This window comes from Coregonus clupeaformis, chromosome 25 (genome assembly GCF_020615455.1).
Source record: "Coregonus clupeaformis isolate EN_2021a chromosome 25, ASM2061545v1, whole genome shotgun sequence".
NCBI classification, from domain to species: Eukaryota; Metazoa; Chordata; class Actinopteri; order Salmoniformes; family Salmonidae; genus Coregonus; species Coregonus clupeaformis.
This window is the reverse complement of record NC_059216.1, coordinates 22986758-23107857: the sequence shown is the minus strand read 5'-3', so window position 1 is coordinate 23107857 and position 121100 is coordinate 22986758. Positions and strand designations below refer to the sequence as shown.

At 44.3% G+C, this 121100-nt stretch overlaps 3 protein-coding genes and 1 long non-coding RNA gene across 7 annotated transcripts; 2 read left to right on the top strand and 2 right to left on the bottom strand.

Annotated features, from left to right (window-relative positions):
• Window positions 1–1106: 1106 nt before the first annotated feature.
• LOC121539423 (methionine aminopeptidase 1) lies at window positions 1107–25744 on the bottom strand. 3 transcript variants are annotated; one of them, XM_041847914.2, is made up of 12 exons: window positions 25511–25744; window positions 24136–24187; window positions 23565–23674; window positions 23253–23313; window positions 5165–5188; window positions 3915–4006; window positions 3728–3811; window positions 3453–3591; window positions 2785–2916; window positions 2189–2332; window positions 1703–1768; window positions 1107–1561 (listed from the first exon to the last, which is right to left on the bottom strand). In XM_041847914.2, the coding sequence occupies exons 1-12, from the start codon at window positions 25730–25732 to the stop codon at window positions 1395–1397; spliced, it is 1293 nt and encodes a 430-aa protein (XP_041703848.1). In that variant the 5' UTR covers window positions 25733–25744; the 3' UTR covers window positions 1107–1394. The 3 variants fall into 3 exon arrangements, with proteins under 3 accessions (XP_041703848.1, XP_041703849.1, XP_041703850.1); XM_041847915.2 differs by having other exon boundaries at window positions 5165–5185; XM_041847916.2 differs by lacking the exon at window positions 5165–5188.
• A 7146-nt stretch (window positions 25745–32890) lies between these two features.
• LOC121539422 lies at window positions 32891–39184 on the bottom strand. Its single transcript, XR_005995366.1, has 4 exons — window positions 39170–39184; window positions 37555–37652; window positions 33378–33642; window positions 32891–33281 (listed from the first exon to the last, which is right to left on the bottom strand). It is a non-coding gene; the product is annotated as an uncharacterized LOC121539422 (long non-coding RNA).
• Window positions 38226–51256, top strand: LOC121539420 (eukaryotic translation initiation factor 4E-1A). Its single transcript, XM_041847913.2, has 7 exons — window positions 38226–38455; window positions 39238–39344; window positions 48970–49065; window positions 49249–49312; window positions 49499–49612; window positions 49777–49916; window positions 50144–51256. The coding sequence occupies exons 1-7, from the start codon at window positions 38438–38440 to the stop codon at window positions 50256–50258; spliced, it is 654 nt and encodes a 217-aa protein (XP_041703847.1). The 5' UTR covers window positions 38226–38437; the 3' UTR covers window positions 50259–51256.
• Window positions 51257–57954: 6698 nt separating this feature from the next.
• Window positions 57955–115829, top strand: LOC121539419 (leucine-rich repeat and immunoglobulin-like domain-containing nogo receptor-interacting protein 2). Of its 2 annotated transcripts, none has more exons than XM_045207531.1 (2): window positions 57955–58557; window positions 112506–115829. In XM_045207531.1, the coding sequence occupies exon 2, from the start codon at window positions 112577–112579 to the stop codon at window positions 114410–114412; it is 1836 nt and encodes a 611-aa protein (XP_045063466.1). In that variant the 5' UTR covers window positions 57955–58557; window positions 112506–112576; the 3' UTR covers window positions 114413–115829. The 2 variants fall into 2 exon arrangements, with proteins under 2 accessions (XP_045063466.1, XP_045063467.1); XM_045207532.1 differs by lacking the exon at window positions 57955–58557 and adding an exon at window positions 111290–111601.
• Window positions 115830–121100: the final 5271 nt, after the last annotated feature.

Sequence of the window (121100 nt, the reverse complement as noted above, 5' to 3'; positions counted from 1 at the left end):
CTAGAAAAGGAATTTCAAGAAGAGGCTCTGAAAACCATAACATCACTCCTTATTTATCCATTTGAATTTAATACATTGTCTTACTGGTCAATTTCATTTGAAGCTCGTCGCCAGGCTAATTGCGCATAGCATTGGGAGTAAGTGTCTAGTCTAATAAATGAGATTAATTTAATTTGCAGAGTCAGATTGCCATAATGTGCACATCATGGGAAGTACAATACAAAAAAAAGAAATGCAGAACTACCAGCTAATATAAAACAATCAATATTTCAAATTATCACTATTTTAATACAGTATTCTGGAAACGGGTATTAAACTCACAGGTCTGTGGTAAACCCAAACTTCTGCTGGAATAGAGCCTTTGGCATTTATACAGTCTTCACACTCAAACATACACACAACTACAGAACAGCTGCTTATCACTCCATCATAGAAGAAATAAAAAGGTGGCAGAGAAACTGTGGAAAGATTGGAAATGGAGACTTAAGACTGTTGCTCGCACCAGCAAATCGGCAGCATACCAAGGTAAATAGCGATTGACTGGACTGAGGAATAATGGACACATGCTGCCTGGACATTATCCAGCATGCTTATTCTTAATTCACAAAGATTAAGGCTCAACGCGCTACACCAGGCCAATTTCAATCCAGACCTCAGGGTTCGTAGCACTGTCAACTTTCATCCCGATTCAAAGCAGACCTGGGGATGTCAGGTGAGGAACTCTGGTCAAATCAATAAACATTAACCAACTAGTTCACTACCAGAGAAAAAAGAAAACCAGCAGTGCTGCAGACCTCAGGGCCCGGGTTTGAATAGACCTGCACTACACACCTTAACAGAACACTACAGTTGAGCTGAACCGCTCCCCTTCCCTGGCCACATCTGGCCGGTCAATAGGAGCCCGGCTGCCTTGCTATCAATTAAGCAACACAGTACGGTGGCACATGTCTAGAAGTCATGGGGTCAAACTAAAGCCTGATCCCTTCCATACCTCTGCAGTTATACACATCAACAGAATCCAAGCTCACAATCAAAGTAAGAATTCAACCTGCAACTGCGCAAAGCCACATTTCATGAATACACTTCCCTTCTCTTATTCCTATTCATTTCCTGATGAGACAGTTATTTTTATTTTTATTTTTTAAACAGCCTAGATAAAACAATCCACACAGTTGATAGATGTATTCAAGTACTTTCCGTTAATTTTGGAGAAAGACACTAAATTCGTTGAACAGTGAGAGCTGGGCCACGGCGGGCGGGCAGGCGGGCCTCCAGGGGGTGTGGTGCCTCAGGTTAGAGGTGTGTGTGTGTTTGTGTGTGTGATACGACGGGGGTGCAAAAGAGAAAGCGTCCCGTGAGACAGTCCATTTGTGGCTGTACCCCCCCCCCCCAGTTTAGATTTGGTTCAGGAAGTGGGGACGTCCGTTGTCATCCAGCCGGCGCGTCAGAATGTCACAGCCCGTCTCAGTCACCAGGAGGGTGTGCTCAAACTGGGCAGAACGCTTTCCGTCCCGGGTCACTGCTGTCCAGCCATCAGGCCACGTCTCGTCCTGCCAACCACCTACGCAGAACACACACACACACACACACAGGTATACAGTTTTAAACACACAGGTAGTTTTACACATAGGTATATAATTACCAACTAATTACACACAATATTACACCCCAAATCTGTGGTCATGTCTCAGAGGGCCCTTACCTTCACAGATCATGGGTTCGATGGTGAATACATGGCCAGGCTTCATCACTCCGACTGCTTTGTTTTCTGCAAAGGAAAGAGGAAACGCACTGCTTTATACATCATCCCCCAAATCACCTTTCGATTGATAAAGTAGGCTACTATGTTATCTGAGAATAGGATGTCAATTTCACAAGCGTATTGGTGGAAGGAGAGGGAGTAGGGCCGGAACGATACAAGTATATTAATATGGTAAAAATGAAAACAAAAAAACAGACCCAATTCTTTGGTCCTTTAAAAACCTGCTGTATGTAAAATAGCGTGCTATAGCTTGGAAAATAAATAAATGTGACTAAATAAATGATTACGACATAATTGTTTGTTTCCAACATTAGGGCTGTTTTACTAAACAAGTTAAATCCACTTCGTGTTTTGTTTCCTTGCCACGATACTAACGAGTATCGCAATATAGGTACCATCCCGGCCCTAAGAGGTAGTGTTACTCACTGGCATAGTGTGGCACGTTAGGGGCAGTGTGGAACAGTTTGTGGATGCCGTGGCCACAGTAGCTCCGCACCACAGAGAAGCCATTAGCCTGGGCATGTTTCTGGATGATGTTACCAAGCTCCCTGTAGCGGATACCTGGCTTCACTAGAAAGGGGGGAAACATTAAAGCGGCATTCAGCAGTTGAAACAAAGCGTTCTCCCCACCCGTTTCTGTAAAAAGCTGAGGGATGGGGCTGGAGAAAAGTAACCACTCAAATTCATAGACAGAACTATGGATGCAAGGACTGACCATCATTGATATCAAAATTATAGTTTTAACCATGTTTTGAGGCTATATAGTGTTTGTTTACAAACATCGGTGTAAAACAAGCTTATATTTTGGGTTCTGATGGGGTACGGCAGTTGAACTAATAAGCTAATTTGGCATTTATAAGTTCTATACTTCAAGAATCAAATGGGTACATACCATTCATTTATGAGTCCAAAAATGGATGTAGCAACAGCTGATTGCCCCTTTAACTTTGAGATAGTGACCTAATTGTTAAAGAAATCAAGTTCATCATTATGATTATCTGGCATCAGGTAAGAGATCCTACCGGAGTCGATGGCTTGCATAAGGCATTCAAAGGTGGTCTGGACAAGTTTTTTCGCCCCTTCATCTGCCTCTCCAACGAAGAAGGTCTCGTTGAGGTCTCCATGAAATCCATTGTGGTACACAGTAATATCCACTGCAAAGGAGGAGGGAAAGAGATGCCGAACATTAGCAGAAATACACACACGCTAGGGAGCAAAATGGCAAAGCTGAACGCTAAATGAGAGCATTTGTCTTGTTAAACCATGCTGTAAGTCAGGTTTTTGGCAGTGTCTCTGATTGGATCTGTCTCTTCTGAGGAGTCCTTCGCAGAAATATATAGGACACAGGCTACATTTTGGCTGAAGTCCTATAGACTGTTGCTGAATACTAATAAAACAATTTATCTTGTCAAACCATGCTGTGAGCAAGAAGTCTTTGGCAGTCTGTCGAATGGAAACTAGCCCATTCTCCATGTGCATCTCAATAGTCTAAGGTGGCTGTATCTCCTAGTGAAACCCCATCATACTCAATGATCTGATAATAGCATATACATTAGGTGAAAGCATATGGAGGATGCCAACTAGGGATTTGCTTTTCACCTGCCCAGTCCATTCACATCAGTAAAGATTGAGAGTGATATGAGGAAAAGAAGTCACTTGACACTATGGAGATTCCTCCTGGGAAGCCTACCGTTGAGGATATCCCCATCCACCAGAGGTCTCCTGTCTGGGATGCCGTGGCAGATGACCTCGTTGACTGACGTGCAGCAGGACTTGGGGAAGTTGTAGTAGTTGAGAGGGGAGGGGTAACAGTTTCTGGCTGTGCAGGCCTGGAGGGAGGAAGAATAAAGTACTTACACATCAACGATCAAGACGAGGGAGAGAGGAGAATAGAGTGAGAAAGGAAGAGAGCGAGAGGAGAAAGCGAGTGGATGGGAGAGGGGTAAAGGAGGCCAGCATCTTTACCAGGTGCACAGTGTGGTCAATCTCCTCCGTGGTCATGCCAGGTTTTACCATCAGGGCGGCGATGTCGAGCACCTCTCGGGCCAGCTACAAAAATACAGAAATATTGTCTTTACATTTCAAACCACTGTTTTTTTAAACAGTTAATAACGTCAATGGAGAAAGGTTACAAAGCAATTGAACAATTTACCTTACACACAACTGTCATGCCCTCAATGTCTTCGGCAGAAAGGATCTTGATCTGTGAAGTGCCCTTCAAAGACTGTTCCGACTCAGACATGCCTTTTTTTTAAAGCAAAGGGAGAAGAATAGGCATACAGGCTTCATTTTAACATCACTATTCCATCCATACACACCAAACACACCCTGATCAGCCTTCCATCAAACTGAGTCAAAGAACGTCACTTTCACTCAAAACTGACTGCCACGGTGGACTGACTCAACCACCTCTTGCATCTGCTCAAACATAACTACTTAGTGTCATTACACTCCAAAGCGCACACCACATTGCCACTATATCAACCTCCTTGCTACTGGAAAGAGCTTAATGTAGAGTACTGACCATAGTATAGTACTACCTTCATCCATTGTCACATCCTTCTTATGATACAATGTGTCCCTAGCTTTACTTAGAAGCCCACATCCTCACAGAATAGATTCACTACATCAAATTAAAGTAGACACCAAACGTCTTCACCTAACCTGGCTATATTAAAGAAAATGAATAGAACACATCACCGCACGTCACGAAGATGTAGTCCTACACAAGTCGACCAAGAGGCATGATCATGTCGCTCTGCAGACCTCCTGAAGCTAGTTCCAAATCAACCTCTACCGCCTATATTAGACATCTGCAGAGCTGAAAGGATCCCCGTCTTCCAGCTGAGTGGAATTTTCTCTATATTATTTACTCATGTGCAAATATTTCAGATCTACATAATTCTGTACTATGGGGGCCTTTGTATTGACATAGGCATACAGTTATGGTTGAGCCACATAGTTTAATAGACTATTTTCATTGGAATGACATTCTTATTGTACAGTTATCTGGTTATGAGATCACAAAACCAAACAATGTTTACATACAATGTATAGACCACAGCATTGATATGAGCTTCATAATCAGTGTAGGCAACATCACTGACGCATGGGCCACAACCACATCAGTCAGTTGATCAACCACTTATGAGACGACATGACTACTGTACAACACCCACAGCACTACGATACAATACAGATCATAGCTCTACTGCAGCAAAATATGAAAAGAACGCCATGCAAAAATATGTGGGGCCATGCTTTCGTTTCCTGCCGGGTGTTCACCAATTGAGACATACGAAATAAACAAAAGAGTTACACAATAAGAGGAGCGACAGTAAACAGACAACTGGGCGTGGGATGGGGGATGGGGGGTGGGTGGGGTTGTGGAGTAGGACGTACCTGCCATAAGACCCACTTCTGCTGCTGAAGTGATGAGTAGAAAAGAGCTTCAGACACCAGCCTCTCACACTCAATCACGCGAGCGCAAATACACATGCACACTTCCTCTCAAACACTCACAAGCGCTTGCATACATAGCCACACGCAAACAAAGTGGGAATGACTGTGGCATCAACAAAGATGAATAAGCTTCTTTCAGAGGGTAGCAAATGTATACAGGAATCCCAATGTTAAAGCTACAGTTTGTCTACAGAAGGTAACAATGTATTCTATGGTAAGGTTTACTAGTCTAATGCACTGAGGTGGAGTCAATTTCATTTCAATTAAGGATAAATTAAAGGAATTAATTTCATAATTGACAGAGTTCAAGTGATATTGACCAAAACCTTGCTAAGAAACTAGCAAAAAGACAGACTGCTACAACTATCTACAACAGCCATTTAACTCGGGGGTTAAAGCAAAAATAAATCCCATGACTGAAACTTAAGTCGATCTCAAATCGATTGTCTGCGGCCAAGTTAACCTCCCCTTTCATTAAGAAAGTCATGACCATCATGCTTTTAGGGAAAGAGGATAATTTTGTACATGTATTAAACTGCGAGTTTGGCCAATTCCAGTCCCCTTGCTTAAGGCCTTTGCAGACTGTACGTCAGATCCAGTCTTTTACGATTATCACACGACATTACCAAATTAAAATCTTGATATTAACCTGGCCAGATTGTATGATTTGCAGTCACATTCTGCAATTGCCTTGAAAGGCTGCGTCACATTCTGCAATAGGCTTCCCCAAAATAACATGGTCATTTATTTTGATTGGCAATTTTGGGCATTTATCAAAATGATTTCAGATGTGTCATGTAAACAAGCCTAGTCGGGAAATCGTTCTTGCACAGCATGTAAACATTTAAATCAAACTATTATATTAAATCTGACTATTCACAATAATCGTATTATTGTGTGCATACTCAGTGCCAGCCGTGTTTCTATTGGTCAGTCACCAGGATCGGCTCGTAACACCAGCCAAACGATAAAGAAAATAAAAATCAGACAGAACTGTCGGAGCCTACAACCGCACATAGCGGTACTTAAAGTCGGCAGACATAGACCCCTTCACACTGAAGAGCCAAAACGTCTGACAATCGTTAACGACCTACTAATGTGTCCAATGGGGTAAATGCAGATGGACAAACCCCATGCTTCAGCCTATGTACATTTTATAGCTACTATGTAAATCAGACCCTTTCCTAAGAGACTCGAAATTGAGCTCGGGTGCATTGTGTTTCCATTGATCATCCTTGAGATGTTTCTACAATTTGATTGGAGTCCACCTGTGGCAAATTCAATTGAATGGACATGATTTGGAAAGGCACACACACACACACACCTGTCTATAAAAGGTCCCACAGTTGACAGTGCATGTAAGAGCAAAAACCAAGCCATGAGATCGAAGGAATTGTCCGTAGAGCTCCAAGACAGGATTGTGTCGAGGCACAGAACTGGAGAAGGGTACCAAAACAGCATTGAAGGTCCCCAAGAACAGTGGCCTCCATCATTCTTAAATGGAAGAAGTTTGGAACCACCAATACTCCTCCTAGAGCTAGCTGCCCGGCCAAACTGAGCAATCGGGGGAGAAGGGCCTTGGTCAGGGAGGTGACCAAGAACCCGATGGTCACTCTGACAGAGCTCTAGAGTTCCTCTGTGGAGATGGGAGAATCTTCCAGAAGGACAACCATCTCTGCAGCACTCCACCAATCAGGCCTTTATGGTAGAGTGGCAAGACGGAAGCCACCCCTCAGTAAGAAGGCACATGACAGTCTGCTTGGAGTTAGCCAAAAGGCACCTAAAGACTCAGATCATGAGAAACAAGATTCTCTGGTCTTATGAAACCAATATTGAACTCTTTGGCCTGGCACCATCCCTACAGTGAAGAATGGTGGTGGCAGCGTCATGCTGTGGGGATGTTTTTCAGTGGCAGGGACTGGGAGACTAGTCAGGATCGAGGCAAAGATGAATGGAGCAAAGTACAGAGAGATGGTAGATTATCAGACACTCAAGAAGGTGGTCTGATTTCATTATTACTGAAACAGGATACAAGTGGAAAATATAAAGATACAGTCCATAAAAAAAATTGGAGGCCCCTTACACTTCAGTGCTGTGATGCAAAAATTCTAGCAAAAATGTATAGCGCATAGAATAAAAAAAGGTATTGTCAGACATTATTCATTCTAATAAGACAGTGTTTTTACATGGAAGATACATTGGAGATAATATAAGGCAAGTACTGGAAACAATAGAACACTATGGAAAATCTGGGAAACCAGGCCTGCTATTCATAGCAGACTTCGAAAAGGCATTTGATAAAGTACGACTGGGGTTTATACACTGCTCAAAAAAATAAAGGGAACACTAAAATAACACATCCTAGATCTGAATGAAATAATCTTATTAAATACTTTTTTCTTTACATAGTTGAATGTGCTGACAACAAAATCACACAAAAATTATCAATGGAAATCAAATTTATCAACCGATGGAGGTCTGGATTTGGGGTCACCCTCAAGTGGAAAACCACACTACAGGCTGATCCAACTTTGATGTAATGTCCTTAAAACAAGTCAAAATGAGGCTCAGTAGTGTTTGTGGCCTCCACGTGCCTGTATGACCTCCCTACAACGCCTGGGCATGCTCCTGATGAGGTGGCGGATGGTTTCCTGAGGGATCTCCTCCCAGACCTGGACTAAAGCATCCGCCAACTCCTGGACAGTCTGTGGTGCAACGTGGCGTTGGTGGATGGAGCGAGACATGATGTCCCAGATGTGCTCAATTGGATTCAGGTCTGGGGAACGGGCGGTCCATAGCATCAACGCCTTCCTCTTGCAGGAACTGCTGACACACTCCAGCCACATGAGGTCTAGCATTGTCTTGCATTAGGAGGAACCCAGGGCCAACCGCACCAGCATATGGTCTCACAAGGGGTCTGAGGATCTCATCTCGGTACCTAATGGCAGTCAGGCTACCTCTGGCGAGCACATGGAGGGCTGTGCGGCCCCCAAAGAAATGCCACCCCACACCATGACTGACCCACCGCCAAACCGGTCATGCTGGAGGATGTTGCAGGCAGCAGAACGTTCTCCACGGCGTCTCCAGACTCTGTCACGTCTGTCACGTGCTCAGTGTGAACCTGCTTTCATCTGTGAAGAGCACAGGGCGCCAGTGGCGAATTTGCCAATCTTGGTGTTCTCTGGCAAATGCCAAACATCCTGCACGGTGTTGGGCTGTAAGCACAACCCCCACCTGTGGACGTCGGGCCCTCATACCACCCTCATGGAGTCTGTTTCTGACCGTTTGAGCAGACACATGCACATTTGTGGCCTGCTGGAGGTCATTTTGCAGGGCTCTGGTAGTGCTCCTCCTGCTCCTACTTGCACAAAGGCGGAGGTAGCAGTCCTGCTGCTGGGTTGTTGCCCTCCTACGGCCTCCTCCACGTCTCCTGATGTACTGGCCTGTCTCCTGGTAGCGCCTCCATGCTTTGGACACTACGCTGACAGACACAGCAAACCTTCTTGCCACAGCTCGCATTGATGTGCCATCCTGGATGAGCTGCACTACCTGAGCCACTTGTGTGGGTTGTAGACTCCGTCTCATGCTACCACTAGAGTGAAAGCACCGCCAGCATTCAAAAGTGACCAAAACATCAGCCAGGAAGCATAGGAACTGAGAAGTGGTCTGTGGTCACCACCTGCAAAACCAGTCCTTTATTGGAGGTGTCTTGCTAATTGCCTATAATTTCCACCTGTTGTCTATTCCATTTGCACAACAGCATGTGAAATGTATTGTCAATCAGTGTTGCTTCCTAAGTGGACAGTTTGATTTCACAGAAGTGTGATTGACCTGGAGTTACATTGTGTTGTTTAAGTGTTCCCTTTAGTTTTTTGAGCAGTGTATATAAATGCCTGCAGCATTTCAATTTTGGAGAACCTCTTATAAAATGGGTCAAAATCATGTATAGTAACCCTAGGTGTAAAATAGTAAATAATGGCTAATTCTCAGAAAGTTTTAAACTGTCAAGAGAAGTTAAACAAGGTTGTCCACTATCGGCATTTCTATTTATTATGGCCATCAAGATGTTAGCTATTAAAATCAGATCCAACAATAATATCAAGGGATTAGAAATCCAGGGGTTAAAAACAAAAAGGTGTCATTGTACGCTGATGATTCATGTAATCTTTTAAATCCACAACTTGAATCCCTCCACAGCCTCAGATGATCTAGATACACTTTCTAACCTCTGGATTACAACCAAATTTTGACAAATGTACTATATTACGTATTGGATCACTAAAAAATACAATTTTTACATTACCATGTAGTTGACCAATAAAAAGGTCTGATGGTAATGTGGATATACTCTGAATACATATCCCAAAGGAAATAAATGATCTCACTCCAATACATTTTTTTATAGAAAGTTAGCAAAAATAGATAAGATCTTGCTACCATGGAAAGGTAAATCCCTGTCAATTTGTGGAAAAATCACCCTGATTAACTCTTTAGTATTATCCCAGTTTACCTATTTGCTTATGGTCTTGCCTACGCCTAGCAAACAGTTTTTTAAATTATATGAGAAAAAAGTATTCCATTTTATTTGGAACGGCAAGCCAGACAAAATTAAACAGGCCTATTTATATAATGAATATGAATTCGGAGGACAGATCGTAAATTGAAAATAATGAGAATAGAAAGGTTCAGAACTTTTGTAAGACATCACAGTACAATTGAAAAATATATGGCAAATAGAAGTCCTATATGGATGGTGTTAAGAGATAGATGGGAGGTGTTGAATGGAGTTGAAGGATGGGACTAATAACTAATAATGTAAGCATAATGTGTCCATAATAAGTATATAGGTTGTAGATTGAGAACTTTTGTGAAAGAGCACAGTTAGAAATATATGGCATATAGAAGCAAACCGGATGGACATCATGAAAATGATCGGAGAGGTTGAGAGTAGAAAAAAAATAAAATACAGAGAGATCCTTGATGAAACCTGCTCCAGAGCGCTCAGGACCTCAGACTGGGGTGAAGGTTCACCTTCCAACAGGACAACGACCCTAAACCTACAGCCAACACAACGCAGGAGTGGCTTCGGGACAAGTCTCTGAATGTCCTGGAGTGGCCCAGCCAGAGCCCGGACTTCAACCCGATCGAACGTCTCTGGAGAGACCTGAAAATAGCTGTGCAGCGACGCACCATCCAACCTGACAGAGCTTGACAGGATCTGCAGAGAAGAATGGGAGAAACTCCCCAAATACAGGTGTGCCAAGCTTGTAGCGTCATGCCCAAGAAGCCTCGAGGCTGTAACCACTGCCAAAAGGTGCTTCAAAGTACTGAGTAAAGGGTCTGAATACTTATGTAAATGTTCTATTTCAGTTTTTATTTTATACATTTGCTAACATTTCTAAATACCCATTTTTGATTTGTCATTATGGGGTATTGTGTATAGATTGATGAGGGGGGGAAAACGATTTAATCAACTTTAGAATAAGGCTGTAGCGTAACAAAATGTGGACAAAGTCAAGGGGTCTGAATACTTTCTGAAGGCACTGTATTTTGCACAACAAACATGCTTCTGTATTAGGCTGTGTCATCTCCAAAACCACCTCTCCAGAATACATATAATGGAAATCTGTCGTAGTGACAGACCTTTAACCCCTGCATCTACTCTAACCGACACAGATGAATTCATCCTGTTAACCTGTTTGCAGAGATAGTGTGTGCAATACTGAATTCCAGTTCAACAACGGGCTGTTTGTTCTCTGAACAAACATAAAAAGCCTAGGGGTAGATCACCTCTGCTATTGAGCAAACCATCTCACTAGCCAGGTTCACACTGTGTAGACTAGACTCAGGAATAGATCGGATGCAATTAACAATTAACAGCACTGTGGCAGACTTGCCAGTCTAGTGATCAATGCTGGGCAAGGACAGCAAAGCAAATCGACAGTTAAAATATTCAAATATTTCTGGATGTGCTGCTTATGGTTATATTTAACCCAGCCAAGACATATTAGGTCCAGAATTTTCTCATTTAGAAAAGTGGAACAGTAGAAAGAGGTTACTTTTTAATTTTGCCAAGACAATAGTATAGAGAACATCAGAACAGGGGGTGTGACTCATGTGAAATGGGTTATGAGTATGGGTATTCATTCACATATAACAGGGATGGGCAACTTTGATGGGGTGGGGGCCACAAAATCTGAACGCATCATGAGGGGCCGCAGTGGCTCGCGGGTCTGCGTACCCACATCCATACCAAAACATGTTTTCAACTGATGTAAAAAAATATATATATATTTTTTTCCCTTATTAATTTCTAATTTCTCCTAATTGGAGTAAACAACAACGCTTAGGCCTCTACTTCCAGCTTATACATACTATATACATTTTATGGACAGTCTATTTCACAATAGTTCTATTTTGTTTGTTTTTACTCCTGTTTTTACTCTACCCTCAAACCTCCCATCTATTTCTGATGTCCATCCAGTTTGATTTCTATTTGCCATATCTTTCCAACTGTGCTCTTTCACAAAAGTTCTTAACCTATAACCTATATACTAGGGGTGTAACGATTCGTTTTAACAACGATTTGATTTGTATCACGATTCGTGGTTGTCGATACGATTCAAGGACGATATTGGTTCATTTAGAACGATCCGAAACGATTCAGTGACTTGAAATCGATTCAGTAACCTTTTAGCCAAAAATTCAACCAGTGTGACTGAAATAAATACCTGGATACTGGACAGTGCAGGTGAAGTTTCCTAGATTCCTGTTTCTTGTAAGGACCGCAATGGTGGCTTGATAATTTCTCGCTCGTCGGCTTCTCCTCTGTCGTCCGGCATGCTATGTTTTGTTGTCTTGGCGCCTTTGCGCTGCTGCTGGCGCGATGACGTCACGGATAGGCAGACTGAATCGAGTAATGTTTAAAGCCTTTATCATTAAAAGTGCTAAGAAAAAACATCCATATAAAGTCTGACGTGCTTAAATCCAATGGGTTATTTCCTAGTATCGATACAAATCGATTTATTACATTTTAAAACGATGTTAGATCGATATATGTTGTCCAAAAGGCCAACTCGCCGAGCACAGATCGATGTAGTTGGATCATAGGAATATAAATCGATACATCGATGTAGTAGATGGATCGTTACACCCCTACTATATACGTTTTCCATTAGTCATCTTGTTATTAGTCCCAACCTTGAGCTCCAGTCAACCCCTCCCATCTATCTCTTAACACCATCCATATTGGATTTCTATTTGCCATATATTTTTCAACTGTGCTGTGATGTTTCACAAACGTTTTGAACCTTTCTATTCTCATTGTTTCTACAGATTGTAAATTGAAAATAAACATTTTTGCTGAAAGTATTATATGACTTTTCAGATCACCCAGTAGTGCTATGTGCTGGGTTAGCTCCAGGTAAATATTTATAAAATGGGTTAAACTCATGTATAGTAACTCTAGGTGTAAAATAGTAAATAATGGCTATTTCTCAAAGTATTAACTGTCAATAAGAGTAAAATAAGGTCCACTATCAGCATATCTATTTATTATGGCCAACAATAATATCAAGGGATTAGAAATCTAGGGCTTAAAAACGTAATCGTCTGATGTGGTTTCAACAGGCTTCCCGTTGCGACGACCACGAAGATCCATCTGCTAGCCCTGGCCCGCTAGCACGCGCAATCAACAGCCGTGCCTCCTGCTCGCCTGTGCTTTAGCAGCCTACGATCTGCTCCCGGACTTACTTAGTGCTGTTCACTTGACCTTATGATCACTCAGCTAATGCCTGCTGGACTGTTCCTTTACACGGTACCCAATCTTGTTTATCTGTTTAGCCTTAGCCCAAACTTTAGTCGCCATTACCAGATGTTGTTTTAGCCCTCTCGAATAACACCTATGATTGCGTTATGCCTCTCTCCCAAGTCAATATGCCTAGCCTATTGCTGTTTGGGTTAGTTCTTATTATACAATTTCACTGTAGAGCCCCAAGTTCAGCTCAACCAGCCTCAGAGATCTCCTTTGTCCCACCCCCCATACACCGGCTCAATCGGTACCTCCAGTGATGCCCTCTCTTTCATAGTTACCCAATGCTTAGGTGTACCTCCACTGTACTCATATCCTTCCATATCGTTGTCTGTACATAATGCCCTGAATCTATTCTACAACGTCCGGAAATCTGCCCCCTTTCTCTGTACCCAACGCACTAGAAGACCAGTTCTTAAAGCCTTTAGCCGTATCCTTATTCTATTCCTCCTCTGGTGAGGTAGAGGTTAACCCAGGCCCTGTAGCCCCCAGTATCACGCCTACCCCCCAGGCGCTATCATTTGTTGACTTCTGTAACCGTAACAGCCTTGGTTTCTGGCATGTCAACATCAGAAGTCTCCTCCCCAAGTTTTAGTTATTCACTGCGTTAGCACACACTGCCAACCCTGATGTTCTAGCAGTGTCTGAATCTTGGCTTAGGAAGGCCACCAAAAATTGACATTTCCATTCCAAACTACAACATTTTCCATCTAGATAGAACTGCCAAAGGGGGTGGAGTTGCAATCTACTGTAGAGATAGCCTGCAGAGCTCTATCATACTATCCAGGTCTGTGCCCAAACAGTTTGAGCTTCTACTTCTAAAAATCCACCTTTCCAGAAATAAGTCTCTCACTGTTGCCGCTTGTTACAGACCCCCCTCAGCCCCCAGTTGTGCCCTGGACACCATATGTGAATTGCTTGCCCCCCATCTATCCTCAGAGTTCGTACTGCTTGGTGACCTAAACTGGGATATGCTTAACACCCCGGCCGTCCTACAATCTAAACTAGATGCTCTCAATCTAATACAAATTATCAAGGAACCTACCAGGTACAACCATAAATCCGTAAACATGGGTACCCTCATAGATATCGTCCTGACTAATTTACCCTCTAAACTATATTGACCTCATTCTGTCAGTAGAGGATGCCTGGATGTTCTTCAAAAGTTATTTCCTCTCCATCTTAAACGAGCATGCCCCATTAAAAAAAATGCAGAACTAAGAACAGATATAGCCCCTGGTTCTCCTCAGACTTGACTGCACTTGATCAGCACAAAAACATCCTGTGGCGTACTGCATTAGCATCGAACAGCCCCTGCGATATGCAACTTTTCAGGGAAGTCAGGAACCAATATACACAATCAGTTAGGAAAGCAAAGGCTAGCTTTTTCAAACAGAAATGTGCATCCTGTAGCACTAACTCCAAAAAGTTTTGGGACATTAAAGTCCATGGAGAATAAGAGCACCTCCTGTCACCACCGATAAATCTACGATAATCGAGAATTTCAACAAGCATTTTGCTACGTCTGGCCATGCTTTCCACCTGGCTACCCCTACCCCGGCCACCAGATCTGCACCCTCCGCTGCAACTTGCCCATGCCCCCCCCACTTCTCCTTCACCCAAATTCAGATAGCTGATGTCCTGAAAGAGCTGCTAAATCTGGACCCCTACAAATCAGCTGGGCTAGACAATCTGGACCCTTTCTTTCTCAAATTAGCCGCCGAAATTGTCGCAACCCCTATTACTAGCCTGTTCAACCTCTCTTTCGTATCGTCTGAGATCCCCAGAGATTGGAAAGCTGCCGCAGTCATCCCCCTCTTCAAAGGGGGTGACACGCTAGATCCAAACTGTTACAAACCTATATCCATCCTGCCCTGCTTTTCGAAAGTATTTGAAAGCCTAGTTAAAACAGATCACTGACCGTTTCGAATCCCACCGTACCTTCTCCGCTATGCAATCTGGTCATGAGCGTACCTCAGCCACTCTCAAGGTCCTAAACGATATAATAACCGCGATCGATAAAAGACAGTACTGTGCAGCCGTCTTCATCGACCTGGCCAAGGCTTTTGACTCTGTCAACCACCGCATTCTTATTGGCAGACTAAATAGCCTTGGTTTCTCAAATGACTGCCTCGCCTGGTTCACCAACTACTTCTCAGATAGAGTTCAATGTGTCAAATCGGAGGGCCTGTTTTCTGGACCTCTGGCAGTGTCTGGGGGTGCCACAGGGTTCAATTCTCGGGCCGACTCTATTCTCTGTGTATATCAATGATATCGCTTTTGCTGCTGGTGACTCTCAGATCCACCTCTACGCAGACGACACCATTTTGTATACATCTGGCCCTTCACTGGACACCGTTAACAAACCTCCAAACGAGCTTCAATGCCATACAACACTCCTTCCGTGGCCTCCAACTGCTCTTAAACACTAGTAAAACTAAATGCATGCTCTTCAATCGAACGCTTCTTGCACCCACCCGCCCGACTAGAATCACTGCTCTCGGCGCTTCTGACTTAGAATATGTGGACAACTACAAATACCTAGGTGTCTGGTTAGACCGTAAAATCTCCTTCCAGACTCACATTAAGCATCTCCAATCCAAAGTGAAATCTAGAATTGGCTTCCTATTTCGCAACAAAGCCTCCTTCACTCATGCTGCTAAACATGCCCTCGTGCTCATGCTCCAGGTCATCTATAAATCACTTCTAGGCAAATCCCGCCTTATCTTAGATCATTGGTCACCATAGCAATACCCACCCGTAGTATGCATTCCAGCAGGTACATCTCACTGGTCATCCCCAAAGCCAACACCTCCTTTGGCCGCCATTCCTTCCAGTTCTCTGCTGCAAATGACTGGAACGAACTGCAAATATCTCTGAAGCTGGAGACACTTCTCTCCCTCACTAACTTTAAGCATCAGTTGTCAGAGCAGCTTACCGATCACTGCACCTGCACATCTGTAATTAGCCCACCCAACTACCTCATCCCCATATTATTATTTATTTTGCTCATTTGCACCCCAGTATATCTATTTGCACATCATCTTCTGCACATCTATCACTCCAGTGTTAATACTAAATTGTAATTATTTTGCACTATGGCCTATTTATTGCCTTACCTCCAGAACTTACTACATTTACACACACTGTATATAGATTTTCTATTGTGTTTTTAACAGTACGTTTTGATTATTCCATATGTAACTCTGTGTTGTTTTTAAATCGCACTGCTTTGCTTTATCTTGGCCAGGTCGCAGTTGTAAATGACTCAACTGGCTTACCTGGTTAAATAAAAGTTAAATAAAAAATTATATTTCACCACTTTTACTTCACTACATTCCTAAAGAAAATAAATGTACTTTTTACTCCATTCATTTCCCTTGACACCAAAAAGTACTCGTTACATTTTGAATGCTTAGCAGAACAGGAAAATGGTCCAATTCACACACTTAAAGAGAACATCCCTAGTCATCCCTACAGCATCTGATCTGGCGGACTCACTAAACAAATGCTTACTTTGTAAATGATGTCTGAGTGTTGGAGTGTGCCCCTGGCTATCCGTAAATTAAAAAACAAGAAAATCGTGCCGTCTGGTTTGCTTATTATACGGAATTTAAAATGATTAATACTGTTACTTTTGATACTTAACCAAATATTTTTAGACTTTTACTCAAGTAGTATTTTACTGGGTGACTTCCACTTTTAATGGAAAATTACTCAAGTAGAAAAAGGAGTCTTTACTTTTACTCAAGTACGACAATTGGGTACATTTTCCACCACTGATTATAGCCTGCCCTACCCCAAACATTGTTTAATAATTAATATCCCATTATGGTGCAGGAGACATAGATTTGATTTTTCCCCTTTGAGGAGTGAGGGTTAGGTTACAGAAAGAAATGCAACAAGCACCAACAACCACTTGTAATCAGTTGTCTTTTAAAATGTGACACTTGTGGTCTCTCAGGTGCACGCACAAGGGAGGGATGGTTGTAAATCCCACAAGCGTGAGATGGAATAGTGTTTTATTTGGGAGTCGGTTTCTCTTTTGACTTCAGATGTTTCATTGTGGAAAAGCTGCTCTTGCAAATGTGCTCCCTCTCTCAAGTGTGGGAAACTGGACTCGGGCAACAGTTTCCAAAACTCAATCCCCCTCTCGTTCCATTTTGATTGAAGGGGTTGGCCTGCAACTCGCAAAGCTCCATTTGCAAGTCGGCGGGCTGTTCATTCCCAACGGAGGAGATTGGTTCAGTGAACAGATGGATACGAGGCTGCATATCGTGGAAGTCTTGAAAGCGATCTTTGAATTGCTCCTGTAATGTTGTGATGTCATCTGTGTACCTGCTGAAGGGGATGGTGTTCTCGCATTCAGAGATGTCAGGGTACATGTGGGAAAGTGGGCCGGATTTGGCAGATCTAATGACAGGTGGTCTTTGAACAGCTCGAGTTTGCGCTGAAACCCATTCACATTGGCGTAAAAACATCTCATTCTTGCATCTTCAGACTCAAGACATTCAGATGCTGGGTTATGTCATTGAGAAAGGTCAGAGCAGAGAGAAAGCTGATATCCCTCAATTTTTCACAATAACCACTCGTATCCACACTGATGCTCCCCTCCAAAAACAGAGAGATCTATGTGCGCAATGAAAAAAACCTCTCCAGGCATTTACCGCGGCTCATCCATCGTATCCCTGTGTGAAGTTGCAGATCACCATATGCATCGTCGACCTCATCTAGGGAGGCCACAAACTTCGATGGTTGACAGATCTGTTCGCTCATCGGATCAAGTTGGAAACTTGTCACAACATCCACGACATGACTGAAGTTCAGCTTCTTTCCAGAGAGCTTCCTACAATTATAAAATGTGTAAAATGTGACATTTCAGTTTAAGTTATTTATACACTGAAAAAATATACATCTGATTTAGAATCTGATTGATTGATTGCTTCTGTGGACAGGTGTCTTTTATACAGGTAACAAGCTGAGATTAGGAGCACTCCCTTTAAGAGTGTGCTCCTAATCTCAGCTCGTTACCTGTATAAAAAGACACCTGGGAGCCAGAAATCTTTCTGATTGAGAGGGGGTCAAATACTTATTTCCCCTCATTAAAATTCAAATCAATTTCTAACATTTTTGACATGCGTTTTTCTGGATTTTTTTGTTGTTATTCTGTCTCTCACTGTTCAAATAAACCTACCATTAAAATTATAGACTGATCATTTCTTTGTCAGTGGGCAAACGTACAAAATCAGCAGGGGATCAAATACTTTTTTCCCCCCTCACTGTATGATAGTCAAGGCCTATCCTATTTAACCATTTCTGTACGTATCCTATCCGACATTCTTCAGATATACTACATACTCTATCCACATTGTCTATTCTGGGCTCCCGAGTGGCGCAGCGGTCTAAGGCACTGCATCTCAGTGCTAGAGGCATCACTACAGACCCTGGTTCGATCACAGGCAGGATCACAATTCGGCCGTGATTTGGAGTCCCATCGTCCGGGTTCGGCCGGGGTAGGCACTCATTGTAAATAAGAATTTGTGGTCCTCTGTAGCTCAGCTGGTAGAGCACGGCGCTTGTAACGCCAAGGTAGTGGGTTCGAGCCCCGGGACCACCCATACACAAAAATAAAATGAATGCACGCATGACTAAGTCGCTTTGGATAAAAGCGTCTGCTAAATGGCTTATTATTATTATTAACCGACTTGCCTAGTTCAATAAAAGTGAAAATAATTCAAATAAAAATACAGTGGCTTGCAAAAGTATTCGCCTTGGCATTTTTCCTATTTTATTGTCTTCCAACCTGGAATTAAAATGGATTTTTGGGGGGTTTGTATCTTTTGATTTAAACAACATGCCTACCACTTTGAAGATGCAAAATATTTTTTCTTGTGAAAAACAAGAAATAAGACAAAAGAACAGCGTGCATAACTATTCACCCCCAAAAGTCAACTTTGTAGAGCCACCTTTTGCAGCAATTACAGCTGCAAGTCTCTTGGGGTGTCTCTATAAGCTTGGTACGTCTAGCCACTGGGATTTATGCCCATTCTTCAAGGCAAAACTGCTCCAGCTCCTTCAAATTGGATGGGTTCCGCTAGTGTACAGCAATCTTTAAGTCATACCACACACAGATTCTTAATTGGATTGAGGTCTGGGCTTTGACTAGGCCATTCAAAGACATTTAAATGTTTTCCCTTAAACCACTCAAGTGTTGCTTTAGCAGTATGCTTAGGGTCATTGTCCTGCTGGAAGGTGAACTGATCTCATCTGACCAGAGTACCTTCTTCCATATGTTTGGGGAGTCTCACACATGCCTTTTGGCGAACACCAAACACGTTTGCTTATTTTTTTCTTTAAGCAATGGCTTTTTTCTGGCCACTCTTCCGTAAAGCCCAGATCTGTGGAGTGTACGGCTTAAAGTGGTCCTATGGATAGATACTCCAAGCTACGCTGTGGAGCTTTGCAGCTCGTTCAGGGTTATCTTTGGTCTCTTTGTTGCCTCTCTGATTAATGCCCTCCTTGCCTGGTCCGTGAGTTTTGGTGGGCGGCCCTCTCTTGGACGGTTTGTTGTGGTGCCATATTCTTTCCATTTTTTAATAAATGGATTTAATGGTGCTCTGTGGGATGTTCAAAGTTTCTGATAAAAAAATTTATAAGCCAACCCTGATCTGTACTTCTCCACAACTTTGTCCCTGACCTGTTTGGAAAGCTCCTTGGTCTTCATGGTGCCGCTTGCTTGGTGGTGCCCCTTGCTTAGCGGTGTTGCAGACTCTGGGGCCATTCAGAACAGTTGTGTGTGTGTGTACATACAGTGTGGAGAACAAGTATTTGATACACTGCCGATTTTGCAGGTTTTCATACTTACAAAGCATGTAGAGGTCTGACATTTTTATCATAGGTACACTTCAACTGTGAGAGACGGAATCTAAAACACAAATCCAGAAAATCACATTGTATGATTTTTAAGTAATTAATTTGCATTTTATTGCATGACATAAGTATTTGATCACCTACCAACCAGTAAAAATTCCAGCTCTCACACACTCTTTTCTTTTAGAAGCCCTCCTGTTCTCCACTCATTACCTGTATTAACTGCACCTGTTTGAACTCGTTACCTGTATAAAAGACACCTGTTCACACACTCAAACAGACTCCAACCTCTCTACAATGGCCAAGACCAGAGAGCTGTGTAAGGACATCAGGGATAAAATTATAGACCTGCACAAGGCTAGGATGGGCTACAGGACAATAGGCAAGCAGCTTGGTGAGAAGGCAACAACTGTTGGCGCAATTATTAGAAAATGGAAGAAGTTCAAGATGACGGTCAATCACCCTCGGTCTGGGGCTCCATGCAAGATCTCACCTTGTGGGGCATCAATGATCATGAGGAAGGTGAGGGATCAGCCCAGAACTACACGGCAGGACCTGGTCAATGACCTGAAGAGTGTTGGGACCACAGTCTCAAAGAAAACCATTAGTAACACACTACGCCGTCATGGATTAAAATCCTGCAGCGCACGCAAGGTCCCCCTGCTCAAGCCAGCGCATGTCCAGGCCCGTCTGAAGTTTGCCAATGACCATCTGGATGATCCAGAGGAGGAATGGGAGAAGGTCATGTGGTCTGATGAGAAAAAAATATAGCTTTTTGGTCTAAACTCCACTCGCCGTGTTTGGAGGAAGAAGGATGAGTACAACCCCAAGAACACCATCCCAACCGTGAAGCATGGAGGTGGAAACATTCTTTGGGGATGCTTTTCTGCAAAGGGGACAGGACGACTGCACCGTATTGAGGGGAGGATGGATGGGGCCATGTATCACGAGATCTTGGCCAACAACCTCCTTCCCTCAGTAAGAGCATTGAAGATGGGTCGTGGCTGGGTCTTCCAGCATGACAACGACCCAAAACACACAGCCAGGGCAACTAAGAAGTGGCTCCGTAAGAAGCATCTCAAGGTCCTGGAGTGGCCTAGCCAGTCTCCAGACCTGAACCCAATAGAAAATCTTTGGAGGGAGCTGAAAGTCCGTATTGCCCAGCGACAGCCCCTAAACCTGAAGGATCTGGAGAAGGTCTGTATGGCGGAGTGGGCCAAAATCCCTGCTGCAGTGTGTGCAAACCTGGTCAAGACCTACAGGAAACGTATGATCTCTGTAATTGCAAACAAAGGTTTCTGTACCAAATATTAAGTTCTGCTTTTCTGATGTATCAAATACTTATGTCATGCAATAAAATGCAAATTAATTACTTAAGTCATACAATGTGATTTTCTGGATTTTTGTTTTAGATTCAGTCTCTCACAGTTGAAGTGTACCTATGATGAAAATTACAGACCTCTACATGCTTTGTAAGTAGGAAAACCTGCAAAATCAGCAGTGTATCAAATACTTGTTCTCCCCACTGTGTGTGTATATATAAGTTATTTTTTCCACCAATTTGGACTATTTTGTGTATGTCCATTACATTAAATCCAAATAAAAATCAATTTAAATTACAGGTTTTAATGCAACAAAATAGGAAAACCGCCAAGGGGGATTAATACTTTTGCAAGGCACTGTACATGTTTGTGTATCTTGGTTTTTAGATTTGTAATGATGGCTGCACTAGCAGCACCAGTGTACTTGCCATATTTCTCTCTGGTTGCTGTTGTAGTGGCGACGGAGGTTCTAATCTTTCATCACAGATACGTTCTGCAAGCACACCAAACATTGTGGTCTACCTTTGAATTCAGTGACAGATAATCAGTCTCACATGGTTGAAATATGTGATTTTCATGCTAAATGTTCCTATTGCTAGAGCTCATGATGACTCACTCATCGCTGGAGCCAACTTGCTTGCTGGCAGGTGTTTTACCTGCAGCTTGTCCATTCTAGTTTAGCACAGTTCACCCGATTGGTAAAGAGTACTTATTACAACAATTTATTATCCTTCAGTAGCCATAGGGGAGCTCACTCTAGTGGCCAAAGTAAACATTGCTACGTTTGAAATGACGGTAAAGTTAAATTAGCCTATTGTTAGCTGACATTGGCTAATTGAGTGACCGCCAGTGACTGACGAGAAAAACTGCTGATGCACAAGACCATTTCAAAATTACACCTTGTGTATTCTACTATAACTCAAGAGTTAGTTGAGACCCTGAATGAGTTCCAAATGTGTGTGTGTATATGGGTTTTTTTTGTGTAAAAATGAATCATTTTTTTGTAATTTCTCCGCGGGCCACCAAAAAGGGGGCCAGCGGGCCGCCAGTTGCCCATCCCTGACATATAACATGGTTAGTGAAATTTGTTATGCAGTAGCTGGCCAGTATCAACATGCCAATCAGATTCCTATTCCATTCAAGCTCATGTCTATCTATCCATCCAAGTTTACATGGTTACCTCCATTTGGCCATGGAGGAAAATGTTCAAGCCCCTTGCCATCCAGAGAAACTGAAGTGGAATTCACAGTGCGAGTGTGCACTGGCTACTACTTACTTACTCTCAGACTCTGCAGCTTCAGTAAAGAAATACACAGGTGTTGTAACAGTCTAAATTAAATTACCTGTTGGATCTTTAGAAGGGTTGTGGGATCATAGGCAAATTGATGCATGGGAATCGACTCATGCCATGTTTGAACATTGAAAATCTGTAGCAAATAGAGCCATTAAATGCATAGAAATAGAATGAATAGAACAGACAAATCATTGACTTGGATGGGGACTCCCGGTCTATTCATTCTATTTCTATGCAATTAATCCTATACGATAGCAGAAATTCTGATAGATAACTTTTGAAAAACTGGTCCCTGATGATCACGAACAACTGACGTGACATTCTCACTCGTGTCCCGGCGTGCCATTTGGATGAATGTGCCATGAGTGGAGAGACTGTAACCATGGCTACCTGGTGGCTGATCAGCAGTCAGGTGACATGGTTACCTTGTGGAGTGGCTCCTCGCGATAGAGGTTACATAATGAATAATCAGCTTTAATGGAATCTAGGGCTGGGGCAGTAACCCATTTTCTATGACTGATGTCACCTGATGTTAAACATAGAAACATCAATACCTGTCTGGGTACAGTACTGGGTATTGACAGTGTACATTTCTCAGATAAAGTGTAATGTTTCAATATCAACACAATTCATGACAAAGAATACTAGCTTTGAGAAGATTTTCAAATGGACAGCAAAGGATTTCTTAAAACTTAAAAGCAACTGGAGGCGGTCTAAGAGGAGTAGCGTTACCTAGTGGATGGTCGGCATAGTCAGGTCTTTCAATGTCACCGGGGACATGCCTCATGGGAGTCTACATGGGGAACCAATGACAGGAGAGATTGATTACATGGAGCTCACAGAAGGAACCAACAAGACGAGAGTTTAGAGACATGATTACACAGCTCCCGGGGGCTAATGAGTAAACTTTACACAAAGTTTGTGTGGCTTACATCTATTAAATAATGTTGTGTTGACGTATGTTGGACTACTAGGTAGTTAAGAAAAAAAGCTCTTATCAGCACATTAGCCCCATTTAGAAATGTACAAGAAAGGTGGCCTTACGAGTGGGTAGTGAGGGCGTAGTTTTCCCGTGTAGCGGTAGCCAGGCCATGGGTCTGTGTTGGTGTCGTTCTCCACACAGTTCTTTGCCTCATCCTGGTTCTTATCATCCTCTGCAAAAACAGAATGTAATATAGGACATCTGATTTGACACCATTTTGAAAGATCAGTTAGGTGTTCACACATACACACTAGACTACTCTAGGGCAAGCTTACCCTGTGAGGGCCCAGTGTGCTTTCATTTACATTGATTAGTTGAATCCGGTGTATTGCTGCCTGGCTGGGGGGGAGCCTGTACACTCACCGAATCTCACAGATTGTCCGCACCTGCTCTAATGGCTGGTACGGATTGCAGTGTCTCGTCCATTTTGAATGGCTACACCATTGCTCTATTTCACCATCAAAATTAGAGGATGGAAAAGCTTGGCCATTTATGTGGGCTTTCACATATTCTATGCCTTCAGATGATAGGTCATGTAAGAATGGGAACAATGACAGAAAGCCCATGAAGGGACATTGTGGTATGTTTGAAAAATGATTTGTGCGATAGGATATTGCTGAGGAGGATACATACTTGCTTTTTTGTGCATCTGCTTGTGAGTGGCCCAGCTCCCTTTGAAGCACTCCTGAATGAGGGGACAAAGAGAGGAGAGATACATCCATATGAGACTCCGTACATCAGGGGTGTGTGACCTCAATCAATGGCAGCAGTATCTTCTGGTTGTTTGTTTCTCACTGGCACCAATTGCAGAATCAATTCCTCTAATCGTTTGTGGACTGGGAGTTGTGCATCCCTGCTCAAAACTATAAAAAGGCAGAGGGAGAGAGATCAATGGGCTCTGAATTTCACACATGCTACATAAACCACTTTCCAGTTTCTTACAAGACTAGGTCAATGGCCAGTTGACCATGACTAACATCTCTGCTGCTCAGTTAATTTTTTGACCAGTGACCACTAGAATAGTAAGAGAGCAGTGGGGTAAAAATATCCCACCGACTTCAGCTGGCCTCATGACTCTGGGTAGGAAAGAGGCTCTGACAGAGCTGCCTGCATGGAACGTCAGAGCAGATCTCCCTACCTCCCCAATCGGTCTCTGCCAAAACTGAATCTAGGCCTATGCTGCCAGACTGTGATAAGTTTTAAACTAGTTACACTTCCTTTTACCTTTAATGGCACACAGCTAAACCACAGACAGATGGGTTAATTATAAATACATTTGGCTAAACTGCAACTGGGGCCTGCATCCTTCTTTCCTTGTACCCTTGGCAATTTCAATGATTGACAGTGGTTTACATACTCTTACCCATTGGTAAAAGTGATCGTGAAAAGCAGGTCAACATTTCAGACAAACAAGCCACAGGTGGGTTACTACAGCCAGACCAGGAGCAGAGAAATCAAATGAATAAGCATGGCTACATCAGCTTGTAGAAAGTATGCCTCAGCTAGTTAGCTTGCTTAGCAGTTAGCTAGCTAGTCATTTAATTCATTGCAATAACCAATGCCAATGAGAAAACTAGGCTAACTACCCAACTAACGTTAGCTTGTTAGACTTCAAAGTTGATGCTGATTAACAAACACAGCGCTAGCGAATTAGTTCGCTAACGTTAGTAGCTAGCTAACTAGCGCTAAACTAACTAGTTAGGATACCCATAAACTACAATAAACGTATCAACAAGCATTTTTCATACAGGGGGATAATGTTAGCTATTGGCTTCAAATAAAGTTCCTAGATAATGTGTTTGCAAACCATTGTTTTTTAGCTACGGGTTTAAGCAGAAAACGCTTGCAGTTAGCTAGCTTCGTATGCTAGGCTACTTAAATGGGTGTGAGGAAACTCAATCAGGGCAGCTTTGTCAGCGCTAGCTACCTCGTGATGAAGGATGCTGGGCCGCTGTGTGTATCATGTCAGACCCCTTTCAAACTGAATGAATTAGAAAACGAATGCTACCTGAGAGCAGAAGTATGAGCCTTGGATCCCGAGCTTGATACAGGTTGGACACTGAAGTTTGGCCTCGCTGCTACAACCTTCTGTTTCGCATTCCCGTGCCTCGATAGCCGCCATGCCTGCCTGCAGTCTAGAGGGGTAGAGACTGAGGGGGAGTGGACGGTCTGTCGGCTGGAGAAAACCTCGCCAGCCGGAGCTATAACGTGTTCCCTTTTGCAGGGACATCACCGGATAGAAAACCCAATATGGCTGCCAACGCAATGCCATATATGGACATGTGTATGTGACGTCCGAACTCCGTAGCTCTACTCTCATTGGTCCTAACCATTTGTTAACGTTTTTTTGTATTTAGCTTGCGCCACAGCTGTCAAGACATCATGGATGAGATCATTGGATCATCAGAAATGGGGATGGATGGATGAATAGATATATATATTTTAATAAAAAAGCTAATCTGAATGCGATGCTCACACAGTTCTGTTCACAAAACGATCAGCTAGGTAGCTAGCTTGGTGAGCTAACGTTAGTTTAGCTAGCTAGAAATAGTTAGATAGGAAATGGCGCATTTTTAGGGTGTTAAACGGAAAAAATAGTGTTAGAAGTGGTTTTATATTATATATACCTCCTCCATTGTCTATACATTCACACACACACACACACCAAACGATTGGGATAACCTGGTTTGGTTATCTTGTTCTATCTAGGTGTAATTGCTCACCTCTCTCTGTCATTTTAAAGTGTGTGTGTGTGCTCGGGCTGTGTTCAGTAGAGGAAAACATTGTCGAAAGTTCAGATAGAAATGAATTGTCTAGATATTATCTTACGTGTCTCTCTGCCAGGTAGGTCTAGCAATTAATCTCTATTCCTTACATTAGGCCTACTACTATCTTCAACGTGTGCATTGTCATCCATCTGAACTCAACCATGTTGATGCTGTCCTTTATTTATGTTCTTTATTGAAGCTGGGTTGTGTTCATTAGAGCACACACCATAACAAAACGCAAAAAAAATTAAATAAACATTAGATACAGCACAAGTTCAGATAGTATTCTACATCCTGTTTCACTGTGTTCTCTAACGTGGCAGCAGGTAGCTTAGTGGTTAAGAGCGTTGTGCCAGTAACCGAAAGGTCGCTGGTTCTAATCCCTGAGCCGACTAGGTGAAAAATCTGTCGATGTGCCCTTGAGCAAGGCACTTAACCTTAATTGCTCCTGTAAGTCGCTCTGGATAAGAGCATCTGCTAAATGACAAAAAATGTGTTGTGCCTTCTAAACATTACCCTGTCCTTTATTGACTTCTTGTCTGTAGTGACCTGTTGTTGTCTTCTGTTCTTATTTCCCCAGTGGCCTGGCTGCGTTGAGGTGGTGCTGGTCTAGGCGGAGAGGCAGAGACAGGAGGAGTTGAGGTGGTGCCCATGCCCGAGGGCCGAGTAGATAGCATCCGAGACGCTTTGCTCTGCCCTCCCAACAGACACTGGTAGGAGGCAGCCTCAGGAACAAGTGATGAAGGGGGACGACACACAAAGAAAGATACACACATGGAAATGGTACAGTACTACAACAAGCAGGCTTAACATTCCCTCCCCAAACACATGGGAAATGAAATGTGGAGGCCTATTTGATCTGACCCCCTTTTGCAATACATTTTGAAGTTGACTATCAGTCTGCAACTACCACAAGACGGTCATATCTTCTTCCTTCCCATCCTGACTGTGATTTACATTTACAGTCATTTAGCGACTTACATGAGCAATTAGGGTTTAAAAGTGCCTTGCTCAATGGCACTTCAACAGATTTTTCACCTTGTTGGCTCGGGCATTCGAACCAGCGACCTTTCGGTTACTGACCAACGTTCTAACCGGTGATGTAAGATACCTTCCTTTTAATATTCTCTCTCATCTTCTCTAACATAGTAGAGGTTAGGTTAGTCAGAAAAATCATTGATGTGACTGAGGGGCAGTAGAGATTATTTACCTTGTCTGAAATATTTCCCCTGAGGGGTAAGAAACTATGGCAACACAGATAGGAGAGATATTTTCCACTGTTCTGTTCTCGCAACAACATGCTCTTCCACACACTCTCTCTCTCACACACACACACTCTCACACACATACTTAGCCTGAGTCCAAGTCTGTTTGTGCCATCATTCCAACTCCTTGTCACTCATGGTAATGACAAATGTTTGGCTTGACAATGACAGCAATGGAGTTGGCAAGAGCACACATCTGGGACCAGGCTACAGACACCTAGGCCTATTCCTGTAGCCAACTTACACTGCACCACATACACACATACTAACCCCCCTACCTCTATGACCCCCTCCGTCTAGGAGCAGTAACTGTGTGGGACCCTCTCGGCCCTCAACATCCCGGAACCTGTCCGTCACTAACGGATCCCTGACCTCCATTTGGACAGCAGCCTGCTGTTTGAGTTCCTGCTCTTCCTCTACCTGCTGGTGGCGCTGTTCATTCAGTACATCAACATCTAAAGGACCGTGTGGTGGTACCCTTACAGTCGTCCTGCAGCTTCCACGTCTCTGGTGGGTTGTAGTACAGACACACACACACAGTACATTCATATCTACAGGACCGTGTGGTGGTAACCCTATAGTCGTCTAGCGGCCTCAACGTCTCTGGTTAGTAGTAATAGAGACGAACACATGCACACGCAGTCGCACACACACCTACACGCAGTCACACACACACAGCCACCTGCTGCCTCTACCTCTGGTGAGTAAATTCACATACACGCACACACACAGTCATTCCTTCAGTCTGTTTATGTTGCCTCATCTCTCTGCAGAACTTCCATCTGATGGACTACCACCTCACTGTCATGCTGGCCAGGAGACTGGTGTGGACTATATTGTCAGGGGTACTACACTTATCTATCTCTTTATCTCTCTCTATCGCTAGGGTTCAGGAGACTGGTTATTACGTTAGAAATGAAAAAGCTATTACATTATTGGCAGTTATTACATTATGGACTAGTCATTAATGGGGATTGCCCACTCCTGATTAGGGCTGGGAATTGACAGGGACTTCACAAGGCGATATTATCGCAATACTTAGGTGCCGATACGATATGTATTGCGATTCTATATGTATTGCGATTCGATGTTCCAAACATATTGCTCACCATGTCTGCTGCAGAGGTACAAGAGAAAGCCATGAGAAAATAAGTTTTGATCAGTCATGGAAATAAAAGTGCTGAAAACTACTTGGCTCCCTATTTAAAAAGAAGATGGACAAGGTATAATTGCGCCGGAGGAGATGGCTGCCATTTTACGGGCTCCTAACCAATTGTGCTATTGTGTGTTTTTTCGCGTTATTTGTAACTTATTTTGTACATAATGTTTCTGCCACAGTCTCTTTATGACCGAAAATAGCTTCTGGATATCAGGACAGCGATTACTCACCTCGTACTGGACGAAGATTTGTTCTTTAACGAGCCGGACGCAAAGGATTTACTTCAGACACCCGACAAGGCCCAAATCCCGGTCATTTGCAGGAGAAAGAAACGGAGATATCGGGGACGTAGGTCGGGGTGCCTTGTAAGGATCCGACGGCGAGTGGGTAATCTGCCTCTACCATCAGTGCTATTAGCCAACGTACAATCATTGGATAACAAAATAGACAAGCTACAATCACGAATATCCTACCAACAGGACATTAAAAACTGTAATATCTTATGTTTCACCGAGTCGTGGCTGAACGACGACATGGATAACATACAGCTGGTGGGGTTTACGCTGCACCAGCAAGATAGAACAGCTGCCTCCGGTAAGACAAGGGGTGGCATTATGTGTATATTTGTAAACAACAGCTGGTGCACGAATATTAAGGAAGTCACGAGGTTTTGCTCGCCTGAGGTAGAGCATCTCATGATAAGCTGTAGACCACACTATTTACCAAGAGAGTTTATCTACATTTTTCGTAGCTGTCTATTTACCACCACAAACCGATGCTGGCACTAAGACCGCACTCAATGAGCTATATAAGGCCATAAGCAAACAGGAAAACGCTCATCCAGAGGCGGCGCTCCTAGTGGCCAGGTACTTTAATGCAGGGAAACTCAAATCCGTTTGACCTCATTTCTACCAGCAGGTTAAATGTGCAACCAGAGGGAAAAAAACTCTAGACCACCTTTACTCCACACACAGAGACACGCACAAAGCTCTCCCTCGCCCTCCATTTGGCAAATCTGACCATAATTCTATCCTGCTGATTCCTGCTTACAAGCAAAAACTAAAGCAGGAAGCACCAGTGACTCGGTCTATAAAGAAGTGGTCAGATGACGCAGATGCTAAGCTACAGGACTGTTTTGCTAGCCCAGACTGGAATATGTTCCGGGATTCTTCCGATGGCATTGAGGCGTACATCACATCAGTCACTGGCTTCATCAATAAATGCATCGATGACGTCGTCCCCACAGTGACCGTACGTACATACCCCAACCAGAAGCCATGGATTACAGGCAACATCCGCACTGAGCTAAAGGTTAGAGCTGCCGCTTTCAAGGAGTAGGACTCTAACCCGGAAGCTTATAAGAAATCCCGCTATGCCCTCCGATGAACCATCAAACAGGCAAAGCGTCAATACAGGACTAAGATTGAATCGTACAACACCGGCTCCGACGCTCGTCGGATGTGGCAGGCCTTGCAAACTATTACAGACTGCAAAGGAAAGCACAGCTGCGAGCTGCCCAGTGACACGAGCCTACCAGACGAGCTAAATTACTTCTATGCTCGCTTCGAGGAAAGCAACACTGAAGCATGCATGAGAGCATCAGCTGTTCCGGACGACTGTGTAATCACGCTCTCCGTAGCTGATGTGAGTAAGACCTTTAAACAGGTCAACATTCACAGGGCCGCAAGGCCAGACGGATTACCAGGAAGTGTACTCCGAACATGCGCTGACCAACTTGCAAGTGTCTTCACTGACATTTTCAACATGTCCCTGACTGAGTCTGTAATACCAACATATTTCAAGCAGACCACCATAGTCCCTGTGCCCAAGAACACTAAGGTGCCCAAGAACACTAAGGTACCCTACCTAAATGACTACAGACCCGTAGCACTCACGTTTGTAGCCATGAAGTGCTTTGAAAGGTTGGTCATGGCTCACATCAACACCATTATACCAGAAACCCTAGACCCACTCCAATTTGCATACTGCCCCAACAGATCCACAGATGATGCAATCTCTATCGCACTCCACACTGCCCTTTCCCTCCTGGACAAAAGGAACACCTACATGAGAATGCTAATCATTGACTATAGCTCAGCTTTCAACACCATAGTACCCTGAATGCTCATCACTAAGCTAAGGACCCTGGGACTAAACACCTCCCTCTGCAACTGGATCCTGGACTTCCTGATGGGCCGCCCCCAGGTGGTAAGGGTAGGTAACAACACATCTGCCATGCTGATCCTCAACACAGAAACCCCTAAGGGGTGCGTGCTCAGTCCCCTCCTGTACTCCCTGTTCACCCATGACTGCATGGCCAGGCACGACTCCAACACCATCATTAAGTTTGCCGACGACAGAACAGTGGTAGGCCTGATCACCGACAATGATGAGACAGCCTATAGGGAGGAGGTCAGAGACCTGGCCGTGTAGTGCCAGAATAACAACCTCTCCCTCAACGTGATCAAGACAAAGGAGATGATTGTGGACTACAGGAAAAGGAGGCCCTAGCACGCCCCCATTCTCATCGATGGGGCTGTAGTGGAGCAGGTTGAGAGCTTCAAGTTCCTTGGTGTCCACATCACCAACAAACTATCATGGTCCAAACACACCAAGACAGTCGTGAAGAGGGCACAACAAAGCCTATTCCCCCTCAGGAGACTGAAAAGATTAGGCATGGATCCTCAGATTCTCAAAAAGTTCTACAGCTGCACCATGGAGAGCATCCTGACTGGTTGCATCACCGCCTGGTATGGCAACTGCTCGGCCTCCGACCGCAAGGCACTACAGAGGGTAGTGCGTACGGCCCAGTACAACACTGGGGCCAAGCTTCCTGCCATCCAGGACCTCTATACCAGGCGGTGTCAGAGGAAGGCCCTAAAAAAAAAAAAGACTACAGCCACCCTAGTCATAGGCTGTTCTCTCTGCTACCGCACGGCAAGCGATACCGGAGTGCCAAGTCTAGGTCCAAAAGGCTTCTTAACAGCTTCTAACCCCAAGCCATAAGACTCCTGAACAGCTAATCAAATGGCTACCCGGACTAATAGCTTTGTTTTTTTTTCATCACTACTCCTGGTTGAAGTATTTCCAATCTTCAGTCTTTTACTTCTTGTTTAACTGGCAGTATTCGTCTATCATTATTTAGACATTTCACATGTTCCTCTCTCTCCACCCCCTTTCTCTACGATATCTTTGACTCAGGTACGGTAGTCCTCCACTCAGATGAGAGAGACATAAATCGTTGTGTGTGTCACTGTGGTGTTTTTAAGCAAAATACTTTATAGTCCACCTGATAGAGATGGACCCAAGGGTACGCTACACATGTGATCAGGCTCTTCAGCACCCCTGGTAAAGTGCAAGTATGTACAAGAAACAGCTTGACCTGGCAATCTTTGCGGTCTAAAATGTTGAGATTAAGTGGCATCGAAAAGTCTGCCATGATTCTATACCCTAACCTGTGAACTGTGTAAGAGGCAATATAGTGACAAATTGTTAGTTGTAATCCATTCGGTTTAGATTTTCAGCCCTCTTATCAAAATATTATAAGTGATAAGAGCTTAGGGCTGTGGCCGTCATGACATTTTGTCAGCCGGTGATTGTCAAGCAAATAACTGCCGATCTCACGGTAACTGATCGTAATTAACATAAACACATTTAGCATCTCCTGGCTTCCACGCATAGCCTACAAGCCACTGATGCAGACCTTCGGAACATCTACATTTAAAAAAAGTCTAATAAATCCATGCAATATAGCCTACACCATCACAAATCCATTATTTATTTTAGGCAGGTCTAAAGAAACATGATATGAAGAAAATGTAGTCTCTTTCAGAAGAACAGAATAGCATTCTCAGAGTTGTCCTTGTTAGGCCCTGATCTGCCTATGCCATACGGCTGTGGGCTACACTAGTTAGCAGACAAGCTTAGAATTCCGTGGTATTATTTTATATTATGAAGAATACAATTGAACATAGCTGAATAAAATAGAAATATATTTTTCACCAAACGATTTGGGGGAGTGCGCACATGCGGCTATTCTTTTTTGAGAGGTTAACAAAGAAACAGGTACTCCTATATGCTTAATTTAGAGTTATTTATGTAACATTAGTTGTGATACAAACGTTGGGCTATATGTTTAGATTTTTAATACATTCTAAGGCTGCATGATTTGAAAAAAGTTGCATGAAAGGCATGAGCTCTGCTTTGTTTTTTGCGCAGGCTGTACACACTTAAGTCTCTCATTCACAATTTGACAAGCACTTGATAATGCCACAAATTTCCCGGCAGCCTCCCCTTTGTATGGCCATAATGCCCCCTAAAAAAAAACATGCCTTTTGCGGCCAGTGGCCATTGTGCCCTTGGGTACAAGCAGAGATATATGAATCATTCAGCCATAAGTAGCAGCACATAGTTCAAAACAGATGCATAAATATCTTGTCCATAGTCTCGAGATGGTGAGGTTGGGTCGATGGCTGCTCTGAGCAGTGTCATATCCTGCTGTCAGTGGCACTCCACTTGTGGGATCACAATTCCCTGGCCATGCTCCTCTGGGAGGCAGGCATCATCCCCGTCCAAGTTGTTTAAATCCTAAACATGGAAAATCATGTTAAATTTAAAAACAACCACATTTTTTGTTAGATAAGACTTCATTACATTTTCATAGTGCCTCCTTTAAATCTATACCTCCACATTGCCAGGGAAGGTGACAGGATTCTGTGCTTGTCCCATTTCCCATAGCTGGTTGGGGGTCAGATTTTGCTCAATGTGCAGAGAATGTTTATCCCATCCATTGGTAAAGCTGTCTAGGTCTGCTTGGAGTCATGGGAGGAATACATAGCGCGCACAGAATAGGTGAAGGCTGTTTGACAGGTCAAGGGAGCCCTGTGTAGGACATTGTAAAAGATGTTTGACCCGGCCATCCACACATCCCACCATAACTGTTCAAAACCTGAAAGCATACGAGAGAACATTTGAAGCAACATAATGAAACATTCAACATCATACCCTGTCCTACACAACTCATTACTATTATTGTAACCTTTCTGAGCATAAGGAGATTTAATTGGTCAAAGTATTCTAAGGCACTTTGCATTTCTACTTCACTGTCTCCTGTTGAATTTAACTGTTTCTAAACAGTTTTCTTCAATGCATGTGAGAGATTGAATTGACATTGGATTATATAGCTACAGTGAGGGAACAAAATATTTGATCCCCTGCTTATTTTGTACGTTTGCCCACTGACAAAGACATGATCAGTCTGTAATTTTAATGGTAGGTTTATTTGAACAGTGAGAGACAGAATAACAACAAAAAAATCCAGAAAAGCACATGTAAAAAATGTTATAAATTGATTTGCATTTTAATGAGGGAAATAAGTATTTGACCCCCTCTCAATCAGAAAGATTTCTGGCTCCCAGGTGTGTTTTATACAGGTAACGAGCTGAAATTAGGAGCACACTCTTAAAGGGAGTGCTCCTAATCTCAGCTTGTTACCTGTATAAAAGACACCTGTCCACAGAAGCAATCAATCAAATTCCAAACTCTCCACCATGGCCAAGACCAAAGAGCTCTCCAAGGATGTCAGGAACAAGATTGTAGACCTACACGAGGCTGGAATGGGCTACAAGACCATCGCCAAGCAGCTTGGTGAGAAGGTGACAACAGTTGGTGCGATTATTCGCAAATGGAAGAAACACAAAATAACTGTCAATCTCCCTCGGCCTGGGGCTCCATGCAAGATCTCTCCTCGTGGAGTTGCAATGATCATGAGAACGGTGAGGAATCAGCCCAGAACTACACGGAAAGATCTTGTCAATGATCTCAAGGCAGCTGGTACCATAGTCACCAAGAAAACAATTGGTAATACACTACACCGTGAAGGACTGAAATCCTGCAGCACCCGCAAGGTCCCCCTGCTCAATAAAGCACATATACAGGCCCGTCTGAAGTTTGCCAATGAACATCTGAATGATTCAGAGGAGAACTGGGTGGAAGTGTTGTGGTCAGATGAGACCAAAATGGAGCTCTTTGGCATCAACTCAACTCGCCGTGTTTGGAGGAGGAGGAATGCTGCCTATGACCGCAAGAACACCATCCCCACCGTCAAACATGGAGGTGGAAACATTATGCTTTGGGGGTGTTTTTCTGCTAAGGGGACAGGACAACTTCACCGCATCAAAGGGACGATGGACGGGGCCATGTACCGTCAAATCTTGGGTGAGAACCTCCTTCCCTCAGCCAGGGTATTGAAAATGGGTCGTGGATGGGTATTCCAGCATGACAATGACCCAAAACAAACGGCCAAGGCAACAAAAGACTGGCTCAAGAAGAAGCACATTAAGGTCCTGGAGTGGCCTAGCCAGTCTCCAGACCTTAATCCCATAGAAAATCTGTGGAGGGAGCTGAAGGTTCGAGTTGCCAAACGTCAGCCTCGAAACCTTAATGATTTGGAGAAGATCTGCAAAGAGGAGTGGGACAAAATCCCTCCTGAGATGTGTGCAAACCTGCTTGCCAACTACAAGAAATGTCTGACCTCTGTGATTGCCATCAAGGGTTTTGCCACAAAGTACTAAGTCATGTTTTGCAGAGGGGTCAAATACTTATTTCCTCATTAAAATGCAAATCAATTTATAACATTTGACATGCGTTTTTCTAGATTTTTTGTTGTTGTTATTCTGTCTCTTTATATATTTTTTTAGTAATTTAGCAGACGCTCTTATCCAGAGCGACTTACAGTTAGTGAGTGCATACATTTTTTTTCATACTGGCCCCCCGTGGGAAACGAACCCACAACCCTGGTGTTGCAAGCGTCATGCTCTACCAACTGAGCTACAGGGGACTTCTGTTCAAATAAACCTACCATTAAAATATAGACTGATCATGTCTTTGTCAGTGGGCAAACGTACAAAATCAGCAGGGGATCAAATACTTTTTTCCCCTCACTGTAGGTTTCCATCCAATTGGCGACAGAATTTCATGCAAATATTCTAAAGTCTGCGTAAAGAAAATATGCAAATCTTCCTAACAGTGGTGTTTCCACCAAACAGACTTGTTGACGATACAAAATCAGTGCGTGATGACGTAGTGTACACAAAACCCATCACATTTACAACTCTACCGATAGTTTGTCACAAAACTGTTTGCGTTAAATAGTAAACGTGCCCACTCTGGTCTTGGTACGTGCGCTATACCCAACAGCTTGCAGATACAACAGCGTCACGCACTGTAGGCTGTGCGGGTAGGCTAGTCTACAAGACTGTTGGAAAAGCATTCCTGGTGAAGCTGGTTGAGAGAATGCCAAGAGTGTGCAAAGCTGTCATCAAGGCAAAGGGTGGCTACTTTGAAGAATCTAAACACAATTAACACTTTTTTGGTTACTACATAATTCCATGTGTTATTTCATAGTTTTGATGTCTTCACTATTATTCTACAATGTAGAAAATAGTAAAAATAAAGTAGGTGTCCAAACCTTTAACTAGTACTGTATACAAAAAAGCTGGGCTGTTGTATAATTCAAACCCATTATGAATAGAAAAGTCGCTCTGGATAAGAGCGTCTGCTAAATGACGTACATGTAAATGTAAAAGCATTCGATTATCCACATTGAGTCAGACAAACATTACAAACTTTAAATACCATGGGAGATCTATCGGTTACCTTTCTTGAGAAGCTGTCTATGCCACCAAATCTTACAAAGCCATATCTGTTGAAAGACCGTTTTGTATACTTGCCAAATCAGCCATCTTGCGGTAAAATATAACAGAGGCAGCATTGTATGGGCTATGAGTTATATGACTAAATGTGTACCCCCGAACTGAAGCTTACCTGATCAACTTGTGGTTGGTGTCCACATGTATGAGGGGAAAGAGGACCCCCAAAAGAGTATATTCTTCTGACAACACATCCAAGTCGTGCCATTCTTTCCTGTATTACTGCAGCACCTACACGATGCACTGAGTCCCACACTCAGGTCCACTGGACTCGATGACCCAGTGCTTTTAGACGTTCTCTCGCTATCCTAATTGTGGCAAACTTGTCTTGATTGTGGCCACCAGATTGTCCAGCTCCTCGTCTATCATTTGGCTGTATGTTCCCCTCACCACGATACCGTATTCCTGCATTCTGCCTTAGTCAGTTTGTGTTGAGATGCCAAGCAGTTTGGTGATGCAAGGTACAGGCAGATCCATTTCAATCAGCTGTCGAAGGTGCTGTTCTGACACAATCAGTTTAGGACGTCCCATTTCACCATCCAACTCAACAACACATCTTTCTTCCATTTCAGCATTGACTAGACTATACAGGTCAGAGAGACCCTGTACTACCTCTTGAGGCAAGTCTACTTGATTTGCTAGTGAGCTGATAAATATAATCTCAATGGTGCAGACAAACTGTAAGTAATCAAGATCCAGAGGAAGGCGTTGCATGGCCTGCTGCAATCTGTACAGGAGCTTCTCCATAATGTGTCTTTCCATCGCCAGTGAGGACATATGAAAATTGTAATTTGAAATTATGTCAACCAAACAACTGGTATCAGGCAAGATTGGGTCTAGGCTTCAGGTATTGTTATGGGAATAGCCATTTAGGGTTGTCACTGTTATATCTCTCTCGCTCTCACTAGCGTGCGCGCACACACGAACAAATCTTTCACTACGGCTGACAATGGCTAGTTGTAACGTTACAGGCATGCAGTCTTGCGATTCATTCCATTTGGCTACCTAGTCCGACACCAAAGCCAGCCAACAAAACTAACGTACGTCAAATTTGTCAGTCACGGCTCAATAATGTACGGATATTAGAAGCGTGTTTATCCAATACATTTAATGACAAACCATCTAACTACTTAAGTAAACATATTAATTACCTGTTGCCCAAAGTTCGGCGCAGTTGTTGGTAACTGGTTCGCCACGTTCAGAACATGATGCAGCCACGCGTGGGGGGAGATTTGGCGCGTCAGGCCATCTGGTTAAGTAGCCAATAGAAAAAAATCCTGTCTATCATGTTCTTTGATTGGGTTAAGATGAACCGTCACTCCAAAACTAGTTGACCAATGGAGACTCATTGTCTACGCCTCCGTCTAAACCCCGCCCTTCATGAAAAAAAAAAGACTGGCAGTGAAAGCAAAGATATGAGTAGCGTAACCAAAAGTTAGTAAATGCAGGCAAGAGTTTAGGCAAAATGAATTCAGTAGGATTGTTTGTTAGGAAAGCGTTTGGGTTTTGCTTCTGACCTCATTATTTTTGTTTACATTTTTATAAATTTTGCTTTCAATTGTTTGGTTTTTGATTTCAACATCCATTATTTCACCCTTCCTCGAAAATATAATGTTTACATTTTCAACTTTATTTTTCATGTTTACTATTTATTTTATTTTCAATTCAATACATATGGTGTGAAATGGTCCCCATACAAATAAGCCATACAATTTTTGTTAACCAAATTCGACACTCTCATGAACCTCGCTTGGTGAGCAAAAAAATAAAATAACGCCACCTGCTGGAGAAGACCGATTTTGGGCCCAGTTATCCCTAGCTACCACAGCCACAAAGTCCATATTGGCTATATAGTAGACATTCATGAAAACCAAAAAATGCTTTTTAAAATCACGTTTTAAGGAGATACATTTAAGAAATAGGCGGGGTTTATGACTTTGTGGCTGTAGTAACTAGTGACGACCGTTATCCCTCTCGCTTCGCTCTTCCTCTCTGGTCCAATGAATTTCAACGTTCTACACGGAGAATCATAAGATGGCGACCGCGGAACCGGTGAGTACCTTTACCGACCAAAATATTTTAGAACGTTTATTGGAATCCGTTGTCCAAGATACGTTATTACCCCAAATGTAGTATTAATAGCTTGAATCTAATCACTTAAAAGGAATGCATGTTTACATGGTCGTATTTTCGGCTATTCTTGCCCTTGTAGAAACTTTCTGTGCAACGACCCAAGCAGTGCAAAGACAAGTGAGAGGGGAATGCTCACTAGCTATGTGAATCGTCTAATGTAGCTAACTAACAACAAGTTCGGTAAATGTTGTAACAGCTGTTAAATCTGCTTGGTCGGGCATTTGCGCTTACCTAGATGTTAGTAAATTATGTATTTTGTCAAACATAAATGTGTTTTAATGAAAGAAAAAGTGGACTATAAATGGTATAGTTAGCTAGTTGTCAACTTTTGCTTTCTTGGACTAGTTAGTCTGTGTTGTTTCCACTTTAGGCTAGCTATCTAACTAGCTGCTAGACAGTTCACCAACTTGCCCAATCATTATGGCTGGTGCAATACATTTACGCTCATCAGTATTTCCACCCTAGCTAAAAGCAAACTGTGTATTTCATTGATTTTAAATAATGTTGGACCATCTAGCCTATGTAAATAGTATCTTGAAAGTATGTTGCAAAAAACTAAAGTCCGATGTAATTTACCTAAACTCACCATCAACCCAGCTTTGTATATAAAAAAAGAAAACAAATCAAACTTACCAATGACCCAAGTCATGGCAGTCCTGCAAGATCGCACTTCTTACTACTTTCAAATTGTTTTCCGCTAGGAAATTAATTTAAATCCACCCCAACATGCTGAAGAAGGAGCAGAAGCAGAGACTGGTCAGGAGATAGTGAGCCCGGAGAGCTACATCAAACACCCCCTACAGAACAAGTAAGTTGACCCAGGCTACTGCTCTTTGAAAACCATTACCATTAGACTGCTGCTCTGTGGTAAGGAAAGTTTACCTGCGAAAGACGTCCAGGGAGTAGTTTTCTGTAAGAGTGGTGTGTATTAATCTGAATGTGTAAATTATCATGTAGATCCCACCAGCGAATAAACTGTAAACTATAAAAATAGTCTCTCTCTCTCTCTCATTCATATATATATATATATATATATATATATATATATATACAGTGAGGGGAAAAAAGTATTTGATCCCCTGCTGATTTTGTACGTTTGCCCACTGACAAAGACATTATCAGTCTATAATTTTAATGGTAGGTTTATTTGAACAGTGAGAGACAGAATAACAACAAAAAAATCCAGAAAAACGCATGTCAAAAATGTTATGAATTGATTTGCATTTTACTGAGGGAAATAAGTATTTGACCCCTCGGCAAAACATGACTTAGTACTTGGTGGCAAAACCCTTGTTGGCAATCACAGAGGTCAGACGATTCTTGTAGTTGGCCATCAGGTTTGCACACATCTCAGGAGGGATTTTGTCCCACTCCTCTTTGCAGATCTTCTCCAAGTCATTAAGGTTTCGAGCCTGACGTTTGGCAACTCAAACCTTCAGCTCCCTCCACAGATTTTCTATGGGATTAAGGTCTGGAGACTGGCTAGGCCACTCCAGGACCTTAATGTGCCTCTTCTTGAGCCACTCCTTTGTTGCCTTGGCCGTATGTTTTGGGTAATTGTCATGCTGGAATACCCATCCACGACCCATTTTCAATGCCCTGGTTCTCACCCAAGATTTGACGGTACATGGCGCCGTCCATCGTCCCTTTGATGCGTTGAAGTTCAAATCAAATCAAATCAAATTTTATTGGTCACATGAGCCGAATACAACAGGTGCAGACATTACAGTGAAATGCTTACTTACAGCCCTTAACCAACAGTGCATTTATTTTAAACAAAAAAAGTACAAATAAAACAACAACAAAAAAAAGTGTTAGTAGGGAGGCTATATATACAGGGGGGTACCGTTGCAGAGTCAATGTGCGGGGGCACCGGCTAGTTGAGGTAGTTGAGGTAATATGTACATGTGGGTAGAGTTAAAGTGACTATGCATAAATACTTAACAGAGTAGCAGCAGCGTAAAAAGGATGGGGTGGGGGGGGGCAGTGCAAATAGTCCGGGGTAGCCATGATTAGCTGTTCAGGAGTCTTATGGCTTGGGGGGTAGAAGCTGTTGAGAAGTCTTTGGACCTAGACTTGGCACTCCGGTACCGCTTGCCGTGCGGTAGCAGAGAGAACAGTCTATGACTAGGGTGGCTGGAGTCTTTGACAATTTTGAGGGCCTTCCTCTGACACCGCCTGGTATAGAGGTCCTGGATGGCAGGAAGCTTTGCCCCAGTGATGTACTGGGCCGTACGCACTACCCTCTGTAGTGCCTTGCGGTCGGAGGCCAAGCAGTTGCCATACCAGGAGGTGATGCAACCAGTCAGGATGCTCTCGATGGTGCAGCTGTAGAATTTTTTGAGGATCTGGGGACCCATGCCAAATCTTTTTAGTCTCCTGAGGGGGAATAGGCTTTGTCGTGCCCTCTTCACGACTGTCTTGGTGTGTTTGGACCATGATAGTTCGTTAGTGATGTGGACACCAAGGAACTTGAAGCTCTCAACCTGTTCCACTACAGCCCCGTCGATGAGAATGGGGGCGTGCTCAGTCCTCTTTTTTTTTCCTGTAGTCCACAATCATCTCCTTTGTCTTGGTCACGTTGAGGGAGAGGTTGTTGTCCTGGCACCACACGGCCAGATCTCTGACCTCCTCCCTATAGGCTGTCTCATCGTTGTCTGTGATCAGGCCTACCACTGTTGTGTCGTCGGCAAACTTAATGATGGTGTTGGAGTCGTGCCTGGCCATGCAGTCATGGGTGAACAGAGAGTACAGGAGGGGACTGAGCACACACCCCTGAGGGGCCCCCGTGTTGAGGATCAGTGTGGCAGATGTGTTGTTACCTACCCTTACCACCTGGGGGGCGGCCCGTCAGGAAGTCCAGGATCCAGTTGCAGAGGGAGGTGTTTAGTCCCAGGATCCTTAGCTTAGTGATGAGCTTAGAGGGCACTATGGTGTTGAATGCTGAGCTGTAGTCAATGAATAGCATTCTCACGTAGGTGTTCCTCTTGTCCAGGTGGGAAAGGGCAGTATGGAGTGCAATAGAGATTGCATCATCTGTGGATCTGTTGGGGCGGTATGCAAATTGGAGTGGGTCTAGGGTTTCTGGGATAATGCTGTTGATGTGAGCCATGACCAGCCTTTCAAAGCCAGAAATCTTTCTGATTGAGAGGGGGTCAAATCCTTATTTCCCTCATTAAAATGCAAATCAATTTATAACATTTTTGACATGCGTTTTTCTGGATTTTTTTGTTGTTATTCTGTCTCTCACTGTTCAAATAAATCTACCATTAAAATTATAGACTGATCATTTCTTTGTCAGTGGGCAAACGTACAAAATCAGCAGGGGATCAAATACTTTTTTCCCTCACTGTATGTATGTATATATATATATATATAACTCCCAGTTATTTATTGGGTAAAACACCAACGTTTTGGCATGATGCCTAAACGTTGATGTTTTACCCAATAAATTACAGGGAGTTATATACTACCGGTCAAAAGTTTTAGAACACCTACTTATTCAAGGGTTTTTCTTAATTTTTTACATTGTAGAATAATAGTGAAGACATCAAAACTGTGAAATAACATATATGGAATCATGTAGTAACCAAAAAAGTGTTAAACAAATCAAAATATATTGTAATGACCCAGACTGGATCATAAAGGAAAAAGAGACGGACACCAGATGTGCAGGCCAGAACACAGGTTTATTCCTAAACTGGGCTATTGTTCAGGCCACAGCCCACGCCGCTAAATTCAGAACGTACACAAATGCACAATGTAAAGTTAAGTGGCAGACTCATAGGAGAAGATCTAGAAAAGAGAGAGAGATGAGACAGTAGCCCCTATTTATGCATTTCAAAACCCTGCGGGATTACCCATCATACCCCCCCCCCCCTTTCCGTCTGTCCTGGCATATTTAATCCCTGCTAGCACCCATTAGAACAATAACACACCCATGAACACAGAACACAATACCGGGTTGTTACAATATTTTATATTGGAGATTCTTCAAATTGCCACCCTTTGCTTTGATGACAGCTTTGCACACTCATGGCAGTCTCTCAACCAGCTTCACCTGGAATGCTTTTCCAACAGTCTTGAAGGAGTTCCTACATATGCTGAGCACTTGTTGGCTGCTTTTCCTTCACTCTGCCGTCCGACTCATCCCAAACCATCTCAATTGGGTTGAGGTCGGGGGATTGTGGAAGCCAGGTCATCTGATGCAGCACTACATCACCCTCCTGCTTGGTAAAATAGCCCTTACACAGCCTGGAGGTGTGTTGGGTCATTGTCCTGTTGAAAAACAAATGATAGTCCCGCTAAGCCCAAATCAGATGGGATGGCGTATTGCTCCAGAATGCTGTGGTAGCCATGCTGGTTAAGTGTGCCTTGAATTCTAAATAAATCACAGACCGTGTCACCAGCAAAGCACCCGCAAACCATAACACCACCTCCTCCATGCTTTAAGGTGGGAACTACAAATGCGGAGATCATCCGTTCATCCACACCGCATCTTACAAAGACACGTCGATTTGAACCAAAAATCTCAAATTTGGACTCCAGGCCAAAGGACACATTTACACTGGTCTAATGTCCATTGGCTCAAACGCATTAAGAAGGAAAGAAATTCCACAAATTAACTTTTAACAAGGCACACCTGTTAATTGAAATGCATTCCAGGTGACTACCTCAAGAAGCTGGTTGAGAGAATGCCAAGAGTGTGCAAAGCTGTCATCAAGTTAAAGGGTGGCTATTTGAAGAATCTCAAATATATCATATATTTTGATTGGTTTAACACTTTTTTTAGTTACTACATGATTCCATATGTGTTATTTCAAAGTTTTGATGTCTTCACTATTATTCTTCAATGTAAAATTTAAAAAAAATAAAGAATAACCCTTGAATGAGTAAGTGTGTCCAAACTTTAGACTGGTACTGTGTGTGTGTGTGTGTGTGTGTATATATATATATATATATATATATATAACAGTGAGGGAAAAAAATATTTGATCCCCTGCTGATTTTGTACGTTTGCCCACTGACAAAGACATGATAAGTCTATAATTTTAACGGTAGGTTTATTTGAACAGTGAGAGACATAATATCAACAAAAAAATCCAGAACAACGCATGTCAAAAATGTTATAAATTGATTTGCAATTTAATGAGGGAAATAAGTATTTGACCCCCTCTCAATCAGATAGATTTCTGGCTCCCAGGTGTCTTTTATACAGGTAACGAGCTGAGATTAGGAGCACACTCTTAAAGGGAGTGCTCCTAATCTCAGCTTGTTACCTGTATAAAAGACACCTGTCCACAGAAGCAATCAATCAATCAGATTCCAAACTCTCCACCATGGCCAAGACCAAAGAGCTCTCCAAGGATGTCAGGGACAAGATTGTAGACCTACACAAGGCTGGAATGGGCTACAAGACCATCGCCAAGCAGCTTGGTGAGAAGGTGACAACAGTTGGTACGATTATTCGCAAATGGAAGAAACACAAAATAACTGTCAATCTCCCTCGGCCTGGGGCTCCATGCAAGATCTCACCTTGTGGAGTTGCAATGATCATGAGAAAGGTGAGGAATCAGCCCAGAACTACACGGGAGGATCTTGTCAATGATCTGAAGCATGCCCCATTCAAAAAATTCAGAACTAAGAACAGATATAGCCCCTGGTTCTCCTCAGACTTGACTGCCCTTGACCAGCACAAAAACATCCTGTGGCGTACTGCATTAGCATCGAACAGCCCCTGCGATATGCAACTTTTTAGGGAAGTCAGGAACCAATAGACACAATCAGTTAAGCAAAGGGTAGCTTTTTCAAACAGAAATGTGCATCCTGTAGCACTAACTCCAAAAAGTTTTGGGACACTGTAAAGTCCATGGAACATAAGAGCACCTCCTCCCAACTGCCCACTGCACTGAGGCTAGGAAACACTGTCACCACCGATAAATCTACGATAATCGAGAATTTCAACAAGCATTTTGCTACGGCTGGCCATGCTTTCCACCTGGCTACCACTACCCCGGCCACCAGCTCTGCACCCTCCGCTGCAACTTGCCCATGCCCCCCCGCTTCTCCTTCACACAAATTCAGACAGCTGATGTTCTGAAAGAGCTAAAAAATCTGGACCCCTACAAATCAGCTGCGCTAGACAATCTGGACCCTTTCTTTCTAAAATTAGCCGCCGAAATTGTCGCAACCCCTATTACTAGCCTGTTCAACCTATCTTTCGTAACGTCTGAGATCCCCAGAGATTGGAAAGCTGCCGCGGTCATCCCCCTCTTCAAAGGGGGTGACACTCTAGATCCAAACTGTTACAGACCTATATCCATCCTGCCCTGCCTTTCGAAAGTATTTGAAAGCCAAGTTAACAAACAGATCACCGACCTTTTCAAATCCCACCGTACCTTCTCCGCTATGCAATCCGGTTTCCAAGCTGGTCATGGGTGCACCTCAGCCACGCTCATGGTCCTAAACGATATTATAAACGCGATCGATAAAAGACAGTACTGCGCAGCCGTCTTCATCGACCTGGCCAAGGCTTTCGACTCTGTCAACCACCGCATTCTTATTGGCAGACTAAATAGCCTTGGTTTCTCTAATGACTGCCTCGCCTGGTTCACCAACTACTTCTCAGATAGAGTTCAATGTGTCAAAACGGAGGGCCGGTTGTCTGGACCTCTGGCCGTCTCTCTATGGGCGTGCCACAGGGTTCAATTCTCGGGCCGACTCTATTCTCTGTGTATATCAATGATGTCGCTCTTGCTGCTGGTGACACTCGGATCCACCTCTATGCGGACGACACCATTTTGTATACATCTGGCCCTTCATTGGACACTGTGTTAACAAACCTCCAAACGAGCTTCAATGCCATACAACACTCCTTCCGTAGCCTCCAACTGCTCTTAAACACTAGTAAAACTAAATGCATGCTCTTCAACCGAACGCTGCTTAAACCCGCCCACCCGACTAGAATCACTACTCTTGGCGGGTCTGACCTAGAGTATGTGGACAACTACAAATACCTAGGTGTCTGGTTAGACTGTAAACTATCCTTCCAGACTCACATTAAGCATCTCCAATCAAAAGTTAGATCTAGAATCGGCTTCCTATTTCGCAACAAAGCATCCTTCACTCATGCTGCCAAACATGCTCTCGTAAAACTGACTATCCTACCGATCCTTGACTTCGGCGATGTCATTTACAAAATAGCCTCCAACACCCTACTCAGCAAATTGGATGTAGTCTATCACAGTGCCATCCGTTTTGTCACCAAAGCCCCATATACTACCCACCATTGTGACCTGTACTCTCTTGTTGGCTGGCCCTCACTACATATTCGTCGCCAAACCCACTGGCTCCAGGTCATCTATAAATCACTGCTAGGCAAATCCCTGTCTTATCTTAGCTCACTGGTCACCATAGCAACACCCACCCATAGTCTGTGCTCCAGCAGGTATATCTCACTGGTCATCCCCAAAACCAACACCTCCTTTGGCCGCCATTCCTTCCAGTTCTCTGCTGCCAATGACTGGAACGAACTGCAAAAATCTCTGAAGCTGGAGACTCTTATCTCCATCACTAACTTTAAGCGTCAGTTGTCAGAGCAGCTTACCGATCACTGCACCTGTACACAGCCTTTCTGAAATTAGCCCACCCAACTACCTCATCCCCATATTGTTATTTATTTTGCTAATTTGCACCCCGGTATCTCTATTTGCACATCATCTTTTGCACATCTATCATTCCAGTATTATACGAAATTGTAACTATTTTGCACTATGGCCTATTTATTACCTTACCTCCATAACTTACTACATTTGAACACACTGTATATATATTTTCTGTTGTATTTTTGACTTTATGTTTTGTTTACCCCATATGTAACTCTGTGTTGTTGTTTTTATCGCACTGCTTTGCTTTATCTTGGCCAGGTCGCAGTTGTAAATGAGAAATTGTTCTTAACTGGCTTACCTGGTTAAGTAAAGGTGAAAAAAATATATAAAATACGTATTTCCCTCATTAAAATGCAAATCAGTTAATAACATTTTTGACATGCGTTTTTCAGGATTTTTTTGTTGTTATTCTGTCTCTCACTGTTCAAATAAACCTACCATTAAAATTATAGACTGATCATGTCTTTGTCAGTGGGCAAACGTACAAAATCAGCAGGGGATCAAATACTTTTTTCCCTCACTGTGTGTGTGTGTGTATATATATATATATACACACATACAGTTGAAGTCGGAAGTTTACATACACTTAGGTTGGAGTCATTAAAACTTGTTTTTCAACCACTCCACACATTTCTTGTTAACAAACTATAGTTTTGGCAAGTCGGTTAGGACATCTACTTTGTGCATGACACAAGTGATTTTTCCAACAATTGTTTAGCCGAAGAACACCATCCCAACCGTGAAGCATGGGGGTGGCAGCATCATGCTGTGGTGGTGCTTTGCTGCAGGAGTGACTGGTGCACTTCACAAAATAGATGGCATCATGTGGAAGGAATATTATGTGGATATATTGAAGCAACATCTCAAGACATCAGTCAGGAAGTTAAAGCTTGGTCGCAAATGGTTCTTCCAAATAGACAATGACCCCAAATATACTTCAAAAGTTGTGGCAAAATGGCTTAAGGACAACAAAGTCAAGGTATTGGAGTGGCCATCACAAAGCCCTGACCTCAATCCTATAGAAAATGTGTGGGCAGAACTGAAAAAGCGTGTGCGAGCAAGGAAGCCTTCAAACCTGACTCAGTTACACCAGCTCTGTCAGGAGGAATGGGCCAAAATTCACCCAACGTATTGTGGGAAGCTTGTGGAAGGCTACCCAAAACGTTTGACCCAAGTTAAACAATTGAAAGGCAATGCTACCAAATACTAATTGAGTGTATGTAAACTTCTGACCCACTGGGAAATAAATAAAAGCTGAAATAAATAATTCTCTCTACTATTATTCTGACATTTCACATTCTTAAAATAAAGTGGTGATCCTAACTGACCTAAGACAGGGATTTTTTACTAGGATTAAATGTCAGGAATTGTGAAACTGAGTTTAAATGTATTTGGCTAAGGTGTATGTAAACTTCCGACTTCAACTGTGTGTGTGTGTGTGTGCATATATATATATATATATATATATATACACACAGTGCTATGAAAAAGTATTTGCCCCCTTTCTAATTTCTCTACTTTTGCATATTTGTGATACTGAATGTTATCAGATCTTCAACCAAAACCTAATATTAGATAAAGGGAACATAAGTGAACAAATAACACAACAATTACATATTTATTTCATAAACAAAGTTATGCAACACCCAATTCCCCTGTGTGAAAAAGTAATTGCCCCCTTACACTCAATAACTGGTTGTGCCACCTTTAGCTGCAATGACTCCAACCAAATGCTTCCTGTAGTTGTTGATCAGTCTCTCACGTCGCTGTGGAGGAATTTTTGCCCTCTCTTCCATGCAGAACTGCTTTAACTCAGTGACGTGTGGGTTTTCAAGCATGAACTGCTCGTTTCAAGTCCTGCCACAACATCTAAATTGGGATTAAGTCTGGACTTTGACTAGGCCATTCCAAAACTTCCAATTTGTTGCTTTTTAGCAATTTTCATGGAGACTTGATTGTGTGTTTTGGATCATTGTCTTGCTGCATGACCCAGCTGCGCTTCAGCTTCAGCTCACAGACAGATGGTCTGACATTCTCCTGTAGAATTCTCTGATACAGAGCAGAATTCATGGTTCCTTCTATTAAGGCAAGTCGTCCAGGTTCTGAGGCAGCAAAGCATCCCCAAACCATCACACCACCATCACCATGCTTGACCTTTGGTATGATGTTCTAACTGTGGAATGCAGTGTTTGGTTTTCGCCAGGCATAATGGGACCCTACAGGAAGCATTTGGTTGGAGTCATTACAGCTAAAGGTGGCACAACCAGTTATTGAGTGTAAGGGGGCAATTACTTTTTCACACAGGGGAATTGGGTGTTGCATAACTTTGTTTATGAAATAAATTAAATAAATATGTAATTGTTGTGTTATTTGTTCACTTATGTTCCCTTTATCTAATATTAGGTTTTGGTTGAAGATCTGATAACATTCAGTATCACAAATATGCAAAAGTAGGAAAAATTAGAAAGGAGGCAAATACTTTTTCATAGCACTGTATATATTAGATAGGTAGATGAGTGTGCGACTCTCTTTATTTTTTATAGCTAATAAGTGTTCATACCACAAGATGGGTCTGTCTGTGTGTGATTACCAACCATGCATTTCACTTTGTTACTGCAGTCAAGCGCAGTTGAACTGCCCCCCCCATCATCCATAACTTCCTAATTTGCTTTGAGGTTTATGGGCTGTTGATTACCTTTGTTTACCATGTGTTTAATTAGCCAGTGTTTACTTTATGCAAATCCCATTTCTGTTTTGCCCCAACAGATGGTCTCTCTGGTTCTTCAAAAATGATAAGACCAAAACATGGCAGGCAAACCTCCGCCTCATCTCCAAGTTTGACACGGTTGAAGATTTCTGGGCGTAAGAATCAATAAGACTAAAGTTTTTTATTTATTTATTTATTTTGATGACATGGATTGAATGAGTATAAAAAGGATGATTGGAGATTATACCAACATGTCTTCATCATCCTGATAGCAATTAGTTCCTTCCCACTATACTGCAATTGTGTGTTGTACTAAGACCATTATCTTGTCATTTCAGTCTGTATAATCATATTCAATTGTCAAGCAATCTGATATCTGGATGCGACTACTCCCTCTTTAAGGTAGGTTTGTGGCATTTCAACAAGCAAACAAGGTAGCCCTTTTATTCCATGTAACTACATGGTATCTTTGCCACAAAGCCTAATTGTAAAGTGTACCTGGAAGAAAATTGTTCAGGACTGTTCAGCCATGGCCTCTTCTCCTGTGGTTTTAATGCAAGTAAAGCTGCCTCTCCTCTGGTGTGACAGGATGGCATTGAGCCCATGTGGGAGGATGAGCGGAACAAGCGAGGAGGGCGTTGGCTGATCACGCTCAGCAAGCAGCAGAGGAGACAAGACCTGGACCGCTTCTGGCTAGAAACAGTGAGTTAGTGTGGGTGTATGTCTCAGTGTGTGCGTGCGTGGACATTTTGGAATGAAATACAGCATCGACCTTCTCCCTGTGTAGCTGGATTAAGGAATTCTGTGATGCCACTGAAATGTTAATGTATGGTTCCATATTTTTTCCGGACACATCACCTGTCCAGCTTCTCTGCCTTGTTGGGGAGGCTTTCGACGACTATAGTGACGAAGTGTGCGGCGCAGTAGTCAATATTCGCACGAAAGGAGACAAAATCGCCATCTGGACGGCAGACTTTGACAACAGGGAAGCCATAACTCACATAGGGTAAGTTAGATCAATTTGAAGTCAATGTTTGTTAGTGTAGTTAGCGCTCCAACTTTGCTCTTGCTTTATAAAACCGACTCCTCAGGAAAATGTGTTGACTTACTAAAGAGTGTATAGTCTTAGTATAAAAAATGTATTTTGCCCTTGGTTAAATTACTACGCTCAATACCATTATATATATTTTTGCTACCACCTTCCGTCTCATATGGCCCTGTGTGTGTCAACAGGAGAGTGTATAAGGAGCGCTTGGGAATTCCAATGAAGATGACCATTGGCTACCAGTCCCACTCTGACACCGCCACCAAGAGCGGCTCCACCACCAAAAACAAGTTTGTTGTCTGAAAATGCACCATGTGCCTTGTTTTTTTGTTTTTGTCTACTTTTCATTGTGGGTGTGTTTGGTTTCCTTAACTGCAATGACTGCGTGACAAAATCTCATGACTATATACCAAAGCTTCGACAGAAACAGTCCTAGACCTGAGAACACAGGAAACCCTTTATTAACAGGACACACTACTTTCTCTGGAACCCCCCACCACCCACCCACACACATCTGCCAATGCTATTAATCCACGTGTCATAGCCACACAGGTGAACATGCAAACCTCAAAACGCGAATGAAGACTGTTCATAGTAGGAAATGTAAGATGTTCTGAGTGCTCTTATAAAGACAATTATTTTGTTGATTTATTTAATGCCAGGGAATTCATTTGAAATGCAAAAATAAAACATTTCTCTGTGCCCTTATATACAGCATTGTAATTGCTGTAATCCTTAATGATGTTACACCTTTTTAATTTATTATACCAATTTGCTTTTTAGCATTTTATTTTACTTGTTCTGTGCTATGGCCTTAAAGGATACGTTTTCTTTTTACAACCAAACATGTTATAGAAGATCCTTTTTTGTGATTTCACTTGTTTTTGAGAAACTTACCCCAAACAGCAAATCACTTCCTCATAGTCGTTGTGTAGTATAGGGCCTCTTCTATAACATATAATTTACATCAAAAATAGGTTTGGTTGTAGAAAAAAATTACTTCTCCTTTAATCCTCAAGTGCATGTAATCAAGCCTTTCAGATCATTTCATGACTCAATTAGTCTTTATGTTAACATGATTACAACTTTGGTTTTGCAATTCAGTAGAAACTGTTTTTATATTCTGGAATACTTTTTGCAACATGTAATTTGTACATTCCTTGTTATAAATGGTTTGATATTTGACTTACAGTGATGCTGTATTGCAATGTATACATTTATTAGTGATTGGTTTTGAACTTCTGCCTGCAATGGAAACACAGCACTAATGAGTCTTTAAATAAAGTTTTTCTGTGACTTCAGATCATTTCTAATGATATAAAATGGGCCTAATAATATAATATAGTATATGCCATTTCAACAACAGGAACCAACAGGAAACAATCTAACTTTCTATGCCACTTGTATTGCCATAGTTAGTTGGCCCACCCAGAAATAACCATCCTGACGCCCCTAGAGACTTAATGTAGAGCTAAATGATGTATAAAGCAATATTATAGTAGCTACACCTACAGTACCTACAGTATATCACCTGTTGTAGCATGTCATGAAAGCCTACAACAATGGCAACCCATGACATTGTGATGACACCAAATTAGAGCGTTCAAATACTTTCCATTTCATGGCTCATGAAAGTATAATGAGTTGCCATTATGCCATGCATGTTTCATTCTTTTGGCCAAGCACAAGCGCTACCAGTTACTTTCATAACCGCTGTTCAACATTCATACATTATGAAATGCATTTGGGTATTTTATTCCCAATGCATGAATAAACTGAGTTTTGCACTTTAGTTTGAAGGATTTTCCAATTGCTTAACTGTTAGGGTCAGTAATTCACTCATCGGAATAAAGTCAACAAGTTTCATCTCCTATTCTTCCCTCTAGAGGGTGCTCTGACCCCACAGCCAATCTTTGTAGTAGGTGCTTATTTGACCAACTAGTATGGGACCTTGATTGTCAGTTCTCTGCAGACCAGCATCGACTAGATCCACTGCATACAACTAGATCTAAAAAATGTATTTTATGGTTAAAAAATGTTTTTGGCTTTCTGCCAAGGTTGCTAATCACATGGGCAAGGCTACAATTTCGAACATTGCACGCACAGTGGATGTCTTTTCCAGAGGTGTTATTTTTAAATGAAGACTTCTTTGACTCAGACATAAAGAAGTCCAACAGAAACAAACCCTTCGCAGTAACACTTTATTTCAAGGGTACCTACATAAGGAGGGCTTCATAATCCATTCATAACCCATATACTGCATTCCAAAGCAGTACATAAACATTTAATACATCCTAGTGCTATGGCATTGCTCTCAGGACTGCAGATGTTAGCATACACACAGGAGACAAAGTCCCTTTTAAAGAGTTGAAGTATTCTATTCCATTCTGTGCTTGTATTGTAGGCTATAGTGGAGAGGATGACAGCTGATCAATTTCCAGAGGGTATGGCCCGGGCTTTCATTTCACTCCCGTCAGGATCAATGGGAGAATTTGTTATATGGGATTATGGGAATGGAAAGTATAATCAGGGAACCAATTAAGGACTTTTGTAGGGTTGTGTTCCAGGGTGCGAAGGATTTACTATAATGCCTTTGGTATAGAATTACAGTCAGGTCCATAATTACTGGCAGCCTTGATAAAGATGAGCAAAAGAGACTGTATAAAATCAATAATACAAATATTGAGCTATATTGTATAAAAAATATATAATAGGGAAATTATATTATTTTATACTAATACAATTGCTCAGAGAAAGAACATTTGTTTAACAAGTAATAAATAAAGAAACTCAAAAAGATAGGGGTCAAAATTATTGGCACTCCTGTTTTCAATATTCTAGCACCCTCCCCTTTTTCTAAAATATTTTATGAGATTGAAGAACACGTTGGTATGGATCTTAGACCATTCCGCCATACCGAATCGTTCCAGATCCTTAATATCTTTTGTCTGTGTTTATGGACTACCCTATTCAATTCAAACCACAGGTTTTCAAAGGGGTTCAAGTCGGGAGAGTGAGATGGCCATTGCAAAATGTTGATTTTGTGGTCAATTTTACCAGGTACTTTTCTGCATATGCTTCTGTTTTTCAACACCATATCCACTACTGGTGTGCGGGGTTAAAGAGCTCTATTTTCATGTCATCTGACCTTAGTACCGCTTGGAATTTGATCAATGGCATTGGCACTTGAATTGGAACCGGTGCTATGGTCAGATGACATGAAAATAGAGCTCTATGGCAAAGCACACAGGTGGTGAAATATACTCTATCCAATAGTGGGGAAAAAAAGTATTTAGTCAGCCACCAATTGTGCAAGTTCTCCCACTTAAAAAGATGAGAGAGGCCTGTAATTTTCATCATAGGTACACGTCAACTATGACAGACAAATTGAGAAAAAGAAATCCAGAAAATCACATTGTAGGATTTTTAATGAATTTATTTGCAAATTATGGTGGAAAATAAGTATTTGGTCAATAACAAAAGTTTCTCAATACTTTGTTATATACCCTTTGTTGGCAATGACACAGGTCAAACGTTTTCTGTAAGTCTTCACAAGGTTTTCACACACTGTTGCTGGTATTTTGGCCCATTCCTCCATGCAGATCTCCTCTAGAGCAGTGATGTTTTGGGGCTGTCGCTGGGCAACACGGACTTTCAACTCCCTCCAAAGATTTTCTATGGGGTTGAGATCTGGAGACTGGCTAGGCCACTCCAGGACCTTGAAATGCTTCTTACGAAGCCACTCCTTCGTTGCCCGGGCGGTGTGTTTGGGATCATTGTCATGCTGAAAGACCCAGCCACGTTTCATCTTCAATGCCCTTGCTGATGGAAGGAGGTTTTCACTCAAAATCTCACGATACATGGCCCCATTCATTCTTTCCTTTACACGGATCAGTCGTCCTGGTCCCTTTGCAGTAAAACAGCCCCAAAGCATGATGTTTCCACCCCCATGCTTCACAGTAGGTATGGTGTTCTTTGGATGCAACTCAGCATTCTTTGTCCTCCAAACACAACGAGTTGAGTTTTTACCAAAAAGTTATATTTTGGTTTCATCTGACCATATGACATTCTCCCAATCCTCTTCTGGATCATCCAAATGCACTCTAGCAAACTTCAGACGGGACTGGACATGTACTGGCTTAAGCAGGGGGACACGTCTGGCACTGCAGGATTTGAGTCCCTGGCGGCGTAGTGTGTTACTGATGGTAGGCTTTGTTACTTTGGTCCCAGCTCTCTGCAGGTCATTCACTAGGTCCCCCCGTGTGGTTCTGGGATTTTTGCTCACCGCTCTTGTGATCATTTTGACCCCACGGGGTGAGATCTTGCGTGGAGCCCCAGATCGAGGGAGATTATCAGTTGTCTTCCATTTCCTAATAATTGCTCCCACAGTTGATTTCTTCAAACCAAGCTGCTTACCTATTGCAGATTCAGTCTTCCCAGCCTGGTGCAGGTCTACAATTTTGTTTCTGGTGTCCTTTGACATCTCTTTGGTCTTGGCCATAGTGGAGTTTGGAGTGTGACTGTTTGAGGTTGTGGACAGGTGTCTTTTATACTGATAACAAGTTCAAACAGGTGCCATTAATACAGGTAAGGAGTGGAGGACAGAGGAGCCTCTTAAATAAGAAGTTACAGGTCTGTGAGAGCCAGAAATCTTGCTTGTTTGTAGGTGACCAAATACTTATTTTCCACCATAATTTGCAAATAAATTCATAAGAAATCCTACAATGTGATTTTCTGGATTTTTTTTCCTCAATTTGTCTGTCATAGTTGACGTGTACCTATGATGAAAATTACAGGCCTCTCTCATCTTTTTAAGTGGGAGAACTTGCACAATTGGTGGCTGACTAAATACTTTTTCCCCCACTATATGGCTCTGGTTAGAGGGTGCATGAGCCAAAAGAGAAGTGTGGGAAATATACCTAACATCTTGTGACGAGTACTGAGGATACCAAGAGGCAGGACGCAGATGCTGGAACAACAAAGAGTGAGTACATGACAAGACACTAACAATCACACAAACAACACAACACTGAACAGTCCAGGGCTATATAGGGGTGATGATGAGGTGCAGGTGCGCTGGAGGTGATTAGGGTGCGTTGGGTTTCCATTCCAGTGTTGCAGAGGTGGTGCGCTCAGACCGGTGGCTCAGTACACCGGCGAATCAGAGCACCGGAGGAGAGCAACAGGAGGAGACGTGACAGTACCCCCCCGGAATTGCGGCTCCCGCCACAGGACGTCGCCAGCCAAGAGGACGACCCCAAGTACGAGGAGCGGGCCGGTCAGGGCGGCGACGGTGGAAGTCCCGAATTCGGTTGGGGTCCAGAACGTCCCCAGCCGGAACCCAGCTCCTCTCCTCAGGACCATACCCCTCCCAGTCTACCAGGTAATGGAGCCATCCCCACGGAACCTGGAGTCCAGCAGGTCCCTCACCGCATACACCGGACTCCCGTCAATGTCCAGGGGCGGAGGAGACGTACCCCGGAGGACGGCATCCGCCAGAGGAACAGGAACCACCGGCCTGAGGAGAGACACATGAAAAGTGGGTGAGACACGGTAGTGAGGGGGAAGGAGCAGCCGGTATGATCCCTCATTTATCCGCCGGAGGACCTTAAACGGCCCCACAAACCGGGGGCTCAGTTTCTTGCAGGGCAGGCGGAGAGGGAGGTTTTTTGTGGACAGCCAGACACGATCCCCAGGCTGGAAAACAGGGGCTTCACTGCGGTGGCAGTCGGCTTGGTCCTTCTGCCGATGAATGGCCCTCTGGAGATGGACATGGGCGGCGTCACAGAGCTGTCCAGCCCTGTGGAACCACTCGTCGACAGCGGGCGCATCGGTCTGGCTGGGTGTCCAAGGGGCCAGGGCCGGCTGGTACTCAGGATACACTGGAAGGGAGTGAGCCACGTGGAGGAGTGAACGAGGGAGTTCTGGGCATATTCTGCCCAGGGAAGAAACCTTGCCCACTCACCCTGCCGGTCCTGACAGTGGCAACGAAGAAACCTCCCCAGCTCCTGGTTCATGCGCTCCACCTGCCCATTCGACTGAGGCCTATACCCGGAAGGGAGGCTGGCCGTGGCCCCGATCTAATCCAGGAAAGCCTTCCACATACGGGAGGTGAATTGGGGGCCATGGTCCAAGACGATGTCCTCCGGAAGTCCATAATGCCGGAAGACCTGTTGGAACAGGACCTCAGCGACCTGGAGAGCAGAAGGAAGACCAGTTAGTGGCAAAAAACGGCATGATTTGGAGAACCAATCTACGACCACCAGGACTGTGGTGAAGCCGTCAGAACGTGGGAGGTGTGACCAAGGTCGCTGAGGCACTGGGAGAGGAACTAGTTTGCCTGCCGGGGCATTCCGAGGTGTCTTCGTTTGGGCACATACGGAACAGGAGTTGATATAGCGGAAGACATCAGTAGCCAAGGTGGGCCACCAGTATTTTTGTGAGAGAGAATGTAGGGTGCACGTCATACCGGAGTGCCCTGCCGTAAGGGTGGTGTGCGCCCAGATCAGCAGGCGGTCACAGACCCTGGTGGGTACATACACGCGCCCTGGAGGGGCGTTGGCAGGCACTGGGTCCTCCTGAGCCGCCAGGCGGATGTCTTCGTCCACATCCCAAACGACAGGTGCCACGATGAGAGACGGAGGCAGAATAGGACCCCCCAGATCCTTCCTTTCTCCGGTATGGTGCATCCTGGAGAGTGTGTCGGCTTTCACATTCTGGGATCCTGGGCGGTAGGACAGAATAAACTTGATGGTGGGGTTGTGTAGTCTGAGCCAGGGCAATCCCAAGACGATCCAGTGAAGGGGTGACGTGACGATGTGGAAGGACAGCTCCTCGTGGTGCTCCGGTAGTGTGGGAATGGTGATGGTGATGGGGAGAGTGACGTGCGTAATGGTGCCTGATCCAAGTGGTTTATTGTCCAGCGAGGTGACGTGTAGCGGAGAAGGCAGTGGCACGGTGGGCAACGCCCATTCAGAGACCAGCTCCCTATCTATAAGGTTCCCCGCTGATCCAGAATCTATTATTTGCCGTGGAAGGTGAAGAGAAGGAAGAACCTTTCACCATTAGGGGAACTAAAAACAATGGTTTGGTGACACATCTGCAATCCTAATGGGGACCATAGGTGATAGGGCTCACCATTTAGGTGTATTAGATTCATTACTAGTGCAACACTAGTTTACTGTGGGTATTATTAGAACTGCTCAGTTGGTTGGAGCATGGGTCTGGCAACACCAGGGCAGTGTTCAGTAATCTAATGCATGATTTATGCTCTGAATTAGATTAAAACTGGATTTAATTATACTGCTTAAGATGATGTAGCATGGATGTTATTTCATGAAACGGTACATTTGTTGAACTGCTAAATGTAGACCTGCATTGATATTGTATGCCATCTTGCATAGAATTGCAAATCAGAATATGTTGTTTACTTTAAAATGCTAGATGTTATTAAACATTTAATTATTGAAAAGAATAGAGGTTGTACACTACTTAGAGAAAATATGTTTCCCACTGCACATTATGGAGTAACATTGATGTTTTATGCTTCCTACACAAAGCAGCATGGATATCATGTCATAGTTCTGCCATTTCCTTAAGTCTAGGGCAGTGGAATGCTGCATCTATTTTGGTCTCCCTCTTCAGTCCTCCTTGTCAGCTGGCTCAGAGGGAGGCAGCAAAGGCGGTCTGTCACCGCGGGGAGAAGCAGAGAGCTAGCTACAGTAGGGTAGCTAACCCTCAGAGACGCTAACCCCACAGGTACATGCTAATGAAGCAAGCAGAATCAATAACACAGCCTTTCCACCCCTATGTCACCTACTCCCTCTATTACCACAGCAATCATGACTCCTCTTTGTTCTGCGCACATACCAGTCTCCAGAGATATAGTTAGAGGAGGATGTGTCCGAAATAGGAAGGAAAGAGAGAAATAATTAAATAATTAAAGAGAGCGAGATGGCGAGGGGTGAAAGAGAAAGCCAGGGAGAGGAATAAAAAAACTGTTTGAGCAGATGTGTCAGAGAGAAGCTTAGAGGGAGAGAGAGAGGCTATGAAATAGAGAGGGGAGGAGTAAAAGCCCTCCCTGTAGGTTTTTCTTCACCCATTCAGAGCGCTGAGGTAGGGCTAGGGCTGATCACAGGTGATGAGCAAGAGTAGAGTGAAGAGGGGGGAGGATCAGTAGAGCAAGGGGGATAACTGAACCTCTGCCGCGCCTCGACAAAGGAGCTCACACCAGTGAAGAGCTTTTCTCTATTTCTCTCTTTCCCTTTCTCTCTCTCTCTCTGCCTCATCTCAGCTCATCCCCACTCAGTCACCCACCTGGTCCAGTGTTTTCACAGGGTTTTCGAGATGGCTCGTTAGAATAGTGGGAGACAACCGTGGGGATGAAATGCATAGTAATCAAAGAGGTAGTGAGATAAAAGGATATTGTTCCCATGAAGGGCAGAGTAGAAGCGGCTGACACAAAGAGGATTGAGCAGGCACTCTGAGGCTGTGTGTGTGTGTGTGTTAGAGTGAGTGTGTGTGCGTGTGTCAGTTTGGCTGTGTGCCCCCTCAGTGAGCTAATCTGGAGTATGGATTTTGGAATGAAGAGCAGCACTTAAAGGTAAGAATCAACTCAAAATATACCTGTCACTGAGAATATGCCATATTATTAAGGAATTACCAACTGTACTCGTGTTTCAAATCTGTAACTGACATTTCTAACACAGAGAAGATTTCACTGGCATGATCCTTTCTTCAAAGTCTGTCTTCTCTTGCACATAGGCACTCTTTCAGAAGGAGAGAGTGAGGGTAGGAGATGTCATCATTTTCTTGTTGAAAACCCCCATGAAAAGGCGTAGTCCTGTTCTGTTGTGGATGGGGTATGTGGATAAGTGATATAGGGGCAAGTGGGAACTGTCTGGGTGAAGTGAAATGAGTGGATGAGGTAGATACTTAAATGAGGTGGATGCTGTGAGTGAGATTATCAGTGGATTTGGGGAGTCTGGATGAAAGTGTGGATGAGGTTGACAGAGCGGATAGCTCTGTGGATGAGGTGAGTTTTGTGGATATGTAACTGTTGTAATCAGATTATAAATCAGTGTATAAGTGAGTAATAGTTGGGATAAGATTGAGGATGAAATGAATGGATGAGGAGTACTCTATGGATGGAATAAATTGATGAAGTCTGTGGATGAGGTTGACGACATGGATGAGGTCTATGGATGAGGTTTACAGCATGGATGAAGTCTGTGCGGATGGAAAGTACATTGGGGATGAGATTAACTGGATGGGATGAATGAATGAAGTATGTGGATGATATGAACTGCATTGTTGAGAAACATGGATGAAACATATGTCATTGATGAAAACTGCGGAAGAGGTGAACTGTATGGATGCGACTTATAGAGTCGTGTCGGTTACCCACAGAGCTGTCCTGATGAGGTGAGTCTAGTGTATGAATTTCTTCTATTACATTTACATTTTAGTCATTTAGCAGACGCTCTTATCCAGAGCGACTTACATGTTTTTTTTGTTTTTTTTCATACTATGTGGACGAGTGCACTTTTGAAAGCTTGTAGATAAGGTGAGATATCGTGTGGCCGTAGCCCTTCATGCAGATGAGTGTTCACGAAACCCATAACTTAATACACAAATCTCCCCTGACCTTAAACATGAGCAATGAATTGAATTATACATGAGCTATGCTACAGACCTGCTGTCTGTCTATTCTGTCTGTCTGTCTGTCTGCTGGAGCTGCTAATGGAGGGGAGAGGAGCCCAGTTTCCAGGAAAGAGGCGTTAATGCTGCCCGCGAAGGGATATGAGAGAGTGTGTGAGGTGTTACCACGGCAACCTGTGGTAAAGCCAAGGCAGCAGCCACTCTTGCTGGGGTCCGAACAGAAATAAAACAATTACATCACAACAAAACCACAGCCTACATCATAAATAAAACAATACATCATACAGGACATTATTACACTGAACAAAAATATAAACACAACATGCAACAATTTCAAAGGTTTTACTGAGTTACAGTTCATATAAGGAAATCAGTCAATTGAGATACTGTAAATTCATTAGGCCATAATCTATGGATTTCACAATACTGGGAATACAGATATGCATCTGTTGGTTACAGATACCTTTAAAAAAAAGGTAGGGGTGTGGATCAGAAAACCAGTCAGTATCTGGTGTGACCACCATTTATTTGCCTCATGCAGTGCGACACTTCTCCTTCGCATAGAGTTGATTATGCTGTTGATTGTGGCCTGTGGAATGTTGTCCCACTCCTCTTCAATGGCTGTGCGAAGTTGCTGGATATTTGCGGGAACTGGAACGCTGTCGTATACGTCGATCCAGAGCATTCCAAACGTGCTCAATGGGTGACATGTCTGGTGAGTATGCAGGCCATGGAAGAACTGGGACATTGTCAGCTTCTAGGAATTGTGTACAGATCCTTGCGACATGGGGCCGTGCATTATCATGCTGAAACATGAGGTGATGGCGGCAGATGAATGGCACAACAATGGGCCTCAGGATCTCGTCACGGTATCTCTGTGCATTCAAATTGCCATCGATAAAATACAATTGTGTTCTTAGCTTATGCCTGCCCATACCATAACCCTACCGGCACTCAGTTTTTTATTTTATTTTACTGAACCCTTATTTTACCAGGTAAGTTGACTGAGAACACATTCTCACTTACAGCAACGACCTGGGGAATAGTTACAGGGGAGAGGAGGGGGAATGATTGAGACAATTGTAAACTGGGGATGATTAGGTGGCCATGATGGTCAGAATGGGAATTTAGCCGGGACACCGGGGTTAACACCCCTACTCTTACAATAAGTGACCACAGTCAGGACACCCGTTTAACATCCCATCCAAAAGACAGCACCCTACACGGGGTAATGTCCCCAATCACTGCCCTGGGGCATTGGGATATTTTTTTAGACCAAAGGAAATAGTGCCTCCTACTGGCCATCCAACACCACTTCCAGCAGCATCTGGTCTCCCATACAGGGGCAACCCAGCTTAGCTTCAGAGGCAAGCCAGCAGTGGGATGCAGGGTGGTATGCTGCTGACCACTCTGTTCACAATGTTGACATCAGCAAACCGCTCACCCACACGACGCCGTACACGCTGCTATCTGCCCGGTACAGTTGAAACCTGGATTCATCCATGAAGAGCACACTTCTCCAGCGTGCCAGTGGCCATTGAAGGTGAGCATTTTCCCACTGAAGTCGGTTACGATGCCGAACTGCAGTCAGGTCAAGACCCTGGTGAAGACGACGAGCACGCATATGAGCTTCCCTGAGACGGTTTCTGGTTTTGGCATAAATTCTTTGCTTGTGCAAACCCACAGTTTCATCAGCTGTCCAGGTGGCTGGTCTCAGACAATTCCGCAGGTGAAGAAGCATGATGTGGAGGTCCTGGGCTGCAGTGGTTACAGATGGTCTGCGGTTGTGAGGCCGGTTGGACGCACTGCCAGATTCTCTAAAATAAAGTTGGAGGTGGCTTATGGTAGAGAAATGAACATAAAATGTTCTGGCAATCGCTCTAGTGGACATTTCTGCAGTCAGCATGCCAATTGCACGCTCCTCAAAACTTGAGACATCTGTGGCATTATGTTGTGTGACAAAACAATGCACATTTTAGAGTGGCCTTTTATTGTCCCCAGCACAAGGTGCACCTGTGTAATGATCATGCTGTTTATTCAGCTTCTTGATATGCCACACCTGTCAGGTGGGTGGATTATCTTGGCAAGGGAGAAATTCTCACTAAGAGGGATGTAAACAAATTTGTCCACAAAATTTGAGAGAAACAAGCTTTTTGTGCGTATGGAACATTTCTGGGATCTTATATTTCAGCTCATGTTTTATTTATATTTTTGTTCAGTTTACATTATTACTCTATTGTTACACATTTACAATATAAAATGTACAATACTACAATAATACAATATTACATTGTGTGTGTGAGTGTAGAGTGAGTGTGTTATAGTGTGTGTGCATATGCGTGTGTGTGTATGTGTGTGTGTGTGCGTGTCTCTTCACAGTCCGTGTTGTGCCATGAGGTGTTGTTTTTTCTGTTTTTTTAAATCTGATTTTACTGCTCGCTTGAGTTTCTTGATGTGGAAGATGTTGTCATGGTTCTATGTAATACTGTGCGTTTCCCATAGTCTGCTTTGGACTTGGGGACTGTGAAGAGACCCCTGGTGGTATGTCTTGTGGGGTATGTATGGGTGTCTGAGCTGTGTTAGCTGTTTGAACAGACAGTTCACTGCTTTCACTACGTCAATACCTCTCACAAAGACATGTGTTTCCTCCCCTGAGTCAGAGAGGAGCAGAGAGGAGAACAGAACTAAATTATCTCTTGTGAGGGGCAATGGGGGGTCATATTCTCCTCTCATTTAGCCCTCATATTGTTTTTTGTTCCACTCTTTTCAGCCATTTATTCAAGGGAAGCAGTTTATAAGGCTTTGTTTTGGTAAATGTCTACAGCCACATCAGACCAAGGATATGAGTTGAACTCAAGGGAGTGGCAGATAGATCAGAATCCTGATAACTGTCGGCACACTTAAGCATTTCCCTCTCTCGTACACTGAATATGGATGGTGTGCTACTTAGCACAGTTGTTTGGTTGTTATTGGCGACTGGGTTTGTAGTTCTGACAGGGAGACGAGGCTCCTCTGTAGTGTCCTTAGTCTGGGATAATTAGAATTGCAGATGTAGTCTTCTGTAGACGTTCGTTTCAACAAACTCAAGGTTCTCCTGTCTGCGGTGAATAGGTTTTGACTCAGAAACACTCTTGTACAGATAATTCACAAGAGCAAGGGCATATTTGTACGCACAAAGGACCTATTTTGTCTCACGCAGGCAGGTACGCTACCCATAGTACCACTGGCATCAATTGGACTGCCATGAAACCTGAATTGGTACAGAATACCCACCCCCGAAACACACACACACACATACACACACACTCACAACTGTATATGGAAGATATTTTCCAGTGCAATACAGTATCGTGTAAGAACTCATAAAGTGACATACTTTCTGGAGGGTGCTTCCAGTGGCTCATGATTTCCCAGGCACTGGAATGTTGCCATAAAAAGTAAACTTAATCTTGAGGCCGTTCCTTTATAGCTTGGTGGTTCAGATCTGTTTGTACTCCTCCCAGCCATGTTTGTTCACTGTCACGCCCAAGTAACATGCATGGCTTGGCAACGATAGACAGATTTAGCTTTACAGACAGCACATAAAAATAGGACTAGTGTTATGTATGTTGTTATTAATCTTCATATTTAAGCAAATTATGTAGGTTGTTGGTTACCTGGCATTCAACCGGCAACATTAAGTTCCCAAGGGGGGATGCTAACTGCAGTGCCAACATAATTTACCTGCCGATATGTGGTGGTAGCACACATACCAAGTGCATGGTTGGCAAAAGTTTGACAGGCATTATGCCTTTCATATGACAGAGCTATAGGCAGTAGGCAATAGGTCCTTCACATCTTACAAATTGTACTCAACAGCGTTTGTTGGGCGTACTCTCTGGCCTGGCCTGGCCTGACCTGAAGACCAAGAGCACAGTCCTTGCCGTGGGCTGTGTGGGTGGATGACAGGCAAAGCTGCAGCTTCAGTGTTTTTTTCTTCAAGAAGGATGACACTAGTTTGCACCAGAGACTTCACATGCCCTATAATGGTTGTGACCTCTTTTGGTTTACTTACTGTTTATTTGATCCGCGGGCTATATCAGGAAATAATTACTGTTGACACTTTTCTTTGAACCACCTGTGTGTAACACACTATGAATACATTATAAACCAATTTTTGAAATCCTATTGTTGATTCTTGTTGATATCTGGGTTAAAATGAGACATAAACTCTACATAGATGCAAATTCACTGAACCAGCTAAACTGTCAAAAATTATTCAGGGTTGAATTGAAATTGACCAAAAAAAACATATACTTAATAAAAGTTAATGGAAGTCGTTTAAATTATTTGTTCATTTCATTTTACCAAAAAAGTTCAGAATAAATCCAACACAATATGTTGCTTAAAATGTAAGTATATTTTATAAGGATAACCAAAGATAGAGAAAATTGATTTCATTTACTCCATTTTAATAACATTTTAAGTTCTGGAAACAACTTGCCACATGGCTCTGTTTTTAGAGGATTGTGGGTAATTCAACATTTGTAGACATTATGATTATTTTTCACAATGTTGTGTACACTGAGTGTACAAAATATTAAGAACACCTACCTAATATTGAGTACCCCCCCTCTACAAGTTGTTGAAAGTGTTCCACAGGGATACTGGGCCATGTTGACTCCAATGCTTCCCACGGTTCAAGTTGGCTGAATGTCCTTTGGGTGGTGGACCATTCTTGATACACACAGGAAACTGTTGAGCGTGAAAAAGCCAGAAGCGTTGCAGTTCTTGACACAAACCTGTGCGCTTGACACCTACTACCATACTCCGCTCAAAGGTACTTAAATATTTTGTATGGCACACATACACAATCCATGTCTCAAGGCTTAAAAATCCTTATTTAACCTGTCTCGTCCCCTTCATCTACACTGATTGAAGTGGATTTAACAAGTGACATCAATAAGGGATCGTAGCTTTCACCTGGATTCACCTGGTCAGTCTAAGTCATTGAAAGAGCAGGTGTTCTTAATGTTTTGTACACTCAGTGTACATGTTTGAAGAAAGACAAGTATATGTGTGCATTCGGAAAGTATTCAGACCACTTGACTTTTTCCACATTATGTTACATTACAGCCTTATTCTAAAATTGATTAAATTGTTTTTTTTCCCCTCACTCTCCACACAACACCCCATAATGATAAAGCAAAAATAGGTTTTTAGAAATTTTAACAAATGTATTAATAATAGAAAACTGAAATATCACAATTACATACATATTCAGACTCTTTACTCAGTGCTTTGTTTAAGCACTTTTGCTGCCTATTGAAATCACTGGCCACTTTAAGAAATGGAACACTAGTCACCTTAATCACGTTTACATAATAATAATATGCCATTTAGCAGACGCTTTTATCCAAAGCGACTTACAGTCATGCGTGCATACATTTTTACGTATGGGTGGTCCCGGGGATGGAACCCACTACCCTGGTGTTACAAGCGCCATGCTCTACCAATTGAGCTACAGAGGACCATATCTTGCACTACTCATCTCATATGTATATACTGTATTCTATTCTATAATATTCTACTGTATCTTAGTCCATGCCGCTCTGTCATTGCTTGTCCATATATGTATATATTCTTAAATTCCATTCCTTACTAGATTTGTGTGTATTGGGTATATGTTGTGAAATTGTTAGATACAGTGGGGGAAAAAAGTATTTAGTCAGCCACCAATTGTGCAAGTTCTCCCACTTAAAAAGATGAGAGAGACCTGTAATTTTCATCATAGGTACACGTCAACTATGACAGACAAAATGAGAAAACAAAATCCAGAAAATCACATTGTAGGATTTCTAATGAATTTATTTGCAAATTATGGTGGAAAATAAGTATTTGGTCAATAACAAAAGTTTCTCAATACATTGTTATATACCCTTTGTGTCACGATCGTTACAGGAAGCGGACCAAGGCGCAGCGTGATAGGCGTACATTCTTTATTGAAGTACACAACACGAATCAAAACAATAAACCAAACGATACGTGAAGTCCTGGGTTAAACACAAAACCTTTCGGAACAAGATCCCACAATAAACTAGTGCCAAAAGGCTGCCTAAGTATGGGCCCCAATCAGAGACAACGAGCTACAGCTGTCTCTGATTGGGAACAACCCTGGCCAACATAGATATAAATGATCTAGAACAAAACATAGAAAACTATTACATAGAACCTACACACCCTGGCTCAACATTAAAGAGTCCCCAGAGCCAGGGCGTGACACTTTGTTGGCAATGACACAGGTCAAACGTTTTCTGTAAGTCTTCACAAGGTTTTCACACACTGTTGCTGGTATTTTGGCCCATTCCTCCATGCAGATCTCCTCGAGAGCAGTGATGTTTTGGGGCTGTCGCTGGACAACACAGACTTTCAACTCCCTCCAAAGATGTTCTATGGGGTTGAGATCTGGAGACTGGCTAGGCCACCCCAGGACCTTGAAATGCTTCTTACGAAGCCACTCCTTCGTTGCCCGGGCGGTGTGTTTGGGATCATTGTCATGCTGAAAGACCCAGCCACGATTCATCTTCAATGCCCTTGCTGATGGAAGGAGGTTTTCACTCAAAATCTCACGATACATGGCCCGATTCATTCTTTCCTTTACACGGATCAGTCGTCCTGGTCCCTTTGCAGAAAAACAGCCCCAAAGCATGATGTTTCCACCCCCATGCTTCACAGTAGGTATGGTGTTCTTTGGATGCAACTCAGCATTCTTTGTCCTCCAAACACGACAAGTTGAGTTTTTACCAAAAAGTTATATTTTGGTTTCATCTGACCATATGACATTCTCCCAATCCTCTTCTGGATCATCCAAATGCACTCTAGCAAACTTCAGACGGGCCTGGACATGTACTGGCTTAAGCAGGGGGACACAACTGCAGGATTTGAGTCCCTGGCGGCGTAGTGTGTTACTGATGGTAGGCTTTGTTACTTTGGTCCCAGCTCTCTGCAGGTCATTCACAAGGTCCCCCCGTGTGGTTCTGGGATTTTTGCTCACCGCTCTTGTGATCATTTTGACCCCACGGGGTGAGATCTTGCGTGGAGCCCCAGATCGAGGGAGATTATCAGTGGTCTTGTATGTCTTCCATTTCCTAATAATTGCTCCCACAGTTGATTTCTTAAAACCAAGCTGCTTACCTATTGCAGATTCAGTCTTCCCAGCCTGGTGCAGGTCTACAATTTTGTTTCTGGTGTCCTTTGACAGCTCTTTGGTCTTGGCCATAGTGGAGTTTGGAGTGTGACTGTTTGAGGTTGTGGACAGGTGTCTTTTATACTGATAACAAGTTCAAACAGGTGCCATTAATACAGGTAACGAGTGGAGGACAGAGGAGCCTCTTAAAGAAGAAGTTACAGGTCTGTGAGAGCCAGAAATCTTGCTTGTTTGTAGGTGACCAAATACTTATTTTCCACCATAATTTGCAAATAAATTCATAAAAAATCCTACAATGTGATTTTCTGGATTTTTTTCTCTCAATTTGTCTGTCATAGTTGACGTGTACCTATGATGAAAATTACAGGCCTCTCTCATCTTTTTAAGTGGGAGAACTTGCACAATTGGTGGCTGACTAAATACATTTTTTCCCCACTGTATTACTTGTTAGATATTACTGCACTGTCGGAGCTAGAAGCACAAGCATTTCGCTACACGAATAACATCTGCTAAACACGTGTTTGTGACAAATAAAATGTGATTTGATTTTGGCAGCGATTAGAGCCTTGAGTCTTCTTGAGTATGATGCTTGGCACACCTTTATTTGGGGAGTTTCTCCCATTCTTCTCTGCAGATCCTTTCAAGCTCTGTCAGGTTAGATGGGGAGCGTCGCTGAACAGCTATTTCCAGGTCTCTCCAGAGATGTTCGATCGGGTTCAAGTCCAGGCTCTGGCTGGGCCACTCAAGGACATTCAGAGACTTGTCCTGAAACCACTCCTGCGTTGTCTTGGCTGTGTGCTTAGGGTGGTTGTCCTGTTGGAAGGTGAACCTTCTCCCCAGTCTGAGGTCCTGAGCGCTCTGGGGCAGGTTTTCATCAAGGATCTCTCTGTACTTTGCTCCGTTCATCTTTCCCTCGATCCTGACTAGTCTCCCAGTCCCTGCCGCTGAAAAACATTCCCACAGCATGATGCTGCCACCACCATGCTTCACCGTAGGGATGGTGCCAGGTTTCCTCCAGACATGATGCTTGGCATTCAGGCCAAAGAGTTCAATCTTGGTTTCATCAGACCAGAGAATCTTGTTTCTCATGGTCTGAGAGTCCTTTAGGTGCCTTTTGGCAAACACCAAATGGGCTGTCATGTGCCTTTTACTGAGGAGTGGCTTCTGTCTGGCCACTCTACCATAAAGGCCTGATTGGTGGAGTTCTGCAGAGATGGTTGTCCTTCTGTAAGGTTCTCCCATCTCCACAGAGGAACTCTGAAGCTCTGTCAGAATGACCATCGGGTTCTTGGTCACCTTACTGACCAAGGCCTTTCTACCCGATTGCTCAGTTTGGCCGGGCGGCCAGCTCTAGGAAGAGTCTTGGTGGTTCCAAACTTCTTCCATTTAAGAATGATGGAGGCCACTGTGTTCTTGGGGACCTTCAATGCTGCAGAAATGTTTTGGTTACCCTTCCCCAGATCTGTGCCTCGACACATTCCTGTCTCGGAGCTCTCCAGACAATTCCTTCGACCTCATGGCTTGGTTTTTGCTCTGACATGCACTGTCAACTATGGGACCTTATATAGACAGCTGTGTGCCTTTCCAAATCATGTCCAATCAATTGAATTTACCACAGGTGGACTCCAATCAAGTTGTAGAAACATCTCAAGGATCATCAATGGAAACAGGATGCACCTGAGCTCAATTTCGAGTCTCATAGCAAAGGTCTGAATACTTACGTGAATAAGGTTTTTATTTTTATATTTTGTAAATTTGCAAACATTTCTAAAAACCTGTTTTCACTATGTTATTATGGGCTATTGTGTGTAGATTTATGAGGATTCTTTTTATTTAATCAATTTTAGAATAAGGCTGTAAAGTAACAAAATGTGGAAAAAGTCAAGGGGTCTGAATACTTTCCAAATGCACTGTATATATTAGTATTAAGCAGCTTGTTGTGCCATGAGGTGTAATGGATCATGATGAACGGATATCAAAACCGTCAGGCAAATTGACGTTCAATGATAGGACCACCTAATTCCACCATCAACACTCTTAATGACAGGCACTGGATTACTTACCATTAGGCAGAAGAGGCAATTGCATCATCAATGGGCCTCATGGGCTGGGCATAATTATTACTTTTTATAAATGATAATACAAAAAATACAAAATAAAATATTAAAATAATCTGTTTTTTTGCACTGTTGAGTCTCAATCGGTGGAAGGTGTCAGAGCTACAGCAGTGTTTGTCAGACCAGAAGAAATCTCGAAAATCGGTCTTCTCACGAAAACGTCTGTAGCGTTTGAACGGTTTGGCCTAACACATAATACCAATTAATACCCCTCTATGGACAGATGAGTGTCACGCCCTGGCTCTGGGACTCTGTTATGTTGAGCCAGGGTGTGTAGTTTCTATGATTTTGTGTTCTAGGCTCATTATCAAAACAGGCTCATTATCCAGCCTGTTTTGCCACAGTGTTTGTGGGATCTTGTTCCGTGTATGTTTTGTGTCTGTTACTAAGGACTTCACGTATCGTTTTGTTGTTTTGTTTCGTGTGGTGAATCAATTAAAAGTATGTTCACTCATCACGCTGCGCATTGGTCCACTTCCTCCAACGATCGTGACAGAAGATCCCACCATAACTGGACCAAGCAGCGTGTCCAGGAGCCAACGCCAGAGGTGAATCTAGCGGATATCCACATCGACTGGGTCAAGCAGCGTGTCCAGGAGCCAACGCCAGAGAGGACTCTAGCGGATATCCACCTCGACTGGGTCAAGCCGCGTGAGGAGGAGAGAGGTCGGACTTGGGAGCAGAGGCTGGAGAGTCTGGCGAGAGCCATGGAGGCCATAGCCACGGGGGAGAGACGAACCCAATACATTTTTAGGGGGGGGCTCACACCGTGGACGACAGGACTGCTGGAGGCAGATAAGGGGCGAGTTAGTGGACGAGGAGAGAAGGCCACCGGGTTACGGGAGCCATTGGCGAGTAGAGGAAAGGATAATGTAGAGGCACGGCGAGAGGTACTGAGGTGTGTTGCCAGTCCGGTCCGGCCCGTTCCTGATCCCCGGGTAAGGCCAGTGGTGTGTGTTCCCAGTGCGGTCCGGCCTGTTCCTGTCCCTCGCACCAAGCCTGTGATGCGCGTTGCCAGCCCGGTCCGGCCTGTTCCTGCCTCTCGCACCAAGCCGATGGTGCGCGTCGCCAGCCCGGCCCGGCCTGTTCCTGCTCCCCGCACCAAGCCAATGGTGCGCGTCGCCAGCCCGGCCCGGCCTGTTCCTGCTCCCCTCACCAAGCCTGTGGTGCGCGTCGTCAGTCCGGCACAGCCCGTGCCTGGGTCACCGGTGCCTGGTCAGGTACCGGTCAGCTGCTCCACATCGGAGCCTAAGCAATCCGCTCCACCGATGTCCAGTCCAGCTCCAGCCAGCGGGGCCAGACCGGACCAGGGGTGCTACGGGGGGATTGTTGGAGGGTGGTGGTCAAGCCCGGAGCCGGAACCGCCTCCGAGGAGGAATGCCCACCCGGCCCTCCCCTGTTCGGTTTATGTTTGGCGCGATTGCAGTCCGCGCCTTTGGGGGGGGGTACTGTCACGCCCTGGCTCTGGGACTCTGTTATGTTGAGCCAGGGTGTGTAGTTTCTATGATTTTGTGTTCTAGGTTCATTATCTAGCTGATGTGTTTTCTATGTTGGCCGGTGTGGTTCTCAATCAGAGGCAACGTGAATCAGCTGTTGATTGTTGTCTCTGATTGGGAACCATACTTAGGCAGCCTGTTTTGCCACAGTGTTTGTGGGATCTTGTTCCGTGTATGGTTTGTGTCTGTTACTAAGGACTTCACGTATCGTTTTGTTGTTTTGTTTCGTGTGGTGAATCAATTAAAAGTATGTTCACTCATCACGCTGCGCATTGGTCCACTTCCTCCAACGATCGTGACAATGAGACTCTCACTCTCGTGAGAAGACACGATGGTGTTCTCCGTTGTGCTCTATGATGCCCACAAATGTCACGGAACTCATCTGAAGGTAACCCAGTATCGGGCCGAATAATTTATGGAAGTGAATAGGGCATTTCCACGTCAAAGTTATACAGGTAATTCCACAGTAAAGATTATTATTATAATTATATATATTTTTATATATACCTAAAGGGGTCCTAAAATTCAAAATCAAATAGCTAAGTTATCCTTGGTATGACAATTCCATATGTTCAGTAGCTTAGTGGTAGTCTCGCGTTGCCATACCTCCAAAATCACGTCGCTGTCACCCCTCTCTTGGAGTTCTAGAGAATTTTGTATTGCAAAAATGTTTTGAATGGTCTGCTGGTTCCCAGCACCAAGATTCTGATTGGCAGTTACATATCAAGAACCCTCTCATGCCCGTTGGTCAGTAGTGTAAAGTACTTAAGTTAAAATACTTTAAAGTACTACTTAAGTCGGTTTTTGGGGTATCTGTACTTTACTTTACTATTTATATTTTTGACTACTTTTACTTTTACTCCACCACATTCCTAAAGAAAATAATGTACTTTTTACTCCATACATTTTCGCTGACACACAAAAGTACTAGTTACATTTTGAATGCTTAGCAGGACAGGGAGATGGTCCAATTCACGCACTTATCAAGAGAACATCCCTGGCATCGCTACTGCCTCTGATCTGACGGACTCACTAAACACAAATGCTTCCTTTGTAAATGCTGTCTGAGTGTTGGAGTATGCCCCTGTCTATCAATAAATTAAAAAACAAGAAAATGGTGCCGTCTGGTTTGCATAATATAAGGAATTTGAAATGATTTATACTTTTACTTTTACTTTTGATACTTAAGTATATTTTAGCAATTACATTTACTTTTGATACTTAAGTATATTTAAAACCAAATACTTTCAGACTTTAATCTAGTGAGCACTATTGGAGCTTCGCCCAAGCAAGGCATTTGATTGGTTTGACGAGTAGCGAGGCATTACTAATTTATACCTGGTTTCCACCAATATTTAGCTATTTTTCTGCCATGAACTTCACCAGGCTTACCCGTAGTAGGGAAGCCTTGTTCTCAACAAGGCTAGCTTAGTAGAAACCCAGCCCTTAGACTCTAGGGGGATACAATATGCATTTATTTAGTCAAAACAGCCATGCAATCTCCATAGACAAACATTGGCAGTAGAATGGCCTTACTGAAGAGCTCAATGACTTTCAACGTGGCACCATCATAGGATGCCACCTTTCCAACAAGTCAGTTCGTCAAATTTCTGCCCTGCTAGAGCTGCTCTGGGCAACTGTAAGTGCTGTTATTGTGAAGTGGAAACGTATAGGAGTAACAACGGCTCAGCCGCGAAGTGGTAGGCCACACAGAACGGGACCGCAGAGTGCTGAAGGGCGTAGCGCGTAAAAATCGTCTGTCCTCGGGTGGCAACACTCACTACCGGGTTCCACACTGCCTCTGGAAGCAACGTCAGCACAAGAACTGTTCGTCGGGAGTTTCATGAAATGGGTTTCCATGGCTGAGCAGCCGCACACAAGCATAAGATCACCATGCGCAATGCCAAGTGTCGGCTGGAGTGGTGTAAAGCTCACCGCCATTGGACTCTGGAGCAGTGGAAATGCGTCCTCTGGAGTGATGAATCACGCTTTACCATCTGGCAGTCCGACAGACGGATCTGGGTTTGGCGATGCCAGGAGAACGCTACCTGTCCCAATGCATAGTGCCAAGTATAAAGTTTGGATGAGGGGGAATAATGGTCTGGGACTGGTTTTCATGGTTCGGGCTATGGCCCCTTAGTTCCAGTGAAGGGAAATCTTAACGCTACAGCATACAATGACATTCTAGACGATTCTGTACTTCCACGATTCGCTTATGCTCTTGTGGCTAAATTAAAAGGTAATATGTTTTTACTGTTAAATTACGTCTTTACTATAAAACCCATTAAAACATTTTGTGCACGCACATGGGGTGGGGTGGGGGGGGTGGGGGGGCTTAGACTGGCCTCTGTGCTGGGTCCTCCAAATATAGTGACAGAGGCAAATGCAGCACATCGCACTGCAGTTCTACCTTCTGTTACTGCAGATGGATTACGCACTGAACTCAACAAATGCCAGCCAAAGCTGGTAAATGGCAAATGAACAAACACATTGAAACCTCTTAGATGTAAAGTCCCCTGTTTAGGGGACCTGCTTGGTTCTGGTACCGGTTCCGACCTACATTTTCGCTTATAAATCAATGTGGACACCTTAGATGGAAATGGCTTGCGTTGAGCGATAGCCCTGGTTTCCACTGACACAGAGTATATTTTCTGAGCCTGTAACCACTTGAAGCTGGGAGGTAACTCCTACCATTTTATTCACTCTTCCGACTGTCCATCAACTCCTGGCTGAACCCTATGTCACAGCCACTGACAAAGCACATGCCTGCAATCCTTACATTGTAGCACAGCAGGAGAGAGTGGTTTCATCACGGTAGCACATTTAGAGATCGATTTATAGCCATTCATCTAAAATAATTCATAGATAAAAAATAAATAAAAAACACTTTCTGTTTGTCAAGATTAATATAAGATGAAAGGTGAGTTCCTAATGAGTTCAGCTCTGTGAGACTTTCACAGTGATGTGGGCAGACGTTTTGATCAAGAGAAACCTTCAGAAAATATGCACATTTTCTCTAACACTAAACATACAAATATGTATTTTACAGTTATAAGGAAGGTGACATAATAATAATATGCCATTTAGCAGACGCTTTTATCCAAAGCGACTTACAGTCATGTGTGCATACATTTTTACGTATGGGTGGTCCCGGGGATCGAACCCACTACCCTGGCGTTACAAGAGCCATGCTCTAGCAATTGAGCTACAGAGGACCACAAATTATAACATTTTATTAACATTTTATAGTTAGTCGTTTTCTAATTTGATTATACTATATTTAGAAAAAATATAAGTCATTTCAAGCATTATTCAAACAGTTTTGTTGAATAGGAAATACATTATATAAAATATTTCATATTTTTATCATATTTGTACTATGTACCTGAGTTGGTGTCCTCAAAAAAGTGACTACAGCTCAGCAATTTATAACTATTTTTTCCAGAAAGGTGAGATTTTAACCTTTCTTGGAGTATGCAGCATTACATGATAAATAATTACTTTTGGAGATTACGTAGATTACATTTTCGATTACATTTAGTTACATTTAACTTTAAACAACGTTAAACATTAAGATGCAATCACTGAAAGTAACTAATCAGAGAAATGAAGTAAAACTCATATATCTTTGTGGTCCTCTGTAGCTCAGCTGGTAGAGCACGGCGCTTGTAACGCCAAGATAGTGGGTTCGATCCCCGGGACCACCCATACACAAAAAATGTATGCACGCATGACTGTAAGTCGCTTTGGATAAAAGCGTCTGCTAAATGGCATATTATTATCTTTATATTATCAGTAAAACCAACTTATTTTTACGGCTATTCTTATTTCCCTGGACTTACTTTAATTGTTTACATTTGAATAACATATTCAAGTGTTTTTACTCAAAATCATAGGAAATTACATCTACTCAATAATATTGTGTGTAAATTGTTGCCTTAATGTTTTAAAAGTAGATTCAACACCTCATTTTCTACAGTGTACTTTGATCCAATGCGATTAGGTTGATAAAGTAAGTTGTGATAACAAGGAAACTAATTTCACTCAACCACTTTTTGCCCAGAGGCAAGGTCCCTGTTGCACATCCCCACCGTTTACTGTAATGTAGGTGCTGCCCTATAGAGGTAATTCCCCAAAATTTCTGCAAACAAAATAAATATTCAATGTTTCTCATTATTCTCCAAGCTGATTCATCTGAGGTAATATTCGGGTCCATGGCACGCTGGAGAGTGAGATATGAGGAGAGAATAATGAGAGTGGAGTTACTGTTGGGAGAGAGAACGAGCTTTGGGGACAATGTAGGGTAGAGTACATCTGTGGAAAGTGAGTATTTAACAAGAAAGTACTGGGAGAATGCTGAAAGAGTGTTTAGAGAGTGAGTTTTGGCAGAACAAATATTTATGAGCATTGCATTGCAGGAATGAGTGACTGAGCTGAGAGCGTAGCCACTGTTGGGATAGTGAGAATTTGAAGCGGGAGTGTTGCAAGCGTGTTGCTTTTCCCTAAACTTGTGAAATGTGTCAGCATTCCTCATCACTGGGATTGTCAGCTGCTTTGGGGATTCATTAGCATACCAGCATCTGAGATGTATCCACTGCAGTGTTATGTGTGACTCTCCCCTCTCCCTCAATCTACAGGCTTCTAGTACCCAGCATTTAACTTGGGGGTGGTAGTGATATATACAGTGCCTTCGAAAAGTATTCAGACCCCTTGACTTTTTCCACATTTTGTTACGTTACAGCCTTATTCTAAAATGGATTAAATAAAACATTTTCCTCATCAATCTACACACAATACCCCATTAAATATAAAAAACAGAAATACTTTATTTACAAGTATTCAGACCCTTTGCTATGAGACTCGTAATTGAGCTCAGGTGCATCCTGTTTCCATTGATCATCCTTGAGATTTTTCTACAACTTGATTAATTCAATTGATTGGACATGATTTGGAAAGGCACACACCTGTCTACATAAGGTCCCTCAGTTGACAGTGCACGTCAGAGCAAAAGCCAAGCCATGAGGTCGAAGGAATTGTCCGTAAAGCGCCGAGACAGGATTGTGTCGAGGCACAGATCTGGGGAAGGGCACCAAAAAATGTATGCAGCATTGACGGTCCCCAAGAACACAGTGGCCTCCACCATTTTTAAATGGAAGAAGTTTGGAACCACCAAGACACTTCCTAGAGCTCCTTGGTCACACACACCAATGATGGGTTTGGCCTTCGAAAGAACGATGCATTTGCAGAAAATACCTCATCCCTACTGTGAAATATGGTGGTGGATCTTTTATGTTTTGGGGCTATTTTGCTTCCACTGGTCCTTGGGCCCTTGTTAAGGTCAACAGCAAAATGAACTTTACCAAGTACCAGGACATTTTAGCCAAAAACCTGTTTGCCTCTGCCAGGAGGCTGAAACTTAGCCGCAACTGAATCTTCCAGCAAGACAATAACCCCAAGCATACATCAAAATCCACAAAGAAACGGTTAATGGACCACAAAATCAAAATCGCTCGTTGTCTCTGATTGGGGACCATACTTAGGTAGCCTATTGGCGCTAGTGGGTTGTGGGATCTTGTTCCGTGTTTAGGTATGTTGTGTTGTGCTGCCTTGGACTTCACGTTTCGTTTTGTTTGTTATTTTGTCGTTGTGTTTGATATTTAATAAACATGTACGCATATCACGCTGCGCCTTGGTCCGTCCCGTCTGTAAGCAAACGTGACAGAAGATCCCACCAAACGAGGACCAAGCAGCGTGTTCAGGAGCAAACGCCGGGAATTCAACAGGAGGTTACATTAGTAGATGTCCTCCTCGGTTGGCTTAGTGCGGGAAGCAGGAACGGGCCGGACCGGACTGGCGACACGCACCACTTGCTTGGTGCGACGGGCGGGACTGGGTTCCCTTATTAACCCCCGCTCCTTCTGCTGCCTAACCAGCTCCTCTCGCCGTGCCTCTACACTTTCCTTCTCCCTTATAGCCTCCTGTAGTGCCTCCCTCTGACCGAATAACTCCTGCTCCCTCTAAACCAATAGCCCCCGTAACATGGTGGCCTCCTCTCCTAACCTGCAGACCCGCCCTTTAATGGCCTCCTGCTGCCTCGTTGTCCACACCGTGAGCCCCCCCCAAAAAAATTATTGGGGTTGCCTCTCGGGTCTCCGTCGTCGGCACTGTTGGCGCCGTTTCTCCTCTCCTACCTGGGCATCCTCCTTCATCGCCTTCCGGTAACGGACGGCCTCCTCCTAGTGGTGCGCGTCGCCAGCCCGGCCCGGCCTGTTCCTGCCCCTCACACCAAGCTAGTGGTGCGCGTCGCCAGCCCGGCCCGGCCTGTTCCTGTCCCTCGCACCAAGTCAGTGGTGCGCGTCGCCAGACCGTTCCGGCCTGTTCCTGTCCCTCGCACCAAGCCAGTGGTGCGCGTCGCCTGCCCGGCCCGGCCTGTTCCTGTCCCTCGCACCAAGACAGTGGTGCGCGTCGCCGGCCCGGCCTGTTCCTGCCCCTCGCACCAAGCCAGTGGTGCGTGTGTCCAGTCCGGCACGGCCCGTGCCTGTTCCACCGGTGCCTGATCCAGCTCCGGTCAGCTGCTCCACTCCGGAGCCAGAGCAGTCCGCTCCACCGGGGTCCAGTCCAGATCCGGTCAGCGGCTCCACTCCGGAGCCAGAGCAGTCCGCTCCACCGGTGCCCAGTCCAGCTCCGGTCAGCGGCTCCAGTCCGGTGCCTGTGCAGTCCGCTCCACCGGTGCCTGGTCCAGCTCCGGTCAGCGGCTCCAGTCCAGACCCAGACGTCAGCCCCTCTCCAGGTTCGGGGTCTCCCACACCAGGGTCCAGACAGGGCTTGGTACTTCGTGGGAGGAAGGAGAGGGGAAGCAGCGCGCCGAGGTCCAGACCAGACCAGGGGCGCAACAGGGAGGCGGAGAGTAAGTGGTCGTCACGCCCTGAGCCGCCTCCGAGGCAGAATGCCCACCCGGCCCCTACCCTGTTATGTTTATGTTGTGCGGTCGGAGTCCGCACCTTTGGGGGGGGTACTGTCACGCCCTGACTCTGGGGACTGGTATTTGTTGAGTCAGGGTGTGTATTTTCTGTGTGGTATGTTCTATGTTGTATTTTCTAGGTTTAGATCTAGATGTTCTAGATCTATGTTGGCCGGTGTGGTTCCCAATCAGAGGCAGCTGTCGCTCGTTGTCTCTGATTGGGGACCATACTTAGGTAGCCTATTGGCACTAGTGGGTTGTGGGATCTTGTTCCGTGTTTAGGTATGTTGTGTTGTGCTGCCTTGGACTTCACGTTTCGTTTTGTTTGTTATTTTGTCGTTGTGTTTGATATTTAATAAAGATGTACGCATATCACGCTGCGCCTTGGTCCGTCCCGTCTGTAAGCGAACGTGACACAGTCTTTTTTGCTCATCTTTGTCAAGGGATACAATAATTCCGGACTCCACTGTAGGTACATGGTGTAGGGTTTAAGAATTGCAAGTATCGACTGACAGCGATTCGATGTTGTCAGAGGTTCAACCCTCCCACAGTCGTCGCATCTCAGCTCCATTGAGATGGTATACTGTATATCGTGGAGTTGAGAAACTCCGCTAAACAGGCCCTAGACAACTTTGTAAAGAATCATCTACATGACTTAATTTACTATCTTCCAAAACGTAATTGGGAAGAACTGAATAGGCACTGGATAACTTTATAAGATTACCACAAATACTGTATATAGCAAGCGAGTAGCCACCACAGTTCATTCTAAAGATACTTTTATTCATCCTATATACCACGCAAATCTACACTTTGTAAATACCAGATATCTCTGGCAAGCAGCGAGGCATATTAATTTGATCATATTAAATTAAACATAGACAGTGCACCCACTGTAAACCAAAAAGTCATTTATCAGGCACAGTGAATCAAGGCTTGTTTTTTTTAGGTGGAAATCTAAATCAATGGTAATTGTTGCTTTTTCTTTACCTTAAGGCACAATTTTAGAGTGACAGATATAGTAATAGTTTATGAAACCATACTAAAAAGGACAATATGGAAAGTGTGACACTCTGGCTCCATGGACTTTGATTATTGAGCCAGGGTTGTTCATTTTCTTTTGGGTGTATTTCTATGTTGGTTTCTAGGTGTTCATTTCTATGTTGTGGTGGTTCTTGATTATTCATGTGACTCCCAATCGGAGGTAACGAGTGACAGCTGTCGGCTCGTTATCTCTGATTGGGAGCCATATTTAAACTGTTGTGGTTGCACTGTGTTTTTGTGGGTTTTTGTTCCGTGTTTCAGTCTATGTACTGTTGGACTTCACGTTTCGTCGTTGTTTATTGTTTTTTCGTGTTGCACTTTATTAAATAAAGTCATGTTCACTCAAAACGCTGCGCTTTGGTCTACTCCATTTGAAGACGACCGTGACAGAAAAACCCACCACAAAAAGACCAAGCAGCGTGTCAAGCGGCAACAGGACCTACCTACACAGGATTTATGGACTCCCATAAAGGATTCATGGACATGGGAGGAGATTCTGGATGGTAAGGGGCCTTGGGATCAACCGGGAGAATATCGCCGTCCTCGTGAAGAGCGGGAGGCAGCTAGAGCCGAGAGGCGGCGATATGAGGAGGCAGCACGGAGGCAAGGCTGGAAGCCCGAGAGTACTACCCAAGAATTTCTTGGGGAGGAAGCGCCAGGTATGGAGAGAACGCTGGTGGATGTCCTCCTCGGCTGGGGACATATTACGCAGGAGGAGGCCGTCCGGTACCGGAGGGCGATGAAGGGGGAGAACCTGGCAGGAGAGGAGCAACGGCATCAGCAGGGCCATCGTCGGAAGGACGAGAGGCAACCCCAAAAAAATTTTTGGGGGGGGCACATGGCTTGGGCGGCTGGGCAGCAGGAGGCTGCCACAGGGAGACGTGGAGAGAAGGCTATCGGATTACGGGAGCCATTGGCGAGTAGAGGAAGGGAAGTTGTTGCGGCACGGCGTGAGAGACTGATGTGTGTTACCAGTCCGGTCCGGCCCGTTCCTGATCCCCAGTTAAAGCCAGTGGTGTGTGTTCCCAGTACGGACCGGCCTGTTCCTACTCCACGCATCAAGCCCACGGTGTGCGTCGCCAGTCCAGCCCGGCCTGTTCCTGCTCCACGCACAGAACCTACGGTGTGCGTCGCCAGCCCAGCCCGGCCTGGTCCTGCTCCACGCACAGAACCTACGGTGTGCGTCGCCAGCCCAGCCCGGCCTGTTCCTGCTCCACGCACAGAACCTACGGTGTGCGTCGCCAGCCCAGCCCGGCCTGTTCCTGCTCCCCGCACAAACCCTACGGTGCGCGTCGCCAGCCCAGCCCGGCCTGTTCCTGCTCCACGCACAGAACCTACGGTGTGCGTCGCCAGCCCAGCCCGGCCTGTTCCTGCTCCACGCACAGAACCTACGGTGTGCGTCGCCAGCCCGACCCGGCCTGTTCCTGCCACTCGCACCAAACCTACGGTGCGCGTCGCCAGCCCGGTCCGGCCTGTTCCTTCTCCCCGCACTAGCCCTGAGATGCGTGTCCTCAGCCCGGTACCTCCAGTTCCGGCACCACGCACCAGGCCTACGGTGCGCCTCAGACGGCCAGAGTCTGCCGTCTGCCCAACGGCGCCTGAACTGCCCGTCTGCCCAACGGCGCTTGAACTGCCCGTCTGCCCAACGGCGCCTGAACTGCCTGTCTGCCCAACGGGGCCTGAACTGTCCGTCTGCCCAACGCCGTCTGAACTGCCCGTCTGCCCAACGGCGCCGGAACTGCCCGTCTGCCCAACGCCGTCTGAACTGTCCGTCTGCCAAGCGCCGCAGGAACTGCCCGTCTGTACTGAGCCTGCAAAGCCGCCCGTCTGCCATGAGCCTTCAGAGCCGTCCGCCAGACCGGAGCCGCTAGAGCTCTCCGCCAGACAGAATCATACACCAGCTATGGAATCAGCAGGAGCCGACGCAGCCCATACTAGACTGGAAGCCCAGGTTCGGGGCCAGCAAGAGCAGCTCCTGCAGATGGGAGCCGCCCTGCTGGAGGTGATGACCGCAATCCGAGGCTGGGGTCCGCCTCCACCGCCAGCCGCCCAGCCAGCACCATCAGCCAGCCATGAGCAGCCAGATCCGTCAACCAGCCATGAGCAGCCAGATCCGTCAGCCAGCCATGAGCAGCCAGATCCGTCAGCCAGCCATGAGCAGCCAGATCCGTCAGCCAGCCATGAGCAGCCAGATCCGTCAGCCAGCCATGAGCAGCGAGATCCGTCAGCCAGCCATGAGCAGCCAGATCCGTCAGCCAGCCATGAGCAGCCAGACCCGTCAGCCAGCCATGAGCAGCCAGATCCGTCAGCCAGCCATGAGCAGCCAGATCCGTCAGCCAGCCATGAGCAGCCAGACCCGTCAGCCAGCCATGAGCAGCCAGATCCGTCAGCCAGCCATGAGCAGCCAGATCCGTCAGCCAGCCATGGGCAGTCAGATCCGTCAGCCAGCCATGAGCAGCCAGATCCGTCAGCCAGCCATGAGCCGTCCAGCCAGGATCCGCCAGAGCCGTCCAGCCAGGATCCGCCAGAGCCGTCCAGCCAGGATCCGCCAGAGCCGTCCTGCCAGGATCCGCCAGAGCCGTCTAGCCAGGATCCGCCAGAGCCGTCTAGCCAGGATCCGCCAGAGCCGTCCAGCCAGGATCCGCCAGAGCCGTCCAGCCAGGATCCGCCAGAGCCGTCCAGCCAGGATCCGCCAGAGCCGTCCAGCAAGGATCCGCCAGAGCCGTCCAGCCGGGATCCGCCAGAGCCGTCCAGCCCGGATCCGCCAGCCAGCCAGGATCAGCCAGAGCCAACCAGCCAGGATCCGCCATTCAGTCCGGAGCTGCCCCTTAGTCCGGTGCTGCCCCTTAGTCCGGTGCTGCCCCTTAGCCCGGTGCTGCCCCCTTAGTCCGGTGCTGCCCCTTAGCCCGGTGCTGCCCCTTAGCCCGGTGCTGCCCCTTAGTCCGGTGCTGCCCCTGAGTCCGGTGATGCCTCTTAGTCCAGTGCTGCCCCTTAATCCTGTGGGGGTTTAGTTGGGGGGTGGTCATTTGGAGGAGGCTACGTAAGCGGGTAGTGACTATGGTGGGGTGGGGACCACGACCAGTGCCAGAGCCGCCACCATGGACAGACGCCCACCCAGACCCTCCCCTAGACTGTATGCTGGTGCGCCCGGAGTTCGCACCTTTAGGGGGGGGTACTGTGACACTCTGGCTCCATGGACTTTGATTATTGAGCCAGGGTTGTTCATTTTCTTTTGGGTGTATTTCTATGTTGGTTTCTAGGTGTTCATTTCTATGTTGTGGTGGTTCTTGATTATTCATGTGACTCCCAATCGGAGGTAACGAGTGACAGCTGTCGGCTCGTTATCTCTGATTGGGAGCCATATTTAAACTGTTGTGGTTGCACTGTGTTTTTGTGGGTTTTTGTTCCGTGTTTCAGTCTATGTACTGTTGGACTTCACGTTTCGTCGTTGTTTATTGTTTTTTCGTGTTGCACTTTATTAAATAAAGTCATGTTCACTCAAAACGCTGCGCTTTGGTCTACTCCATTTGAAGACGACCGTGACAGAAAGAACAGATCTGAGCCAGATCTGTACGAGTCAGGTTGGCACAATAGTGTGAAAAGGGTATAGAGATTTTCCATTCTTTAATTAAATGTCTTGCTTCAGTTTGACATCAGTCACACCTGCAGGCCAATAAAATACAAGAGAGCTAAATCATATAGTGCCAAATGACATAATAGCCTACAGGGCATACAACAGAATAATGTGGGCATTCATCCACTTCAAGTGGAACTTAAACATTTATCCCAACGTTGAGGATTAGGCTACCCTGCCAAGCAGTGACAGAGAAACAACAGAAGTGGTTGTCTTTCCCCACTCCCCATATCAACGTGGTTTTCACACAGAGAATAATAATGGAAGCCAGTCAGGCCACATTCTGTGAGTGACAGTACAAGCTGCTAATCCCTTGGTATGATTTGGTGACAGGGGAGAGTGCTAATCCTTCGATACGATTCAGTGCCAGTGAGGACTGCTTAATCCCTTGGCACAAGTCTGATGGAACTCTTTAGGAATAAAACATGAGCAAGCCAGGAACGAGGGCCAGTTGCTCCAAAGGACTTCCTGTTGTTATCTGGCAGCCATTGTGATAAATCAAAGGAGGGTTGTCAGCATCTTCTGTACTTCTTCCAGGTTAAAATTAATGTTTAATAAATCTCATTCCAACGTTTTGATCAAAAGATGAAGATCTATGGATTTTCCATGGATGGCATGCAAGAATGTCAGTGTGCTGTGGATGGCATGCAAGCCTTCGTGACAATGAAATAGGCTAAATAGAATAATAAATTAATGGATGTATTTACAGTGCATTCGGAAAGTATTCAGACCCCTTCACCTTTTCCACATTTTGTTGCATTACAGACTTATTCTAAAATGTATTAAATAAAAAAAATCATCATCAATCTACACATAATACCCCATAATGACAAAGCGAAAACAGGTTTTCAGAAATGTTTGCAAATTTGTTAAATATAAAAAACAGAAATACCTTATTTACATAAGTATTCAGACCCTTTGCTATGAGACTCTAAATTGAGCTCAGGTGTATCCTGTTTCCATTGATCATCCTTGAGATGTTTTTACAACTTGATTGGAGTCCACCTGTGGTAAATTCAATTGATTGGACATGATTTGGAAAGGCACAGACCTGTCTATATAAGGTCCCACAGTTGACAATGCATGTCAGGGCAAAAACCAAGCCATGAGGTCGAAGGAATTGTCCGTAGAGCTCTGAGACAGGATTGTGTCGAGGCATAGATCTGGGGAAGGGTACCAAAAAATGTCTGCAGCATTGAAGGTCCCCAAGAACACAGTGGCCTCCATCTTTCTTAAATGGAAGAAGGCACATGACAGACCGCTTTGATTTTGCCAAAAGGCACCTAAAGGACTCTCAGACCACGAGAAATAAGATTCTCTGGTCTGATGAAACCAAGATCACGTCTGTACGAAACCAGGCACCGCTCATCACCTGGCCAATGCCATCCCTACGGTGAAGAATGGTGGTGGCAGCATCATGCTGTGGGGATGTTTTTCAGCGGCAGGAAGACTAGTCAGGATCGTGGGAAAGATGAACAGAGCAAAGTACAGAGAGATCCTTGATGAAAACCTGCTCCAGAGCGCTCAGGACCTCAGACTGGTGTGAAGGTTCACCTTCCAACAGGACAACGACCCTAAGCACACAGCCAATACAACACAGGAGTGGCTTCGGGATAAGTCTCTGAATGTCCTTGAGTGGCCCTGCCAGAGCCCAGACTTGAACATCTCTGGAGAGACCTGAAAATAGCTTTTCAGCGACGCTCCCTATCCAACCTGACAGAGCTTGAGAGGATTTGCAGAGAAGAATGGGAGAAACTCCCCAAATACAGGTGTACCAAGCTTGTAACGTCCTACCCAAAAAGACTTGAGGCTGTAATCGCTGCCAAAGGTGTTTCAACAAAGTACTGAATAAAGAGTCTAAATACTTATGTAAATGTGAGATTTCAGTTTTTTATTTTTTTTATAAATTTGCCACAAAATCTAAAAACCTGTTTTTGCTTTGTCATTATGGGGTATTGTGTGTAGATTGATGAGGGAAAAAAAGAATTTAATCAATTTTAGAATAAGGCTGTAACGTAACAAAATGTGGAAAAAGGGGTCTGAATACTTTCCGAATGCACTGTATTAATTAATTGATTAATTAAATCTACATTCACCATAAAAGCAACTTCTTTCATCATCATATTTTGTTTAACCAATGTTACTTGATTTGAAATAACATAGAGGCACTGCACTGAAGACATTCACAGCCAAGCATCTTGCATGAGTTCTTGGAACAATGAATATTGGATGAACAAGCCATGATATATTTCCCTTGTTCTCATTTCCTTTGAAATCCCAGGAATCCACTGTTGAATCTCATAACCCAGAACATTGGTGGTCAATAGTTTGGATCAATATGGCACCACATAATTGCAACAGCCTTCCACGCGGGCATTACAAATGTCTCCCCAGGGCTTAGTGGGAACCATAAAAATGTTGACAACAAGGAGAGAGTGCACTTGAAAGAGGTTTTTCCCTCAATCTTATTTTTATAGCCTCTGTATAGATGTATGTTAACACTTGACCTTTGAAAGGATCCCTTTCTGTCATCTTTCTCTGTCAGTTTATGTTGACAGTTACAGACACAAAGCCTTTAAGGAAGCAATATCATATTACAACATTTCACTGCTGTTTCGGGCTGCAAATGGCCATATTCATGCCCATAGGGGGCACAGGGGCACGTGCCCCCTCAGATTTGTCCTGTAAAAAATGTATTTAATTGTTGTAGTTGTTTCTCTGTAATAGCCACCTAGCAGTTGTATGAAGATGACTTTAGCTAGCACAGATAGGTTTCCAATTTCCCAACCTCATAACTAGCTACCAAGAAGCCATTTCAGGCTATCAAGTTAGAGGAGCTAGCTTGTCTAACTACAGTGAGGGAAAAAAGTATTTGATCCCCTGCTGATTTTGTACATTTGCCCACTGACAAAGAAATGATCAGTCTATAATTTTAATGGTAGGTTAATTTGAACAGTGAGAGACAGAATATCAACAAAAAAATCCAGAAAAACGCATGTCAAAAATGTTATAAATTGATTTGCATTTTAATGAGGGAAATAAGTATTTTAGCTGGCATGCCTTTTAGCTGGCACTGTATCTTAGCTGGCATGCCTGCTGGCAAAGTTGGTAGACGTTAGAAAAGCAAACAATAACTAAATGTACTGAATAAGACTCACATTCCTTTAAATCTTTACCCAGATTTTTGCAGAGATGCAGAGAAGCATCTATATATACAGTACCAGTCAACGGTTTGGACACACCTACTCATTCAAAGGTTTTTCTTTATTTTCCCTATTTTCTACATTGTAGAATAATAGTGAAGACATCAAAACTATGAAATAACACTAATGGAATCATGTAGTAACCAAAAAAGTGTTAAACAAATCAAAATATATTTTAGATTTTAGATTATTCAAAGTAGCCGCCCTTTGCCTTGATGACAGCTTTGCACACTCTTGCCATTCTCTCAACCAGCTTCAACTGGATTGCTTTTCCAACAGTCTTGAAGGAGTTCCCACATATGCTGAGCACTTGTTGGCTGCTTTTCCTTCACTTTGCGGTCCAACTAATCCCAAACCATCTCAATTGGGTTGAGGTCGGGTGATTGTGGAGGCCAGGTCATCTGATGCAGCACTCCATCACATTGCTCGTGTTTCTTGGCCCAAGCAAGTGTCTTCTTCTTATTGGTGTCCTTCAGTAGTGGTTTCTTTGCAGCAATTCGACCATGAATGCCTGATTCACACAGTCTAATTAACTTATCCTCTGCAGCAGAGGTAACTCTGGGTCTTCCTTTCCTGTGGCAGTCCTCATGAGAGCCAGTTTCATCATAGCGCTTGATTGTTTTTTGCGACTGCACTTGAAGAAACTTTCAATGTTCTTGAAATTTTCCTGATTGACTGACCTTCATGTCTTAAAGTAATGATGGACTGCCGTTTCTCTTTGCTTATTTGAGCTGTTCTTTACATAATATAACACAACTGATTGGCTCAAATGCATTAAGAAGGAAAGATATTCCACAAATTAACTTTTAACAAGGCACACATGTTAATTGAAATGCATTCCAGGTGACTACCTCATGAAGCTGGTTGAGAGAATGCCAAGAGTGTGCAAAGCTGTCATCAAGGCAAGCAGTGGCTACTTTGAAGAATCTCAAATATAAAATATATTTTGATTTGTTTAACACTTTTTTGGTTACTACATGATTCCATGTGTAATTTCATAGTTTTGATGTCTTCACTATTATTCTACAATGTAGAAAATAGTAAAAATAAAGAAAAACCGTTGAATGAGTAGGTGTGTCCAAACTTTTGACTGGTACTGTACATATATATATATATTAAGAACCACCAGTCAGGAGGATACAGACAGCTCAAGAGGTATGCTTAGATACCGTATGTAGAAAAATATATATATTTCTGACATAGAATTACAGTTTTTCTCAATTGCTAAAACACTAAACCCTATTGTCTGAACCAAATGCTCAGTTGCCTGAACCCACTGATTGAATCAATCACTCTTTTGGCAAAACCATAAGCACTTTTCACCTGTTTAGACACAACTTGCCAACACATTTTCATTGGGATGCACCCGTGCTGCATAATGGTGAGCACATGTGACAAAAGTCAAACACAATTAGAGCACAGGTATCACCACTTGAACACAACAACTCAAAATTGATCACACTTGTGGCTAATGATGTGAGGGAACATATACAGTAAGCCAGTTCAGAGAGCACTGGTTTGTGAGGCCCTACAATGGATAGAAATCTGAGAGGAAGAGTTCGTGTGAGAGGAGGTCGAGGTGGTCGAGGTGGTCAGCGAAGACAAAGAACAGTAATATCTGATGAAATCAGAGCTACTGTGATTGACCATGTTCTTGTCCATGGTATGAGCATGAGGGAGGCTGGACAAAGGGTACAACCAAACATCAGTAGATTCACTGTGTCCACCATAATCCGAAGATTTAGAGAAGAGAACAGGTAATTACCTTTTTCTGACATTATAGTACAGTATGTAAATGTTGACAGCAATTACTGTATGACATACTATATACTGTACCACAGTATACTGTAAGTGAATATATGTTTCAGTACATCACTGTACCAATGTACTGTAGTATTGTAATGGAGGGTTGGTCTAACTGTTTGTAGGCCTAGTATTCCATGTATATTTTTGTAACTCCATGTTCTCTTTTTGTAGAATTGAAAGACTGCCACATGGGGGTGGGAGGACAGGTATGTTCTCCCCACACCAAGAGACCCTAATTGTTGATATGGTCCGTAAGAAAAATGCCATTAAACTGAGCGAAATTCAGCAGAAGATCATTGAGGACCATTTACATTTTGAGGGTATCAACAGTGTCAGCCTCTCTACTGTTGATCGTGTCCTCAAGCGCAACAGACTGCGCATGAAACAGCTATACAGAGTGCCCTTTGATCGCAACTCAGACAGAGTCAAAGAGCAAAGATTCCAGTATGTACAGGTTGGCATATATCCAGACACATTCAATGTTGATTACTCTAAGTAGTGATTTACTGTAGTGGCCTAAATCACTTTTTCCGTATCACTTACAAAACTATATCTATTTCTACAGAGGGTTTTTCAACTGGATGCAATGGAAAGACCCCATCAATACATCTACATGGATGAAGCTGGGTTTAATCTCACCAAAAGGAGAAGGAGAGGCCGTAATGTGATTGGCCATCGGCCATTGTTGGTGTTCCTGGGCAGCGTGGTGGCAATGTCACATTATGTGCTGCCATCAGCAATCATGGGGTTGTCCACCATCATGCCAACCTGGGGCCCTACAACACTCACCAGCTCCTCATTTTCCTCAATCACATGCGAGATGCTTTGTTAGGGCAGCAGGATGAGCATCCCATCTATGTTGTTGTTTGGGACAATGTGAGTTTTCACAGAGCCCTCCAGGTTAGAGAGTGGTACAATATGAACCAAGGTTTTATCAATCTTTGCCTTCCACCGTACTCCCCTTTCCTAAACCCCATTGAGGAATTCTTCTCCTCATGGCAGTGGAAGGTATATGAACGCCAACCTTACACCAGGGTAAATCTCCTGCAAGCCATGGGACTTGCCTGTGGTGACATAGGTGTGGAGGCATGCCAAGCCTGGATACGGCATGCCAGGGGTTTTTTCCCCGTTGCCTGGCCAGACAAAATGTGGCCTGTGATGTGGATGAAGTCCTGTGGCCTGACCCAGTACGGAGACATGATGCTGTGGCTGAGTAATGCACTTATTTGTATATTTTTGTACTTTATTTTTACATGGGCTTACTGTACACAAGTGGCAAACGCATAAGATTTCTGTTTGTTTTTACAAGTGCTACATGTAAATGCACAATATTTCTGTTTTGTTTTTTTGTACAAGTGCTAAATGCACAGGTTTTTTTTGTTTTGCAACATGCATTTAGCCTACAGTGAACAATAAACATTTATTTCTCCAGCTTCATGTCCTGAGCATTGTGTTTTCTATTTTTCTACGTAGTGTTTAGTGACTGTTCAGTAGTGTTTTTTATTTTGATTGACTCGGGGCACGATTTGACAACATAGTTCAGTTTTGAGCACAGATTGAACTGTTTTGAGGTGAAAGTTTGGTTTTGCAAGAAGAGTCTGAGGTTTTGTGAATGTAGCTTGAAAATTGGGTTTTGTGTTCACAGTTAAGAGAAAAGGAGAGCAGCTTTCAAGAAATGTGTCTTAGCAATCGAGAAAAACTGTAAGCATAATGATTATGTCTCTAGATTGCAGGAAAACGCTGTTTCAGATGTTTGAACAATGCATAATTCTCTAACATGCGGTCCCCCTCCGGACCACCCCCAGCCAACCTCACATACTTTGTGCCCCCTCAGATTTTTGGAGTGCATGACACCCCTGACCATCATGTTACATTTTATAGGACTTTTACATCCATAATTGTAATGTTTCATGCTACATAGCTCTGTTAACAGTCTCTGTATGAATCAATACTCTGTGTGGTTTTAGAAAGGTGGTAAAACTTTGGGTGTGACAGTCTATTTTAAGATGAGCCTCAAGTGGGTTAGAACGAAAGTGGGCTCTATGAAACAGTGACGGTATATACCATGAAATATGGATGAGTTCTACCTTCTGAGACTAAAATTAGAGAGAAACCTAATACGCAGAGTGTCCTTCAAGTAACACTTGATTTAAAAGCAACAAGCTGTATGTGAAAACAATTCGGCATTCAACAGAACACCCGGACAAGATTGGTGTGAAAATGTAATGCCAGTCGACACACCAGTGAAAATCTGATTATTTCTGTTGCTGGAACCTAAGCTACCATTGAAATAAAAACACCATATTTTCAACCATGCATTACACGCAGCCTGATTTCTTTGTATCATTATTGTAACTGCTCTCTGTAGAGAATATAAATAGCAAAACTATGCAAGCACCCTGTATGGTCTACTGCATAATATAATTACTTGCATCAGGCTTGCATCAGGTGAGTAGGACATACCCCATGTCAACCTGTGCTGGTAGACTAGACTTAATCAGCCACAAGCACTTGTGAATATTTTTGCGGTGCTTATGTATGTGTAATGCATTGTTTTTGAGCATGAAGTTCCCTTTTAAGTCAATTTGCTCATAACCCTTAATCACCCATCCTCTTAGGAAAACAACAACAGACAAATATTTGGTTTGTGTCTTTGAATCCAAAAACTAGGGGCACTTTAAGGCGTCTGCAACAGACCTTGTAACCCACAGTGCTGTAGGAGAGAGAGAGAGAGAGAGAGAGAGAGAGAGAGAGAGAGAGAGAGAGAGAGAGAGAGAGAGAGAGAGAGAGAGAGAGAGAGAGAGAGAGAGAGAGAGAGAGAGAGAGAGAGAGAGAGAGAGAGAGAGAGAGAGAGAGAGAGAGAGAGAGAGAGAGAGAGAGAGAGACTGCTGAGTTGATGACACTACAACAGTGCTTGAGAGCATGCAGGTCCAGTGGTGCAGAAAGGAGCTGTTTAATTGGCCGTTCAGAATGCACAAGCACTAATTAGAACAGAAGCATACAGATCAACTGCAAAATCTCAACAGCCTCATGATAACCTGGATGACATTTGCACTCTGCAGGACATTAAATTGGTGCTTGCAATTTCCGAAGCAATCATATGCCTGGAATGTGGTCTCATATATACGCAAGCACAAGTACCTATATATACTGTACAATCTGGGGGTTTTATGCTTGCATTGTCTCTGCAGAATATATATTGTATGAATAATAGGTTCCACTATATTGCTGACCAGTCTTATAAACAGTTATTAAATTACCTAAAACAGTTGTTAAATTACACTTGAACAGTTAAATCACAGTTGTTAAATGAATCTAAATATTCAGTAATTGGTTAGTAAATGTGTTCAGTTCAGCTCTATTCTACAGTAAGTGAACACAAAATATTATTATGTCTAGCAATTTTTATGTCTAGCCTAATGATGTCTCACTCCAAGTCAAACAGGCAAATGTGTGTTATCATGCAGAACATGTGATGGGTTCTGCTCAAGTCGCTGCGCTAAATGCATACATGTGAACTCTCTCATGTGCAATAATCTCATTCAGACTTGACTATGCATAAATATTGTGTGCTCTGTAGTATGTGACCACAATAATTGTGGGAAAAATGTAGGGGTTAACCAAATATGAAAGCTGTTACTAACTACAGTCCAGACTAGAACTATATACAGTATATATACAAAAGTATGTAGACACCCCTTCAAATTAGTGGATTTGGCTATTTCAGTCACATTTTTTATTTAACCTTTATTTAACCAGGTAAGCCAGTTGAGAACAAGTTCTCATTTACAACTGCGACCTGGCCAAGATAAAGCAAAGCAGTGCGATAAAAACAACAACACAGAGTTACATATGGGGTAAACAAAACATAAAGTCAAAAATACAACAGAAAATATATATACAGTGTGTGCAAATGTAGCAAGTTATGGAGGTAAGGCAATAAATAGGCCATAGTGCAAAATAATTACAATTTAGTATTAACACTGGATTGATAAATGTACAAGAGATGATGTGCAAACAGAGATACTGGGGTGCAAATGAGCAAAATAAATAACAATATGGGGATGAGGTAGTTGGGTGGGCTAATTTCAGATGGGCTGTGTACAGGTGCAGTGATCGGTAAGGTGCTCTGACAACTGATGCTTAAAGTTAGTGAGGGAGATAAGAGTCTCCAGCTTCAGAGATTTTTGCAGTCATTGGCAGCAGAGAACTGGAAGGAATGGCGGCAAAAGGAGGTGTTGGCTTTGGGGATGACCAGTGAGTGTAACGATCCCGGCAGTCTGAGTCAGGTCCTGTCTGTGGACTAGTTTTTTCTGCTCGGGATCTCCAGTTTCCCGAGGGTTCTGGAACGCTCCGGGGAGCTCTCTTGATTTCCGCACCTGCATCCCATCAGCAATCTGCACACCTGGTCCTGATCATCACCCTTCTTAGGCTCTGGCCTAACATCCATTCCCTGCCGGATCGTTAGCCATGAACAGTAGGTTTACCAGAGTATCAGTCCTAGAGCCTCTAGCGGTAGTTTTGTTGTTTTTGCACCTTGTTGGTTTGTTGTTTACTTACCTCCGTTTTGTTCCATCTGCAGTCACTCGTCCGGAGCCTTCATCCAACCTCTGCCTGGTGGTCGGCGGCTGCCGAGCCATGACGGGATCCACCACTGCACCCCCAACAACTAATCAACGCCGCCCGCTCTGTTCCCTGGATTATTCAGCATCACTCTTGAATTTGTAAATAAACACTCACCTTCGTTTCAACTTACCTTGTCCTGGTCTGCTTCTGGGTTCTGGCTTTGTAACTCGTGACAGTGAGATATACCTGCTGGAGCGCATACTACGTGTAGGTGTTGCTATGGTGACCAATGAGCTAAGATAAGGGGGAATTTGCCTAGCAGTGATTTATAGATGACCTGGAGCCAGTGGGTTTCGCGACGAATATATAGTGAGGACCAGCCAACAAGAGCGTACAGGTCACAGTGGTGGGTAGTATATGGGGCTTTGGTGACAAAACGGATGGCACTGTGATAGACTACATCCAATTTGCTGAGTAGAGTGTTGGAGGCTATTTTGTAAATGACATTGCCGAAGTCAAGGATCGGTAGCATAGTCTGTTTTACGAGGGCATGTTTGGCAGAATGAGTGAAGGAGGCTTTGTTGCGAAATAGGAAGCTGATTCTAGATTTAACTTTGGATTGGAGATGCTTAATGTGAGTCTGGAAGGATAGTTTACAGTCTAACCAGACACCTAGGTATTTGTAGTTGTCCACATACTCTAGGTCAGACCCGCCGAGAGTAGTGATTCTAGTCGGGTGGGCGGGTGCCAGCAGCATTCGATTGAAGAGCATGCATTTAGTTTTACTAGTGTTTAAGAGCAGTTGGAGGCCACGGAAGGAGTGTTGTATGGCATTGAAACTCGTTTGAGGTTTGTTAACACAGTGTCCAATGAAGGGCCAGATGTATACAAAATGGTGTCGTCTGCGTAGAGGTGGATCTGAGAGTCACCAGCAGCAAGAGCGACATCATTGATATACACAGAGAAAAGTGTCGGCTCGAGAATTGAACCCTGTGGCACCCCCATAGAGACTGCCATAGGTCCAGACAACAGGCCCTCCGATTTGACACATTGAACTCTATCTGAGAAGTAGTTGATGAACCAGGCGAGGCAGTCATTTGAGAAACAAAGGCTATTTAGTCTGCCAATAAGAATGCGGTGGTTGACAGAGTCGAAAGCCTTGGCCAGGTCGATGAAGACGGCTGCACTGTACTGTCTATTATCGATCGCAGTTATAATATAGTTTAGGACCTTGAGCGTGGCTGAGGTGCACCCATGACCAGCTCGGAAACTGGATTGCATAGCGGAGAAGGTACGGTGGGATTCGAAATGGTCGGTGATCTGTTTGTTAACTTGGCTTTCAAAAACTTTCGAAAGGCAGGGCAGGATGGATATAGGTCTGTAACAGTTTGGATCTAGAGTGTCAACCCCTTTGAAGAGGGGGATGACCACGGCAGCTTTCCAATCTCTGGGGATCTCAGACGTTACGAAAGAGAGGTTGAACAGGCTAGTAATAGGGGTTGCGCCAATTTCCGCGGCTAATTTTAGAAAGAAAGGGTCCAGATTGTCTAGCCCAGATGATTTTTAGGGGTCCAGATTTTGCAGCTCTTTCAGAACACCAGCTGTCTGAATTTGTGTGAAGGAGAAGCGTGGGGGGGGCATGGGCAAGTTGCAGTGGAGGGTGCAGAGCTGGTGGCCGGGGTAGTGGTAGCCAGGTGGAAAGCATGGCCAGCCGTAGCAAAATGCTTGTTGAGATTCTCGATTATTGTAGATTTATCGGTGGTGATAGTGTTTCCTAGCCTCAGTGCAGTGGGCAGCTGGGAGGAGGTGCTCTTATTCTCCATGGGCTTTACAGTGTCCCAAAACTTTTTGGAGTTAGTGCTACAGGATGCACATTTCTGTTTGAAAAAGCTAGCCTTTGCTTAATTGATTGTGTCTATTGGTTCCTGACTTCCCTAAAAAGTTGCATATCGCAGGGGCTGTTCGATGCTAATGCAGTACGCCACAGGATGTTTTTGTGCTGGTCAAGGGCAGTCAAGTCTGAGGAGAACCAGGGGCTATATCTGTTCTTAGCTCTGAATTTTTTGAATGGGGCATGCTTATTTAAGATTGAGAGGAAAGCAACCAGGCATCCTCTACTGACGGAATGAGATCGATATCCATCCAGGATACCTGGGCCAGGTCAATTAGGAAGGCCTGCTGGCTAAAGTGTTTTAGGGAGCGTTTGACAGTGATGAGGGGTGGTCGTTTGACCGCGGACCCGTTACGGACGCAGGCAATAAGGCAGTGATCCTGGTTGAAGACAGCGGAGGTGTATTTAGAGGGTAAGTTAGTCAGGATGATATCTATGAGGGTGACCATGTTTACGGATTTAGGGTTGTACCTGGTAGGTTCCTTGATAATTTGTGTGAGATTGAGGGCATCTAGTTTGGATTGTAGGATGGCCGGGGTGTTAAGCATATCCCAGTTTAGGTCACCAAGCAGTACGAACTCTGAGGATAGATGGGAGGCAATCAGCTCGGGGCTGAGGGGGGTCTGTAGCAAGCGGCAACAGTGAGAGACTTATTTCTGGAAAGGTGGATTTTTAGAAGTAGGAGCTCAAACTGTTTGGGCACAGACCTGGATAGTATGATAGAGCTCTGCAGGCTATCTCTACAGTAGATTGCAACTCCACCCCCTTTGGCAGTTCTATCTAGACGGAAAATGTTGTAATTGGGGATGGACATTTCTGAATTTTTGGTGGCCTTCCTAAGCCAGGATTCAGACACTGCTGGAACATCAGGGTTGGCGGAATGCGCCAACGCAGTGAATATCTCAAACTTAGGGAGGAGGCTTCTGAAACCAAGGCTTTTACGATTACAGAAGTCAAAAAATGATAGCGCCTGGGGAGTAGGAGTGATACTGGGGGCTGCAGGGCCTGGGTTAACCTCTACATCACAAGAGGAACAGAGGAGGACTAGAATAAGGATACGGCTAAAGGCTTTAAGAACTAGTGCGTTGGGTACAGAGAATTAAAGGGGCAGATTTCCGGGCGTTGTAGAATAGATTCCGGGCATTATGTATAGACAAGGATATGGAAGGATATGAGTACAGTGGAGGTAAACCTAAGCATTGGGTAACAATGAAAGAGATAGCATAACTGGAGGCACCGATTGAGCCGGTCTCCGCATGTATGGGGGATGGAACAAAGGAGCTATTTGAGGCAGTTTGAGAGGGACTTGGGGCTCTACAGTGAAATTGTATAATAAGAACTAACTGGAACAGCAATAGGCAAGGCATATTGACATGGGAAAGCGGCATAAAGCAATCACAGGTGTTATTCAAGAGAGCTAAGACAACAACTGGTAATGGCGACAGAGAGGTAGATAGCCGGAAGATGGGCCTGACTCGAGGCTAGCTCAAGGCTGATTAGCCAACAACCACATCCATTCGGTTGCAGCTAGCTAGTTGCGATGATCCGGTGTTAAAGGTCCAGTGATTCAGTGATTCCGGCAGAAAATCCGGTATGTTCTGGGTCAATAACGCGCTGTGCAGACAGTGCAGACTGGCCGATAATAGTCCAGGCTAGAGCTGGCTGGTAGGTAGTGCAGACCACGGACAATGGTGAAAAACCGCTAACGGTGGCTAATGGCAAGTAGCTAGTTAGCTGGCTACTCCTGTCCGGTAGACAGAGAGGTAGATAGCCGGGATATGGGCCTGGCTCGAGGCTAGCTCAAGGCTAACTGGTGCTTGCTTCGGGGACAGTGGTGATTAGCCAACAGCAACATCCATTCAGTTGCGGCTAACTAGTTGCGATCCGGTGTTAAGGTCCAGTGATTCAGTTATTCCGGCAGAAAATCCGATGTTTTCTAAGTGAAAACCGCTAACGGTGGCTAATAGCGAGTAGCTAGTTAGCTGGCTAGCTTGTTTCAACTGGACATTCTAGATAATAGGTAAGTAAATAATAGAATCCGTTCCACATTGAGTGAGGCGGGTTGCAGGAAAGTATATTTAGTAGAAGGATGAAAAGTGTCTGATAGGGAAATATATACGAAAAAGACAAAAAAACTAAAAACAGGCTATTTACACGGACACACTACAGATTACACAACCGCACTGCTACGCCATCTTGGAATCCGTTGCTGACAGGTGTATAGAATCGAGCACACAGCCATGCAATCTCCATAGACAAATATTGGCAGTAGAATGGCCTTACTGAAGAGCTCAGTGACTTTCAACGTGGCACTGTCATAGGATGCCACCTTTCCAACAAGTCAGTTAGTCAAATTTCTGCCCTGCTAGAGCTTCCCCAGTCAACTATAAGTGCTGTTATTGTGAAGTGGAAACATCTAGGAGCAACAATGGCTCAGCCGCAAAGTGGTAGGCCACACAAGCTCACAGAACAACAAGACCGCAGAGTGCTGAAGCGCTTAGCGTGTAAAAATTGTCTGTCCTCGGTTGCAACACTCACTACCGAGTTCAAACTGCCTCTGGAAGCAACGGCAGCACAATAACTGTTAGTCGGGAGCTTCATGAAATGGGTTTCCATGGCCTAGCAGCCACACACAAGCCTAAGATCACCATGCGCAATGCCAAGTGTCTGCTGGAGTCGTGTAAAATTCGCCGCCATTGGACTCTGGAGCAGTGGAAACGCGTTCTCTGGAGTGATGAATCACGCTTCACCATCTGGCAGTCCGACTGACTATTCTGGGTTTGGTAGATGCCAGGAGAAAGCTACCTGCCCGAATGCATAGCACCAACTGTAAAGTTTGGTGGAGGAGGAGTAATGGTCTGGGGCTGTTTTCATGGTTCGGGCTAGACCCCTTAGTTCCAGTGAAAGGAAATCTTAACGCTACAGCATACAATGACATTCTAGACAATTCTGTGCTTCCAACTTTGTGGCAACAGTTTGGGGAATGCCCTTTCCTATTTCCCCGTGCACAAAGTGAGGTCCATACATAAATGGTTTGTCTAGATTGGTGTGGAAGAACTTGACTGGCCTGCACAAAACCCAGACCTCAACCCCATCGAACACCTTTGGCATGAATTGGAACACCGACTGCCAGCCAGGCCTAATTGCCCTACATCAGTGCCCGACCTCACTAATGCTCTTGTGGCTGAATTGAAGCAAGTCCCCGCAGCAATGTTCCAACATCTAGTGGGAAGCCTTCCCAGAAGAGTGGAGGCTGTTATAGCAGCAAAGTCGGCACCAACACCATATTAATGCCCATACTTTTGGAATGAGATGTTTGACGAGCTGGAGTCCACATACTTTTGGCAATGTAGTGTACTTTGGACTTCACTTTTTGTAAATGCAACAAAGAAGTGCTTCTGTCCGTAGAGAATGTGATCTCCCAATGCTTGTGTCAACATTTATTTACATCAATGAGAGGGTGGGTAGAATAAGATCATAGATAAAAAACATAAATGCATTACTTAAGGCACCACACTTCTGTCTGTAATACTAGTATCAAAGATAAACGTAACAATATGACATCATCATTCAACGGGATGAGCAACAACAACAAACTTCAAATCTGCCAAGACGGTTGCTATTGGCTCTTCCCGATTTGCGCCCTCTCTTGAGGCATGCCCACAATGGGAAGAGCCAACAGTGTCAGTCTTATCAGATTAAAATGGTATTATTGTTGTTATGAGCAGGAAGTCGCCCTACTGTGCATGATAATACCACATTGCTGCATACCTTTGAGGCCACAACTGCAGCTACATAATGCAAGGCAAAACATGGGTCTAATAAATACCCTCCAGCAAGTCCCAGGCACGCAAGTTACGTCAACAAAATGAATAATCAATTCCAAAATAATTAATTGTAAATCAATAATTAAACATGGCTGGTGAACATTCATTCTATTTAAATAATTGGGATCTCCCTGTGCTCTCATGCATTGTGCGCTTGTGTCAGAAAAGAGGAAACAAAACCACTAATTGACTGGTCATGTAACTGATCTGGAATTTAGTGGATATGGATTGATGACTACAGAAAATGGAGAGGAAGTTCTGAGAGTAGATCAAATCAAGTCAAAATGTATTGGTCGCATACACAGTTTAGCAGATGTTATAGCGGGTGCGAAATACTTGTGTTACTAGCTCCTAACAGTGCAGTAAAATGACAAACAAGTAAACAAATAATAAATAATCAAAAACTAAAACATGAAATCAAGAATGTGAGAACGAATCCAATTAACAAACCAAATAACACTGTGTCAGTCATCCAAATGCAATCTATGCGTGTATACACCAAAATATATAGTAAGAATGATATGTACAGCAGTATACAGTGGGGAAAAAAAGTATTTAGTCAGCCACCAATTGTGCAAGTTCTCCCACTTAAAAAGATGAGAGAGGCCTGTAATTTTCATCATACGTACAAGTCAACTATGACAGACAAAATGAGGAAAAAAAAATCCTGAAAATCACATTGTAGGATTTTAATGATTTTATTTGCAAATGATGGTGGAAAATAAGTATTTGGTCAATAACAAAAGTTTCTCAATACTTTGTTATATACCCTTTGCTGGCAATGACACAGGTCAAACGTTTTCTGTAAGTCTTCACAAGGTTTTCACACACTGTTGCTGGTATTTTGGCCCATTCCTCCATGCAGATCTCCTCTAGAGCAGTGATGTTTTGGGGCTGTCGCTGGGCAACACGGACTTTCAACTCCCTCCAAAGATTTTATATGGGGTTGAGATCTGGAGACTGGCTAGGCCAATCCAGGACCTTGAAATGCTTCTTACGAAGCCACTCCTTCGTTGCCCGGGCGGTGTGTTTGGGATCATTGTCATGCTGAAAGACCCAGCTACGTTTCATCTTCAATGCCCTTGCTGATGGAAGGAGGTTTTCACTCAAAATCTCACGATACATGGCCCCATTCATTCTTTCCTTTACACGGATCAGTCGTCCTGGTCCCTTTGCAGAAAACAGCCCCAAAGCATGATGTTTCCACCCCCATGCTTCACAGTAGGTATGGTGTTCTTTGGATGCAACTCAGCATTCTTTGTCCTCCAAACACGACGAGTTGAGTTTTTACCAAAAAGTTATATTTTGGTTTCATCTGACCATATGACATTCTCCCAATCCTCTTCTGGATCATCCAAATGCACTCTAGCAAACTTCAGACGGGCCTGGATATGTACTGGCTTAAGCAGGGGGACACGTCTGGCACTGCAGGATTTGAGTCCCTGGCGGCGTAGTGTGTTACTGATGGTAGGCTTTGTTACTTTGGTCCCAGCTCTCTGCAGGTCATTCACTAGGTCCCCCGTGTGGTTCTGGGATTTTTGCTCACCGTTCTTGTGATCATTTTGACCCCACGGGGTGAGATCTTGCGTGGAGCCCCAGATCGAGGGAGATTATCAGTGGTCTTGTATGTCTTCCATTTCCTAATAATTGCTCCCACAGTTGATTTCTTCAAACCAAGCTGCTTACCTATTGCAGATTCAGTCTTCCCAGCCTGGTGCAGGTCTACAATTTTGTTTCTGGTGTCCTTTGACAGCTCTTTGGTCTTGGCCATAGTGGAGTTTGGAGTGTGACTGTTTGAGGTTGTGGACAGGTGTATTTTATACTGATAACAAGTTCAAACAGGTGCCATTAATACAGGTAACGAGTGGAGGACAGAGGAGCCTCTTAAAGAAGAAGTTACAGGTCTGTGAGAGCCAGAAATCTTGCTTGTTTGTAGCTGACCAAATACTTATTTTCCACCATAATTTGCAAATAAATTCATTAAAACTCCTACAATGTGATCTTCTGGATTTTGTTTCCTCATTTTGTCTGTCATAGTTGACGTGTACCTATGATGAAAATTACAGGCCTCTCTCATCTTTTTAAGTGGGAGAACTTGCACAATTGGTGGCTGACTAAATACTTTTTTCCCCCACTGTATATATACAGTGGGGAGAACAAGTATTTGATACACTGCCGATTTTGCAGGTTTTCCTACTTACAAAGCATGTAGAGGTCTGTAATTTTTATCATAGGTACACTTCAACTGTGAGAGACGGAATCTAAAACAAAAATCCCGAAATCACATTGTATGATTTTTAAATAATTAATTTGCATTTTATTGCATGACATGAGTATTTGATCACCTACCAACCAGTAAGAATTCCGGCTCTCACAGACCTGTTAGTTTTTTTTAAAGAAGCCCTCCTGTTCTCCACTCATTACCTGTATTAACTGCACCTGTTTGAACTCGTTACCTGTATAAAAGACACCTGTCCACACACTCAATCAAACAGACTCCAACCTCTCTACAATGGCCAAGACCAGAGAGCTGTGTAAGGACATCAGGGATACAATTGTAGACCTGCACAAGGCTGGGATGGGCTACAGGACAATAGGCAAGCAGCTTGGTGAGAAGGCAACAACTGTTGGCGCAATTATTAGAAAATGGAAGAAGTTCAAGATGACGGTCAATCACACTCAGTCTGGGGCTCCATTCAAGATCTCACCTCGTGGGGCATCAATGATCATGAGGAAGGTGAGGGATCAGCCCAGAACTACACGGCAGGACCTGATCAATGACCTGAAGAGAGCTGGGACCACAGTCTCAAAGAAAACCATTAGTAACACACTACGCCGTCATGGATTTAAAATCCTGCAGCGCACGCAAGGTCCCCCTGGTCAAGCCAGCGCATGTCCAGGCCCGTCTGAAGTTTGCCAATGACCATCTGGATGATCCAGAGGAGGAATGGGAGAAGGTCATGTGGTCTGATGAGACAAAAATATAGCTTTTTGGTCTAAACTCCACTCGCCATGTTTGGAGGAAGAAGAAGGATGAGTACAACCCCAAGAACAGCATCCCAACCGTGAAGCATGGAGGTGGAAACATCATTCTTTGGGGATGCTTTTCTGCAAAGGGGACAGGACGACTGCACTGTATTGAGGGGAGGATGGATGGGGCCATGTATCGCGAGATCTTGGCCAACAACTTCCTTCCCTCAGTAAGAGCATTGAAGATGGGTCGTGGCTGGGTCTTCCAGCATGACAATGACCCGAAACACACAGCCAGGGCAACTAAGGAGTGGCTCCGTAAGAAGCATCTCAAGGTCCTGGAGTGGCCTAGCCAGTCTCCAGACCTAAACCCAATATAAAATATTTGGAGGGAGCTGAAAGTCCGTATTGCCCAGCGACAGCCCCAAAACCTGAAGGATCAGGAGAAGGTCCCTGCTGCAGTGTGTGCAAACCTGGTCAAGAACTACAGGAAACGTATGATCTCTGTAATTGCAAACAAAGGTTTCTGTACCAAATATTAAGTTCTGCTTTTCTGATGTATCAAATACTTATGTCATGCAATAAAATGCAAATTAATTACTTAAAAATCATACAATGTGATTTTTGTTTTAGATTCCGTCTCTCAGAGTTGAAGTGTACCTATGCTAAAAATTACAGACCTCTACATGCTTTGTAAGTAGGAAAACCTGCAAAATCGGCAGTGTATGTCACGCCCTGGCCTATAGAACTCTAGCTAGTTTGGTCAGGGTGTGAATATTCTAGGTTTGTATTTCTATGTTTGGCCAAGTGTGGTTCCCAATCAGAGGCAGCTGTCGCTCGTTGTCTCTGATTGGGGATCATACTTAGGCAGCCAGTTTTCCTGCCTGTGTTGTGGGATCTTGTTGTGTTCCTGTTTAGGCTTGTGTGTTAGCCCTTTGGACCGTTACGGTTAAGTTTGTTATTTTTGTTACTGTGTCGTGTGTTTATTAGTTAAATAAACATGTACGCCTTTCACGCTGCACCTTGATCCGACCCGTCTCTTAACGTACGTGACAGTGTATCAAATACTTGTTCTCCCCACTGTATATATACACTACCAGTCAAAAGTTTGGACACACATACTCATTCAAGTTTTATTTTTATTTTTTACAATTGTTTACATTGCAGAATAATAGTTAAGACATCAAATTGATTAAATAACACACATGGAATCATGTAGTAACCATAAAAGTGTTAAACAAATTAAATTATATTTTATATTTGAGATTCTTCAAATAGCCACCCTTTGCCTTGATGACAGCTTTGCACACTCTTGGCATTCTCTCAACCAGCTTCATGAGGTAGTCACCTGGAATGCATTTCAATTAACAGATGTGACTTGTTAATTTGTGGAATTTCTTTCCTTCTTAATGCATTTGAGCCAGTCAGTTGTGTTGTGACAAGGTAGGGGGGTATACAGAAGATAGCCCTATTTGGTAAAAGACCAAGTCCATATTATGGCATATAATAATAATTATTAACAGCTCAAATAAGCAAAGCGAAACAACAGACCATCATTACTTTAAGACATGAAGGTCAGAAAATACGGAACATTTCAATAACTTTGAAAGTTTCTTCAAGTGCAGTTGCAAAAACCATTAAGCGCTACGATGAAACTGGACCTCATGAGGACCGCCACAGGAAAGAAAGACCCAGAGTTACCTCTGCTGCAGAGGATAAGTTCATTACAGTTACCAGCCTCAGAAATTGCAGCTCAAATAAATGCTTCACAGAGTTCAAGTCACAGACACATCTCAACATCAAATGTTCAGAGGGGACTGAGTGAATCAGGCCTTCATGGTCGAATTGCTGCAAAGAAACCACTACTAAAGGACACCAATAATAAGAAGAGACCTGCTTGGGCCAAGAAACACGAGCAATGGACATTAGACAAGTGGAAATGTGACCTTTGGTCTGGAGTCCAAATTTGAGATTTTTGGTTCCAATTGCCATGTCTTTGTGAGACACGGTGTGGGTGAACGGATGATCTCCGCATGTGTAGTTCCCACCGTAAAGCATGGAGGAGGAGGTGTTATGGTGTGGGGGTGCTTTGCTGGTGACACTGTCTGTGATTTATTTAGAATTCAAGTATGGCTACCACAGCATTCTGCATCGATACGCCATCCCATCTGGTTTGCGCTTAGTGGGACTACCATTTGTTTTTCAACAGGACAATGACCCAACACACCTCCAGGCTGTGTAAGGGCTATTTTACCAAGAAGGAGAGTGATGGAGTGCTGCATCAGATGACCTGGCTTCCACAATCCCCCGACCTCAACCCAATTGAGATGGTTTGGGATGAATCGGACGGCAAAGTGAAGGAAAAGCAGCCAACAAGTGCTCAGCATATGTGGGAACTCCTTCAAGACGGTTGGAAAAGCATTCCAGGTGAAGCTGGTTGAGAGAATGCCAAGAGTGTGCAAAGCTGTCATCAAGGCAAAGGGAGACTATTTGAAGAATCTCAAATATAAAATATATTTTGATTTGTTTAACACTTTTTTGGTTACTACATCATTCCATATGTGTTATTTCATAATTTTGATGTCTTCACTATTATTCTACAATGTAGAAAATAATAAAAAATAAAGAAAAACCCTTGAATGAGTAGGTGTGTCCAAACATTTGACTGGTACTGGTAGTGGCTTGCGAAAGTATTCACCCCCCTTGCCATTTTTCCTATTTTGTTGCCTTACAACCTGGAATTCAAATGGATTTTTTTGGGGTTTGTATCATTTTATTTACACAACATACCTACCACTTTGAAGATGCAACATATTTTTTATTGTGAAACAAACAAGAAATAAGACAAAAAAAACAGAAAACTTGAGCGTGCATAACTTTTCACCCTCCCAAAGTCAATACTTTGTAGAGCCACCTTTTGCAGCAATTACAGCTGCAAGTCTCTTGGGGTATGTCTCTATAAGGTTGGCACATCTAGCCACTGGGATTTCTGCCCATTCTTCAAGGCAAAACTGCTCCAGCTCCTTCTCGTTGGATGGGTTCCGCTGGTGTACAGCAATCTTTAAGTCATACCACAGATTCTCAATTGGATTGAGGTCTGGGCTATTCCAAGACAATTAAATGTTTCCCCTTAAACAACTCAAGTGTTGCTTTAGCAGTATGATTAGGGTCATTGTCCTGCTGGAAGGTGAACCTCCGTCCTAGTCTCAAATCTCTGGAAGACTGAAACAGGTTTCCCTCAAGAATTTCCCTGTATTTAGCGCCATCTACCATTCCTTCAATTCTGACCAGTTTCCCAGTCCCTTCCGATGAGAGGTGTTGGGTTTGCGCCAGACATAGCGTTTTCCTTGATGGCCAAAAATCTCAATTTTAGTCTCATCTGACCAGAGTACCTTCTTCCATATGTTTGGGGAGTCTCCCACATGCCTTTTGGCGAACACCAAACGTGTTTGCTTATTTTTTTCTTTAAGCAATGGCTTTTTTCAGGCCACTCTTCTGTGAAGCCCAGCTCTGTGGAGTGTATGGCTTATAGTGGTCCTATGGACAGATACTCCAATCTCCGCTGTGGAGCTTTGCAGCTCCTTCAGGGTTATCTTTGGTCTCTTTGTTGCCTCTCTGATTAATGCCCTCCTTGCCTGGTCCGTGAGTTTTGGTGTGCGGCCCTCTCTTGGCAGGTTTGTTGTGGTGCCATACTCTTTCAATTTTTTAATAATGGATTTAATGGTGCTCTGTGGGATGTTTAAAGTTTTTTTATTTTTTATTTAACCCAACCCTGATCTGTACTTCTCCACAACTTTGTCCCTGACCTGTTTGGAGAGTTCCTTGGTCTTCATGGTGCCGCTTGCTTGGTGGTTCCCCTTGGTTAGTGGTGTTGCAGACTCTGGGGCCTTTCAGAACAGGTGTATATATACTGAGATCATGTGACAGATCATGTGACACATGTGATTGCACACAGGTGGACTTTATTTAACTAATTATGAGACTTCTGAAGGTAATTGGTTACACCATATCTTATTTAGGCGCTTCATAGCAAAGGGGGTGAATACATATGCACGCACCTCTTTTCAGTTATTTATTTTTTTAAATGTTTTGAAACAAGTTATTTTTTTCATTTCACTTCACCAATTTGGACTATTTTGTGTATGTCCATTATATTAAATCCAAATAAAAATTCATTTAAATTACAGGTTGTAATACAACAAAATAGGAAAAACGCCAAGTGGGATTAATATTTTTGCAAGGCACTGTATATATATATATATATATATATATACAGTGGGGAAAAAAAGTATTTAGTCAGCCACCAATTGTGCACGTTCTCCCACTTAAAAAGATGAGAGAGGCCTGTAATTTTCATCATAGGTACACGTCAACTATGACAGACAAAATGAGAAAAAAAATCCAGAAAATCACTTTGTAGGATTTTTAATGAATTTATTTGCAAATTATGGTGGGAAATAAGTATTTGGTCAAGAACAAAAGTTTCTCAATACTTTGTTATATACCCTTTGTTGGCAATGACACAGGTCAAACGTTTTCTGTAAGTCTTCACAAGGCTTTCACACACTGTTGCTGTTATTTTGGCCCATTCCTCCATGCAGATCTCCTCTAGAGCAGTGATGTTTTGGGGCGGTCGCTGGGCAACACAGACTTTCAACTCACTCCAAAGATTTTCTATGGGGTTGAGATCTGGAGACTGGCTAGGCCACTCCAGGACCTTGAAATGCTTCTTACGAAGCCACTCCTTCGTTGCCCGGGCAGTGTGTTTGGGATCATTGTCATGCTGAAAGACCCAGCCACGTTTCATCTTCAATGCCCTTGCTGATGGAAGGAGGTTTTCACTCAAAATCTCACGATACATGGCCCCATTCATTCTTTCCTTTACACGGATCAGTCGTCCTGGTCCCTTTGCAGTAAAACAGCCCCAAAGCTTTGTTACTTTGGTCCCAGCTCTCTGCAGGTCATTCACTAGGTCCCCCCGTCTGGTTCTGGGATTTTTGCTCACCGTTCTTGTAACCATTTTGACCCCACGGGGTGAGCTCTTGCGTGGAGCCCCAGATCGAGGGAGATTATCAGTGGTCTTGTATGTCTTCCATTTCCTAATAATTGCTCCCACAGTTGATTTCTTCAAAGCAAGCTGCTTACCTATTGCAGATTCAGTCTTCCCAGCCTGGTGCAGGTCTACAATTTTGTTTCTGGTGTCCTTTGACAGCTCTTTGGTCTTGGCCATAGTGGAGTTTGGAGTGTGACTGTTTGAGGTTGTGGACAGGTGTCTTTTATACTGATAACAAGTTCAAACAGGTGCCATTAATACAGGTAACGAGTGGAGGACAGAGGAGCCTCTTAAAGAAGAAGTTACAGGTCTGTGAGAGCCAGAAATCTTGCTTGTTTGTAGCTGACCAAATACTTATTTTCCACCATAATTTGCAAATAAATTCATTAAAAATCCTACAATGTGATTTTCTGGATTTTTTTTTCTCAATTTGTCTGCCATAGTTGACGTGTACCTATGATGAAAATTACAGGCCTCTCTCATCTTTTTAAGTGGGAGAACTTGCACAATTGGTGGCTGACTAAATACTTATTTTCCCCACTGTATTTATATATATATATATATATATATATATATATATATATATATATATATTACAGTGAGCTATGTCAAGAATCCAGTATATAAATACGCGGTGTGTATAAACAGTGTAACAAAAAGGCAGTAGTATATGTATTAGAATGAGCTACAGCATGTGAAGAATACAGTATTCTAATACACAGTATTCATATACTGTATGTCTTTATACATTTTTAGTATGTCTTATATTGAGCTTGTATGAACATTGATACATTCAACAACTGAAGTGAAGCAAGTGAAAATGTAAGATTAAACTAAGTGGACATGATTTGTCTCTCTGAACAATAACACAGACAGTGAGTGTCAAGTCTCCTACCGTTGCTCCCTTCCGGCGCTCTGATTCGCCGGTCTCCTGAGCCACCGGTCTGAGCTCACCACCTCGGCAACACCGGAATGGAAACCCAACGCACCCTAATCACCTCCAGCGCACCTGCACCTCATCATCTCATCACCACCCCTATTTAGCCCTGGACTGTTCTGGATGATGTGTGTGATTGTTAAGCTTTGTGTCGTTTACTCTATCTTTGTTATTTCTCTTGCTCATTGTTAAGTAAACCTTGACCTAGTTAATTCCTGCGTCTGCGTCCTGCCTCTTCGTATACTCAGTACGCGTCACAGAATAACAAACCAAATGAAAATGGATGCAGCAGGAGTTTCCCAGTGCCTCAACCAGCACCAGCAGCAGCTTGCCCAGTTGAACGCCGCCATGCAGGAAGTGGTCCAAACTCTGCATAATCTGCCTAGCGCTCCGGTTCCACCTCAGGGAGCGGCGAGTGCCCCCAATCCACCTAATACCGTGCTATCACCCACTCCTGCAGGAACCCTCGCCCTACCGGAGCGCTATGACGGTAAAACTACTAAATGTAGCGGCTTCCTGCTACAGGTTTCCCTTTATCTGGCTCGTCAGCCTGGGGAATATCCATCTGACCAAGCCAGGATAGCGTTGGTGATTTCACTTCTTGAAGGAAAGGCGCTGGATTGGGCCACGGCAGTCTGGGACGGAGAGGAGGCAGTGGCACTTCCCTACCCCATCTTCCTCGCTAGGTTCAGGGCGGTGTTTGATCATCCCACGGAGGGAAAGGACGGGGGTGAGCGTTTCCTTCATCTACAACAGAGAGATGGGCCCACGTCCGAGTACGCTCTGAGCTTCCGCACGGTGGCGGCGTCTTCCGGCTGGAATGAGCGTGCTCTTCGCACGGCCTTCAGGAGAGGCTTATGGGAGGATATCAAGACGGAACTCTCATGTCGGGATGACGAGATGGACCTTGATACCCTCATCACCACGTCCATCCGTCTTGATGACATGTTGAGAGAGCGACGGCATTCCCAACACCTCCCGGAGCCTCGACACTAACCCCATCTGAGCTATGGAAGCCGTCCTACTTCCGAGTCCTCACCCATGGAGGTGGGCAGCATCCCCCTACACCACCACAGACCACAGATCTCCTGGCGACTCCCTATCTAGGCGGTATGACTCCCATCGCCGTTCCATGAGTGTTACGTCAGCACCTTAGTTTTTTGTTCCCATAACGGTGACTGGTTATTCCTTCTCTTCCATTTTTACCACAATGATAGATTCCGGATCAGCAGGGAACCTTATAGATAGGGAGCTGGTCTCTGAATGGGAGTTGCCCACCGTGCCACTGCCATCTCCGCTACACGTCACCTCACTGGACAATAAACCCCTTGGATCAGGCACCAATACGCACGTCACTCTCCCCATCACCATTCCCACACTACCAGAACACCATGAGGAGCTGTCATTCCACATCGTCACGTCAACCCTTCACCGGATCGTCTTGGGATTGCCCTGGCTCAGACTACACAACCCCACCATCAATTGGAGCACCAAGAGGATCACAGCCTGGTCCACCTCATGCCGAAAGACCTGCCTGCCGGTGGTTTGTTGTTCCACGTCAGTGGAGAGTCCGCCCTCCAGCCCAACATTCCACGTGAGTATGCATCTCTCTGATGTCTTCTCTTCATTAAAGGCTACGTGTCTCCCTCTTCACAGGCCCTGGGACTGCGCCATTGACCTGCTGGAGGGACAACACCCCCCGACAAGTCGCATTTACCCCCTTTCCATGGCGGAGACTGAGGCCATGGAGAAGTATGTAGCGGAGACCCTGAAACAGGGGTTCATCAGACGCTCTACCTCTCCTGCCTCTGCCAGCTTCTTCTTCGTGGCCAAAAAAGAGACTGAGACCATGCATTGACTACAGGGGGCTGAACGCAGTCACCACCAAGTACCGGTAGCCCCTCTCTCTGGTTCCGTCGGCCATCGAGCAGCTACGAGGGGCCCGGTACTTTACCAAGTTGGACCTGAGGAGTACCTACAACCTGATCCGAATCCGGGAAGGAGACATTCAGCACAACCTCAGGCCACTATGAATACTGCGTCATATCCTATGGCCTTGCCGACGCACCTTCTGTGTTCCTGTCCTTCGTCAATGACATGTTACGGGACATGCTGAGTAGACAGGTGGTGGTGTACATTGACGATATCCTGATCTACTCGGCTACGTTCGAGGAGCACGTCAGGGACGTCCGAGTTGTCCTACTCCGCCTCCGGGAACACAGCCTGTTGGTGAAGGGGGAGAAATGCGAATTCCACCAACAGGCCATCTCCTTCCTGGGATACCGGATCAGTCCTCAGGGGGTGTTCATGGAAGGAGTGAAGACGGACGCCATCAGGTCATGGCCAGTTCCCACCACCATCAAGGGCCTACAGAGCTTCCTGGGCTTCACTAATTTCTACTGACGTTTCATCAGGTCCTTCAGCTCCTTAGCCGCCCCGCTCACCTCTCTCCTTAAGAGTGGGCCTCAGAAGCTGGCCTGTAACCCTGAGGCTGACGCTGCCTTCAAGAGGCTGAAGGAGAGGTTCACCACAGTGCCCATCCTAAAACACCCAGATCCATCTAGTCCTTTCATCCTGGAGGTGGACGCATCGGAGGAGGGCGTGGGTGCAGTCCTCTCCCAGCGGCACAGTAAGCCAGAGAAAATGTATCCTTGTGCCTTTTTCTCTAAAAAGCTTACCCCCGTAGAGAGGAACTATGGAGTTGGAGACAGGGAGCTGTTGGCGGTGGTCCTCGCTCTGGAGGAATGGAGACACTGGCTGGGGGGCGCAGTCCATCCATTCCGGATTATTACTGACCAGTCGAATGGGCAGGTGGAGCGCATGAACCAGGAGCTGGGGAGGTTTCTTCGTTGCCACTGTCAGGACCGGCAGGGTGAGTGGGCGAGGTTTCTTCCCTGGGCAGAATATGCCCAGAACTCCCTCGTTCACTCCTCCATGTGGCTCACTCCCTTCCAGTGCGTCCTGGGGTACCAGCCGGCCCTGGCCCCTTGGACACCCAGCCACACCGATGCGCCCGCTGTCGATGAGTGGTTCCACAGGGCTGGACAGCTCTGGGATGCCGCCCATGTCCATCTCCAGAGGGCCATTCGTCGGCAGAAGGACCAAGCCGACCGCCACCGCAGTGAAGCCCCTGTTTTCCAGCCTGACGATCGTGTCTGGCTGTCCATAAAAAACCTCCCTCTCCGCCTGCCCTGCAAGAAACTGAGCTTTGTGGGGCCGTTTAAGGTCCTCCGGCAGATAAATGAGGGATCATACCGGCTGCTCCTTCCCCCTCACTACCGTGTCTCACCCACTTTTCATGTGTCTCTCCTCAGGCCGGTGGTTCCTGTTCCTCTGGCGGTTGCTGTGCCCCGGGGTACGCCTCCTCCGCCCCGGACATTGACGGGAGTCCGGTGTATGCGGTGAGGGACCTGCTGGACTCCAGGTTCCGTGGGGGATGGCTCCATTACCTGGTGGACTGGGAGGGGTATGGTCCTGAGGAGAGGAGCTGGGTTACAGCTGGGGACGTTCTGGACCCCAACCTAATTTGGGACTTCCACCGTCGCCGCCCTGACCGGCGACATCCAGCGGCTGGAGCCACGCGTCCGGGAGAGGGGGGTACTGTCACGTCTCCTCCCGTTGCTCCCCTCCGGCGCTCTGATTCGCCGGTCTACTGAGCCACCGGTCTGAGCGCACCACCTCGGCAACACCAGAATGGAAACACAACGCACCCTAATCACCTCCAGCGCACCTACACCTCATCATCTCATCACCACCCCTATTTAGCCCTGGACTGTTCTGGATGATGTTGTGTGTGATTGTTAAGCTTTGTGTCGTTTACTCTATCTTTGTTATTTCTCTTGCTCATTGTTAAGTAAACCTTGACCTAGTTAATTCCTGCATCTGCGTCCTGCCTCTTCGTATACTCAGTACGCGTCACAGTGAGTGTGCACTCATATAATAAAATTCAGAGTTTAAAAGTCTCCTCAAGATCTTTGGAAATTATTTTAACTTGTGTCGCTGGTATAAAACTACAATAAACTCAGCAGGCAAATTAGGCTTTTACCCAATCTAGCACAGGCTTTTCTCATCATTTCTTATATATCCTGTTTATTTTGTCTGCTTTTCTCTCTCTCTCTCTCTCTCTCTCTCTGTCCCTCTCTCCCACCGTGACTCATGAGTCTCCTCTAGGCTCTCATTCGCCTGTCAGATTTTCTACAGTTTAACTGCATCACTAATCCAATTGCGTCTCTAACCCCAAAAAGCTCTATACCCTGTAGGTCTGCTCTTCTGAATGACCCCTCACTCTCTTCTTACCCAGACTTCTCTGGGATGTTCTCCATTGTCCAAAAATTCTAGTGGTCCAAAGAGGCTAAAAAATATGGCATAGTTTCAAGGGAGTAAGGATGTGCCAGACCAGACCAAGCACACTGGCATCCTGTCAGAAAGACTGACTAATGGCATACTATACATACCAATAGATACACCAGCAGAGAGACAGATAGACAGGTAACTTGATAGACTGATAGAGACAGGTAGATGGACAGATACAGAGACAGCCTTAGTCTCACTGACAGATTGTCGGAAAGACTCATTGGCACACAAACAGACACACACTCACGTACAGAAAATGACCGACAGACAGGTACCCGATAGGTAAAGGTGGACGGATAAGAAGACCCAGACCTAGACAGGCTTGAAGATAGGCATGTAGATTCCCAGAGATACTTAACAGACCAGCAGACGGATAGGCAATCAGACAGCTTGACAACTAACCAGGCAGGCTGACAGTTTCGAGACACTGTAAACTCGATGATTGCGTGTTAATGAAGCAGAGATTTTAAATCTATTCAATGCATGTTTTGTGCAGCCCTTGAGAATATAAAAAAACGAGTCCTCTTTTTTCTTTCTTTTTTTTCATTAATTTGATTGGCAGACCACATAGAGCGGAATGGAGGGAGGGTTTGTGGTTGCTGTGGCAACGGCCTGCTCTTTGAAAAAGGCTACATTCCTGGTATCTGATGTGTCTGTGTCACAATCGATAAAACACAGCCTGTGGGGAATAGAGAATATAGAGAATGGGGCTTCTTCCAGGGCAATGACGATGAGAGAGAGAAAAGGAGTGAGGAAGATGTGTGAAAAGGGAGGACCAGGAGATAAGAGAACAGTAGAGTAGCAGCAGCCGAAGCAAAGAGAGTGAGAGAGAGAGATACTGTAGAGACGGAGAGATATAGAAAGGGAGAGAGAAAGGGTGGGAAAGAGAGAAAGATGGTAGTGAAGACACCAGAGTGCAGCTCTTCAGAGTCGGGGAGAGGGGTGAGTGCTGTGTGTGCATGACGTGCGTATGTGCGTACTCACCCCATCTTTTCAGTGAAGGTGTCACTCACCTCAGCGGCAGTGTGCATGTATGTCTGTCTTTGTGCTTACCATCTGCTTACCTCTACATGGTTTTGTGCTTATTTACAATGATTGACAATGAGTGTGCTGCTACCAATCCTAAACTGTTTTACAGTGCTTTGCTATACATCCTATGGTTTATTATTTTTAAATTATAACAGGACAGAATAACCGGAGTAGGATCCATAATAGGCAAGGTTTATAGAATACAAAACAGATGCATTCAGGCAAACGTCTCAGACCATCTGCTATTGCCAACAACCTGTTGACGCATTTTCTTCCCTGTTCTCTTTTTCTTCCTGTGGGAACAGAGCTGCCCCTGGTTTAACTCCCGTCTCCCGCCTCCTTGCATATCCAATAGGGTCTCTACCTAGTCTCTATGGTGCGACCAGGGTCAGTCCTGGCCACAAGCCTTGGAACAACGTGCTCCTGTTTTTTTTTTACATGACAGATACCGTTCAACCCTTTGTGCTAACACAATGATAAGCATTTAAGTTTTGCATCAGCTGAACATTATAGCAAATTTTTCCATAAAGTATATTGCTGTGTGTCAATGCACTTGATTTATTTTGGCAGACAAAAGTCTGCTGATAAAGGAAAAAAGTGTTGATAGTGTGATAGGAAAGAAAGTGTTAGAAAGGATGGAGAGAGAGCAAGAGATGGAGAACAGGTGAAGAGTGACGGAAGGTGGGGAAAGAAAGCAGCAGGGGGAAAGCTTTGTTGGTAGTAATGATTTGTATAGTAGTAATGCTTCCTATTGTGCAGGATAATTCATATTAGGTATTCTAATGCGCTGCTCCTTGTGTGTGTTTTTGTGCTGCAGGGCTGTACCGTGATGGTGGTCTGCATGGATACCAAGCTGTGCCGTGACAGAGGGCAGCGTGGGTAAAAGTCATGCGGCGCTCCGCCCTGTACCACTGCTACCCTCTTCTGGGAGGGGCTCTGCTGCTCCTGCTGGCTAGCTGCATCCTGGGCTGCCCTGCCCGCTGCGACTGCTCCGCCCAGACCAAGTCAGTCAGCTGCCACCGCAAGCGACTGCCCACCATCCCAGAGGGCATCCCCATTGAGACCCGGCTTCTGGACCTGAGCAAGAACAAGCTGCGGAGCATTACCCCGGACAACTTCTCTTCCTTCCTACAGCTGGAGGATCTAGACCTCAGCGATAACCTGATAGGCGTGGTCGAACCAGGCTCCTTCAAATTTCAGCTCTCCCTGCGCTCGCTGAACTTCCACAGCAACCTCCTCCAGCTGGTCCCCGCCGGCGTGCTCTCTGGCCTGGCCAACCTCACCAGTCTGGACCTCAGCCACAACCGGTTGGTGGTGCTGCTGGACCACGGCTTCCAGGACCTTCGAAGATTGATGTTCCTGGAGGTGGGTGACAATGAGCTTGTGTTCATCTCCCAGAGGGCCTTCACCGGCCTGCTGGGCCTACAGAGCCTCACCCTGGAGCGCTGCAACCTGACTGTGGTGCCCACCGATGCCCTGGGGCACCTGCACAGCCTGGTGGAGCTCCGCCTGCGCCACCTGGGCATTGGCGCCCTGAAGCCCTACTCCTTCAAAAGACTTCCCCACCTTCGCCACCTGGAGATCGACTACTGGCCCTGGCTGGAAGTCTTCCCCGCTCTGTCGCTACACGGGCTCAACCTCACCACACTCTCCGTCACCAACACCAACCTGTCCTCCTTTCCCGGCCCTGCTTTACGCAACCTGCCCTACCTCACGCACCTCAATCTGTCCTTCTGCCGCATCCAGCACATCCAGCAAGGGGTGCTAAACCAGCTTCCGCGACTGCAGGAGTTGCACCTGCGAGGGGCTCAGCTGGCTTACATTGAACCCCTGGCCTTCCTGGTTCTCCCAACACTGCGTATGTTGGATGTGTCGCACAACCAGCTGGACTCTGTGGAGCGAGCTGTGTTCGCGTCCCCTGACAGCCTGCAGACGCTGCTTATGGGGGGGAACCCTCTGGTGTGCGACTGTCGGCTCCTATGGCTGTTGAGTGGCCGGAAGCCACCCTTGCTGCAGCTCCCTGACCCCCAACCCGAGTGCAGTGCCCCTGAGCGCATCCGTGGGAAACCCCTGCAGGACCTCAAGGAGCCGCTGGTGTCACGGTATGTGACCTGCACCAAGCCCTGGATTGGGCCCAACACCACCCAGCTGCTGCTGGCAGACGAAGGGCAGCCTGTCTGGCTCAACTGCATAGCAGACGGGGCTCCTCGGCCCTCCATGGCCTGGGTGACGCCCCACAGACGCTATGTCACAGCCAAGAGCACCGGGAGGGTGACGGTCCATACCAACGGCACCCTTGAGATGAAGGCTGCGGAGTTGCACGACAGTGGCGTGTACCTGTGTGTGGCCAGCAACGCGGCGGGCAATGCCAGCATGTCGGCCTCGCTGGTTGTGAAGAGCCTGGGCATCAGCGACAGATCGCTCTACGCCAACAAGAGCGGACTCCTGGCGGACTCCAACGGGACCTGGGCCAACGGCACCGTCCTGTACAATATGACAAACCCCATAGACCTGAAGACCATCATCATCTCCACAGCCATGGGCTGCCTGTCCTTCCTGGGCGTGGTCATCTTCTGTTTCCTCCTCCTGTTTGCATGGAGTCGTGGGAAAGGAAGGCACAAGAGCAACTTTGACATTGAGTACGTTCCCCGCAAATCGAATGGAACAGCAGCGGAGGCAAATGAGACAAGCGGGCCCAGACGAGTCAACATGAAAATGATTTAATTTTACAAACAGACCAGCTCATATGATAGTAATAAACAAAATACAGTGCATATCATTTGCAAAGTTTTCTTTGATACAGTGGAGTTGTAAAAATGAAAGTGACGTACCGATATAGTGGTGTTGATATGAAGTTGATCTAGTGATTCAGTGGACATGTTGATATAATAGTGATCTATGATACTGTGGACGTGTTTATATAAAATGATGTTATCATAAAACACACTGGATATAATACTATATAACCCACATATCAATGAGAGTGATGCTGTGATACAACGCTGGGCCTGTGCTACGCTGGTGATGTGATGACTAATGATGTTGTAGACTTGGTGTGACACCAAGGTGAGAAAGGAAGTCTCTGGGAGTGACAGGGGAGAAGTTGAGATGACAGTGGAGCCTTCATTGCTCTATCATGTCTGGAGTAAATTGTGTCTAATACCCATCTAAGCTGCAGGTGTGTTTGTGCGTGCGTATGTATGTGCGCGGTGTGTGCGTGGGTGCGTGCGTGTAGGTGTACTGCCTTTGTTGTGTGACAGGGTAATCATCAAGGATAATAGGGTCCAAAGTTTTTTTACCGGCCTTTGTATTTGTTAATTCATTGTAACAACAGTATTGTCACTGTTGAGTAAAATGTAGTATTACGTATGTTTGTATACACATGCAAATCACTCCAAACAATATCCAAGAGACCTGCTGCATAAATATTTTCAACTAGGCCATTGTTTCCCTTTGTACCACCTCAAGATAGGCATAGCTGGATTTTGGCAACTTGACCTTCAACTCAAGGAAAATGTATACACACGATATTAACAACTTCAAGTAGGATTTCAGCCAAAAGCACTAGAAGAACTCAAGGTATCTTCCTGCTGAAGAAATAGTAGCAGCTGAAAATATTGGTTATTGCATGGGAAAAAAACACAGACGATAAAAATCCTATGTTAAATCCCCTTTTATTACATTATACATTTTCCTGCCAGCAAAATCCCCTGATGTAATGTAAAAGAAACGGTCAGTGACTAGACACAATAGCAAAGATTTACTGGCCGATGTCCCCTTTGAACAGGACAAATCTCAGCCCCGGTGAGTTATGTGTTGTATTGTATCCCCTCTCATTTTTCTTTGGCCCCAATGCTTCAAGCTGGCATGTCCCGAGGCCTCCCTTGGGTTGAAATAGGTTTCTGGGTATTTAATTGATGGCATTTGAAAGTTGTGCTGTTTTTGTTTAAATGTTTTAACTGTTGAAAAAAATTATGTATTAAAGAATTACGTTAAGGGCAACTCTTTGTAAAAGAAGGGATGTAGGTGTCACATGTGTGATCCAGTTGTGATACAATGTTAAAGGTTGTATAAATGTTTTCATATGATACATTTATGGGTATATTTTCAAACGGAAATAAATCGTAATCATACAGCTTTATGTGGTCGTTAATATTTGGTAATTTCCAATGTCATATCAGTACTTTCATTTTTTCTTGACGTCATAGACCTACACTGTCTGATAGTGTAATAGCAAACCAAAGATGTGCAGACTCCTTAGCAAAATGTGAACTAGAAACTAACATATGGTGTTTTGTAGCTAGGACATAGATTGGTTGTTGTAGTGAGCCTATGACGCAGGACAAGGAAAGATAACAAATGGGTATATATTGTTTTCCCACCAGATATTAAATTCAACACTCTTCTAAAACCACACCTAATATACCCAAAAACCCTGAATCTCTCCGTCTCCTGAAACTCAGATAAATGCACCTGCTGCTGACGTCCTCATTCAGCACTCGTCTTTACAAAGATCTGTTCAAACACGTGATGCTATCAAGTTAATGGTTAAAAGTAGTTCTATCTTTGGAGACTGCACACAGGGAATATTCAAGAAGACAAGATCTAAGTCCCACCGATCTGATTTTTATCCCTTTCGTTGCAGTTGTTTCTCCACAGCTTGTCAAGGAAAGAGTGCTCCAGTGAACAATAGGGAGAAATACCACATGGATAATATGACTGTCTCCTATCCGTAGGCCATTTCTCTTAGATGAAGAGGATTTACTAATCAGTGCTTTAATGATTGGTGCTAACAAAGGCGCCTAAGCATCTGTGAATCATTTGAGACACTCTGCTTTGCGATCTGGAGAGGAAACATTATGTTATTAGCTTTATTTTATGCCTGTAATTAAACTTGGTGTCTCTACATGGATGATAGCGAGCATATTGTGCCAGCAGTGAAATTAAATTGAAAATACTGCAGGGAAATGTTCCAAAACTGCTTCTTAAAGCTTTTCTATAAAGAGCCAGACCAAATAATATCCCCTACAACACTAATGGCATCCACTCTGATAATAGCACAGCAGCCAGGCAGAATTACGTCCTCATCTCTACTTAGAATGAGGCCCCAAGCACAGCATTAGCTTGAGCTTCCTGCTTAACCTCACACGGGTCTAGACCACAAACCTCACTGCTTCCCTTTGCAATTCCCCATTAAAACAAGGCTTGTGGCAAGTGTCAGTAAGCTGCACACTGTGAAAGATGAGAGCAATAAAAGGATCGAAGCGCATCGCATCATACATTGACGTTGTTATATCAGAATGTGGATTCACACCCGAGGAAAGCACTCAAGGGAGAGTCCACTATGACATCATCAAGCTCGGGTTCTTACTCCCTGAGCATATTAAATCAGGATTAAATCAGGATGATTCCCCCTCACTAATTACCTTGGGCTCCAAGACGTTAGGACCCCATTGAGTGTCACTATGCGTACTGAGAGAGGGAAGCGACAGAGAGGGGGGGTGGGGGGGGGAGAGAGAGAGATAGAGATGGTAGCACAGGAGGCTACTGAGGGGAGGACAGCTGGAATAGAGTGAATGGAATGGTATCAATGTTCCAGCCATTACTATGAGCTTGTCCTCTCCAATTAAGGTGCCACCAGCTGCCTTATGGCTATGGGTGTGATTAATTAATCAATTAAGGTGCCACCAGCCGCCCCACCTTTTGCCCTCAGAAAAGCCTCAGGTTGTGGGGGCATGGACTCTACAAGGTGTCGAAGTGTTCCACAGGGATGCTGGCCCATGTTGACTCCAATGCTTCCCACAGTTGTGTCAAGTTGGCTGGATATCCTTTGGGTGGTGGACCATTCTTGATACACACAGGAAACTGTTGAGTGTGAAAATTCCAGCAGCGTTGCAGTTCTTGACACAAACTACCATACTCTTGTCACCTACTACCATACTCCATTCAAAGGCCCTTAAATATTCTGTCTTGCCCATTCACCCTCTGAATGGCACACATACACAATCCATGTCTCAATTGTCTCAAGACTTTAAAATCCTTCTTTAACCTGTCTCCTCCCCTTCATCTACACTGATTGAAGTGTATTTAACAAGTTATATCAATAAGAGATAATAGCTTTCACCTGGATTGACCTGGTCAGTCTATGTCATGGAAAGAGCAGGTGTTCATAATATTTTGTGCCCTCAGTGTATTTTACTTAAAAGGACAAAGGGTGAGAGAGAGACTGGAGACGAGTACAAAATTAACATAGTTATGAATTTAATATCAATATATTAATAATTAAGTTATTAATAAATTTTACATCTGCTGCAGTTAGACAGTCTCCAAGTTTTAATGTATGAATGATTAATTAGCAAGTGTGACTTTCTGTCCCCTTCCCCTACAGCAGATACTAAATCATAAAGGAAGACAAGCACGATGCGAGGTGCTGATTAACCTCTACGGGACCGGTGTCCCGTAGACGGGACGGTTGAGCTAACGTGCGCTAATGTGATTAGCATGACTGTTGTAAGTAACAGCAAACTTTCCAGGACATAGACATGTCTTATATGGGCAGAAAGCTTACATTCTTGTTAATCTAACTGCACTGTCCAATTTACAGTAGCTATTATGGTGAAAAAATACCATGCTATTGTTTGAGGAGAGTGCACAACAACAAAAACCTTATCACGGCAACTGGTTTGATACATTCACCTCTAAAGGTAAATAATGTACTTACATTCAGTAATCTTGCTCTGGTTTGTCATCCTAAGGGTCCCAGAGATAAAATGTAGCATAGTTTTGTTTGATAAAATCAATTTTTATAGTCAAATGTAGAAACTGGGTTCTACAGTTTGAACCCCTGCTGTCTCTGGCTCCACACCCACCCCGCCCGGCCATCTAGATGTGTGAAAGTTAGTGTATAAGGTAATGATCCATCATGTATGACATTCCTGGGAGTGTGTAAACTTAGATTTTGTATTACCATATCATTTTTGTATGTTCTCTATAGGTATGTACTTGAAAATGTATTAATTGACCAATTTGGCACATTTGGGCAGACTTGACACAAAATAGTCCAGTATTGCAGTGCTTCACTGGATCAATCTGAAACTTTGCACACATACTGCTGCCATCTAGTGGCCAAGAAATCTACATTGCGCCTAAACTGCAATATTATATTGTGGCCTTTCTCTTGCATTTCAAAGATGATGGAACAAAAATGAAAAATTAAAACTCATGTTTTTTGGTTTGTATTATCTTTAACCAGATCTAATGTGTTATATTCTCCTACATTAATTTCACATTTACACAAACTTCAAAGTGTTTCCTTTGAAATGGTATCAAGAATATGCATATCCTTGCTTCAGGTCCTGAGCTACAGGCAGTTAGATGTGGGTATGTAATTTTAGGCGAAATTGAAAAAAAGGGTCTGATCCTAAAGAGGTTAATTCAAGCTTTAATTCTCCTTAGATCTATCTTAAAAGTGTGCTTTAAATAGTTCAATTGTTCTATTGATGCTTGTTTGAGCTGGTGCAGCCTTTTCATGACATGATTCCTGTTGCTAAAACACAAAGGTATTCAGTTTTATGAAATATAAGTATATTTTGGTTGCAATACCAGGGCCTATAAGTTTGAGGATATTTTGAAGACACAAAACAGCTATTCCTTCATTTTGGTTAGTGGTTGCGTGTCAGACAACAGTCAAGGCAGTGAGGCATAAGTCAAGCACTTTAGCTGATGGAGAGGTCATAGCGGTGCTTAGGGGGTCATGAAGGCTAATTAGCGAGAATGAATGACCATGGCCTTGAGGACGAAACACAATTACTGACTAAATGAAAAAGTTTGCAGGAGGAGATAAGGCACCAGTTATCAGCAATGAAAAGTTTTAGCGTTAAACTTCTAATACAGTGAGGGAAAAAAGTATTTGATCCCCTGCTGATTTTGTATGTTTGCCCACTGACAAAGAAATGATCAGTCTATAATTTTAATGGTAGGTTTATTTGAACAGTGAGAGACAGAATAACAACAAAAAAATCCAGAAAAACGCATGTCAAAAATGTTATAAATTGATTTGCATTTTAATGAGGGAAATAAGTATTTGACCCCTCTGCAAAACATGACTTAGTACTTGGTGGCAAAACCCTTGTTGGCAATCACAGAGGTCAGACGTTTCTTGTAGTTGGCCACCAGGTTTGCACACATCTCAGGAGGGATTTTGTCCCACTCCTCTTTGCAGATCTTCTCCAAGTCATTAAGGTTTCGAGGCTGATGTTTGGCAACTCGAACCTTCAGCTCCCTCCACATATTTTCTATGGGATTAAGGTCTGGAGACTGGCTAGGCCACTCCAGGACCTTAGTTTGCTTCTTCTTGAGCCACTCCTTTGTTGCCTTGGCCGTGTGTTTTGGGTCATTGTCATGCTGGAATACCCATCCACGACCCATTTTCAATGCCCTGGCTGAGGGAAGGAGGTTCTCACCCAAGATTTGACGGTACATGGCCCCGTCCATCGTCCCTTTGATGCGGTGAAGTTGTCCTGTCCCCTTAGCAGAAAAACACCCCCAAAACATAATGTTTCCACCTCCATGTTTGACAGTGGGGATGGTGTTCTTGGGGTCATTCCTCCTCCTCCAAACACGGCGAGTTGAGTTGATGCCAAAGAGCTCGATTTTGGTCTCATCTGACCACAACACTTTCACCCAGTTCTCCTCTGAATCATTCAGATGTTCATTGGCAAACTTCAGACGGCCCTCTATATGTGCTTTCTTGAGCAGGGGGACCTTGTGGGTGCTGCAGGATTTCAGTCCTTCACGGCGTAGTGTGTTACCAATTGTTTTCTTGTTGACTATGGTGCCAGCTGCCTTGAGATCATTGACAAGATCCTCCCATGTAGTTCTGGGCTGATTCCTCACCGTTCTCATTATCATTGCAACTCCACGAGGTGAGATCTTGCATGGAGACCCAGGCCGAGGGAGATTGACAGTTATTTTGTGTTTCTTCCATTTGCGAATAATCGCACCAACTGTTGTCACCTTCTCACCAAGCTGCTTGGCGATGGTCTTGTAGCCCATTCCAGCCTTGTGTAGGTCTACAATCTTGTCCCTGACATCCTTGGAGAGCTCTTTGGTCTTGGCCATGGTGGAGAGTTTGGAATCTGATTGATTGATTGCTTCTGTGGACAGGTGTCTTTTATACAGGTAACAAGCTGAGATTAGGAGCACTCCCTTTAAGAGTGTGCTCCTAATCTCAGCTCGTTACCTGTATAAAAGACACCTTGGAGCCAGAAATCTTTCTGATTGAGAGGGGGTCAAATACTTATTTCCCTCATTAAAATGCAAATCAATTTATAACATTTTTGACATGCGTTTTTCTGGATTTTGTTGTTGTTATTCTGTCTCTCACTGTTCAAATAAGCCTACCATTAAAATT

Excerpts from the sequence above, each read along its gene's own strand:
- LOC121539423 (XM_041847914.2), bottom strand. The coding sequence starts at position 25,732 with ATGTCCCTGCAAAAGGGAACACGTTATAGCTCCGGCTGGCGAGGTTTT. Across the intron at positions 3,812-3,914 it reads GCATGACAGTTGTGTGTAAG|CTGGCCCGAGAGGTGCTCGA; the intron begins GTAAATTGTTCA and ends GTATTTTTGTAG. Across the intron at positions 2,333-2,784 it reads TATGCAAGCCATCGACTCCG|TGAAGCCAGGTATCCGCTAC; the intron begins GTAGGATCTCTT and ends CCCCCTTTCTAG.
- LOC121539420 (XM_041847913.2), top strand. Across the intron at positions 49,066-49,248 it reads ACGGTTGAAGATTTCTGGGC|TCTGTATAATCATATTCAAT; the intron begins GTAAGAATCAAT and ends TTGTCATTTCAG. Across the intron at positions 49,613-49,776 it reads ACCGCTTCTGGCTAGAAACA|CTTCTCTGCCTTGTTGGGGA; the intron begins GTGAGTTAGTGT and ends TCACCTGTCCAG.
- LOC121539419 (XM_045207531.1), top strand. The coding sequence starts at position 112,577 with ATGCGGCGCTCCGCCCTGTACCACTGCTACCCTCTTCTGGGAGGGGCT.